This window comes from Chlorocebus sabaeus, chromosome 2, assembly GCF_047675955.1.
Source record: "Chlorocebus sabaeus isolate Y175 chromosome 2, mChlSab1.0.hap1, whole genome shotgun sequence".
Taxonomy (NCBI): domain Eukaryota; kingdom Metazoa; phylum Chordata; class Mammalia; order Primates; family Cercopithecidae; genus Chlorocebus; species Chlorocebus sabaeus.
Genome location: NC_132905.1, coordinates 42,717,075 through 42,835,598, shown reverse-complemented (window position 1 = coordinate 42,835,598; position 118,524 = coordinate 42,717,075). Strand labels below are relative to the sequence as shown.

The 118,524-nt window shown below is 47.9% G+C and overlaps 2 protein-coding genes, 1 long non-coding RNA gene and 1 pseudogene across 5 annotated transcripts; 1 reads left to right on the top strand and 3 right to left on the bottom strand.

Moving 5' to 3' along the window:
- Positions 1-629: 629 nt before the first annotated feature.
- On the bottom strand, positions 630-8,297 carry LOC140709457 (uncharacterized). Its single transcript, XR_012089923.1, has 2 exons — positions 7,946-8,297; positions 630-2,633 (listed from the first exon to the last, which is right to left on the bottom strand). It is a non-coding gene; the product is annotated as an uncharacterized lncRNA (long non-coding RNA).
- Positions 8,298-13,787: 5,490 nt separating this feature from the next.
- On the bottom strand, positions 13,788-69,418 carry LOC119618631 (acetyl-coenzyme A synthetase 2-like, mitochondrial). The gene is given in 14 exon segments (XM_073008288.1): positions 13,788-14,780; positions 16,053-16,171; positions 19,362-19,425; positions 19,573-19,700; positions 20,410-20,536; positions 20,833-20,945; positions 22,018-22,110; positions 26,946-27,083; positions 28,320-28,467; positions 29,840-29,992; positions 30,364-30,539; positions 37,731-37,930; positions 63,542-63,638; positions 68,261-69,418. Coding segments are annotated over 14 exon segments (2,067 nt in total). The 5' UTR covers positions 68,592-69,418; the 3' UTR covers positions 13,788-14,600.
- A 13,305-nt stretch (positions 69,419-82,723) lies between these two features.
- Positions 82,724-94,205, bottom strand: VSX1 (visual system homeobox 1). Of its 3 annotated transcripts, none has more exons than XM_073008285.1 (5): positions 93,782-94,205; positions 91,543-91,621; positions 90,930-91,053; positions 89,799-89,979; positions 82,724-84,082 (listed from the first exon to the last, which is right to left on the bottom strand). In XM_073008285.1, exons 1-5 carry the CDS (start codon positions 94,203-94,205, stop codon positions 83,976-83,978), a joined length of 915 nt encoding a protein of 304 aa, XP_072864386.1. In that variant the 3' UTR covers positions 82,724-83,975. The 3 variants fall into 3 exon arrangements, with proteins under 3 accessions (XP_072864386.1, XP_072864387.1, XP_072864384.1); XM_073008283.1 differs by lacking the exon at positions 82,724-84,082 and adding an exon at positions 86,284-88,656; XM_073008286.1 differs by lacking the exon at positions 89,799-89,979.
- Positions 94,206-111,618: 17,413 nt separating this feature from the next.
- On the top strand, positions 111,619-112,288 carry LOC140710330 (V-set domain-containing T-cell activation inhibitor 1 pseudogene; annotated as a pseudogene).
- The last annotated feature ends 6,236 nt before the right edge of the window (positions 112,289-118,524 follow it).

The window sequence follows — 118,524 nt, the reverse complement described above, 5'->3', positions numbered from 1 at the left end:
CGCCACCATGGCCAGCTAATTTTTTTTTTTTAATTTTAGTAGAGATGTTTAGTAGAGGTCTATGTTGCTCAGGCTGGTCTCGAACTCCTGAGCTCAACCAGTCCTCCTGCCTCAGCCTCCCAAAGTGCTGGAATTACAGGTATGAGCCACCACACCTGGCCTTGTAGCCATTTTTCCCCTGGGTGTGTATGCTGCTTCCACAGGAGAAAGTTGAGATGCCAAGTAGTATTTCTTTCTTTCTTTCTTTCTTTGCATTTTTTTAAATTTAAGTTCTAGGGTACGTGTGCACAACATGCAGGTTTGTTACATATGTATACATGTGCCATGTTGGTGTGCTGTACCCATTAACTTGTCATTTACATTAGGTATATCTCCTAATGCTATCCCTCCCCTGACCCCATGACACGCCCTGGTGTGTGATGTTCCCCTTCCTGTGTCCAAGTGTTCTCATTGTTCAATTCCCACCTATGAGTGAGAACATGCAGTGTTTGGTTTTCTGTCTTTGCGATAGTTTGCTGAGAATGCTGGTTTCCAGCTTCATCCAGGTCCCCACAAAAGACATGAACTCATCTGTTGGGGTCCGTGCCGGGGGTGGTGGAGAATGAAAGAACACACAAAAGACAAAGACACACAGAGAACATGGCGGCCGCGCCCAGAGCCTCCGCCTCACTTTATTTATACTCCATAAACCCCATGTCAGCAGAAAGAATGTAATGCAAAACAAACTTTCTTTTCCCAGATGTAACCTTCTACTCAGTTCTTTGTTTCTATGCTCTTCTTTATCTGCCCGCCTTCTTGGCGCCTACGGGAGTTCATTAAAAGTTCAATTGGAGATACTGTCCTTGAGCCCTATCTATTCTCAGCATACTGTTTTCAAAGGCCCCTGCATTTCCCCCCCTTTTTTTTTTGTTTTGCCTCAATCCTAAAAAGGTAGCTCATATTTGTTCTTGTGTTTTCTTTTGTTTTTGGAGGCGACGGAGGGAGCATCGAATCACCAAAAGAAGTAAACCCAATCCAAGTGCCCAAAGCAATATACTTCCAGAGATTGTAGAAATCCATGTCTTCATCTGGGTCCATGGGTTAAAGGCAGTAACGCACTGACCCAGCTCCTGAAGGGTTACAGTTCCAGACAACACATGTAATTGTTGTCAAAATGCTTCGGAGATGTTCTGAGTGAGCTCTTGGATGTCCAAACTAATATTTTTATGGCCTATTAATAATTTTTGGATTACGGTCCAATTTTGAGAGATGTTAAAAAGCATAGGCGTTACACAAAATTGAGTGGAGTTCCAATCACATTGTAATGTTATCCGAGTACTGAGGACAGTGAGCTGATCTCCAAGCCATGTCAAGGCTTGTTCCATGTTGTCCAATCTTTCAGCAAGTTGAGAATCAATGTTTCGTTGTTGAAGCCATAACCAGTGAGATTGTTCGTGCCATTGCTGCACAAATTCAGCATTTTGTATGCTTTGATGAAGAGCGAGCCCTGCTACGGCCGCAGTGGAGACGATGGCGACAAGGCTCATCACCGAGGCAATTATAAGTCCAAGGGCACGGAGGGTTCGCTGGAGAGAAGTCCAAATATAAGTCTCAAGAGGTGATGCCCCCCATGGTCGCGTAAGGTTAACAGGTAGCCAAATTTCCTTACGAGCCCTGAGGATATAAATATCCTCAGTAAAGTTGTGCCACCAGGGATGATTGAGACAAGACAAAAATATACACCTATCTATACAATTAACAATCCCCATATCATTATCCCATGTCAAATTCCCTGCTAATAATAGGTAGGGCTTACAGACACAAACAATAATATATCAGGAGGTATTTCGATATAACTGAATATGAAAGGAATTATTTGGGTTAGAAAGATTAAGGGGCATATTCCCCACAAAAATGCTAATGGCATCGCCTGCAGCTAACAACTTCCAAAGATGACTCTGTACTTAGGCCTCCTTCACGCCATACCAAGGTTTCATTATTGTTAGCAGCAATACTTTTATTTACCCGGTGCCATTTCAAAGGTATGTGACTAAATTTTGTTTGAAAATCACCGTGCACACTTCAATCAGTTATTTGCATCCCATTGTATTCTAATAAAATCCGGGGTTTATTTTTCCGACATTGTTGCCACTCCAGCACCTCAATATTAGGAGTAACCTCTGGAATAGGACAAAAAGGTAAAGAACTAGGAATAGTTTCATTACTATATACAGTATGATTATAATAACAGTATTAGCAGCCACATGACTATGATTATAGCAAACAACCCAGGCTTCATGCGATTTTCGGAGACAATGAGAACTATTTCCCATGCATATTGGAAGTTCTTCCACTCCAAATTGGTATGTGTTGTTTATAATTCCCGTTTTCCGTTCTATATTGTCCTTGTCTATATAGGGGGACGGCATCCAAGTAGTGTCATTGGTGAAAACCTTAATTTCCGCCTCTCCCCAGGCAACTCCCTGATAAAAGGGTGGAAAGGGAATATAAGTGCAATATTCATACAAAGCCTCACTAAGGGAAATAAGTCCTCCGCCGAGGCACATCCAACAAAGGAAGAAATGCATGCTGAATCCAGTTTTCTTTTCAACAGGGTTTCAATCATCTTGTAGGAAACCACTCAGGTCTGCTCCCTGTAAGGACAAGAGCATAGCCCCGTCCCTGTTTTAGAACTTGCCCTTGAACATACTTACCTTCTTCATTAGGATACCAAATCTTTAAATTGTCAGTGGGGACTATCACCGAGGGAGGTGAGGAAAGATGGGTTACGACAGCGGAGTCTTGCAATTGTCTCCATTGATTCAAAAAATAATTAAGGTAAAAAGAACCTTCAAAATCAAAAAAATTAAGGTAGAAAGGTTAACCTTCAAAAAAATCTGGTTTTTTGGGGGCTCATTTCCCCCTTTTTGTTTTAGCAGTTGAGTTTTTAAGGTTAAATTTGCACGCTTAATGATGGCTTGACCTTGACTATTGCCCGGGATACTGGTGATATGTTGAATATTGTATTGCTGTAAGAAAACTTGTAATTTATGAGAGACATAAGCAGGGGCATTATCAGTTTTAAGTATAAGAGGAATGCCCATGATGGCGAAACAAACTAAGAGATGAGTAATAACAGAAATGAGAAAAGGTATCAATGGTATGATGAATATTTTAATCGTCCAAAAGAAGGGACATCTCATGGATTAACCCCAGGATGGAAGGATGGAATGCTCAAAGGAGCACAGGAAGGACAAGCTCGAATAAGAGAACGAGCTTGTTTATAAGTTAAATGAAACCGTCATTGAAGGCCAGAACTATTAGTGTGATGTAGAGTATATTTTTGTTCTGCAGCATGTAGGTGGCTGATTAAAAGCAAATCAATCTGAGTATTACCATGAACTAATGGTCCAGAAAGTTGAGAATGAGAACGAAGATGAGTGATGAATAAAGGAGCTCGACGTTGGCTCAAAGTAAAGGATAACAAAGAAAAGAATTTCTGAAGAGAAGAAGTAGCACAAAGAGGTAAAGTGGCCTGAGAAATATAAGAAGTAACATAAACGGCGTATTGAGAATCACTAACAATGTTACAACCAGTAGTAGGGAAATCAAGTAAGACCATGAGAATAGCAAACAATTCTCCCTGTTGCACCGAGGGATAAGGATAAACTGTAACTCAAGATTGATGAAGCTTCTTGCCAAGAATCAGAAGTTGCAAGAAGATAAGTGATCTGACTATGAGTGAATTGAGAGATAATTAAGGAAGGATCTCCTCCCCAAAGTTGTCGACAGTGATGCCATCCTGAGTTCAGCTAAACAATCGATATAAGTAGCCAAGCGTTTAGATGTTTTATTGAACAAAAAGATCCATTCCAGTGGCCGATTGGTCTGATGAATCATTCCTGTAGGAGAATGTAAAGTCCAAGTGACTGTCTCCTTCTAGAATAGAAAAAAGATGTTATATTCCTAAAACAGGACGCATCGTTTGAAAGTCATTTAATATTTTGAAATGATCACGTCGACTTTGAATTTTTTGGGGTCGAATATTTTGTGCTCCTAAGGTATAACCTAAATATTGAATAGGGAAGTCCAGTTGAATTTTTTCTGGGGCAATTTTAAGTGAATAGAAAGAAAGCTGAGTTTGTAATGATGCAAAAGGACAAGTTCTTGACATAAGGTAGGGCTGTTTAACATATCTTGAGGTAAAACTTTCCATTGATATCGAGAAAGTGGCTGAGAATTATTAAAAACAGGGACAGAGAAGATCCATACAATGATAAATTAACATAGTTGGAAACTGATTTTTTACAGGATTTAAAGTCCTATGTATGAATTTTTGACATATAGTAGGGCTATTAAGTATACCCTGAGGAAGAAGCTTCTGCTGATATTTTTGAATGGGTTGTCCATTATTATATTTATGAATAATAAAGGCAAACTTTTTACAATCTTGAGGTTGTAACTGAATAGAGAAAAAACAATTTTTGAGATCTATGACCATTAATTTTTAACTTTGTGGGATAAGGGCAGGATTAGGAAGACCAGGCTGTAAACTTTCCCTAGGTTTAATGTAAACATTTATAGTTTTAAGACAAGACAAAGACAGGAATTCCATGCAGAAATACGTGGCTTTATATTCCTCTCGGCCATTTGTTTTTTGACTTACTCTTTTAGAGTCCTAAGTATTTCTTTAAATAATGGTCACTGTTTCACCTAAATAGGAGTGGTGGCTATGAGTTTAAAGGATTGTAGCCCATTTTGAATATCATATTTTTGGCAGCTGAGGAAATATGAGGAATGTTTATAAAAGCAGCAAATTGTTGTGAAAGATCTTGTTCCCAAAAATTAATATTGATAGGAACAATATAAAAATAAAAAAAAACACTTGACCTTGTTGACCTTTAGGACCGACATAGGTTAAAGGTTCTACGTCTTGATAAACCATAGAAGCAGCACCCAAGCCAGTGAGTATAACTGAAACTTGTCTTTTTTCCCATTGTATAGACCACTAATTTAAACAAATAATAGACATATTCACCCTTGTGTCAATTAACCCTTTAAAAACTATTTCATTAATGTGCAATGAATATAAGGGCTTTTGATTAGAAACTAAAGTTTCCCAAAAAACAGTTTTTTCTGTGCTACCAAACCCTCCCTATTGAGAATACGTTCCCCTGCCTCTAGGCATATAAATTGTGAGACTTGAACCATAATAAGAATTTTATTAGTAACATCATGTCCTTTTGGCAAAGGGCCACACACTCTAATAGCTAATTTATATACTCCTCTATTAGGAGACAAAGTATAAGGCTGAGTAATAGTTAAGTCAGCAGCGGCGCTCTGCTTAGTTGCCGCATAACGCTGAAAAACTGGGGTAAGGTGTGGGATCCTTAAGGAGGACTTGAATTTATTCCTTGATGTTGTAGGCCATTGCTCACTGGGTATTGTATGCAGATTCAGTCAATAACAAATATTTGTAAACAAATAAGGTGATTATAGGTACAGAAATTCAGTTCGTAACTTATTGTTCAATAGAGTATCTGCTTTGTAAAAGATGGTGGACCACAAAATACTCAACGGATTTTGGTTTTCAAAACACAGTGATGCTATGTTAGTGAGGCTAAATGGATACTTGAAATTGGGATTGGATCTGGTGCTGAGATACAACTTTTACTTAGTTATTGATTTTTCTTTCCTCCAATTATTCCAAGGAGGGTGACTACCATTTTTGTACTTTATAGAGCAGTCTAGAGGAAAGGGTTGAGCATGTATGCTCTGGGGACAGAAAGTCATATTTTCAAAATATAATAGCTATATGACCTTGGATACATTTATAAAAATGTCTTAACTCTGTTTTCCTGTCTACAAAATGGTAATAATTATAAAATTTGTCAGTCTTAAAGGGATGTTGGAAGAACTAAATGCAAGTGAAGATTTTTTCACAGTAGTGGACACATAGTAAGTACTCAGTATACTATGGCTATTATTACTGTTATTATTGTTAATATTACGTCTATTTATTTTAGCTCTTTAATGTAACAAGTGCAGAACCATAATTTCACATCCTTCAGAGTCACGCTGATCTTGTATTTTTTGGTCCTTTGACTAGTTCAGCGATTTATTACAAGAAACCTAGTTAGTTTGTGCATTCTTTTCCTTTCTTACATTTCTCATTTGTAAAGACTGATAAACCAACTACACTTTCAGACCTGGTGACATAAATTGTTGGGGCCCCAAGCCTCTGGGCCCCGGCTCCCATTTCCCAGGAGAGGAGACAGTAAATTTCCACTTTTATCAGATTTGGAATGACATTTATTTGTCCAATGTCGACCTTTACCACAACATTTGTACACCTCTGAAGGCAGCTTTCTGCCATGAGGGATAAAAGTGTTCAATTTTTATGACATTCTTTTTGAAATGTCTAGGTTTACCACACTGAAAGCAAACACCTCATTTGTTATTTCCTTTTAAGGCTTTAGACAAAGTTCCAGCAAATAATTGAGCATTATAAATAGCCCCTCCAACACTAACATAAGTTTTAATATATTTATCTAAATTGGCCCCATTGGCCTTTAACGATTTTAACAATTTTTGACAGTCAGCATAAGCATTTTTAAAAGACAACTTTTGTAACAAAATTTTTGAAGCAAGGTCAGCACCCACAATTTTCAAGACAGCATCCTGAAGACGGGCTGTGAAATCTGGATATTGTTCATTTGTGCCCTGTAAAATCTTCACAGAGGAAAGGGAAGATTTTCCTGTTATCTCTACCTTATTTTAGGCCCTTAAAAACAAAGTCTTGATTTGAGTAAGGGCAACATCATCTAGACCAGCCTGAGCATTAAGAGTAGCATATTGGCCTGTGCCTGTGAGTTGTCCCTCAGAGGCTCCTGGGGGATCACACATAACATTTTTTCTAGCCTGTACATGCGCCTTGTTCATTTACCAGCTGTGCAATTGTAACCACTGAGAATGATCAAGAAAAGCCTTCCCCAAAGTCTTCTAGTCTATAGGAATTATCAAATTTTCTGATGAAAAAATATCAAGAAGACCAAGGATAGGGGTTCATAGTTAGAAATAGCAGCTTTCATTTCTTATAAAAATTTAATTTGTAAGGCATTAAATTGGACATTATTGCCACCATTTGAAAACTGAGCATTAGGAGAAAAAGAAGCACAAATAATTGGAAACAGATCCAGCTCCTTAAATTTTTTTTTTTTTATCTTTTCCTTTTCTCCCTCCCCCAATGGTGGGCAAGGCACTGAGAAAACTTTGTCAAACAAAGGTAAAGATAAGGAAGCCGGGGGGTTGGAGGCACTGGAAAATCCTCTTTTAACAGGGCAGAAGGAAAAGAAACAGGGAAAGCTCACAAAGGTGAATTAGAAGAATGTATCTGTAATATTTGTTGAAGCATTTCCATAATACACTGCATGTCAGAATTTCCCTTAGAAGAAGGAAGAGCTGGCTTTTTCTCTTCTCCCCCTTTTGCTACCCTGGCACAAATGGGCTCCATTTCAGATTTATTTTATTTTATTTTATTTTTCCAAATCCTCAGATACCTTCCCTCCTGTGGCTACATTACCACACTCCGAATCAGTCTCAAGTAACTCTAAGATCTGAGTGACAGAGTTACACAAGGTCCACAATTTTAGAGGCATAATATCCCCTAACTACAGAGCTCTAAGCAGAGCTTTTACTACCTGTAACCATTTTTTCCAATTCAGCTGCACTTTAGTCTGATACTGAAACCAGTAACAATGTTGTTCAACATGGGCAAACAATCGCTTCAAAGTCTTTTTCTTTCACTTCTACTCCCATAGACAGCAACAGTCCTTGAAACAGCCATAAATATTCTGAGGCCAGAGAGATGGAATTCCCATAGTGAAAGCTTAAGAAGGTTCCCCTTAACAATATCCAAGCCTTACGCGCTCCTAGGGGGTTCCCCTTCTTGTTCTCCCCTACTCACCCGTGCTGACCCTGCTCGCTGCACCACTTGTTGGGGTCCGTGCCGGGGGTGGTGGAGAATGAAAGAACACACAAAAGACAAAGACACACAGAGAACATGGCGGCCGCGCCCAGAGCCTCCGCCTCACTTTATTTATACTCCATAAACCCCATGTCAGCAGAAAGAATGTAATGCAAAACAAACTTTCTTTTCCCAGATGTAACCTTCTACTCAGTTCTTTGTTTCTGTGCTCTTCTTTATCTGCCCGCCTTCTTGGCGCCTACGGGAGTTCATTAAAAGTTCAATTGGAGATACTGTCCTTGAGCCCTATCTATTCTCAGCATACTGTTTTCAAAGGCCCCTGCACTCATCCTTTTTTATGGCTGCATAGTATTCCATGGTGTATATGCGCCAAATTTTCTTAATCCAGTCTATCATTGATGGGCATTTGGATTGGTTTGAAGTCTTTGTGAATAGTCCTGCAATAAACATATGTGTGCATGTGTCTTTATAGCAGCATGATTTATAATCTGTTGGGTATATGCCCAGTAATAGGATGGCTGGGTCAAATGGTATTTCTAGTTCTAGATACTTGAGGAATCACCACACTGTCTTCCACAATGGTTGAACTAGTTTACAGTCCCGCCAACAGTGTAAAAGTGTTCCTATTTCTCCACATCCTCTCCAGCATCTGTTGTTTCCTGACTTTTTAATGGTTGCCATTCTAACTGATGTGAGATGGTATCTTATTGTGGTTTTGATTTGCATTTCTCTGATGGCGAGTGATGATGAGCATTTTTTCATGTGTCTGTTAGCTGTATGAATGTCTTCTTTTGAGAAGTGTCTGTTCATATCCTTCACCCACTTTTTGATGGGGTTGTTTGATTTTTTCTTGTAAATTTGTTTAAGTTATTTGTAGATTCTGGATATTAGCCCTTTGTCAGATGGGTAGTTCATAAAAATTTTCTCCCTTTCTGTAGGTTGCCTGTTCACTCTGATGGTAGTTTCTTTTGCTGTGCAGAAGCTCTTTAGTTTAATTAGATCCCATTTGTCACTTTTGGCTCTTGTTGCCATTGCTTTTGGTGTTTTAGTCATGAAGTACTTGCCCATGCCTATGGCCTGAATGGTATTGCCTAGGTTTTCTTCTAGGGTTTTTATGGTTTTAGGTCTAACATTTAAGTCTTTAATCCCTCTTGAATTAATTTTTGTATAAGGTGTAAGGAAGGGATCCAGTTTCAGCTTTCTACATATGGCTAGCCAGTTTTCCCAGCACCATTTATTAAATAGGGACTCCTTTCCCCATTGCTTGTTTTTGTCAGGTTTGTCAAAGATCAGATGGTTGTAGATGTGTGGTATTATTTCTGAGGGCTCTGTTCTGCTCCATTGGTCTGTATCTCTGTTTTGGTACCAGTACCATGCTGTTTTGGTTATTGTAGCCCTGTAGTGTACCTTGAAGTCAGGTAGTGTGATGCCTCCAGTTTTGTGCCAAGCTATATTTCTAACAGCTCATTGTGAGTGAGTGAGTTCAGGGACACATTTTGTAAGATTCCTCCTGAGTCCTGAGATGTAGTCCAAGTTGTCTGTCACACCAGCTGACTCAGTCAAATACTTGTATTGGTTCTTGCTCCTTCCCTGTTCTACACCACTCATTCCTCACTTTTGCTCCTAGAATCACATCCCTAAGTAACATACCTGCATGTAAGCCTTTATATCAGGCTCTGCTTTCCAGGCAACCCAGGCTAAGGCAAGAGATACAGAAAATAGAATGCAAGAAATTTCATTGTATGGGAAGTTGGGGTCCTCAACAAAAGAAGAGAGAATAACAAAAATGATATTTAAAGAGATAATGGTTGAGATATTTCCAAAATGATGCAGACATCAATACAGATCTAAGAAGTCCAAAACTGATACAAACATCAATACAGATCTAAGAAGTCCTGCAGAACCCAAGCAAGATTTAAAAAAAAGTCAAAAAATAAAACTGCAAAAACCAAAGACAAGGAGAAATATTAAGAGCAGCCAGAGGAAAAGTGGTAGATTACCTTTAAATGACCATTCATTAGTTTGACAGCCAACTTCTCAACAGAAGCATGGGAAAACAGATACCAATGGAAATGAGATCATTGAGGTGCTGAAAAAAATAATTACCAGGCTAGAGTTATATACCCAGTCAAAATATCCTTTAAGAGTGGTCATGAAATAAAATACTTCCAAGCAGACAAAAATTGAATGAATTTCTTATCAGCAGACCTTTATTAAAAGAAATGACAAAAGTCCTTTCAGGCAGAAGGTTAATTATTCCAAATGGAAGTTTGGAGGTATAGAAGAGATATCAAAAAACGATAAATATATGGGTAAATCTAAGTTAATATTGTCTATATAGAACAATAGTAAGATGCATACAACTATAATAATACTGCCTTGTAGAATTAAAAGAGAGAGAAAACTAAAATGCATGATTTATAAGTTGGAAGAGAGGTTTATATGTTGTTAAATTGAGTTCTTAAACTCTTTGTATTCACTGGAAATAGGGTAAGGTACCAATTAATATTGAAGGCTGCAACTTATAATCTAGGGTAACAATTAAAATAGTAAGAGTTTATAACTTCAAACTAATGGGGAGAAGGCAAAAATTAGAATAATAAAAAATAGTCACTCTAAAGGAAAGCAAAAAAACAGAACATAGAACAAACAGGGCAAATAAAAAGTACTGAGTTAGATGGTGGATTTAAACCCAAATATATAAATAGTTACATTAAATGTAAGTAGACTAAATGTATGATTTAAATGGCAAAGATTGCCAGAGTGGTTTAAAAAACCAAGGTGAAGCTATACGCTGTTTAAAAGAGACACATCAAAAACATAAGGCTACAATAAGATTAACATTAAAGGAATAATCCACTGGACACAGTGGTTTCCCCCTGTGTGCCAGCTACTTGGGAGGCTGGGGTGGGAGGATTGCTTGAGCCCAGGAGTTCGAGACCAGCTGGGCAACACAACAAGACCCTGTCTCAAAAAAAAAAAAAAAAAAAGAAAAGAAAAGAAAAAGAAAGAAAAGAAAAATAAAGGGATGGAAAAAATATTCCATGCAAATATCAACAAAAAGAAAGCTGATGTGACTATACTAATATCAGATGAAATATAATTTACAGCCAAAAGAAAACATATTTAGAGATAAAGGGGGACGCCTCTTTTAGAGTCAATTCATCAGGAAGTTACAACAATTTTCAACAGCACCTAATACACAACAAATAGATAAATACATAAATAATTGTGCTAGATAAATACATAAATAGATAAAGTTTCAAAATGTCCAAAGCAAAAACTGACAGAACTAGAGAAAAAGAGAAATTCACAGTGGAAGTGGAGACTTTTAACAAGTCTGTCTCAGTAAGGGATGAAACACGTGAGTAAAAGTGAGATGGGACATGGATTTGAACAACATGATCAGCAAACTTGACCCAGTGGATACGTAAATAGTCTTCTACCCAGTAATTACGGAATACTTCTTTTCCATCTCGAATGGGACCTTTCTGAAAATAGGCTGAGGCATGCAGCAGGCCTCAACAAACTTCAGAGCACTGAAGTCATAGGACAGCATACTCTCTGAGCACAGTGCAAATAAGCTAAACACCAATAACAAAAACCATAAAATAACAAAAACCATAAAATAACAAAAACTAAATGTTTAGAAATTTTAGAAATAGGCTGGGCATGGCGGCTCACACCTGTAATCCCAGCACTTTGGGAGGCCGAGGCGGGTGGATCACCTGAGATCAGGAGTTTGAGACCAGCCTGGCCAACATGGTAAAACCTCATCTCTACTAAAAATACTAAAATTAGCCAGGCATGATGGTGTGCACCTGTAGTCCCAGCTACTTGGGAGGCTGAGGCAGGACAATAGCTTGACCCAGGGAGGTGGAGTTTGCAGTGTGCCGAGATCGTGCCACTACACTCCAAACTGGGTAACAGAGCAAGACTCCATCTTAAAAAAAAAAAAAAAAAAAAAATTAGAAATATTTTTCCAAACAATCCATGATGCAAAGAAGTCATAATGTCAAGTAGAAAAGCCAGAACTATACCCCCAAAGGGCAGGTACCTCTGCAGACCTGGCCCTGGCACAGAATATCTGGGAGCAGGTTGGACAGCCAGTCTGTTTACTCTGCAGAAATTTGTGGAATAGCAAAGGGGTATTGCAATGATGCCAAATAAACACAGAACACGATCCTAGAAGCTGAAGGAGGAATCCTTGCCTAGAAGCCCTGGAGGAGCTCTGTTTGTTAATTATTTCTGTAGTAACCAAGGGAACATTGGTGAGCTCCCCACAGAGTAACCACAGGTCAGCATCAAAGTAGGCAAGTAGCTGGCCAGCAGTATTTCACAGCATCTTTGCTTTTCTTCCCGAATCTGCAGTTTGAGAGAGGCAGCTTGCCCTGGGAACTCTGCTGATAGGGCATCATACAGCACAGTCCAGCATCCATTTCGTTTTTGTCACACTCTCTGTACAATATGAAGTAGGAAAGTTGTATTCGTTTGTATTCATTTGCTGCTGTAACTAAGTATCATAGGCTGAGTGGCTTAAACCACAGAGATCTGTTTCTATGGAGGCCGGGAAGTATAAGATCAAGGGGCTGCCAGATGGGTGTCAGGAGCAGACCCAGACCACTGAGATTCCACTTCTGTGGCACTGATTCAGTGTGTCCTGATGAAGGACCAGCCCACCCTAGCAGAGGGACGACCCAGGGACCAGACCATGCTCCTCATGCACGCTACTCAGAGCCAGGTTTGCTCCCTCGCTCTTGCCTGTGCTCTAGTCTAGTGCCGCCCGCAGCCTCCAAGTGATGGTGGCAGTGCGCCTATCTGACTTGCTCTGCATGGCCTCTGGGCACTTGCAATGCAGCTACTGCAGACTGGGAACCAAATTTCTATTCTGTTTAAGTTACAGCTAAATGGCCACGTGTGGCTGATGCATCGGTGCAGTCAGCCATCCTTGGTAAGGCACGTGAGCTCACCAAGGAGCAGTCAGCGCTGTGAGTGTGAACCCTCCAGGAGAAAAGGCCCCTTCCAATTTTGTCTGTAGGATTATATTCAGGGGAAAAAAAAAAAAAGAGTTGCATTATTGGACCAAAAAAATCACCACAAACAGAAAATAAACAAAATAAAGCTTTATTTGAACTCCCTCCCCTACAGATCATTCAGATGCCCGGGACCATGTCCAGATTCCTCTCAGCAACATGGAAAGCTAAGCCATTTCACAAATGCACAGCCATAGCTACCCTACAGCCCCCCATGCTCAGGGCACAGACCTTTGTTGCTAAGTCTGTAACAAAAGAGCACCACTCAGTATTTGTGTGCGCTGCAGCCAACACCACCTCCTGGGCATCACAGGCTCACTCACCCAAGAGGCCAGCACCGCCATGGCCGAGTGGGTACTCAGTAGCCCAGACACCCCCCCAACACCGGCACTGCCACAAGGCCCTGAGGGGTAGACTGTGCGGCAAAGAGGACACACTCTCGCTGACCTAAGGGACCCGGCTCACTGGGCCTCCTTCCCCTGCCAACCACCAGCTCCTGCATGCCTAGCTGGGAGGTAAGCACCCACTGGTGGCATGATTTCCATTATCTTGCTAATGTTGACAGCACCTAAGTCACATTAAAACAGAAAGAGACCGGATTCAGATCTCCAAGTCTCATCAGTGGACCTCAGTGGTTCTCACCGCCCCAACCACAGAGCGAAAGTCAGGCAGCATTTACCAGGACTTGGCTCTGACCAAGTTAGTGCTCTAACAAGTCACCTGAGTTTCTAATAGCTTCCCTGAAGAGCCCACCTATTTGGAGAGTGTTGCCTCTCCTATCAAGAGGCATCTGGGGGCACAAAAATCTTTCTGGATCACAGCTTGAAGAAACAGAACATGATTGGAGTAGTTTCAGAACTAAGGTGGCCACATTCACCCCATCACTTAGGAGTTAGCTCCACTATACACAACCAAGCACAGGAGAAACAGTCACCAGGAAAGGATGTTGGAGGCTTGGAAGTTCTCAAGGGAGCTGTTTAGACAGAGGTACAAACATCTCCAATTCAGACTTCCAAATACACTAAAAATAATTAAAAATGTGGCCTCTGATCCTCATGTTTCCCACCAGTAGAGGCAAAAAAGGAGATTTTCATAACTATATATTAAAAAGAACATGTTCAAGTAAATCCACACACTACATGTGAATGTTGTATGCTGTTCTTCCACAATATAAAAGTATAAAAATACGATTTCTGCCCTTTGTATCTAGACACAGCTGGAGAAAACACGGTTGCTACTAGCTAACTAGCTCTGTGTTATCTGAGCAGGCGCACTATCCCAGGGCCTCACCTTCCTGTGCTGGCTCAAGAGGGCAGAGAAATGCAGATGGCAATGCCTCTTCATTCCAGGAGACCAAACTCAGGAGGACAGAGCCAGCCCTAGCATGTTGCATAGCCTCTCCACGGGTGATACTCCTGGGACCTCCAATGGATGGGAGAAAGGGCTCTCAGCCCAGCTTCACGTGAGGGCGGTGTGGGTCATGTGTGGGGTGGGGGCTGCTTCTGGGACTTGGGAAGATGCGAACCTCAGGGGTACCCTCTGGGAAGGACAAGCCAGGGCCTGGGTGCCTGCCCATCCTAAGAGCCCCTCAAAGCGCCAGCTCACTTAGCGGCAGGCTGCTTGTCCTTGCACTTCTGGTAGGCACTCAGGATCTCCGTGATGATGCTGGGGTCCTCCAGGGTGGTAGTGTCCCCCAGCTCCTGGGCCTCACTAGTGATGATCTTCCTCAGGAGCCGCCGCATGACCTTCCCAGACCTGGTTTTTGGAAGACGTTTCACCACCTGGCAAGGAAGAGGCACGGTATTAGAGCGTGGATGATGCCCAGTCTCCGTGCTAGTATGGACTGCATTGAGATGAGAAGGGCTCTGCTCAGGGGGGATGCCCTCCCGGGGATCCACAGTGGATGTCTAAGCCTCCACCCCCAAAGAATGCTGAGGCCTGAGGTCTTGGCTTTATCCTTCCACTATCTGGACCTAAGCTGAAACCCACCCCGATGCCCTCTGCCAGGCAGGGTCCACCCAGGCTGGGTTCACCCCATACTGCCGCCTGTCTGTCCTGCCACTGTGCCACGTGCAGACACCCAGGTGGCAGCAGGTCCAAGCACCCACTGGGTGCCTCATCTCCATTCCCCGGCCTGGGACTTAGCGGGTTTTGTCTTATGTAAGAGGTGAGAACTACTTAAGAGAAAAATTTTGTCTTAGTGTTTGAAAAGCTAACATGGAGCATGCTCAAACAACTACAGCCCATTCACTGCAAATGGCAATACATTAAGAGCTGTTGTTTGGGATCTTTGACAGTCACTCTGTCTTTTGAAATAGTTCAGTTCACCTAGGGCGAGTCCGGGTCTCCTGAAACTCTGGTCACTTGGCCAAATGTGTCAACTCTCGTAATACCAAGTGGAGCCTGGCCCTGCTGCCTCCGAGGGCCACCAAACCCAGAGTCACTGCGCACAATGTTCATAAAGGAGGGAATGAAAAACCGAGGGCTGAAGAGGCAGCCCAATCCTCCCCCAATTCTGACCCCCTGGGGTGGGGATCTGCGATCTCCCTCACTGCCACCAGGAAAAGTGCTCAGGAGCCACACAGGGGCTGGAGAACCCTGGTATTGTCCCCATGTTTCTAATGAAAATCCCTAAGATTCTTCACCAGCAGCCCCATTTCTGTGACTAGCCTGCACATGCCAACATACTAGAGCAGAAGCCTGCCTAGGTGACCTCCTGAACAGGTGAGCTGGCTGGGCGTGGAAGCCTAGGTGACCTCCTGGACAGATGAGCCCACTGAGCGTGGAAACCTGCCTAGGCGACCTCCTGGACAAGTAAGCTGGCTGAGCTTTTGGAGCTGCTAAGCTCTTGGAGCTACATCTCCTGCCCTCTCCTCTCCCTCTATGATAACACAGCGACCCACCAGCCTCACCACCAGCCAGGAAAACCAAACAGCTAGTGTCAGTTTTGATGGTAATTCAAAAAGAGTAATATGCTCCTAAAAGATCATTGTCACTTAACAATTGTGGGAAGCACAGCAGCACAGCCCCACCTTTGTGGGAGGCCCACTCACCAGGATCTCATCAGGCACAGCATATTTGGCAATCTTGGTGGCCACCATGGACTTGAGCTCCTACACCACCACATCTGAGTCACCTACACTATCTTTCACCACAATGAAGGCAAAGGCAGCTGAAAATAAAGTCAAGTTTGGGGATGTATTAAATACTAGACAATGAGCCAACTCCCGAAGCAGGGTGCTATGTACAGACTGCCAGAAATCCAAAGGGCTTTTGAATTCTATGTTAGGGACATTGTAGCAGCTGGTTTCTTTAGTTGCAAACCCAAAGATGCACTTCAGTTTCACGAAAAGTGGCAGCGATTCTAACAGCTCCACAGATGTTCCAGGTGAGTGCACATGTGTGGCTAAGAGCTTGGCATCTCAACTCTAATGCTGACTAACTGTGTGTGACCTGGGACGTGGGACCTCCCCACTCTGTGTCCTTATCTGTGAAATAACCCATAATGTGGTTTGATAGAATGAGACTTCCATGAGAAGGTGCACAGATGCACAGCAAGTGGGCACCAACAGCCTTTGGGGGCGTGTGTGCAACATGGTACCATGGGCCAGGGTGGCTATTTCAGTTCAATTAAATCAGCAGCTCCCCGGCTGCATGAGTCACACTTCAAATGCCATTTAGCACCATGCACAGCCAGAGGCTGCCACCCTGGACAACACAGACATGGGGCAGCTGAGAGTTCTGCTGGGCAGCACTGGCCAGCCCACATTTTAGCACAAATACTAGGTTTCGTTTTTCAGTACCTGGCATGTTCCAGGAAGGATGTTCCAGGATGTGAAGAGGGATCTAATTTGATTGCTTTCCATATAAAGAGTCGCTTGTCCCAGTGCCATCCCTGACAGCCTGCCCGTCCCCACTGGCCTGTAAGGTGCTCTGTCTCTCCCACGAAGTTTCTATATATGTGTGGCTCTCCTACTGCTCATCTGCCCCAGCACCATGCCACTTTCACCCATTCTTCCCCTGGCATGTAGCACCTAATTAACTGTGTCGTTTCCTCAGTGATCATCTTTCTTGCTCTTTGTCTGTCTCTCTCTTCTACTCTCGACCCCTCCAGCATGCTAGCTCTATGGGGGCAGAGACCTTCTCACTCACTGCTGTGTCCGCAGCATCTAGAACCATGCCTGGAACACAGGAGGTGCTCAACACATGGTTGTTTAGTGCATGAATGGATGATTGGTTTTCCGAACAAGCTATGATCTGTAAAGATCTACAGCCTTTGCCTGAAAGGCCTTCCCATATCCATGTGGCAAACTCCCATTCATCCCTCAAGACGCAATTCAGCCACCTCCTGCTCTGTGAAGCCTTTACCCATGAATCTAGTTTATGGCACATGCTGTGCGGGAACAGCTGTCAGTCCCCCTGCTGCCACCCCACTAGGTTGTTAGGTCTTTGAGGGAAAGAACACTGTTTTTCTCATCTTGGTCATTGATATGGGATCAGAAGTGGGCCTGGGCTATGGAGTTCTGAGGATGGTGCTGGAGGGAGGAAACCCTCCACATGGGTGGAGGAGCCAGTTAAGAGCCAGGAGGAGGCAGGCAAGGCTCAGGACACTGGAGACAAGAGAGACAAGAGCTTGGCCAGCAGCACCAGAGGCTTGCTGGGTCTACCAGGGGCTGCCCTTTTTCAGAGCTGGTGCAAAACAGAGAGAGTGGGGACAAATACACGATACTCACAGGTGGCTTTACAGCCAATCAAGAGCTGTTTGTCAGCTCTTCATAACTATAGAATCGATACACAAATTCATTAGAAATCAGGAAAATCATCATACCCATGATACACAAATTCTCCCCACACATCTGGCAGACATTAAGAAGCCTGGCAACACCAGACTTGCAATAGCTCCACACATGCAGAACGTGCCCTGGGCAGCAGCATCCACAGCAGACTATGCCCCAACACCACCCCAACAGACCTAAGGCTAAGCTGCCCTATGAAAAACAGTGATTGCGATGCCCAAATGTTTGTCTAAAGGCCACTTCCACTGTCCTTTCCTTGATCTTGCACTTACTTTATGGAGTTCAATACAGGGGTTTCTGAGCCCCCAGACACAGTGGACCATGCACGGACCCCTCTCAGTGTCCCCAGGGAGTACTGGCTCAGCCACTGGACTCAGACATAGATGCGGCTTTCCAATCCCAGGACACCCCAGTGCCCTGTGGATCCCCAGCCCAGAGATGTGAAATGCAGGAGTACCCAGAGGAGGGGCCCAGGCTCCTGTCAGAGCGAGGTTTGAGCACTAAGTTATCCTAGAAACACCTGAGAAACTGTCCTCATCTCCGTCCTCTCTGACCCCCCTGATCACATGTGGACGTCACCGGGCAGGGGTCCCTACCAGCTCTCTCCCACATCCCAGCCTTACCAGCACAGTCTTTTCATGGCAACTGAAAATGCTGTTTGTAAAGCACTGAAACAAATTCTCAATCTTGCAATGGGTCAATTTAAAGAAAGCATTTAAGTAAATAATGGAACAACGACACATAGAAGTACAGGGAGGCAGGTGACATCTGGGACACACTCTTACACAGGGTGGCCTCCCAGCGGGAGGACAAGCCGGACCCCAGGCCACTGGGCAGGGTGGGAGAAGCCAGTCTGCCCAGCAGTGCCCTGGCATTGGATCTGTGTGTGTCCAGGTCACGCCAGGCCAGACAGTGTGCCTGGATGGACCTGGCATTGCAACACCTGGGTGCTCCCGCCCCTTCCCAGACCCAGACACCGAGAAGCTGGCAGACTCGAAACAAAGCATGGCCTTGGTAAAGAAGACCATTCTAGTCCCTCATTCTGCATTCCCCCGGCATGGCGCTGTGCAGTGGGAACCACAGGTCAGATTTGTCCAAAGAGTCCCAGGGCAGCACACAGCCTGCATGCTCCAGAGCAGCACACTCCAGCACACACGCGTGGTGGCTGCAGAGCTGGCTTGAGTGCGATGACCAAGCCCGTGAGGACACATGAGGCTGGACATTTTCTCATAAACTCCCTGTAACAGGGCTGGGTGATGTCTCCACCAGATAAACCATAGACAGACGGGGAAACCTGCCAAGCTTAGCCAAGCCCAAGTGGGTCATGGCCACTGTGGATGCGTGTCCTGGAAGGACAGCAGAACCAGGGCATTTCAGAAACCTGACCGAACACAAGTGCTGTTCAGCCTCGTCCCTGCAGTTTCCACTTGAGAGAGAAGAACACCGAGAGCTTGGCCCATAGTATCCCCTATCACCCCACTCTCCAGAGTCTGCTCCTCGTACAGAGATGCCCATAATGGGCGTGGGGTCAGCAATCAGGGAGGAGCTCTTCTCTAGGACATTCACCTTCTCCTTTGATGTCGTGGGGATAGCCAATGACAGCACTTTCTGGCACTGCAGGGTGGTCGGCCTGTGTACAACAGAGAACAAAATGACAAAATGTGGCAGCCCCTGGTGCTAGAAGTGACTCGGACCAGGGACTCCCACCCCGACTTGCAGGCCCATAGGGGCATCATGGAGGTGCAGGAGTGAAGGGGGAGGCCCAGCCTGTGCTCACGATGGCGTCTTCAATCTCTGCGGTCCCCAGCCGGTGGCCACTGATGTTGATGACATCATCCATCCGCCCTGTGATCTGGTAATAGCCGCCCTCAGTTCCGTGAGCCCCGTCTCCAGTGAAGTAATAGCCTGCACCAGCAGAGAAATTCAGCACCAGGAACCCTGAGCCAGGACCCATGTCCCCACCTCACTAAGCATGAAGCTCTGCAGCCCAGCACACGGCTGCAGTCTCGCCCATCGGCCCTCCTTGCAACTCTGATGCTTCCCTATGTTCTAGAGCATGGGCAGGTGGCTCCAAGACATCGAGACTTCGGGGAGCAGAAGGTATACAAGCAGCACTTCCAAGACGCTTCTCCAAAACACTGAGTCTTGTTTACAAGCTTGAGACTGAAAATGACTGGTTCCAACAAGACAGAGGAGATAGCATTCATATAAATTTCCAACCCAAGGACAAAAAGGAAAACTAGGAAAAAATAAAAGTAAACTAGAAGAAAACTCCCAGCCTTGGTGACAGTCTTCTAAGGTACTTCTCCACCCTCCCTCCCCAGTAGCTAACAGGATCCTACCACGGGCCTGGCTGTAGGGCAGGACTTCACACCCACACCTAAGTAGCCCCAAGAAAGTCCCCGAGCAGGGAATCACGCCCACTGTCAAGATAAGGAAAGCCAGGGAGGTACAGCAAAGGGAGAGGGGGTCGGAGTCAAATTCTGGCCTCAGGAGCGCCTATTCCTGGCCACTGTGCTACGCTGCACTCAAATCCTATGAAAAATGGTTTCTGAGAATAAGATTCCAGCAGTCAGCTGAAAAGGAATGAGAGGGTCCCTGACAGCCTGCTCACCTGGGTAGGCCTTGAAGTAGGCGTCCACAAATCGCTGGTGGTCGCCATAGATGGTCCTGGCCATGCCCGGCCAGGCCTGAGAGATGCACAGGGCCCCGGAGATGTTGCTGCCCTCCACGACGCTGCCCTGTAGACCCCAGACATGCACGTGAGAGAGGGCAGGCTCTGGGTGACAAGTGTGCCAAAAAATGACAAGCCCTGCCCTCAAGGGAGCTGTCCATAGCTCTCCCCTTTGCCCCGAGGAGGGCCCCAAGCCACCTGTGTGGCCGCTAGCCAGTGCATGATACCAGTGCAGTGAACGCTGTGAGGTCAGCAGCCTCCTGCCAGGTACAGACCTGGGCACACAGGAGGGAGCTGGGCTGGGCAGGCAGGGATGAGGGAGGGCAAGCACATGGCCCCCATGTGGGGAAGGCCCATACACACCTTCTCATCCATGAGGACGGGGACGATGCCAAAGAAGGGCCTCATCGCCATGCCAGGGAGGATTTCCACCCCTTCTTCCGAGGGCCGTGGTGCGATGCAGATGCCACCCGTTTCTGCAGGTATGACAAGGAAGAAATGCAAGATCGGCCCGGACCCAGGGATATGCGTATCCAGAGTGGGGGGTGGGTGGGGCTGTCCCTATTGTGGGCAAGGAAATGCCTCAGGGGCACAACGATCTTTGAGGCAAACCAGATGTGAGTCTGGTGCCCTCCACTGCGGATATGAGAAGGAGCCCCAAGCTGGCCTCAGCCCCAGGAGCTCTGGCGTCCCACAGCCAGGTACAGGCCCCCTCGCCATGTCAGGGCCTTGCTTGAAGTAGGAAAGGGCAGAGCCCACCCACTTGCACATGAAGACGGGGGAAAAAGAATTGCTTCTGGGCCAGCGCCTGTTCGACAGGAACCCAGCAACGAAAAAAGATGCCCTCAAATCCTGCCATCACATTTTTTCTCTGGCACTCGCCTCTACCAGGGAAATGCCCCAGGGACTCAGCTAGAGAATCTCTGCCCCAGGTTTTCCCAAATGGATGGGACTGTCCCATGGGAACATCTCATTTTCTGGCCTGAGGATGAGCCCTCAGATAGTTACATTCATTACATCTGTGGTGGTCTCTCTCCCCAAGCATCCTAATAAGTCAGATACCCAAGAGAAGGGGGGACAAATCCAAACAAAATGTCACAGGAAAAATTCCTTTTCTCACTAAAATTTAAATTTAGACTCATGCTTCCTTAGAAGATAGGGCCTGTCTCATCAGATGTTCCCCTGTTCAGAAAGGGGCACTTGGAAGGGACACGGCCCTTGAGCTCCTGCTGCACACCAGGCCTTGGGCAGCAAGCTGGGCTGTGTCGCCTCAGTTCACCCTCACCCAGGCCTGTGGGGGGCACCCCCACCTCACAAAGGAGGAAACCGAGGCTCAGAGAAGTCGTGACATGAGGGCCCATAGCTGGGAAACAGCAGCCAGGCGACCTCTGAGTTCCCTCACTCTAGCCCCCAGGGTTTCCGCAGTCTCGGGCGTTGACGTGTCTTCTGTTGCACCTGCTGTTGAGAGCTCGGACCCCAGTCCCAGCCTCACACCCGACCCTACAGACCCAGCACTTAGGCTGGAACCTGTTCCCCAGGCCTCCTCACCTGTCTGCCACCAGGTGTCCACCAGCGTGCACCTGCTGTCCCCCACCACCCTGTGAAGCCACTCCCAGGCCTCACAGTTGATGGGCTCTCCCACTGAAACCACACAGGAAAGAAAAAGATGTTAACAGGCTGCAAATAAACCTGAAACCAAAAGTAAGTTTTGGTTTATTCTGTTTTTCTTTTTTTGTTTCGTTTTGTTTGGTTTGGTTTGGTTTTTGTTTTGTTTTGTTTTTTGAGACTGAGTCTCACTCTGTCACCCAGGATGGAGTAGAGTGGCGTGATCTTGGCTCACTGCAACCTCCACCTCCCAGGTTCAAGCAATTCTCCTGCCTCAGCTTCCTGAGTAGCTGGGATTACAGGTGCCTGCCACCACAGCCGGCTAATTTTTTGTATTTTTAGCAGAGATAGGGTTTCACCATGTTGGCCAGGCTGTTCTCGAACTCTTGACCTCAGGTGATCTGCCGGCCTTGGCCTCCCCAAAGTGCTGGGGTTACAGGTGTGAGCCACCGTGGCCAGCCAAATGAAAAGATTTTTAAGGAGAAAACAGCTCTGTAATTTTTTTTTTTTTTTTTTTTTTTGAAGAACATACAAGGAGACCTGAAACTCCAGTGAGACATATCATATTTATGGTCATCAAAGAAATGCACATGACTGTGACGTATTTTTATCATTAGATGGTTGAAAATCAAAAAGCCAGCAAGAATGTGGGGAAAACAGGATTTCACAGACACCAATAGGAGGGTAGTGTGGTTCAGCAATTTTGGGGAGCAATCTGGATGTTTCTCTTAACATTTAAAACTCCATACATCCAATACTACTACTTTGAGCAACTGCTTGGGGCAGAATCTACTACGGCGGAACACCTCAAAACATGACCCCTGACGTACACCCCACAGAAATGACTGCAGATGCCACCAGAAGTGGCCATGTAAAGGGTGTCCTCAGCAGCTCTGCTCATGCCAGAAACCACACACATCCCTCAGGAGTAGGTGGCTAAATACAACATGGCACGCTCCTGCAGAGGAACGCCACACTGCAAAGAAGATGGCGAACCTCCACGACCCACGGCGGCATGGATGAGTCTGAGGCACGATGCTGAGAAAGGGAGGGGTGTGCTGTGTGATCCCACCCAACTGAGGTTCAAGTGCAGCCACATCTGTCCGTGGTGATGCAGGCCACACTGTGGTCACGGCTCAGGTAACTCCCGTGACTGGCAGGAGCCATAAGGGGGCCTCTGGGGACTGGGAATTTCTGTAGCACTTATACATGTAAACATCTCTCAAGTTGAACACTTAACATCTGTATCCTTTAGTATACATTATATCTCAATAGAAAGGAAAAAGATACACATACACCCTAGCACTCTCAGTGTCTACCTTATGACATTTCCACACCAGGCCAGCACTCAGCCAGAACTCTCCAGGCTAGACGCGCTGTCACTAAAACACTGAAATATTCTCGTGCTGGTGTTTGCCCCTTGCTCAGGACCACTCACAGCCCACAGCCTGTCCCGGCAGCGGCCCCCGAGTCAGTGCTGCATGATCAGTGCTGGCCACATGGGCGGCTCAGTGTCTTATGTGTCACACCTGCACTCAGAACATCCACAAGGGGCAGGGAGATGCCCTGCAGCACTGGTGGACATGCTGGGAGACTGCGACAGCCTGCACCCAGCCACGGCGATGTGACCACACGAGCCAGGGCAATCCCCACAGCAGGGCAGATCCATGTAGAGAAATGCAGATTCTACGATCTTAAAACAAACATTACAGCATAATAGCACAGTGTGGTGACTTTGGTGTTAAAGAAAACATCATTTAACAGAGCCGCAATCCACTACAGGAACCGAATTGCGGAGACGGAACCGAAGGCACAGGAGAAACAACACCTGGAGCAGACGTCAGGGAAAATCTTAGCTTTTTTTTTTTTTTTTTTTTTTTTTAGAGAGACAAGGATCTCGCTCTGTTGCCTGGACTGGAGTGCAGTGGCACAATCATGGCTCACTGCAATCTTGACCTCCGGGGCTCAAGGCTCCTCCCATCTCAGTCTCCCAAGTAGCCAGGACTACAGGCTTGTACCCCCACGCCCAGCTCCTAAGGACATCAGCTTTAAGTTCAATGCTCCAATTTCTTCTTTTCACAAGAGCTTATCCATGTATTACTTATGAAATTGAAAGTTTAAAAAAGCTTTGAGAAATACACTTCTACGGGGAGGGTCTTGAGTAAGTGGGATTCTGATGACTCAGTGTTGTGAGGGCTGATCCTAGCTGCCTGGAATGGGTCTGGGCTCTGGAATTGCACTGACAAGTGTGCCAGCACAGTGCTGGCCCTGGCCAAGGTGTGGAACACACTGACCCCCAGCACTGCTCCAAGGTGCTGGGAGCCTCAGGTGCAAGACATCACAGGACGCCGTGCTGCCTGCCAGCATTGTATACCAAGAGCAGCACAACGAGGTGTGTGATTAGCACCTGGCCTCCCGCAGGGTTCTGCGGCTAGAACCAGTTATGCAACAGGAAAAGGAATGTGCCTATTGACCAGCTAAATACAAAAAACCCAGCTGAGCCTATGCTGGGGGCTGGCCCCCTGGCTCAGAGGTGTTCCAGGTCTGTGGGGACAGAGGCTGCTGGGATACACATCACACTCTAATGCAGCTGCCAGAGCACACCCCTTCCTGAAATGCACTTAGTGTGGTACCCCTTGTCACTGGACCCCGTGAATCTTCCTTCAGCAGACAAATCCCATGAGTGTATCTGGAAAACCAAATCTTGGCCTTCAGCCCTGTCCCCACCTAATGCCTAGGGCCCACTCATGTGGCCCTGCTGACAACACCTAGAGAATCTGGGAGAGTGTTTATGGCCCTGACCACCCCACTGTTTGTTCCCAGTTCCCAAGCACTGTATGGCCCGGGCAGTCAGAATCACACAGGCCTCTCAAGCCCAGCTCCAGCATGCCAAGAGAGACCACCCAAACTCACCACTTGCTGTGGTTTCAATGTTTGTCCCTTCCAAATCTCATGTTGAAATGTAATTGCCATTGTAACAGTATTAAGAGGTGGAACCTTTATGAGGTGATTATGCCAAGAGGCTTCTACCCTCATGAGTGGGATTGGTGCCATTATAAAAGGGTGAGTTCAACTTCCTCTTGCTCTCTCTCACTCTCTCTTTGCCCTTCCACCATAGGACAATGCAGCATGAAGGCCCTCACCAGATGCCAGCACCTTGATGTGGACTTCCCAGCCTCCAGAAACGTGAACCAATAAATCTCTGTTCATTATAAATCATCCAGTTTCAGGGTATTCTATTACAGCAGCACAAAGCAAACCAAGACACACCATCTGGAAAGGAGCTCCATGCTCTTTCTGAGAGGTGGAGGGACAGTATGGCAAGGGAAGCAGAGTGAGCCAGGACCCTAGGACCTGCTGAGGGTACAGGGTGGGTGCCTAGAGCCCATCAATCAGGTGGGGGGCAGAGTGAGTTTTACTGACTCTAGAACCAGGTACTGGGTTCAGCATAGGGTGCCCTACTTGCTGAGTGACCTTGGGCAGGTTCGCTGACCTCTCTGTGCCTCCTCTTCCTCCTCTGTAATGCGAAGCAACATCTGCTCTTTGCTCAAAGGATGTGAAGATAAAGGCATTTAATACATATTTGCTCTTATTAATAGTATTCAACCCCTCCTGCTTTTTAATCTAGAAAGCTCTTTGAGGAAAGAAGGTTTTTACTATTAAGGGGAAAATAAGGGAAAAGAGGAGGAGGAGTCATTGGATGCCTGCTATTCCTCAGGAGCTCTCCCCGTTAATCATCTCCATGCTAAACATTACACTAAGGCTCACATCTGACCCTCTGTGGCATCCTCACCACCCTGCAGGTAGGTCTCATCCCCATCTCACATTTGAGAACAAGTGGTGAACTCTGCAGGGCACAGCCCCAGCTGCAGTGCCTCTCAACCTGTGGCCCAGATGCCCGCATGGCCTCGTGGTCACCCAGCAGTAGCAGAATCACATGTTCACCGCACTCCCTTCCCAAGGATGCATGTGGCAGAATGGGACACTCTTCCGTGGTCACTGCCCTGCATGCTTCCCCAGTGAAAAGCCACCAAGCAGGTGGCTGACCACACGTGACCACACATGTAAAGGCAGACATGAAATGTGGCAGGGACAGGAGAGGGAACAGCAGTCACCAGCACCCAGTCCCTCCCAGCACCAGCCCGAAAGACAGACACCGCCGACACTGTCGAAACCATGCCACCGTCACCTTTCCAAAATGTTTCCACATGACCTGGCAATATCTATCAACATTACCAATAGGCCTAAGCTTTGAACTCTCTGCCTGGAAACATCTACAGTAGCAGCAGGGCAAAAGCACAGGATGGTATCCACTCCATGGACTTGGAGACAATCAAAAGGTCTAACAACGGGGCAGTGTTTAGCAAACTGTAGTTATACTATTATTATTATTATTACTATTTAGAAGACTGAGTCTCACTCTGTCACCAGGCTGGAGCGCAGTGGTGCAATCCTAGTTCACTGCAGCCTGAAACTCCTGGGCTCAAGCAATCCTCCCACCTCAGCCTTTGCCACCACACCCAGCTAAGTTACAAAATTAAATCCCATGCAGCCACTAAAGAAATGACTTGGCCCTTAACTTATTGAGTGGGTAAGTATTCCTAATGAAGATTAAGCTACAGAAATTGGGCACAGAAACGATGGCACAGAAAATGTCTAGAATGTTTTTCCCCAGACTGGTAACTGCTGCCAGCTCTGGGGAGGGGCTTATAGGTGGGAAGAGGTGCTTTCTACCAGATCCAGTCTGGCGTTGCATGAATTCACACATACAAAGCCGGGCAGCTTCATGACTGAAGTCCTGCTGAAGCGCGTATTGGCTCTGAGGGTCTAAGGCAAGTGCACCCTCTCCTGCTGCAGGGCAGGCCACTCACCTGACCCCAGGGTCCGCAGGGAGGAGCGATCGTACTTCTTCACCCAAGCATCACCGTATTTCAGCAACAGCCGGACAGCCGTTGGAGCGCCATAGAACTGATTGATCTTCAACCTCTCTACTGTCTCCCAGTACCGACCTACAGAAAGGCCGAAATTCACTGTCAGCAGGAGAGCTGACATGATCTACTTTAAACTTAGAGATCAGCCAAGACTTCCCGAGTGCTGGGCATGTGCAGACGTGCATATGTCCATATAAAAAGGATCCCTCCCAACCCCCCCACCAGTGAAAGACAGAAAGAAGCCCCATAGGACAAGTCTCCAATGGCTGGTCTCCTCCCAGCACTCCCCAGATCCATGGGTGGCATATTCAGGAACAGTCTTCACCTGGCTTAGGGTGATGGCCTAGTTCAAGGCGATACTATGTGGATTTAATAACCCGTGGAGCATTAACACAGAGCTTTCACTCGGTCACACTTACATGGGCTCTAAAGTGGTGACTGGGGCTTCCCCTCATGACAGCAGAGCTGCCACTGTGTGTGTCCCAGGGAGCAGGGCCATATGCCCAGCATGCACACCCCTGATTCCTGTAAACCCACCACCCACACCATCCCCTCCACATGGGACACTGAGCTTCCAGGGGCTGAAGTGGTGGCCTGAGACAGCACCTGGGCCATGGCCCTTAATCCCTGGTCTTGCCCCCACAACTTCTTCCTTGAGCACACCCAGACCCCAAAGGCAGGGATGGAGCACTGGGAGGTGATAACACAGTTCATGCACAGTTGTCAGCGCCATGGAACGCTGTGGCAGGAGCCTTTGGGCAGAGCCACCATGGTCTTCTTACATTAAAGCAGGTATTTGAAGACACTGCTGTGTGGGAGGACGATGCCCAAGGGAGCCAGACTTCACCTTGTTTTCAAAGTGATCTCAATGTAATGGAGATGGTTCTAGGCCATGCATAACATGGTCTGAGAGATGGCCCTGAAAGTTCAAGGGGCAGGGCTTGGGAAACAGAAGAGGCAGGCAGCTGGTCCTAGCCTCGAGAAAGGGCTGGATCTGGGCAGGCAGCCTAGAGGTGAGAAGGATACCAAAGTGATGGCCCGAGGCCGGCAGTTTAAGTCAGAGGGCAGGACTACAGGAGCAGGGGCCTTGAGATGTCCTCCAGCGCCAAGTCACACTCCCTGCTGCTGCCCGTCGGATCTTTCTGAAGACCCGGTGCCTGGCCCCACCGGGCATCTCGACAGCAGGACCTGGAGAGCCACACCCTCACCAGAGCCCAGGTGTCCCCCTTCCATGAACCTCTCCACAAGCCTCAAGCCTCAGGCTCTCTCTCCTGACACCAGCATGGGGTCCCAAACAGGGTTCACCATCCTTACCAGCATTGGGGTAAACTGGGGTGCTCTCAAAAAGGACACTGGTGGCTCCATTGCAGAGAGGCCCATACACCACGTAGCTGTGTCCTGTAATCCAGCCAATGTCAGCCACACAGCCGAAGATGTCACCTGGCCGGTGGTCAAACACAAGCTGCAGAGACAGGAAGGGAGCATCAGGAGCTTGTCCCCCCACTCCACCATGTTCACCAGGTCACTAGGAAATCAGCATGCATATGCTGCAGGCCACAGCTGTGAGAGGCAGCTGGCTCATCAAACGGCCTCCAGCAGCAGGACAGGTGGGAACACTGCAGAGTCCGTCTAGTTGTATGTTTAACACGTGGACACCTTTTTGCATTGCCTTATGCCACGATTTTTTAAACCCCTTAAGAACTACAAAAAATAAAAGTCAAAAAGGCCAAGAATGGCATCAAGCATCATCAGCTTCGAGAAGCATGAGAGGACAGACATCCGAATCCCCTTTATTCTTCCACAGCAGCTCACTGGAGCCTGATCCCATCTCAGGATCCAACTGCCCATATGCAGGAAACACAGAGGGCAGAGGGACAACAGGCACAACCCAGACTAAAGGACACCAGAGAAAAATGGCTGGACACGATAATGGCCAAGTGTAAGGAAACGGGGGAGCATAGGCTTAAAAGGACTTAAAAGACAAATCAACAATATTTTAGGCCGGACTCAGTGGCTCACACCTATAATTCCAACATTTGGAGTGGCCAAGGCGGGCGGATCACTTGAGGTCAGGAGTTCGAGACCAGCCTGGCCAACATGGCAAAACACTGTCTCTACTAAAACTACAAAAAAAATTTAGCAGGGTGTGGTGGCAGGTGCCTGTAATTTCAGCTACTCAGAAAGCTGAGACAGGAGAGTCACTTGAACCCAGGAAATGAAGATTGCAGTGAGCTGAGATCACACCACTGCACTCCAACCTGCACAACAGAGTGAGACTCCATAAAGAAAAAATACATATTTTAATGGGCAACGGTAAGCTACAGTGCCCATGGACACACATACGAGCCACAAAACTATCAAAAGAAAAACACAGGGCAGGGGCGCAAGACGCATCAGGACACATTGGATGGGGCTGCAGCCACATGGGCCTGGAAGGGGCTTCTGAGAAACAGGTGGCCTTTTCACCTCTTGATCAAAGTGGCATTTGCTTTATAATAATTCATTAAGCCACACATTTAATTTGGGTGGTTTTCTGTATCTGTCCTAAAAAGAGTTTTAAAAAATCTTTGGGTGAGTGGCCCTTAGTGTCCTGCTGCCACGTTACATGGTCAGATTCTCTGGGAGTTTCTAGACAGTGCAGGGGGGGCTCGAGGCAGCCAGGGCCCTGAGGAGCTGTGGGGTGGGGAGACTCGAGGGGCCCTGCCCCAAATAGGACAGGAAGAAACACTGACCTCTCACACCTACAGGCCTCGCTCTGCAGCAGGAGGACTTCTGGCCCTGCCCCTGCCTGGAGCCCTGCCGAGGGCCCAGCACCACCCCGCACAGGCCTGTACCTTGTGGGTCAGGGCGGCATAGAGCAGGTAGCCTGCCTGGGTATGGACAATGCCCTTGGGCATTCCAGTGCTCCCTGAGGTGTACAGCATGAAGAGCACGTCCTCGCTGCCCATGCTCTCTGGGACGCATACAGGGTCTTCCTTGGCCATTTCCTGGAAGGGACAAGAAACAAAGAGCCCACCGAGGGCACTCAGCCTCTGAGAGCACCACTCCCCCTCCACAGCAGGACTCCGCACACGGGATTCAGAATTCACCTGCTCTGACCTGTCCAAGTTCAATTCCAAATGTGGAAAGGACACAAAACAAAAGGGTGGGTGCAATCATTTGTGTTACAGTAAGTGTTCCAACCTCCCTGTCATATTGGAGTTTTATCTTCCCAGACAGTACTCAAGCTCACCAAATACCACAGAGGAAACCTGGGCACCTCTAGGGAACCCAAATTGAGAACTACAACCCAAGAAGTCTCAGAGCTAACTAACTTGATATGACCCCTCCTCAAACTATGCAAAGTGAGGTAACCTACCTGCTCCAGCGGGACGTCCAGATCCCCCATGTGGACCTTGTTGTCTGTCCTGTGAGCCACCAGGACACGCTGCACGGTGGGGCAGTGCTTCACAGCCTCATCCACTATTTTCTTCAGCTCCATCACGCACCCACCCCGGAGTCCTTGGTTGAAGGTGATAACCACCCTGCACTTGGCTAACAGAGACAACACAGACATTTCTGATCAGTCTCCTCCCGACTTTGGCCCTCATAGCTCTGACTCACATAGAACATCCAGGCCTAGGACTGTGAGAAACTCAGTCCCATCTTGAGTAAAAGACTCGATGGAAAAAGTGTGGAGCTGTCTGCTCTCCAGCCTTTGTGTGCCATGAAGAAGCACCAGGCCTTTGTCCAGTTCTGAGGCTAAGGGGAAGGAGCCAGAGATAAATCACTTTGAAGCTCAACTCTTCCTCCTTGAGTCAGCAGCATAAAGACAATTTGCCAACCAGACTTCCACCTTTCTCTCCTGTCTGCCCAGGAGCAAACCCCAGGAAAGGGGCCATCATGCCACCTGCAGCAATCAAGGTGACAGAGAAACACCGAGAAGCAGAGACCAAGAAAGTTGGACAAACAGAGGCCAAGCCCAAAGGTGTCCCATGTGGCCAGGCCCTGTCTAGAGTGACGTGTGTGGGTCAAGAGCCTTCACTGTCCAGAGATCAGAAACTACACCCCAGTGGATGATTGGGAGCTGCTTGCCCTCCTCACCTTCAGGAGAAGGCCCTCCTGATCCCACACCTGCTCTTCAATGACCAATGGTGCTCAGCCAGGCCCAGGGGGAAGCCAGGAGGACCCTAGCTTCCATGGTTAACCTAGGGGGAGGCCCAGAGCAGGGAAGAGGGGTGCACACACAATGGACCTCGAGACCCCAGGAAAAGGAGGTGTCCGCCATGCTGTTCCCCCGTGTGGGATCCCCAGAGGGATCACAGCTGCAGGGGGTTACTACACAGCCCCTCAGGAAGAGCCTGGGACAAATGTCCAGCTGTGATCCTGACTGGCAGGGCCTCACCCACACCCCTCAGGCCTTTCACTCATTTTGCACCAAAGGCCTCTTGCAGAGCTATGGACAGAAGTGCTTGGGAACCCTCGACCAATGACTCTCAATAGTTGGGGTACAAATCCTGCAACTCCCCACCCTTTGCATGGAGCCATTTGAGGCATGTGTGCCACATTCCTGTCCAGAGCCTCTCTGCAGATGAATCTCCGGTCACCCTCTGTGGCCTCACTCAACACTGCCCTACCACACTTCCAAGACAGACTCTGGTCTCAATGTTCCCTTTGGGAGAGTCCTACCTAAATAAATCTGAAAGCACTTTTGCGCAACATGCCCACCCTTTCTCCTCCTGAGAGCCCTGGAGATGTCACGGCCATGAAAGTTCCCTGAGAATTCTGCAGCACACACAGGACCATCCAGGGGTCAGAGAGATACTCTAGGCTGCCCTTGTGCAGCCACCCCTGCCTGGCACCAAGAGCCATGGCTACACACACTCTTTGCCCTGCAAGCTTCAGTGATAGCTCACCTGGGGAAACCAAGTCAGTTGGGTGGAGCCTATCAGAGACTTTCCAGACCTACATCCCCGAGTAGGGGTTGGTCCAGGCAAGCCCCCTGTAAGCGAGGAAGGGAGATGCTCCAGCAGGAAGGAATGAACCTTTCTCAAGGGGATGGGAGACAAAGAAAGCTCATGGGGATGAGGATCTTTCATGAAACAGTGACCACAGCCCGTGCAACATCCTGAAATCACACTACACAGCAGGCAGTTCCTTCCCTGCCTCCCAAGGCACACACCTCGCTCCTGACTCGCACCTGTCCAGGGCCTCCCTGCCCAACAGGCTCTCCATGAGAGGCCTCCAGGAGGTACCCAGGAGCTTCTGAGCACCATAAGCATGTCTGGCCCACTGGTGCCTTCCAAGGCTGGGTCACAGCATGGGTGCTGGCAGGAACCACGTGTCACTCTGGGAGGATTTGACTTTCCCTCCCTGGATTTGAGCAGGCACCAGCATCTGCGTTCATTTTCTGCTACTTCCATAACAAATAACACAAACTCAGTGGCTCGGAACACTCATTTTTAGCTCACAGTTCTGTTGTCTGGACAGGCTTGGCAGGGTTCTCTGCTTAGAGTCTCGCAAGGCCAAAGTCAAGGATAGAGCTGGCTCCTATGTGGTGGCTCTGGGGAAACATCCACCTCCAGGCTCATTCAGTGGTTGGCAGAACTCAGTTCCACGCGACTGTGGGATTAGGGTCGCCCTTTCCTTGCTTACTGTCAGCCAGGGGTCATTCTCAGCGACTACAGCCACCACCTGCCCTGGTTCATGGCCCTGTTTATCTTCAAAGCCAACAATGGCGGGTAAAGTTGCTTTGAATCTCTCTGACCTCTCCTTCTGCTTCACTTCCTCTGCCTCTACTGGGAGCAAGTTCTGTGCATTTAAGGGCTACGGGATTAGATGGAGCCCACCTGGATATCCCATTGCCTTACATCTGCAAAGTCCTTTCACCATGCAAGTGACATGGCACAGCTTCCGGGGGATTACAGTGTGGCCATCTGAGTGGGTCATTATTCTGCCCCCACAGCCTCTCTCAAAGCCATTCCCCTGACCTCTATCCTCCCCTCCAACACCCTCTACTCCTCAAGCAGCCTAAAGCAAGAGGGAAGACAAATGAAGAGGGATGGTCCAAGCCTGGAAGTCAGGCCAGGGGAAGGAACTCTGGAACTGCGCCTGCTGACTGAGGTGGCTGCCGAGACATGTGATACCCTGGCGGTCAGACTCACAATATGCACCCACCTCCCAGCGACCAACTGAAGATGGCTGCACATTCTTTCACCTGCTCTTACAGAGAAGCCGGATTCAGGTCTCCTCCCCTTGAATCTGGAATGGCCACAGACTGGTTTGGCCAATCTAGTAAGGCAAGAGTGATGCCAGGCCTGTGCCAGCCTGGCCTGTAGGACACTGGCAGTTGCTATTTCCTTCCTCTTGGAGCCATGTGCTGCCATGTGACAAGCCTGACTACTGAGGCTGCAAGGCTATGAGGAAGCCCAAGTCAGCCACGTGTAGAGGCCACATGGAGAGAAAGAGAGGCCCACCAGTCCCCAACCCTTCAAGTCAACCTGACTAATGTCCCAGATGTCATGGAGCAGAGAACAGCCATTCCCCGTCCCCATCTGATTCCTGTTCCACAGATCCATGAAATAGAATAATAAAATTTATAGTTTTCAGTTGTTTTAAGCACTAAGTTTTGGAGTAGTTTGTGACACAGCAATAGAAAATCAAAACAGCCCCTCATTGACTCAAGAGGACACAGATACCCATCTTAATAGAATCTTGTCCCCAGGAACCTGGCACCCGCAGAGCTGCACAAGGAGGCTGAAGGATATCAGAGTCCTCTTCAGAACAGACTCCTGGCCCCTGCCCTCTCATGCTTGGTTGTTTAGCAATTCTGAGGTTCTGGGAGCACCCCAGCATCCAGCTACTAAATCCCCATATGCTGAAGTCACCAAGAGTCAACTGCTATTGCTTGTTTCAAACAATCTTAACAGAAGCACTGGGTGACCATGGCCACACCAGCAAGAGAGGAAAGGGGCAGCTTAGCATAATGCTGAAAGCATGAACTATGGCGGCAGAATGTCTGTGTTCAACTCCTGACTCTGTCAATTACTAGGTATGTGACCTTAGATAAGTCACTTAAACTCTCTGCGTCTCAGTTTACTCATCTTTAGAAAGAGAATAGTAACCTCCCAACAAAGAAAAGACCAGAACCAAATGACTTCACTGGTGAAGTCTATCAAATATTTAAAGAATTAGCAACCAATCCTTCTCAAACTCTTCCAAAAAACTGAAGAGAAGGAGATACTTTCAAATTCATTTTATGAGGCCAGTATTGCCCTGATACTAAAGCCAGACAAAGATTACTACAAAAAAAGAAAACTATAGACAAATATCTCATATAAACAATGATGCAAACCTCTTCCACCAAATGCTAGCAAACTGTACCCAGCAGCATATTAATAGAATACACCATGACCAATCAGGACTTACCCTAGGAAAAGTGGTTCAACATGCAGCAATCAATCACTGTAACACATCACACTACTCCAATGAAGGAAAAAACACATCTCAATTGACACAGAACAAGCTTTTGACAAAATCCAATACCCTTAGATGATCAAAAACTTAAAACCAGGAATAGAAGGGAACTTAATTGATAAAGGGCATCTGAAAACCCACAGTTAACATCATATTAATGGTAAAAGGCTGAAGCCTTCCCCCTAAGATCAGGAACAAAACAAGGATGCCCACTTTTTACCACTGCAATTCAACATTATAAAAGAAGCTGTTGCCAGAGTGATTAGGCCAAAAAAAAAAAAAAAAAAAAAAAAGAAAGAAATAAAAGATATCCAAATTGGAAAGGAAAAAGTAAAACTATCTCTAGTCACAGATGACATGATCTAATATGTATAAATCCTAATGAATCCACAAAAAACTCTTTATTAGAGCTAATAAATCAGTAAATTTGCAAGATACAAGATCACTATGCAAAAATTAGCTGTATCTCTATATATTAGCAATGAACAATACATAAAGGAAATTAGGAAAACAATCCCATTTATAAAAATTCATAAAAGAATAAAATACTTAGGAATAAATTTAGCCTAGGATATGCAAGACTTGGACACTGAATACTACAAAATACTGCTGAAAGAAATTTTAAAATACCTAAGTAAATGGAAAGATACTCCATGTTTGTGGATTAATATTGTTGACATGGCAATACCCTCCAATTTTTTTACAGATTGAATGCAATCAAAATCCCAACATCTTTTTTTGTAGAAATGGAAGAGCTAATCCTAAAATTCTTATGAAAATACAAGAAACCCAGAAGAGCCAAAATGATCTTGAAAAAAAAAAGAACAAAGTTGGGAGACTCACACTTCCTGGTTTCAAAACTTACAAAGCTACAATACCAAAACAGTTTGGTACTGAGATAACAACAGGTAGATAATCATATGGATAAATGGAATAGAATAAAGAGCCCAGAAATAATCCCTTCCATATACGGTCAAATTATTTTCAACAAGAGTACCAAGTCCACTTAACAGGGAAAAGAATAGCCTCTTCAACAAACGGCACTGGGACCAATGGATAGCCATAGGACAAAGAATGAAACTGGACGCTTACCTCACATCCTGTACAAAAATCAGCTCAAAAGTAAAGACCTAAATGTAAAAAGGTAAAACTTAAACTCTTTGAAGAAAACATATGAACAGGGAGGCCGAGGCGGGTGGATCACGAGGTTAAGAGATCGAGACCATCCTGGCCAACATGATGAAACCCCGTCTCTACTAAAACTACAAAAGTTAGCTGGGTGCAGTGGCACGCACCTGTAATCCCAGCTGCTCGGGAGGCTGAGGCAGAAGAATCACTTGAACCCAGGAGGTGGAGGTTGCAGTGAGCTGAGATCATGCCACTGCACTCCAGCCTGGCGACAGAGCAAGACTCCATCTCAAAAAAAAAAAAAAAAAGAAAGAAAGAAAGAAAAAGAAAACATAGGAAAAAATCTTCACAGCATTGGATTTAGCTATGTTTTCTCAAATAATACAGCAAAGACACAGGCAGCAAAATAAAAAATCGATAAATTAGACTTCATTAAAATTTAGAACTTTTATGCACCAAAGTTTACTACTGAGAAAGTGAAAAGACAACCCACAGAATGGGAGAATATTTGCAAATCATATATCTGATAGAGGTCTAATATTCATAATATATAAGTAACTTACATACTCAACAACAAAAAGACAAACAAGCAATTAAAATATGGGCAAACAGCTTAAGTAGACTTTTTCCAATGAAAACATACAAATGGACAACAGGTGCGTAAAAGATGTTCAATATTATTAGTCATTAGGGAAATGCAAATCAAAACCACAATGAGATATCACTTCATTCTCACCACGACAGCTATAATTTTTTTAAGTGAAAAACAAGATGCAGAGAAACTGGAGCCCACATATACTATTGGTGGAAATGTAAAATGGTGCATCTCCTTAGCACAACAGTTTTGCAGTTCTTTGATAAGTTAAACATGGAATTACCACATGAGTCAGCAAGCCCACTCATAGGTACATAACCCCAAAATTAAAAGCAGTTGTTCCTATACATGAACATCCATAATAGCTCTATTCACAATAGCCAAAAAATAGAAACAACCCAAATGGCCATCAATTAATGAATGGATATTACTCACCTATTTAAAAAATGAAATACACGTGCCACAACATGGATGAATAAAGAATGTCTGCTTAATGGGTGTAAAGTGTACATTTTGAGTGATGAAAAACTTCAGGTATTAGTGATGATGACTGCATAACACTGTGAATGCACTTAATGTGACTGACTTGTACACTTTAAGATGGTTACAACAGTAATTTTAGGGGAGGGGAATAATAATAGTGTTATTGCATAAAATACCTACGAAGACTAAGGTAAATTAAAGGACATAACCTTTGTAGAGTGCTTAGAACAGTGCCTGGTACACAGTTGGTATTACAGAGTTCTAGAGAGAGGAAGAAAAAGAGAAACAGGTGGCAGCATCACCCTTGAACGTGGGGGAGGAAACCCTGAAAGGAAGTGGAAAGGCTTCCCAGACCTTGACACAGAGGGAGGTCAACAGGGGTCTGAGAACTCTACCCACTAGTTCTATTTTCTATGAGACGCAAGAGTTCTCAATGGCCCCTAGAACCTGGCACCTGCCTTGCAAAACCAGCTCAGGGGACTCCCTCCAGGAGACAGCAGGGAGCAGAGATCAGACTGCATGGACCACCATTCAGACACTCAGTCCTTTGACAACAGCAAAACAAGGAAGTTATTGTTCTGCACAGTGTCCAAAACACACTGACCCACATGCAGACAGAAAGACCCCCTTCACCTGACTCCAGATCCCCAAAGATGGTCCACCCCTTCACTCCTCAGGATAGAAGGCTTCCAGTTGTTGACCTGCGGGACCTTCTCTGTTTGTCTCCAGCCTCATCCCACCTCCACACTTCCTTCCTGCTGCACTACACCCGCCTCCACTAGGCCCTCATGCTGCACTCCTCCTCCACTCAGCCTGTGCCTCTGCTGTTCCCTCCACCTGGAACTCTCCCTTTTTCATCTGGCTAAATTCAATACACTCAGATCTCAGCCCACAGAACAAATTCTCATTCGGCCATGTGTCTGTCCCTAGTAAGATCTGTCATTTGTCTGTGTGACATTTTATTAATGTCTGCACTCTGATGGTCTCTACACTGATGGCCAGGCCCCCAGGAACAAGGATCAGGGAACTCCAGGATTCCTCTGTCCCCACGCCCACCTCCTCACCATCATTGATCCTCCCAGCCAAGGACGCCGCACTGAAGCCAGCAAAGATGACTGTGTGGACAGCTCCGATCCTGGCACAGGCCAGCATTGCTGCCACAGCCAGTGGGGACACGGGCATGTAGATGGCAACACAGTCCCCACGGCGGACTCCATGCCTCTTCAGCGTGTTGGCCAGACGGCACGTTGTCTCCAGCAGTTCCCTGCAGCACAAGGAAGAGAAAGCCATCAGAGATTGAGGAGGGCCAAAACGCAGAGCAGTTCGGGGTGGAGCAATACTGCAAATGTTATGTCATATACACCCAGCCCAGTGCCAGGATAACAGGCACTTGAATACTTAATGCATGGAAAGTACTTTTCCAGAAAAAGAAAAGTTTTTAACATTTGTAGATTGCTATTGGCAGAGATTCACTGCCGCATTGCTAGGGTGACAAGGCTATCCTTAAGTCCGCTTACGGCAGGGTTTTGTTAGGGGAACAGGAGCGTAGGGGAGCATTTTAGAATCAATTCCATCTTAAAACTAGCAAGGCACATTCTTTGCCAGTCACGACCTACAGTCCTAAGATGTTTACAGCTGAGGAAGCAGCTTAATACCTGCAAAGGCAAACTCTTGCAACAACAGAATGTCCAGATGCCCCAATATTGCATAACATACGCTTTTAAGATGATTATAGGCATGCTTTGATGTACTTATGCACTAAAATGCCAAGGATAGCTTTCTTTCAGTCAACAAAGTAATAAATGTCACTTTGTCAGCCTACCCGGAGGGAGACATAGCTTTGCTTTTACATAGATAAGACCCCTATATAAGAAATAAACAAAACAGAGGCATTCCTCCTCTTGCTGAGGAGGCCCTACTTTGTAACTGAGAAGCTTTCAATAAACTATTTCTTTTCACTGAGCTCAGCCACTCGCCTTGGATTTTCTTCCTGGCAAGATCCAAGAACCTTCTCCTGGGATCTGGATGGGGACCCCTTTTTCCAGCAGCAGCTTCTCAGGGACCACAAGTGTCTGAGGCATAGATCATCATGGTTCCAAAACTTCTGAAAATGTTTGCCTCCAAAAGAAAGACTGATCTCATAAGACATTTAGTCGAGAAACGACAGGTCCCAGATTTTTGAATTAACACAGTCGAGGGGCACCAAACAATGCCCTCAGCGGACAGGCCCCCAGGCCCAGAGGGTGGACCTCAGCTCTGCAAAGCCACAGTGAGTCAGGAGTGAGGGCCGCAGGCAGGGCAGCCACATCTCCCTGCTGCCCCAAGACAGCACAGGCAGGTAGAGCAAGCACCCTGCTTTCTCCTCAAGCTAGGGGACCATGGACGAGGGGAAGGGAAAGCACTGGGCACCTGCCCGGCCCCCATGTCGTCCCCCACGTCACCTACCTCTACGCGGTGTGCGTGCCCTTCCCCTCTGGCCACTCTGGGGCCTAGCACCAGGTTTACCCGCCAATCAGGGTGCAGCATCTCTCTGGGCAAGCTGATTGGTTCAGGGCTGACACGTGACCCAACCTGGTCCAGTCAGAGTCAACCATACTCAACTCCGGGAAAACCTGGAGCACGGGAGAGCTGCCCACTTGCCCACCATGCAGCGGGAAGTGGAGGAAGTGGAAGCGATCCCAAGGTTGTCTTTCCTTTCCGGGCCTCCTCATCCCTCTGAGTCTGGACCTGCCAATTGCATTAACCACTTTCCCACTCTTGCTGTACGGACTTTAATTAATTATTTGCAATAAAAAGAGCTAACACATAAGGAAGAATGAGGGGAAGCTAAGGCCCCTTCTCTCTGGGCGGGGCAGGCCACCAGCCCGCAACCCCTGCCCTCTGCAGAGGCCCAGAAAGCAGACCCTCCTCGGGCTTGCAAGGCCCCTCGCAACGTGTTTGCATAGCTCTCCTCTGTTCAAAGGGTAGTCAAGGAAAGGGCTCCCGAGAACAGTGAAGCTCGACGAGGCCACCCGGGAAACCACAGCAGAATGAAAATGAGCTCTCCGCATCACAGGCAGGGGCCTAAAGGAGGCCTTTGTTTCTTCCCGAGGCCATCTGCGAAGGGGACCACATGAGAACCAGTCCGCAGTTCTCCCCGCAGCCAGCACGCCTGCCCAGCCTGGCTCCAGCAGCCTCTTCTGTGGGATTTCATCGTTTTTCCTTCGGGCTTTCTGAAGGAGGACAAAGGCGCCATTCAGTGGCGCCCCACCCACCCTTGCCAAGGTTTGTGATAAAAGACAGAACACTCCCCAGGAAAACCCCCAGCACCAAGCTCTACAGGATTTAGGGCTCAGCAACACTCCTGCTACTCCGGGGAGGAGGCTGGGGTGGCCTGTGACCGGCTGAAGAGGGAGCCGTGGTCAACAGCAGGGAAGAGTCATTCAGCATCCTCGGCCAGATTCCGTTTTCATAGCTCTGAGAGCTTAAGCCTCACTGCTACGAGAGATGAAGGCTTGAATGTATGCTCAACAGTAAATGGCGATGAAATTCAGTCCCTGTTCTGCAGACGGAGGGCAGCAATCTGAAGCCAAGAAAGGACACCAGACTGTCCCAACAGAAAGGCCTGGGGTAGCTTTCTGTAGTAGCTGCCTAAGCATGGGAGCTTATCTTTCTGAGCTGCCATGTGACCATCTGAGAAACAGCAAGCACCCTCCACCTTGTACAGCTGTCACAAGTATTAATAAGAAGGAAGACCGACTTGGAAGTCTGCCAGACATTCAGTAGGAATCGTCTTTCCCGTCAGATGGAAACTCTCAGAAATCTTTGTGTGAAATCGTTTTCTAAAATGACAAAAATCAGCCAACTCACTTCAGTGAATTCCTAAGATGTTAAAAATCCCATTCTAGGCACCTTGAGAGTGAGTGGGGTGTTTGCATCAGAGAAAGAAATTGACAGGGAAAGTGTCCTCCAGGAGCACAGCTCCGATGGGGAAATGACAGCACGTGTGAAGGTGTACAGGGCACTGAGCAGCTCAGCTTGGTGGTATAGCCACTGGGGGTGGCAGGGAAGGGCAGCAGGGAGCGCTTTCTGGGTAGATTAGCTGTTGAGAGGAGGACTGGGGCAGAAAGAAGAGTGGATTTTCCCTATAGGGGCAGACATCAACCAGTCATTGGAGCTGGACAGCTAAACGACAGCCTCCAGGGAGGGTCTAGAGACAAGGTTTCCCTGGAAGACTGAGGCCTCAACATGGGCCCAAGAGCTGAAGCAGGGTCTGGTGAGTCCCACACTCTTGCTGCTGAGTCCAGAGGAGAGGCTTCTGATAAAGGATTTGATCCAGGTAAATCTCAGAGCTCTCTCCCTTCCTATTTTCTCTGCTAAGGGAAATACCTTGGCAGAGAAGTGAAAGGATCCTTGAAGTGGAAAGGATCCTTGGACGTCAGGCGGTGCAGCCTCCTTGGGGTTCTGAAATCTGGTAGCCACATTTTGGCCCACAACAGTCCAGCCTCTGCTTAAACATCACACTGCCAGAGCTCACCTCATGGGGCCACTTCTCTGTCACTTTGGTAGGGAAAGAGTCAACCAAAAATTGGACCAAGATTTGCAACTCTTCAAACTCTACCCCTTAGTCCTACCTCAGACCTTTAAAGCTTCCCAGAATAAATCTAATTTCTCAATGACAGCCTTTCAAATTCCTGAATATTCCCCACCCCTCATCCTCTTGGAAGCTTTTCCTCCCCCAGGTTCTCTGGTCCAGCCCTCCATGACGGCACTCAGTCTCGGTAGACACCCCCAGACTTCCAAGTGAACCCCCACATTCTCATGCTGCCTGCCCAGAGCTGAATGTGGGTACCCAGACCCTTGACTTCAATTCTATATTTAACCATGTTTTTATTTTTTATTTTTTTTAATTTTTCTGAGGTGGAGTTTCGCTCTTTTTGCCCAGGCTGGAGTGCAATGGCTCGATATCAGCTCACCGCAACCTCCACCTCCCAGGTTCAAATGATTCTCCCACCTCAGCCTCCCGAGTAGTTGAGATTACAGGCACGCACCACCACACACGGCTAATTTTGTATTTTTAATACAGATGTGGTTTCTCCATGTTGATCAGGCTGGTCTCCAACTCCCCACCTCAGGTGATCCACCCACCTCGGCCTCCCAAAGTGCTGGGATTACAGGCATAAGCCACTGTGCCAGGCCGACCATATGGATTTTTAAAATACCTGACAGGTGGCTCAAATTCAACATGAGATCACTAACCTGCACCCTCCCAACTCCTAATACATGTAACAGATGCCCTTTAACTAGGGCTTTCTCATATTATGGCCATGGAAATGTTTTGTGTTTTTTTAAAGTAGGCTTTCCATTTATCCCAATCTAATTCTATCTCAATTTCTCCCCATCTCTCCAGATGACTTTTTTGGTTTTTTTTTTTTTGAGATGGAGTCTCGCTCTATCACCCAGGCTGGAGTGCAGTGGTGCCATCTCCGCTCACTGCAACCTCCACCTCCCAGGTTCAAGGGATTCTCCTGCCTCAGCCTCCTGAGTAGCTGGGACTACAGGTGTGCACCACCACACCCAGCTAATTTTTGTATTTTTAGTAGAGACGGGTTTCACCATGTTGGCCAGGCTGGTCCGGAACTCCTGACCTCATGTGATCCACCAGTCTTGGCCTCCCAAAATGCTGGAATTACAGGCATGAGCCACCACACCTGGCCAATTTTTGAAGCCTGGATTTTTAAGTTTAAACTCTCATTTTTCATTAGCAATATCCTCCAGACACATATTACTGGAAAATATGGTCAGCAAACCTAGGTCTTCAAATCATCGAAAAATAAATGTTGTTCAAGTAAGTGATCCTGCCATTCCAAGTACTCAGCAACTATTTGAAAGCACGTTTTTGGATATTCATAATTTCTCAGACTTCCACAAACCGAAATGTTACTGTTTCTGTATCAGAAAGATAAGGCAGCCACTCAGTGACTGATGCCTTGTGCTACAGTTGCAGGAAATAGTGGCTTCCTCACTTCCTGCAGGATCCTCTTTTGTAGCACCCTAGCAGGTCTCCAAAGCACGGGGATGTGCAGCTTTCTAAGTCACTAAAATGAGTTAGAGTTTTACTTTTAAGTCCAAGAAGAAATATAACACTTGTTGTTCAGGTACTGAGCAGAATATTTAAGTTTGTCTGCAATGTAGACTCTGCCGGGTCAAGCTTTTGGTGTGGATGTATGCAAATGATGTGCAGAAAAACACAAATTTGGTCTTGTGTTCCTGGTACTTAACACTAGGAAAATGCTGACTGGCCTTGGGGAAGGTAGAAGACTTATTATCAACTCTTAACATCAACTGGGAATAACTTTTATCAATGCTAAAGATATAATTTGACTGCAAGTAATTGTGACCAACATGATAACTGCCTGAACTCAGACGATACAAATGCACCACTACCCCCCACCCCCCGCCTCAGAATTTAAAATTAGTCCAAAACAGGAAACAGCTGGAAACAGAGTTCAGAGAAAAGAGAAGAAGAAATGCACTGGTATTTATTTTTTCATCTATCTTTCAATCAGAGCTAGCTTCGTCACGGTTAATATTGAAAGTATCTTTTTCTCCTAGACATTTTCTGATGAGGGTCCAGGGTAAGTAAGTCCTGTGTGTGCTGTTGTTTTTAAGAAATAAACAAATTGAGGCTGGGCATAGTGGCTCATACCTGTAATCCCAGCACTTTGGGAGGCTGAGGCAGGCAGATCACTTGAGGTCAGGAGTTCAAGACCAGTCTGGCCAACCATAGCAAAACCCTGTATCTACTAAAAATACAGAAATTAGCTGGGTGTGGTACTGCACGTCTGAATCCCAGCTACTTGGGAAGCTGAGGCAGGAAAATCGCTTGAACCCGGGAGGTGGAGGTTGCAGTGAGCTGAGATCCCACCACTGCACTGCAGCCTGGGTGACAGAGCTAGACTCTGTCAAAAAAAAAAAAAAAAAAAAAAAAAAAAAAGAAAGAAAAGAGAGAGAGAGAGAGAGAGGGAGGGAGAGAGAGAGAGAGAGGGAAAGAGAAAGAGAAAGAAAAATTGAGAATGCATGATTGCTTACTGGTTACAATTATTCTGGCACTCAGTATTCATGAAATAAACACTAGCTAACAGACTTCTTTGTTGTCCATCAAGTACAAGGTCTGCTTGGGTAGAGATTTGGGTTTTGCTTATTGCCTTCTTTCCAGTATCCACCTAGCTTGTATAAGGTACTCAATAAACATTTGTTGAGCGAATGGGCACAGCAGGTGAACCTGAAGTGGGAAGGACCTCAGCCAAGAGCGATACCCACCCTGTAGACACCCTGTGTCCTCCTTCCCCTGAGGGGTTAGGCTGTTGTCACCTTGCACCACGCTGGCATGAAAATGTGCTGCTGCTCTGAGAAGCAAATGAGAAGGACTCCCCTCTGAGAAACCAGCCTAGGGATACTTTTCATTTTCTACTGCCAATAAGGGAAGTAAACCCAGGTAATTGTCTTGATATGTGAAGGCCTCTGAAAGACACGAAGCATTTCCCCGGGCTCAGTCACTTCTCTCCAAGCACTGGTGCTGACGGGGGCTGGGGGAGGTCAACTCCATGGTCTAGATCCAAAACTTGAAAGGACATTCCTATGCTGTCTCTAGAATTTGATATTTTCTCCTGCATGCTGTGTTAGGAAGATAGAGGTAGTAAGAGAAGAAAGGATCAGCCTTAGGGAAGGGAAGCCTGGCGAGGCAGACCCCTTCCCACACAGGAGGAGCGTGGAGGGCCACGCAAATCATGGATGGCCAGCTCATGTCTCATGGACCCAGGCTTAGGGAACAGACTCCTTCCCACCTGGCAGATTCCTCTGGCCCTGACATTACTGTAGCCACTGACTGTCATTCAATGGTGGTAAGATTTGCTCACTCTGCTCTTTACTACCACTGAGAGAACAGAAGACCAGGAAGTCAGCTAGCAGGGCTCATAAACCAAGTATGAAATTTCTCATGTCATTATTTGATGTCATGGCCATAACATTTAACAAAGAGAAGCTGCCGTGAAAACATAAAGTGGCAGCCGCACTTGAATGTGAATGGTCCCCTGGGCCAAGGTGAGCCCAGGCACAGCGAGGGCCCCCAGGGGACATGAGCTGAGTTGCCAGTAGTGATGCCAGCTCAGCCAGTAACAAGATCACTAAAGCTATGTGTGTTCTAAATTCTTTATGGAAAATGAAAGTCTCTTCTCTGAGGATTTGCTATAGACTCTGCAGAAAGTACTGAATCTGCAAGTCGATCACTCAGGAGTCTCATAGGAGGCCAAACAATGACTGATCAGAGAACAGGGTTCCCAACGCAGCACCCCACACCACTGGGGCCTCAATTGTCTAATCTGTGAAATGGCCTAATAATAGGACCCACTACCAAGGTGGTCGTGGAGACCAAATATGAAGTTGCAGACACCTTTGAAGGTGACCTGTAAACAGTGGCCATAATGACTGCAGAAAATACAACAAGACATGGGAAAAAGAGAATTGTTGAACACTGATGGACCTTTAAGAAAGGTGGGCACCTCAGGTGCTGCCTTCTCAGGAGGGCAGTTGCAAAATGCTGGCTTGCCTTACGGAAGCTGCAGTCTCTGTGTCACCAACTCAGGGCACATGCACCTCAGCTGCGTGAATGCCTTGCAGGAAGCCCTCACCTGCACAGCCCGCCTGCTCCATGCCCCCAAGGCAGGTGCTCAGGGCAGGAGTAGATCTGAGAAGGATGCAGAGCCTCCCACAGTTGGGGTTGCTGCCAGTCTGGGGGTTCCAGGCACTCAGCCCGAGGCCTGTGCTTCCAAAAGGCCAGAGGGAAGGCAGGTCCACCCCACATGCTCTGCACAGCCTACCACCATCTGCCATGTCATCCTGTCACTGCTCCCCTGCTGGCTACCCAAGCTTCTCCAGCCATGTTTGCCTGCCGCTGTGAGCACAGGAAACCTCCTCTCCAGGCCCATGGTCTCCTACCTCTTCACCATTCGGGGGGTGTTCCCTCCCCTGCCTCTCCTCCCACCTGCCCTCACCCCACCCCCAGTTCACAGCCCCATCCTATGGAATGAGGACAGAACAGCTCTCAAGCAAGTATCCTGTACCCGGGGCTGCTCCCATGGAGCAGGTTCCCATGGAGAACTCACTTAACTCTCACAAAAGCCCATGGGCTCCAAGCTCCCATTCCCTTCTTCACTTTCCTGATGAGGAAATTGAGGCACAGAGAAGTTGAGCCGCTTTCTCAAGGCTATTCAGCTGAAGGAGTCAGGGCTGGATTCAAACCCAGGCCCAGCTCCAGGGGCCTTGCTGTCAGCCAGCTCCTCAGTATTAGAACCACTCCTATTGCAAAGGCTCCCAAACTTCAAAAGATTTGCCATCTGTGAATGCTATAATTATTCATCTAACATTTTTTTTTTAATTTATTTATTATTATTAAACTTCAAGTTGTAGGGTACATGTGCACAACGTGCAGGTTTGCTACATATGTATACTTGTGCCATGTTGGTGTGCTGCACCCATCAACTCGTCATTTACATCAGGTATAACTCCCAATGCAATCCCTCCCCCCTCCCCCCTCCCCATGATAGGCCCCGGTGTGTGATGTTCCCCTTCCTGAGTCCAAGTGATCTCATTGTTCAGTTCCCACCTACGAGTGAGAACATGCGGTGTTTGGTTTTCTGTTCTTGTGATAGTTTGCTAAGAATGATGGTTTCCAGCTGCATCCATGTCCCTACAAAGGACACAAACTCATCCTTTTTTATGGCTGCATAGTATTCCATGGTGTATATGTGCCACATTTTCTTAATCCAATCTGTCACTGATGGACATTTGGGTTGATTCCAAGTCTTTGCTATTGTGAATAGTGCTGCAATAAACATACGTGTGCATGTGTCTTTATAGCACCATAATTTATAATCCTTTGGGTATATACCCAGTAATGGGATGGCTGGGTCATATGGTACATCTAGTTCTAGATCCTTGAGGAATCGCCATACTGTTTTCCATAATGGTTGAACTAGTTTACAATCCCACCAACAGTGTAAAAGTGTTCCTATTTCTCCACATCCTCTCCAGCATCTGTTGTTTCCTGACTTTTTAATGATCGCCATTCTAACTGGTGTGAGATGGTATCTCATTGTGGTTTTGATTTGCATTTCTCTGATGGCCAGTGATGATGAGCATTTTTTCATGTGTCTGTTGGCTGTATGAATGTCTTCTTTTGAGAAATGTCTGTTCATATCCTTTGCCCACTTTTGGATGGGGTTGTTTGTTTTTTTCTTGTAAATTTGTTTGAGTTCTTTGTAGGTTCTGGATATTAGCCCTTTGTCAGATGAGTAGATTGCAAAAATTTTCTGCCATTCTGTAGGTTGCCTGCTCACTCTGATGGTAGTTTCTTTTGCTGTGCAGAAGCTCTTTAGTTTGATGAGATCCCATTTGTCAATTTTGGCTTTTGTTGCCGTTGCTTTTGGTGTTTTAGACATGAAGTCTTTGCCCATGCCTATGTCCTGAATGGTACTACCTAGGTTTTCCTCTAGGGTTTTTATGGTATTAGGTCTAACATTTAAGTCTCTAATCCATCTTGAATTAATTTTCGTATAAGGAGTAAGGAAAGGATCCAATTTCAGCTTTCTACTTATGGCTAGCCAGTTTTCCCAGCACCATTTATTAAATAGGGAATCCTTTCCCCATTTCTTGTTTCTCTCAGGTTTGTCAAAGATCAGATGGCTGTAGATGTGTGGTATTATTTCTGAGGACTCTGTTCTGTTCCATTGGTCTATATCTCTGTTTTGGTACCAGTACCATGCTGTTTTGGTTACTGTAGCCTTGTAGTATAGTTTGAAGTCAGGTAGCGTGATGCCTCCAGCTTTGTTCTTTTGACTTAGGATTGTCTTGGAGATGCGGGCTCTTTTTTGGTTCCATATGAACTTTAAAGCAGTTTTTTCCAATTCTGTGAAGAAGCTCATTGGTAGCTTGATGGGGATGGCATTGAATCTATAAATTACCTTGGGCAGTATGGCCATTTTCACGATATTGATTCTTCCTATCCATGAGCATGGTATGTTCTTCCATTTGTTTGTGTCCTCTTTGATTTCACTGAGCAGTGGTTTGTAGTTCTCCTTGAAGAGGTCCTTTACATCCCTTGTAAGTTGGATTCCTAGGTATTTTATTCTCTTTGAAGCAATTGTGAATGGAAGTTCATTCCTGATTTGGCTCTCTGTTTGACTGTCACTGGTGTATAAGAATGCTTGTGATTTTTGCACATTAATTTTGTATCCTGAGACTTTGCTGAAGTTGCTGATCAGCTTAAGGAGATTTTGGGCTGAGACAATGGGGTTTTCTAAATATACAATCATGTCGTCTGGAAACAGGGACAATTTGACTTCTCCTTTTCCTAACTGAATCCCCTTTATTTCTTTCTCTTGCCTGATTGCCCTAGCCAGAACTTCCAACACTATGTTGAATAGGAGTGGTGAGAGAGGGCATCCCTGTCTTGTGCCAGTTTTCAAAGGGAATTTTTCCAGTTTTTGCCCATTCAGTATGATATTGGCTGTGGGTTTGTCATAAATAGCTCTTATGATTTTGAGGTACGTTCCATCAATACCGAATTTATTGAGCGTTTTTAGCATGAAGGGCTGTTGAATTTTGTCAAAAGCCTTTTCTGCATCTATTGAGATAATGATGTGGTTCTTGTCTTTGGTTCTGTTTATATGCTGGATTATGTTTATTGATTTGCGAATGTTGAACCAGCCTTGCATCCCAGGGATGAAGCCCACTTGATCATGGTGGATAAGCTTTTTGATGTGCTGCTGAATCCGGTTTGCCAGTATTTTATTGAGGATTTTTGCATCGATGTTCATCAGGGATATTGGTCTAAAATTCTCTTTTTTTGTTGTGTCTCTGCCAGGCTTTGGTATCAGGATGATGTTGGCCTCATAAAATGAGTTAGGGAGGATTCCCTCTTTTTCTATTGATTGGAATAGTTTCAGAAGGAATGGTACCAGCTCCTCCTTGTACCTCTGGTAGAATTCAGCTGTGAATCCATCTGGTCCTGGACTTTTTTTGGTTGGTAGGCTATTAATTATTGCCTCAATTTCAGAGCCTACTATTGGTCTATTCAGGGATTCAACTTCTTCCTGGTTTAGTCTTGGAAGAGTGTAAGTGTCCAGGAAATTATCCATTTCTTCTAGATTTTCCAGTTTATTTGCGTAGAGGTGTTTATAGTATTCTCTGATGGTAGTTTGTATTTCTCTGGGGTCGGTGGTGATATCCCCTTTATCATTTTTAATTGCGTCGATTTGATTCTTCTCTCTTTTCTTCTTTATTAGTCTTGCTAGTGGTTTGTCAATTTTGTTGATCTTTTCAAAAAACCAACTCCTGGATTCATTGATTTTTTGGAGGGTTTTTTGTGTCTCTATCTCCTTCAGTTCTGCTCTGATCTTAGTTATTTCTTGCCTTCTGCTAGCTTTCGAATGTGTTTGCTCTTGCTTCTCTAGTTCTTTTAATTGCGATGTTAGAGTGTCAATTTTAGATCTTTCCTGCTTTCTCTTGTGGGCATTTAGTGCTATAAATTTCCCTCTACACACTGCTTTAAATGTGTCCCAGAGATTCTGGTATGTTGTATCTTTGTTCTCATTGGTTTCAAAGAACATCTTTATTTCTGCCTTCATTTCGTTATGTACCCAGTAGTCATTCAGGAGCAGGTTGTTCAGTTTCCATGTAGTTGAGCGGTTTTGATTGAGTTTCTTAGTCCTGAGTTCTAATTTGATTGCACTGTGGTCTGAGAGACAGTTTGTTATAATTTCTGTTCTTGTACATTTGCTGAGGAGTGCTTTACTTCCAATTACGTGGTCAATTTTGGAGTAAGTACGATGTGGTGCTGAGAAGAATGTATATTCTGTTGATTTGGGGTGGAGAGTTCTATAGATGTCTATTAGGTCTGCTTGCTGCAGAGATGAGTTCAATTCCTGGATATCCTTGTTAACTTTCTGTCTCGTTGATCTGTCTAATGTTGACAGTGGAGTGTTGAAGTCTCCCATTATTATTGTATGGGAGTCTAAGTCTCTTTGTAAGTCTCTAAGGACTTGCTTTATGAATCTGGGTGCTCCTGTATTGGGTGCATATATATTTAGGATAGTTAGCTCTTCCTGTTGAATTGATCCCTTTACCATTATGTAATGGCCTTCTTTGTCTCTTTTGATCTTTGATGGTTTAAAGTCTGTTTTATCAGAGACTAGTATTGCAACCCCCGCTTTTTTTTGTTCTCCATTTGCTTGGTAAATCTTCCTCCATCCCTTTATTTTGAGCCTATGTATGTCTCTGCGTGTGAGATGGGTCTCCTGAATACAGCAGACTGATGGGTCTTGACTCTTTATCCAGTTTGCCAGTCTGTGTCCTTTAATTGGAGCATTTAGTCCATTTACATTTAAGGTTAAGATTGTTATGTGTGAACTTGATCCTGCCATTATGATATTAACTGGTTATTTTGCTCATTAGTTGATGCAGTTTCTTCCTAGCCTTGATGGTCTTTACATTTTGGCATGTTTTTGCAATGGCTGGTACCGGTTGTTCCTTTCCATGTTTAGTGCTTCCTTCAGGGTCTCTTGTAAGGCAGGCCTAGTGGTGACAAAATCTCTAAGCTTTTGCTTATCTGTAAAGGATTTTATTTCTCCTTCACTTATGAAACTTAGTTTGGCTGGATATAAAATTCTGGGTTTAAAATTCTTTTCTTTAAGAATGTTGAATATTGGCCCCCACTCTCTTCTGGCTTGTAGAGTTTCTGCCGAGAGATCAACTGTTAGTCTGATGGGCTTCCCTTTGTGGGTAACCCGACCTTTCTCTCTGGCTGCCCTTAAGATTTTTTCCTTCATTTCAACTTTGGTGAATCTGGCAATTATGTGTCTTGGAGTTGCTCTTCTCGAGGAGTATCTTTGTGGCGTTCTCTGTATTTCCTGGATTTGAATGTTGGCCTGCCCTACTAGGTTGGGGAAGTTCTCCTGGATGATATCCTGAAGAGTGTTTTCCAACTTGGTTCCATTTTCCCCCTCACTTTCAGGCACCCCAATCAGACGTAGATTTGGTCTTTTTACATAATCCCATACTTCTTGCAGGCTTTGTTCATTTCTTTTTCTTCTTTTTTCTTTTGGTTTCTCTTCTCGCTTCATTTCATTCATTTGATCCTCCATCGCTGACATTCTTTCTTCCAGTTGATCGAGACGGTTACTGAAGCTTGTGCATTTGTCACGTATTTCTCGTGCCATGGTTTTCGTCTCTTTCATTTCGTTTGTGAGCTTCTCTGCATTAATTACTCTAGCCATCAATTCTTCCACTTTTTTTTCAAGATTTTTAGTTTCTTTGCACTGGGTACGTAATTCCTCCTTTAGCTCTGAGAAATTTGATGGACTGAAGCCTTCTTCTCTCATCTCGTCGAAGTCATTCTCCGTCCAGCTTTGATCCGTTGCTGGTGATGAGCTGCGCTCCTTTGCCGGGGGAGATGCACTCTTATTTTTTGAATTTCCAGCTTTTCTGCCCTGCTTTTTCCCCATCTTTGTGGTTTTATCTGCCTCTGGTCTTTGATGATGGTGATGTACTGATGGGGTTTTGGTGTAGGTGTCCTTCCTGTTTGATAGCTTTCCTTCTAACAGTCAGGATCCTCAGCTGTAGGTTGTAGCTGTAGGAGATTGCTTGAGGTCCACTCCAGACCCTGTTTGCCTGGGTATCAGCAGCAGAGGCTGCAGAAGATAGAATATTTCTGAACAGCGAGTGTACCTGTCTGATTCTTGCTTTGGAATCTTCCTCTCAGGGGTGTACTCCACCCTGTGAGGTGTGGTGTGTCAGACTGCCCCTAGTGGGGGATGTCTCCCAGTTAGGCTACTCAGGGGTCAGGGACCCACTTGAGCAGGGAGTCTGTCCCTTCTCAGATCTCAACCTCCATGTTGGGAGATCCACTGCTCTCTTCAAAGCTGTCAGACAGAGTCGTTTGCGTCTGCAGAGCTGCTGCGTTTGTTATTATTTACTGTGCCCTGTCCCCAGAGGTGGAGTCTACAGAGACAGGCAGGTTTCCTTCAGCTGCTGTGAGCTCCACCCAGTTCGAGCTTCCCAGCAGCTTTGTTTACCTACTTAAGCCTCAGCAATGGCGGGCGCCCCTCCCCCAGCCTCGCTGCTGCCTTGCCGGTAGATCACAGACTGCTGTGCTAGCAATGAGGGAGGCTCCGTGGGTGTGGGACACTCCCGGCCAGGTGTGGGATATGATCTCCTGGTGTGCCTGTCTGCTTAAAGCGCAGTATTGGGGTGGGAGTTACCCGATTTTCCAGGTGTTGTGTGTCTCAGTTCCCCTGGCTAGGAAAAGGGATTCCCTTCCCCCTTGCGCTTTCCAGGTGAGGCAATGCCTCGCCCTGCTTCAGCTCTCGCTGGTAGGGCTGCAGCAGCTGACCAGCACCGATCGTCTGGCACTCCCCAGTGAGATGAAGCCAGTACCTCAGTTGAAAATGCAGAAATCGCCGGTCTTCTGTGTCGCTCGCGCCGGGAGTTGGAGACTGGAGCTGTTCCTATTCGGCCATCTTGCTCCGCCCACTGTGTTTTTTCATCTAACATTTTTCTTAAGTTAATTTACTTTTTTAATACAAATTTATTCTAAGAATGAACCAAAGGCTCTGAACCTGAGGCTGATTCTCTGTTCAAAAGGGAAAGTTAGCAAGAAAAGTGCCCAAAGCCCTCACACTCATGGGGGTTCAACCGAGCCTTTCTTCTCATCACCAGAATGGAGGACAGGGCTGAGGGTGGGTGTGGAACGGTGTTTTCCTTCATCATTCAGTGTCTGGCTCCTCGCTCAGGGCCATCTGCCCAGGGCACACCTCCCCAGGCACAGTCAGGTCAAATCCCACATCCTTAGTTTTTCTTTTCTCCTCTGACCAGAGCCCAGCATGCAGTCAGATTCTAAGAAACCCTGTAGGATGGAAGTACCAGGCCAGACTCCAGAGAAGCTCTGTCCTCATTCCTGTTAATGCCTGGTTTTCCCTTCGACCTCAGCACTTGGCTTTTGGCCCAAGTCTTTCTGGAAAGGAAGTTCATTTTCCAGATACAAAGCCCAGCTCACATGACTGCAGGAATCAGGTGTCAATGCCTGAAGAACTTGGGAGGCTCCTGCAGGCTGGCAGCCCAGGACAAGAGCACACTAGGGGACTCGGGTCCTGGAAGCCAGCCCTGAGAATAGCCGGTTCCCTGGCAGAACATTCACCCCTGGCTGGACAGACTTGTTTACCTCCTGGGAGAAAGCCACAGAAGTGAGTCCTTTCCCTAGTGGAATTTGGAAAGGGATGTAGGTTTTAACATTCTGTAAACATTCACTTTCCCCTATGGTTGAAAAAAAAACCACAGGAGATTTTGCAGGTCCCACTCCAGGTTTCCACGCCCCACATGCCCTCTGTTCCGTCTCTCTGAATGGCTCTACCAGAGCCCATTTGGCTGCCACAGACACAGCACAACACAGGGCAGCCAACTTCACACAGAACGCTGCAGAGCCTGGACGCAGGTTGGGGGCCCTTCTATTTATCAGGCCTTCCTGGGAGTCCACAGAACATTCCAGATTAACACCTAGAGGAGAATAAGCCCTGGAGGGGAAGTTCGCAGACACAGCCACACAGGTGGAAATCCAGAGAGCACAGCCGCTTGGCATACCTGCCTCGGGCCCAGCGACTTTCCCTGCTTCTTGGCAGCAGCCTAGAGAAGCATCAAACTCCTACAAAGAACAGGAGGCTCCTGCTCCCCAGTGCTGTGCTTGATAACAACCAGTTTCTCAGCAAAAGAAGCCCTGACTTACAACATTTGCCAGTGATCACTGTGCCAAATATTTCCACCACTGATTTTCAGCTCCTGATAGGACTGACTGGACAAGGCGTTGGGAAGATATGCACACACAACTACTCTGCGGAGCCCGTTCGACGCAAGTCCCAGCCTGGGAGCCTGCAGCACAAGTGCCCAAACCACCCAGCCCCAGGGGCAGCCTCCTCCTCTTTCTTTGCAGCAATACCTCAGAAGCTGCCCAGATGCCCCACCCCAGGCCACCCTTAAAGTTCACTGGAACTAATTTTCCCCTTTACAAAACAATAATTGTTAATAATTTATGATTTCATTCCTTGTATTTAATGATTATTCATTTAATGATAAGTAATTTGGCCAGGCACGGTGGCTCACGCCTGTAATCCCAGCACTTTGGGAGGCCGAGGCGGGTGGATCACGAGGTCAGGAGATCAAGACCATCCTGGCTAACACAGTGAAAGCCCGTCTCTGTTAAAAGTACAAAAAATTAGCCGGGCGTGGTGGCGGGCACCTGTAGTCCCAGCTACTTGGGAGGCTGAGGCAGGAGAATGGCATGAACCCAGGAGGTGGAGCTTTCAGTCAGCCGAGATTGCGCCACTGTACTCCAGCCTGGGCAACAGAGCAAGACTCTGTCTCAAAAAAAGTAAAAATAAAAATAAAAATAAACTTAATTTGGAAGGAAGGGGAGGAGCAAAAGCATGCAGCTTTTTTTAGTCCACCCCTTGTGACCTTAAGACCACAGTCCCTCTGATCCTGGGTTTAAGATGACATGGAGGGTCTGCATAAGCTCAGGGCTGGGCTTCCACAGAGGGCACTGTACTCCCGGGCATAAGGCCAAGGGCTGAGAGCACACCCACACTCTCTCCATGGCAGCCCTTGTCCCCAGGCCACCTCACATGGCCTTGCAGCTCATCCCGGTTCAAAGGCACTGCCCCGGGGATGCTGGAATCTGCACCAGGCTGAATACCCTATTGGGAGGGGAGCCCTTCCACAAAAGTGGCCCCATTTGCACCGGGAAAACATGCCAGAAACCATACTAAATGTTAGCCTGGAAAACTGTCCCACAATTTAGTTGTGAAGTCCAAAAAACTAATGGGTTTCTAATGTGAAGATAGAAGACTGTTCTTGTTGAAAACGGGCTGGCCTGCAGGGAATCCACACGAGATGGGCCACCATGGGTAGAATAAATACATCAGGGTGAAGACCAGAGCCTGTTAGTTACAGCAGATTTTGAACAGCTGTGTGGCCAAAGGCCTTTGCACACTGGAGTGACTTTGAGGGTTTGGTCACCTGCATGAGGAGGAAGGACTGCCAGGCTCCATTTGAGTGGCCTGGGATCTGAGAAGGTACAGGTGGGATCCTTCTGTCCTAACAGTGGGCTGTGGAGTCCAGGTATCAGCCCAGTCAGGTTCCACACCCACCCGCTGGCCTAGAATCGCCTGTGGTCACCACAGCGTCTTCTCCCTCCACATCCACGCCAGCCTGGCATCGTCCACCAGAGTCCCCCTTGCTCCCGAGGTTCTGCCTGTGAATCAGCATCAGACAGCTGCGCATGGGAGTGCCTGCAAGGTGTGCTGCTGCTCTGCTGCTGCGCAGAGCAGCTAGAGGATGCTGGGTTTCCTGGAGCAGTCCCGCTCGCTGTGAGGGTGCCGAGACACAGGTGAACCAGCAGCAATGGTGGTTTCCTGAGTCCTGGACCCAAGCTGCAGGAGTATGTTTGGAAACTCAGCAGTACCAGTGAGGTCTCTGGAGGCCCTTCTGATTGTGCCAGAGGTCGAGGCTGAAGGTCCCCCCAGAGGCTGCTCTTCCTACCTCCCCGGGATTTGGAAGCACCCTGCCTAAACTCCCTTTCCACTTAAAAGAACAGCCGTGACTTCCCTTTTCTACAACTGAATCCTGACAGATTTCTGACAAGCCATTGCTGCGGCATTCCCAGCGATGCATTTTCAAATACAGATTCCCATGATCTTCCCAAAAACTCAGAATGGCCCAAGCAAAGCCTGGGTACTGTCTCACTAGAAACCCTCCCCAGGGGACTCTGAGGCATGGCCTGCAGCTGGAAATCACTGCTATAAATTCCAGCCAGAGTCACACAGTTGTTAAAGCTGCCTGGCAATTTCCCTGGCATGTTTGGAGACCATGAGGAATTCCTGAAGACATTCATGTCTGAGAAGATCCCATGTGACCACTTCTGAAGTCCCTGTCCACATGGCCTGTCTCCCTTGGTCGAGTCCGTTCCCCTAAAGGCTTCATCCATGCAGAAGCAGCAGGGAGAGTGGGACTGTGCTGGCCCGAACAGGGGGCAGACACATTCACCATATCTGCAAGCGGCCCTGAAACCTCTCTCCAGGCTTCTCAGGGGAACTAGACTGGATTTGTTGATGGGAAATTGTCAAGTCTCCACCCATCCTGACCCTCTACTGTCACAATGTTCAGATGAGGTCAAGACAGCCACAGGGAGGGTCAGGAGAAAGAATGACAGGGGAGGCCCCTGTTGCAAGAGGCCAGCAGCACCGTGCCACCACCTCCTGTCCTGGCACCAGTAACTCCACAGCCTTTGATCCTACCTCCTCTAGCAGCCGACCCTCAGTCTCTGAACCCTACACAAGGGGTCCTGGAGTCCTCTGGCATGAGCCCCCTAAACCCCAGCTGGTGTCAGTGCCTGATGAGTGTCTACTGGTCCTCTGAGGCCCCAGAAACCTGGAAGACGTGGCCCTGGCCAGCAACAGGGCATCCTGTCTGTATGCAGCAGAGTTCAGCCTGCGCACACCAGGACGATGTTTATTTAGAGGTGTGTGGAGGGCCAGAAGCCTCAGCTGCAGAGCCCAGGGGTCCCACTCAGACCTGAATTCCACTTCCGATGGGACTATAGACTCCTCAGTACATCCACCACAGTCAGAGCTGGGGGACCTTTTCAGCTGCATGAACTCCCAAGTTCCTAAAGCTCTGTGGATAGCAGAGTCCCCAGCTTTAAAAATCAGGGTCCCAGGCAAACATCAATATGAACTGAGATCCTTGGTGTCAGCTCCTGCCCAAGGTCAGACCCACAGAGGCAGTGTAAGGGTGGCAAGGCCAGACTGGACACCGAGGAGATACCAGGTGACTTGAGGAGGATGGAGGGCTGGTGCCCCATCCATCCAAGGCCTTGTGTGCAGGCCTGTTGCCAGGAGTTAGGGGTTCCTGGGCCAGCTGGGAGGTCTAGTCCATCCTCACCCCACTGTCGTACCCCACCCGGGGCTGCACTGGGCACCCTGCCACAGGGGCACACACACTACTGAATGGGCTTTGGTTTCCATTCCGTGCACTGGACCCCACATCTAACCCACGGTGACACCTTCACTCTGTGTCTGCCTAGCAGGGGAGGAGGCAGTGTCAAAGGCAGGAACTTGGGAATGAAGGTGTAGCCCCTCCATGGGGAAGGGATAGGGGTGAGCTGAGCTGAGCTGAGCTGCAGTTCTGGACAGGTGAGAAAGTTTCATCCACTGGCCCCTGTGCTGCCCACACTGTGCTGGTGGGGACTGGGCATGGGCAGGACTGAGGGACCCCACAGTGCAGCCCATAGCAAAGCTGCGAGTCACTTACCCCCTGCCTAGTGCCTGCAGAAACAGGAGGGAAAATGCAAAACAGGAGCCGCAAAGCTGTGTCCTGGTCCTCACAGACTCATCTCCAGGTGTGACCCTCCCCCTAGGGAGGCTGTGCTCCCACCAGCCCACGCCCCTCCCCACCTCCTCACCATTACCCACTAGCTCCCACCCCTCCCCTCTGCCAGCTGTTCCGCCCCTTCCCAGAACTGGGCCAATCCCAACAGCCCCTGCGTGGTAGCAGGGGGGTCACAGAAGCCGGGATCCAGCCTGCGTGGTAGCAGGGGGTCACAAAAGCCAGGATCCAGCCTGTGTGGTAGCAGGGGGGTCACAGAAGCCGGGATCCAGCCTGCGTGGTAGCGAGGGGTCACAAAAGCCAGGATCCAGCCTGCGTGGTAGCAGGGGGGGTCACAGAAGCTGGGATCCAGCCTGCGTGGTAGCGGGGGGTCACAAAAGCCAGGATCCAGTTCCACCACAGGCATTTGCTCGCGTGTGGACATAAAGATAAACTCCCTCAGTGTGGGTTACTGCACTGCAGTCTGAAGATGGGGCCTTTCTAAACTATGAAGTGCCAAGACCTCAGCACCCAGGAGAACGTAAGGGAGCACAGACAGCGTGCATAGGAAGACCCCAAATATTCCAGCGGCAGCAGTTGCAGCCCGGGGCTGGAGGAAAGGTGGATGCTGCTTTAAAAACAGCCCGTCCCAAGTAACATGGGTTCCTGTCTGGATTCTGGCTCTAACATGCAGATTCCAGACCAAGCGTCCCAGCCTGAGTCTCAGAGGCTGCCTGGGCACCCTCCTCTCAGGTGGGGCAGCCAGGCCGGGACTCCACACCTCACCTGCCCTGGGAGCCCCACAGACCACACCGAGTTTGCCTTCCACGACAACAGCTGTGTCACACACGGGTCAGGGAGGCTGTTCCCCCACAACTTCCCGTGAGTTAGGATCCTCCCCCAGCTGCCCTGATGTTTTCAGAAAGGAGTGTGCTCATTAGGGTAATTAACTTGGGGGGTGAGCAGAAGAGCAAAGGGCAAGGGTCACCCACTAGGGACATAGGGAAGGGGCACATTTTAGCTGATGCATGTGTCCTCCCAGGCAAAGTCCCACTGAGTACCGTCACCCCTGAAATCACCACCCACCCACTCTCAGCCCCAGCAGCCACGGGGCCACCCATGTCTTGCCCTTCTTCAAATCTGAAACCCTCTGCTGGCCTTCCTTCACCTGGCCCCAACCTGCGGCTGCAACGGGCCCTCATCTTCCAGACACCCCTCTGGTTTTCATCCCACGTGTCCCTCTCCACCCCCAGCAGCCCGGTGGAGGAGAAGTGTGACTGTATTTTGCAAATGCGCAAACCAAGGGTGGGAGAGGTGGAGCGACAGGCTCTGGGTCCACAGCCAGGGTCAAGGTGGATAGAGCACAGCCTCCTGCCTCCACCAGGTCCAGGGCTCCGGCCCCTCCCCCTGCCAGGGTCAAGGCAGGCAGGGCACAGCCTCCCGCCTCCACCAGTTCCCAGACCTTGGCCCCTCCCCCTGCCGTGTCCTCACCAGTCCCCCACTCCTGCCCTCATCACACTTCCCCTTCCTCTGCCTCTCAGAACTCAACCCTCCACAAAGCCTTCTCCAATTAAGTGTCTGTGACAGGACTTCCTGCTTCCTGCTCCCCTCGAGGGACCAGCCACTTCTGTGACCCCCCTAAATAGCTGTGTTTGAAGATATCCAGGGCGGACAACAGAAACAAGCCTCTCAGAGAGGTGGCCCCAGGCTCAGTCCCCACCCCACCTCAGCTGTAGTGTGTGGCAGCTCCCTCTCCCTAGGGTGAACGGACAGGCCCTGTCTTGCACAGCCCTGCGGGCCTCCGTGTCAGGTGCCAGGCTGCACAGATTCGCAGTAAAGCCCCATGCCCAGCCCAGCACACCCACGGAGAAAGCCTTCCCTCAATCCCCTGGGACTCTGAGGCAGCCGGGGTTGGGGGAGGCCTGACATTCCCTCTGCTCCTCTGGTGAGGGGTTTCTCACTGTGCAGGACCCTGCCCAATGAAAAGGCCGGGAAATAACAGTCACAGAAATTACCCCTACCAGTGGGAGTTTCCACGGGGCAACAGCTCCCGGAGTGGCACACAGTGACTGTGCTTCCTCGCAGACTCGGGGCCCAGTTCTGCCCCTCCGTGTTTCATGCACGCATGCCAGGGCTGGAACACTGGGGCCATCAAATCCCTCCTTTTACAGATGAGGACACTAAAGCCCAGAGGGATGGGTCTGAGGCCATAGGACAAGCCAGAGCTAAAACCTGGTCCTCTGGCTTAAGATGCTCTCATTTAAGTTCAAGTTCAAGTTCACCCCCCCCTACAGAGACCCTCAGAGAAGAGGTTCACTGATTTGGAGCCTCTGCAGGCACCCCCAGCCTGGCACCCACAGTCTGGTCTCTCCTCTGTGTGGGGGCACACCCTGCTGGCTGAGAAGATCTGGACCTGCACAGGGCCTTAGGCTGCTTACTGCACCTGGAATCCAGCCCTAGCCTGGAAATTCCTGGCCCAGACCCCAGACCCCAGACTCCAGGCTCCAGTCAGGGAGAAACACACCAGCTAGGCAGCAGCCATCTCAAAGCCTCATTCATCTACCTGGGCCACCGCTTTCCCGAAAGAGAGGAATTTGCATTTTTCCACATGGCCACCCCTCAGGGTCTCTAGAACCTGCCCATGCGAACTACAGTGTGAAGGACAGTCTTCTAAAACAGGCACCGGCCGGGTGCATTGGCTCACGCCTGGAATCCCAGTACTTGGGAGGCCATGGTGGGCAGATCACTCCAACCCAGGAGTTCCAGACCCACCTGGGCAGCATAGCAAGATCCCATCTCTACAAAACATAAAAAGCTTAGCCAGGCTTGGTGGCACACACCTGTAGTCCCAGCTACTGGGAGGCTGAGGCAGGAGAATCACTTGAGCCCAGGAGCTCGAGGCTACAGTGAGTTGTGACAGCACCACTACACTCTAGCCTGGGTGACATTTTTGAGCCCCTGTCTCAAAAAGAAATAAATAAAAATAAAATAAAATGGGCACCTGCTGGAGAAGTGCAGGTAAACAGCCAAAAAGAGCCGCTGCCCTCCCAGAGTGCTGCCTGGCCCCACAGCCTCAGGGCCACCAGGCCCATAGCCTCTGGCAGGCACTGTTCTGCTCTGGGCTTTCAGCCTGCTGCTTCACCAGGGGAGAAGGGCTGCCTCAGCTAGCTCTGGGCAGAGGAAGGCTGGAAGTGGAGCTGGGACCTGGAATTGGGTGGTAGACTGCCCTGGGAGATGGGTGCAGATGTCCCAGGCTGAGCCCTTCACCTCCCAGTGGGAAGTGAGTGCTGCAATTATGAAGGAGGAAGCAGGGTAAAACCGCAGCAGGGAACGGGCTCCTCCTTCCCGAGCCCTGCAGCCAGCCAGCATGAGGCCCAACGTCGCTGCCCAGTTACAATGCTGAAAACAGCTCTGGAATCCAGTGAGTACTCAATAAATAGCAGCTACATCATCATCACGGCTATTCTTACTTGCTAGTGCGTTCAAGCTGTCATCTCCCTGTGCCTACTTTACAATCATCTCCATTGTGACAATTACCCTGGGTGTACAGATGGGAAAGTCACACCCGGGGAGATTAGGGAGCCACACAAGGGCACAGGCCAGCAGCAAGATGGTACTGAACTAGAGCTAGAACATGCCTCTTTCTGCAGACCCTGTACCCCCGAGGACCTGGGGAAGCAGGGACTGCAAATCCTGCACTTGCAGGGTAAAGGCCATGGGCACCCGTCCCAGGGCTGCATCTGCCTGTGTTGACCCAGCATCACCTGTGCCTAAGGTCACGGTGGGGGTCAGAGTCGGGAGGTTTCCTTTGCCAGGTCACCTGGGATTGTAACACACAGACTTCCTCACTGCCTGCAAGCTTCCGGCATCGCCACCAGCATCCCAATCTCTACCAGCCCCAAGGGGTTTCTTTAACAGGCCCAGGCTGCTAGTCTGTACATTGATCTTCCAGCCGAGGAGGCCTGCAACCCTCCTAGGCACCTTAAGTGCTGTGGCACGAGGCCCGTGGGCAGGAAAGCACTGTGTTCAGTGGCAGTGATATGTCTGCTGGGAGGACAACCAGCACCAATGTCTGGGGGCTTCCCTCAGAGAAAGGAAGAAGAACACCTCACATCAGAAACTTAGCATGACCAGGACAGTAAGGAACTCACATCCCTCAAATACTAGCTGCAATTACAGGTAACACTTTTCACTCAAACAGTAAACAGAAATGGTCACCTCGTATTAAGCCTGGCTAAAGTCTGCAAAACCATTTTGGAAGAAGTCTGATTATTTTTATTTTTTTATTTTTATTTATTTATTTATTTTTTGAGATGGAGTCTTGCTCTGTCACCCAGGATGGAGTGCAGTGGCACAATCTTGGCTCACTGCAACATCCACCTCCCGGGTTCAAACGTTTCTCCTGCTTCAGCCTCCCAAGTAGCTGGGACTACAGGCGCACATCACCACACCCAACTAATTTTGGTATTTTTAGTACAGACAGGGTTTCACCATGTTGGCCAAGTTGGTCTCAAACTCCTGACCTCAAGTGATCCGCCCACCTCACCGTCCCAAAGTGCTGGGTTTACAGGCGTGAGCCACTGTGACCGGCCCCTGTTTATTTTTGGAGACAGAGTAATAAGTACTTTGCCAGGGCCATTTCAGTGCCATGGGCCTGAAGCTGTCCTTAGTTTTCATAGGCTGGCTGCAGTCCTGAGAATTCTCATGTGGTTTATGTTTAACCACACATCTCCACAGGGCTCCAGCCCCACTCACAGACCGAACCGCTGCTTAGCATGCACTCAGTGCACCCACGGGTAGCGTCCAGCTGAGGGGGCATCGCACACGGCCCGCCGGCCCCAGGGTTCAGGCACACCTGAGAGACTGATGGAGGGAAACTGGCCTTTCGGGGAGTGCCATGGCTGGGCCCGCCCTGCCGGACCTCCAGGTGCAGCTCCTTAGCCCCTGATCCCCAACAGAAGGATTTCATCTTTTACTGAAGAACAACTGCTGGGGCAGCAGCCTCAAGTTCCTTCTCAGAAGGGGGTTTATTCGCAGGCAAATGGAGCTGGGCCCACCATGGTGAGGGGCGTCTGCAGCAGCTTGGGTCTTCAGAGCCCCTGCACTCCAGTGTGCAGGGGCCACCTAGGGGGCCGCTCAGTTGTCCACTGGGGCCCAAGGCTCCCGGGCAGCAGAATGCTGCTGGCCTGTGGGCCACATGGCATCTGCAACCAGGGACTAGAGATAAGAAATGCATGCTATATAGGCTATAAGTCTGACCGCTGGGGAGACGGGTCAGCAAAGGAGCCCTGGCCGAGGCTGGTGGAGGCTGTGCCTGAGGGCTCCCGGGGGCTGAGGGGAGGAACAAGCAGGACAGGGCCCACTGGGAGCCGCAGCAGATCCACTAGCATCACTTGTCTGCATCCAATAGTCGGCGTGAGTGCAGTTTTAGCAGGTTTGGTGAATTTGGTCTGTGATAAAATTGGAGTTCAAGAAACAAACAGGAAACTACAAGTGCCCCTTCGCCCCCAGGTCACCCGAGTGGCAGGGCAGTGACTACTGCTCTCAGGCTGCCCAGTGTGGACCTGCCTGTCGGAATTCTCCTCCTCCACGTTCCCTCACTCCCGTGTCCCAGCCACGTGCACCTTCCCTCTACTTCTGGGACCCCTGGACCAGGTCTGCCCCTGTCTCCTCAGGCCTGCTCCTCTTGGCCCATAAGACCTCAGCTGAAACATTGCCTCCTCCAAGAGGCCTTCCAGACTATTCAGCTCACAGTGGCCACCCAGCCATGCTCTGCCATGTGCTTGGGGATTGTTTGTTACTGCAACATACCCCAGCCCATATCAATACGAAGGCACCCAGTGAAGACCTGCTAAGTAATTGGACAAGAAGACCCTGGAGCTGCCCCCAGGAGAGTAATCACGCTGGATGATTGTGTGTGATGGGGACTTAGGAACTCACAGTTTAGGGGCACAGTGGGCCTGAGGCATCTCTGTAAGGGTAAAGTAAGCCTCAGGCAAAGGGGGTTTGCATGGAGAACAAAGGTGCTGCACCGACACAGCAGCTCCTACAGGAAGCAGCTTGGGGAAGACCAGTGCAAACCCCCCAACGCACACAGCATCTGAAACATGCTGGGCACATAGAATCTGCTTAAGGAATCAGAGACTAAAAAGATCAGCTTAAAAACAAAATAACTCTTCTAAAGATGATTTTATTTATTGTCCCACCCTCACAAGGCACTGAGAGTGTGGCCAGGCAGGCTAGATCGGCTTTTACTGTGTTTCATTCTGCTTGCGTTCATGTTTACTTTTCCTGGATAAGAGAGCATTTGCAAAGCCAAAGTACACTCCTTGAGACTCACACAGCCCCTCCCTGACAGCCAGACTCAGTACACAGGACCGGGCTGGGTGCCTCCCTTGCACCTTGAACATTCAAGGGCACACAGTACCTGTAGGTGATCCTCACTTCCGTTCCAGGCTCATTGCGCTCCCAGATCAACGCAACGCTCTCGGGGGACTTCCGAACATGCTGGTCCAAGCAGTTGACTGTACAAAAAGAGAGTTTACAGATGTTACACTTGGTGCTTTTGGAGTGAGAATTCGGCCAGGGTGAGGGATTGGAGCGGGGGTCTAGTTTGCTGTGGCTCTCTCTTCTCCCACTGACAGGAACCCTGTCCTCATCAGTGATGATGTTTCTACCCCCTTGCAAGGAGAACGGTGAACAAACATGATCTCAGAGGTATAAGGTGATGTCCTGCAAATATTCTGAAGTGGTTGCTTCACAATGGACCCAACCCTGGCTGCATATTGGCATCTCCTGGGCCACCCCTAGAGACCCTACCCAATGGGCCCTGGGCCTTCAAAGCCTCAAAGACACCATGGTTGGTTCTGATGTGCAGCCAGGGCTGGGCAGTGCAGCCTGAGCTGTTGGAAAGAACACTCAGCGCAAACAGGTTGTTCCTGTTTCAGGGCTTGGCTCCTGCAGTTCCCATCTGCCCAGTGCTGTCTTGCCCCCAAGGTTAAAGGTGCAAGAAGGGATGAGGACCCAACTCTCCCACATGTTCCACCAGTACCCAGTAAACCAGCCTTGTTCCAAGAAGTGGCTCATAATGGGGAAATGTCCTCCTAGTTTTGCAGAAGGCTCAGCTCCCTCCCTCTCCATTACCCAAGCTTCCACACATGACCCTCCGGCAGAAACAGTCAGCTCTGCGGCATACCGGCACACTGTGAGACTGAGGATTAGCAGCACGGGCTCCTCTGCCAGCAGGCTGGTCACTACTCATTAGATTCCAAAGCTGAGCCCCTTCTGACAACCCTCAAGCCAGCTCTCTTCACTCACTGGCCCATCGGTGGGTCCCCGCGTATGCAGGGACATGAGCCCCGCGATTGACTTTGGGGGCAGCAGCACCTGCCCACCTAGTCTCTCAGGGTCACCCCTGTATCCTGTTTGTAAATTACACCTCAAAAAATGTAATAAATGAAGACAGATGCCAGGAAAAAATTATTAATACTAGCAACAGACACAGGAAAGTTCTTTGAACTACTATTAACAGAAAAATAAAAGAGAAGAAATGGCCCCAAAATGGAAGAAAATAAAAACAAGAAGACAAACTAAGAAGCAGCTCAGTGGCAGACCTGAATTTACACAAGGAACCCGACATCTCTGTGTGTGTTGGGGGAGTGGGCACGTTAACCTTTGTTCACTGTGGCCATGCCAAGTGCAGCATTAACCCCACAATGTTTTGCTGGGTGTTGGGTAGTCTCTTAGGAGCAAAGAGAAGGAGCATACAACCCTGAGATGGTTTAACCCAACCAGTCCTGGGTGCCAATCCTGATCAAGCACCATGCTGAGCACTGAGGGAAATGCCAGGGCAGATTCGAAACCCCTGTCGTGCGTGCAGGAGACAGATGCAAACGTAAGAAACATGCAAAGTGACCAAACACACAAGGTCGGTGGTGGCAGGCTCATAACACTTGTCCAAACGGGGAAATGGAGCTGAATTTACCCTGGGGAGGCAAACCCTAGGAAGTTAAGAGCAGCCTGGGGCTGAAACAATAATTACTGCAAGAGCCTCCACAGAGACAGCACCCACACCACCAGCATCTCCCATTACGGATGGGAAAACAGAGGTCCTGAGAAGTTAACCTGCCTGCCCAAGGTCACACAGAGGCGGAGCTGGATTCAACACAGGCAGATTGGCTCCACAGTCTCTCCCACCATCCTACCCTCCAAAGTCACCTGATAACAGTCCAATTCTTCACCAGGCAGTGGAGAACTGCTCTATGCAACAAGTGGGAGGGAAGCAAGCTTTGCCAGTAGTGGGGGAAGAGGGGAGGAGGGAAGAATCGGGCTTGGTCTTACAGACAGGGGAGACAGAACAGTTGATAAGAATAGTGAGGCCAATTCAGGCAGGCGAGAGGAACATGTAAACCCTGAAGGAGATGGAAAAACAACACAACTGCCAGGGAGAAAATTAAAACACAGGTACAACCGATATTTGCCAACGTGGTCCCTAGGCTGAGTCCAGTATACAGATGTGCTAAGCACCCTAACCAGGGTGTGTGGGCGTGTGTGTGCGAATCCAGTCCAATATTTACAAATCAAGAGATTTCACATGAAAGTGATGGACTTCTGGCTTCTGAATAATCAGCAGGAGATCATCCCTCCATAGAGAGTCCCATACACCGCTGCCTGCCTGTCACCTCCAGTGACTCTGGGCAGCTATGACAAGCCTGGGAATGCCCAGCTGAGGATCGACATTGTCTGCACCCGCCATCCCCCCCAGGAGCTGGTCACAAATGCAAACCGTCAGTCCCACCCAGACCTGCTGAGTCCCAGCCAGCCTCATAAGAAGCCCCAGGAGATGTGAACCCACTCTCACATCTGAAAAGCTCTGCCTGACACACTTGCTCCACTCCAAATTTGACCCCGGAGCCCCCCAGAAGAGCGGCCTGCCCAGGCGTAGATGAGAAAATGCCTCTGAATGGCACAGTGACCTGCCCAAGGCCCCAGCCAGGACGAAGCAGGAAGGGCTGGAACCACGCTGGACACTTCGCCTTGGCATTCATCTCATTGCTTCACCTGCTCCCACAGCAGCCAGGGCACCAGGACACTTCTCTCAGAGAGAGTGACTGCCCGACTTCAAACAGGCCCTCACAACCTCCCAGCCCAGCATGACATCCTGTACCATTTTATACCAAGCAGGAAGGCAGAGCTGAGGAAGGTGGAGAGGGGCAGGCCAGCCCCAGGATGGACAGCACCCAGGTGCGGCTGGGTGGCCCGTGAGATAAGCCACGTGTCCCTGTCTTTCCAGGACTGACAGGTGGCCTGAGTCCAACAGATCAGAACGGAGCCCCAAACACAGTGTCCCCAGGTGCCTCACCACATGCAGAAGGTGCTCAAAAAGTGGCCACCAAGGCCCCAGTGACCTGCCTCTCCCTGCTGGCCAGGCCACGTCTGGTGAGCTCCCCTGCCCTGGGGACTTTGCTGTGGCTTCTCCCTGCCTGGGGCGCTGTGCCCTCCTCACACCCACACTGCAGGTCTCAGCCCGACGCGCTCACTCTCCGGAGCACCTCACTGTCCAGGACCCTGTGCATCCCCCAACTCTTCCAGATGCTCGCTGCCTGCTGCACTCCCGAGGGCACCGGTCGAGTGTCCTGCTGGGGTCTGGGTTCAGGTAGCCTAGTCCAGAGCACAGAGCCGAGAAACAGACCACTCGCGTCCTCGAGCCAAAGGGTCCTACTGGGGAGTAACTGGCGACAGGTGGTCTCCTCACACCCAAGGGAGGGAGCAGACCTCTTCTTGTCTTTGTAGCTTCATCCCTCAAGTAGAAGACGCTCTCTTTTTTGGCCCAAATCAGAGCTTCTCAACCTTGAGTGGCATCAGAAATCCCCAGAGGGTGTGTTAGCTGGAGCTGGTGTGCCCCGCCCCCGCTCTGGGCATCTGCATTTCTAACAAGATCCTAGTGATGCAACCGCTGCTGGTCCTGGGACCCGACTGACGATGCATGCACATGAACCTGCATGCACGTCCACTTTCTACGCAGATGCCAGATTTCCAGTGGTTTTCCTTTTCCTCTGGGACAGGGGTGATTACACATACTTGCCGGCCTCGTGAGCCACTGGCTGGCAGCCTGGAGTCATCACTAAAAACTCAGGGTCCAAAGTCCAGCCCCTGTCCAGCCACTCACTAACCACAGACAATGCACATATCATTTAATCCAAGCCCATTTCCTAATCCTTGGAGTGGGTATAATGATCCTTGGTCTGGGTGGGACTGGAAGGATTAGGTGCCAGGCCCACCCTGCACTTGGCACCCACCCTGCGTGGCCAGCCCTGCCTGCAGTTCAGGGCTTCCCCCTGGCTGCCCAGTCAGCGCCTTAGGTGGGGGCGAGGGTGCGGTGTACGACCCCCAGCCCCAAATCTTAGCAGAGCAGCAGAGGCCTCTGCTCAGCAAGTTTCAGACCACTGACCACCGGGAACCTCAGACCCCGCGCGTCCAAAGCAGGCCTTGGGTCGCTGGGGTGCAGTTCTCTGAGGCCGAGAACAAGAACGGGGAGGCCGCTGTTACTTCCTTCCCGCCCACAGGCCCCAGGCCCGCAGCGAGGAAATAACTGGTTCCAGCTGCCACGCCGGGTTTCCTCCTCCCCAGGTCGCCCGCCACAGCTCTGTTTGTTTATGTGGGCAGGGCTTGTCCTCAGGCTGATCCCCGGGCACCGCAGCCCCCAGTGACAACCGCCACTGCTTTGTTTTTCCGTCCACCCCGGTATAGCAACGGGAAAGTCCCAACACCAGGGCGCTCGGGTGTAGCCCGCGGCTCCCCGCCGGCTCTGGCTCCGCGGCGCTATGCACCCGGTAACGCAACTCTGGAGTCAGCAGAGCGAGGAGCCGCGCCGAGCAAGGCCAGCAGAGGGGCGTCCCAAGCGGCCACCGGGTCCCCGCGGGCACCGGCCCGAGCTGGGCACGTGGATCTGGGGCCGGATGGGATGAGGGACAGGGTGACGTGGAGCCACTGCTTAGAGCTGGCGGGGCGGACGGAATACTGGAGGAGGGGCCCCTGCAGGGGTGCGATCCGCGCAGCCCGGGGACGGCTGCCGCAGGCGAGAGGCTCCGAGTTCCCTCTGGACGCAAGAGTTGGGGGCGTCCTGGGTCTCCCGAAGCCCACTCACCAGAGACGTTTAACTGGCCTCCCAGGAACCAGCCGATCTTGCCAGTGCTGAAGTCGCAGTCCCAGACGGTGTGGTAGGGGGTGTCCCACACTAGAGTGTCCCGCGCCAGAGGCCCCCAGAAGGCGGCCGGCTCCCGGGCTGCCTGTGCACTCAGCGCGGGGTACGAGCCGAGCTGTCAGGCTGCGGCAACTGCGGGGGCGCTGCCCCAGGGTCCCGAGGCCGCCCTGAGCGGCGCGCTCACCCGACACAGCGGCCGCGCGGGCTGCCCGGAGAGCCCTCGCAGGCTGCCCAGCAGCCTCCCGACGCCGCGGCCCAGGCTGCGCGCCGCCATCTAGCCCGACTACCTGAGTTCTCTGTGCTCCCAGAGTGGGTGCCTCACGCCCGGGGCGCCCCTTGGAGTCTCCGCGGGCCCCGCCCCTGCTCCGCCCTTCGGCCACCATCCATTCCTCCAGGGTCCCTTCCCGGAGCCCGCCCGAGTCCCACCCCTTCTTCTGCTGCCCGGGAGAGCGGGGGACACTTAGGAAGAGGGGAGCAGCGTGGGGAAGGGGTGCAGAGGGGCGCGGGGCGGAGCCCAGGCTCCCAGGCCCTGGCCCAGGCGCTGTGCTTCCGCGGGTCTGCATTTCCCCTCGACGTTCCTCGCGTCGGCCTGTTTTGGTTTCAGTTTGCGCGCTCTCCTGCAAGCCCCGACCTCTTCTTCGAGCTGCCAGAGGCACGTGCGGCCCAGGGCGAGGGGGCCCTCTGGGATGGGAAGGAGGCGGGAGGGAGCCGGCACCAACGTTAAGAGGGCTGGTGCACCCAAGCGCACTGTTGGGTCCCAAGACGATAGGTCGGTCAGTTCCGCATCTCAGAGGCTGAAGTAAGGTTTTCATGCTTTTGTGCGCCCCTGAGAGTGAACCCCTCCCCTGGCTTCTCAGCGGAATGCGAAGGAGGTTGGCGGGGAGCCCAGAAGCCGGGAGGCTGCGCAGGCCTGAGTCTGTGGTCTGGGGTCCCATGCTCCAGCCCCCCAGCTGCCGGCCTCCGTCCTGGCGGGGGTCACGTTCTGCTGGGGGTCGGTGGTGGGTGATATGGGGCGATGAGGACTTTATCCAGTTGCTCCAGCGTCTGTGGCCTGAGTTCAAATTCTGTGACCTTGAGCAAGTTCCTTAACTTGTCTGTGCCTCGTTTTCCTTTTGGGGAAAACGGAAGTAATGCCTCCCTGGGGGGCGGGGACGGCGGGGGTGGGGAGCTGCAGTAAGGAATACATCAGACAATGTCTGTCAAACGTCTACCCTTGCGTGGCCCCATAGTAAGCTCAGTAGTGGGGGTGATGTTTTTGCAGCTGTGGAGCCAGGAAGGACAGAAGGAAACGTATAAAACTGGTCTCCACCAAGTTCTTAAATATTTCGACATCCAAGAAGTAAATTCATAACAAAGGAGTAAACACAGGGGAAGAGAGGTTTTGGAAAACTGGTTTCTTGAGTTCTTTCTGATGTTAAAGTTTCTTTCCCTTGAGCTGTAGGGCTTGCAGAGGGGAGGAGCCTGCCATTAGAGGAGCCTCTGCGTGGGCCAGCCACCAGCCCCTGCTGGGGAATGCTGCTGTCTGCCAGAGAAGACAGGAGTGTACCTAAGGGCTGGAGAATCAGGGACATCTACTAGCATAACACATGCCCTGCACAGTGCTCGCACTTGACCTGCATTTTCTCCTTTGTTTATTTATTTATGATACTTTTTTAGAGATAGGGTCTGTAGCCCAGGCTGGAGTGCAGTGGTTCCCATCATAGCTCACTACAGCCTGGAACTCCTGAGCTCAAGCGATCCTCCTGACTCAGCCTCCTGAGTTTCTGGAACTACAAACGTGTGCCACGACACCCGGCTAGTCTACTTAATTTAAAACTTATCTAGTGCTGTCCACCCCCACCGACTGTCAAACTCCAGGTGGAACAAATGAGGAAACTGAACCCAAACAAATAAAATGGCTTACTAAAGAGCATTCGACTGGCTAAGGGAAGAGCAAGACTAATACCCAGTGCCCCCAGTGGGGAGCTCTTTGGCCTAAGTTCCCATTTGAATAGAATATTAAAGACACCCAGTATAGGGCACTGAGAGGCAGAGGTCGGTGAGTAGTAAAATTGTAAATTGAGAAAGCTCTTAACTGTAGCAAGTGGTCACATAGATGGCTACCAACTCTTCCTTCCCATACCCGCACGTGATGGCACGCTGCTCTGTCCAGAGGAGGACCCTGGCTGGTTGTATTGCTTTGGCCAGTACAACCTGGTGGGAGGGATGCTCTGACAGTTCCACGTGGAGGCCCTGAGAGACCCTGCAGCCCCAGCTTGTCCTCCCATGGAACCCAGCTGCGAACTGTGAGGAAGCAGGGCTGGCCTTCCAGAGGAAGGGACCGAGGGAGAGGATGAAGCTGCCGCATTCACAGCCAGGACCAAATCCCAGACAGGAACAAGGCCAATGTGGAGGCTCCCGCCCCAGCCAAGGCAGCCTCACGAGTCACCCCAGATAACGACCGGGATACAAAGGAACCTCCCAGTCCACTTACAGAATTGTAGAAGGAATACATTGTTGTTTTAAGCCACTAAACTTTGGGGTGGTTTGTAACTCAGTAGTAGGTAACTGATACAATAATTGAAGCTGAAAAATGCATGGTTCTTTCACTCACTTACTTCTGCCTCTCAGTGCCCTGTACTGGGTACCTTTCCTCTCTCTGCCCTCCAAGTGTTGAAGTGCCCAGGCGCTCAGCCCTCAAATCCCCCTTTCTCCCCTGCCCCCTAGGAAACAGCAACCAGCTCTCTAATCTCTGACTTTCATATTGACACCTCCCGCCTGGACCTTTCCTCCACATCTCAGTCCTGTATTCAAATGTCTCATTCACATCTGAAACATACCAAGTCCTGGGATTCTTCCCCGCAACACAGATCTTCTGTGTCAGTGAATGGAAATGGCATTTTCCTGCTCATTGGGCTGATACCCTTTTCATCCTAGATTCCTCCCCCTCACACTCCACGTGCAGACTGTCAGCAAAACCTGTGGCTCACCTTCAGAACACCTGCACCACTAACCTCTTCCCCCTTCACCATCCTCTCCTGCCACCATCCCAACCACACCCATCTCTTTTTAGGATTATTCGGTAGGCTTCAAATTGCTTTCACCCTTGCCCCTGACAGCCTAACCAGCAGCAGTGCAATTCCTTTTAAACAAAAGTCAGAGGAACTTGCTCTGGAGCTTAGAGCAATCCAAGGGCTCCCCAGTCTCCTTAAAACAAAGGCCACCATTAGAGAAATGCAAATCAAAACCACAATGAGATACCATCTCACACCAGTTAGAATGGCAATCATTAAAAAGTCAGGAAACAACAGGTGCTGGAGAGGATGTGGAGAAATAGGAAAACTTTTACACTGTTGGTGGGATTGTAAACTAGTTCAACCATTATGGAAAACAGTATGGCGATTCCTCAAGGATGTAGAGCTAGATGTACCATATGACCCAGCCATCCCATTACTGGGTATATACCCAAAGGATTATAAATCATGCTGCTATAAAGACGCATGCACACGTATGTTTATTGCAGCACTATTCACAATAGCAAAGACTTGGAATCAACCCAAATGTCCATCAGTGACAGATTGGATTAAGAAAATGTGGCACATATACACCATGGAATACTATGCAGCCATAAAAAAGGATGAGTTTGTGTCCTTTGTAGGGACATGGATGCAGCTGGAAACCATCATTCTTAGCAAACTATCACAAGAACAGAAAACCAAACACCGCATGTTCTCACTCATAGGTGGGAACTGAACAATGAGATCACTTGGACTCGGGAAGGGGAACATCACACACTGGGGCCTATCATGGGGAGGGGGGAGGGGGGAGGGATTGCACTAGGAGTTATACCTGATGTAAATGACGAGTTGATGGGTGCTGACGAGTTGATGGGTGCAGCACACCAACATGGCACAAGTATACATATGTAACAAACCTGCACGTTATGCACATGTACCCTAGAACTTAAAGTATTATAATAATAAATAAATAAATAAATAAATAAAACAAAGGCCACATCATTCCCTGGCCCACCGGCCATAGCCTTACTACTCAATGTGTGGTCCATGGGCCAGCAGCATCACTTGGACACTTTGCAGAAATGCAGAACGCCAGGCTCCATCTCAGACCTGCTGCCTCAGAATCTGCATCTTAAGCCCCCAGGGGAGCTGCATGTGCATTCAAGTTAGAGAAGCGCTGCCCTCCCTGAGCCAGCGTCCCCTCTTCCTCTGCTCTCCCTCACTCACTGGGGCTCCAGCACATTGGCCTCCTCCTGTCCTTCCCATCACCAGGCAGGCTTCCGCCTCATGACCGCCACACGCTGTCCCTTCTGCCTGGAATGCTCCACCCAGATGTCCACAGAGACTCACCCTCACCTCCTTCAGGTGCCTTCAAACATCCATTCCATCGAAGAGCCCTTCCTTCCCTGTCACCTACATAAAGTTATACCTCTGCCCTCATTCCCTAGTCTCAACCCCTGACTTGGTTTTTCTCCATGGCTCTTACTTATTAGCTCTGTGTTTATCTTCCCAGTCCTCCTACCAGGAGGGAGCTCTGTGAGAGAACAGACACCAGCTACGCTGCTTGTGACTGGGCCCAACACCGACAGCCACCCCGTGGAGAGTGCATGGCGATGGCTCCTTCTTCCCACTACCTTCATTTCTAAGGTCTTCTACAAGTGCAATGAAAAAAAGTACATAGAACTAACTCTGTTTTAAAATAAATACTACCTCATTCTTTCTGGTTGGATAAGAAGAAGTGATCATTTCAGAACCAAACATGTCAGAACCAACCAGGTGGTGCAGAACTGCACTTCTTGCTGCCCGAGTTACCTAGAGGTGACCTTGAGACCTTCCTTCTGAGTGTCACAGCCCAGGCCAAGGTCGTCCCCATTGCTTCCCTCCTGGCAGCCAGTCATCAACTCTCGCAGAACAAGCACAAGGTTGAACTCCACCCCACTGCACCCGCTCCTGGCCCTGCATCCCGGAGGGCCCTCAGAGGTGTTGAGAGGGCAGCAGGCTATAAGGGCAGTGCCGGTCACATATTCTCCCCAAGAAGCCCGTGGCCTCAACTTCAGGAGAGCTCACCTTGGAACACCGGATGCTGTCAGGCAGGGGCTGCAGACACACGAAGGGCTTGGGAGGTAGGGTCTTGGGAATCCGGGCTTCGCTTCTGTCTCGGAACTGATGTTTAGGCCAGAAATGCCAGCACAGCTGTGACTACTGACCCTACGACCCGCAGCAGTGAATGCTCTTGCCCTCACTGTACATGTGTGAAAATGAGCAGGAGGACAGAAGCTCACCCGAAACCACCAGCTAGCAGGTAGCAGAGCCATAGCCTCCAGAGCATCTTAACTTAACAGCTTTAGGGGTAGAGCCCACCAACACCACCTTCGCCATTTACCTTCATAGCTCCTGCCATGCCTATTACTCCAGAGTTGCAGTGCTCGGGTGCTCGAGAAACAGTCTTGGCTGATAACAGATCCCCACACACTCCCTGTGCACTCTGTGGTCTCCAAAGAGCTGGTAAAGCCCTCCCTTCCTCTTCTTTCCTCCATCTCTCCCTCTTCCTGTTCTCTTCATTTGTCTCTGTGACCCCACACACACACCTCTTTCCAATGACACTCAGAAGAAACTGTGAACTTCTCCCACGTGCACCACCAAGAGCTGAGGGCTGTCAGCTGGACAAGGATGGTCCGGTTATGGTCCCTGCAAGCAAGCAGGTCACAATTCAAATTGGGGAGGGACAGACACTGTTCAAATAGCTGAAATGCAGAGTAAAACCAAAACACAGAATTTAGAAGAGCGTGACAGAGCTCAGAGCAAGTACAGGACCCACATGCTGGGAGTCTGGCATTGGCTTTGTCACCAGTACACTGAGTTCTTTCTCAACTCTGCATCAGCTACAAAGAAAGATCACCAGATTGGGGAAAAGGGCGAGCAGGTTTTATTCCCAGCCAGGCATGGAGAAGGAGAGAGCACTTGCTCTAGAGACAGCTTCTTCCAGAGCAGTGGGAAGCTGGGGAATGTTACAGGGTTAGATGTGGGGCAGGGGCTATGTAAGCTTGTGTGGGGAGGAACTTCAGACACACAGGTGCGGATCATGAATATGCTCTTCATACGACACGTGTGCAGAAAGTGGCAGCGATTCTCTTCTGTGAGTGGGGACTTTAGCATTATAATGACATGCCAATGATCTAAAGGTGGCAGGGGCCACCGGTTCTGGTTTGCTCTGGTTTTGTGCAGGCCTTATCTTCCTCTGGTAATTGGTGAAGCGTCCTGAAGTTCCCAGGCCACCCAAAGTTCTTTTAAGCAAGCTTACCTATACATAAGGGGATTAGAAAAAAAATTGCATAAGAAAAAATAAGGAGCTTTCTCAGCTATATCTCCAGGGCTGCCCTGGTAGCAGCTTCACAAGGTGACAGGGCTCCCTTCCCTTTGGGCTCATGTTTCTCAATGTGCCCACGAATTCCGGGTGATGATGAGGTATGTGGAGTCTGCGCATACATTTGCTTCAGCAGGGGCTAGAGGATCCCATATGGCTGCAACACACCATAACCTCATGCACTGTGGCACTGTGCACCAAGCCCTGCAGATGTGCAGTGCGCCCCGACCCTGCGGGGTCAACCCAACAACACACAGTGAAGTACGGGACAAGAGAGTGTGGCCACAAGCACAAAAAGAGCTGGGAAGTGAGAGCACAATCCAGCAACTGTCTAGCATCCTTCCTGGGGCTGCAGGATGCCCGACCAGGCAGCTATGCTCTGTGACACTCTGAGGGTGGTGCAGGAGGCAGAACAGTTGGGCTCTGTGGTGGGGCCAGCTCCTGGTCAGCACGAGCAACATGGTAACTCAGTTCCAGCAGCAACAAATCCTGGTAACTCTTAATCACTCACCCCAGCCATCCATGAGCATGCAAGGCTGGGGACATCATCCATCCACCCATAGAAAGGACTTCCCCACAAGACCCCTTGCAGCCCTCAGTGGTCAAGGAAGATACCATGAGAATCTTACACCTGGGAGAACCAGTCCCCTAACTGCCAGGCCTGCAGGGCCAAGAGGGGCACCGCAAGACTCCCTACATGCCAACGTCCCCTTCCCCGTTCCCAAGCTGCCTCTCCTGGGGGTCCCCCACTGCCATAGCTTTACTGCCTGCTCTCGCTCAAGACCAGGTGTCACTTTTAGTGCTACTTGAGAGCCGTAAGTCTCTGAGATCACAGGGACATCTTGGGGTCACTCCAAGGGCAAAGCTCTGAGAACTTTGAGCTGTGGCCACCATCCTGCCTCCTGTGTGGATCAAAAATGGCTTCCTCCTTCATGGACCCCCTGAGTGTACAGATAGCACTAGACAGGGAGCCAAGAGAAAGGCCTAGATCCCCTCCTGGCTTCTACCCTCTGTTCTGCCTCCAACCTGCCACGTGGCAAGGCCCCTGACATCTCTAGGCCTCAGTTTTCTCATCTGCAAAATGAACCAATGATATCCAAATTCTGAATCCTTGAGCTCTAAAATTCCAAGAGGTGTATGAGTCCCATTAAGGACATGCCAGACTTCATAGCCAGAGTTTCTTCTCCTTTCCTAAAATCACAGCCTCTGTCAGTGTGGGACCCTCCACAGATTTACCTAAGGACCACCAGACTCTGGCTCTGGAGAACTTCTGCCCTCCTTCCTTCTGTTCAATGTCTTCTTTGGCTCACAACTGTCCCACCCTCATCGAGGGGGAGCTGTCACTCTGGGCCAGGGACAACTGCTGTTTCTTACACTACTTTAGGGCTGGAGCAGAGACATAGCCACCCAAGCCCATGTCTGAGGGATATAGACAGGAACACCCTTTGTGGTTTTCTTTTCATGTTGGTTCAACTAGAATTAACTTTATCTTGGACGTAAGTGTAAGCAGGCATTGACATTTTGGTAGATTTCCAATAAGCTAGCTTCTGACAATGGCAGCCAGCTCTGCCTGGGAAGGTTTAGATTCTGACTTGCATAAAACTAAAAATTGAGAGGTGAAGCTAGGAAATGTATCCTCAGCTAGAACTCGGCATTTGCTTTAGTTTGAATTTGAGTGACAACTAGAGTGTGGAGCTTAGAGGAGGAGGCTTATGGTCCAGAGGACAAAGGGATAGTCCCAAGTTCAACACTGTACTTGGAGAAACAGACTCCCACACCCAGGCAGAGGCACAGCAGCAGCAGGGTTTCCACTGCACCCGGGTTTCCACTGCACCCGAAAGACCAGGGGCTCCCTGCCCTCATGGCTTTGTCCTGTGGTTTCATTGTCCAGCAGAAGCCTGAACCCGTCCCCACACACACACGCAGGGCCAGGGGTCCTGCTGTCTGCTGGTGGCCCATCCTGTCCCCTGAGTGATCTTGGAGCCAGATGCACTACTTGAGCAGTCGCGCAGATATTGCCCGGGTGCTTGTTTTGCAGCAATCACCTGGTTTCTTGACCCCTCCATGATAAGAGGCTACAAGGGGGAGAGGGAAACCAGGGAATAGCCTTTGGCTAGATCTGAGCTGTCGGCCCCTTTGCTCTGTCTTGAGAAGGCAAAGGCCACTAAAACTGCCATCGCATCTCTGTCTACGCCCTCAGGAACTTCTTGGACTTCCCAGCCTCTCAGCTCAAACTCAAGGGTGAAGGTTTATGATGCGGTCACAGCTTTGAGCAGAGGTCACAGGCAGGGGAGGAATTTGTCTGCAAAGGTGCTGATCGCTAGGGCTGGAAATGACTTTCTCAGGGACCAGTTTCTGTGGGTCCCAAAGAGAGATTAAACACGGCCCCAGCCCTGAAAACACCAGCGGGGACCCAAGAGGATGTGTATCTATTGATGAGGAACTAATAGCATTAGTTAAATTTCTCACCGGGCTGAATGTTGAGAAATTGTAAAGCTGGCCAACACTGCCCCCTGGTGCTGTAACTGATGCTGCTTTCCAGCCTGTCGAAGCAATCTGTCAAGTCTTCCACAGGACAAGCCAACCAGAAGAACTCACGCACTCCTTAATATCACATCGCCATCAAAGGAAGCCCAGGAGCATTTCCCTAATAATGAGCTCCCTCAGAATAGCCTTTGTCTCCTTAGTAAATTAAATCAACACAGATTGACTATGGCCAGGGCAGTGTGATAGTCCTGAACTAGGGGAATTCCGGATGAGGACATGAGAAATCTCTTCGCCCTGGCAAAGATACATACTCCATCAAGACGGAGGACGGGGTACGGGAAGTGTATTGATAGATAGATAGATAGATAGATAGATAGATAGATAGATAGATAGATTCCTTTAAAGGTCTAATAAATTGGGAAAACGCAAATCCCTTGGTGGAAGAGAAATTCTGAGGAGGAACCCCTGGCAGGTAGCAGGCAAACAGGTTGGAATTCAAGGCAGAAACTGTAACTGACGGATATAGTCAGGAACACCCTTTGAGGTTTTCTTTTCACATTAGTTTAACTAGAATTAACTTTATCCTGGACTTACTGTGCAAGTAGGCATTGACGTTTTGGTAGATTTCCCGTCCAGTAGCTTCTGACAACGGCAGCCAGACCTGGGAAGTGGCTTGAGAGGGCAGCTGGGAGCACTGGGAAGGTGCTCTGGGGAAACCGTCAGGATTTTGGGCTGGGGAACAGGGGGAAGTAGAAGTAAAGTAAAGCCATGCAAAAGTTTTTGTCTGGGTGGAGGAATGATATAAATGCAGGCTAACTCTACATAGTGCTAGAGACATATGTTTATTTGGTATGTTTAAATTTTACGTATAATTCTTAGACAACTAAAAGGAGTATGTGATTTGCAAACCATTGGTGAAAGAAATGGAACAAAAATTGGTCAATTTTAAAGAAACAAAATAGGAAAGGGTGGAGTGGGGAAGGAACAAGCAAGGATGGCAAGTTGGGAAATATAAAATAAGATCAAGAGATATGTCCATACATCATATCAGTAATAACTGAATTAATTAAATTTTCCCATTAAATAGAAATTGTAGCATAGAGTAAAAAAGAAAGAAAATTTAGAAAAGAGGATGCAAGACATGGGGCATGGGATAGACACACATACACACACCACACACACATGGACACACCACACACACACCACGCACACACCAAACACACACACCACACACACAGACACACCATACATACACCAGACACACGCACACACCACACACACACCACACACATGCACACCACACACAAACGCACACACCACACACAGACACCCACCACACACCACACACACGCACACACCAAATACACCACACACACGCACACACCACACACCACACACACACATGCGCACATACAAAGACACCATGCACACCACACACGCACACACCACACATGCACACACCACACAAACACACATACATGCACGCACACACACCACACAACCACACACATGCACACACCACACACACTACATGCATAGACAACACACGTACACACCACACACCACACCATACACACCAGAAACACCCTCACACTCTCCCACACCACACATACACACTACACACGTCATACACACACACACCACACACACACTACACACGTCATACACACGCACACACCACACACATGCACACATCACGCACACACCACACACACACACACCACACACAATCACACAGCATGCACACACACCACACACAAACCTACACAACCACACTGCATACACTCGCACACACACACAACACACACTACACACATGCACACACCACACACGCACACATCACTGAGACACACACACCACACACATGCGCACACAGACACACAACACACACACACCCCACATACTACATACACGCAGCACACACACACACAACACAACACACACACGTGGTCACAAATACCACACACACGCACCTGCACACACCACTAACACACACATGCACAAACACCACACACAGATTACACATACCACACACACACTTCACACACACCACACATGCACTCACACATACCACACATGCACCCGCACACACATACAACACACACACATGCACACACCACACACTCCCACACTACACCATATGCACACAAACCACACACAGGCACACACCCACACATGCGCACACACCACCACACATACGCACGTGCACACACAACACGCACGCACACTCCAAACACACACCACACATGGGCATGCTCACACACACACGTGCTCACATACACCACACATACACTTGTGAGCAAACGTGCACACACACGCACGCAGTCACACACATTACACATTACGTGCACACCACACACACGTGTGCACACACACCACACCACACACACACCAAACACATGCACACACCACACATATACCACACGCGCACGCACACAGCACACGCACACACACCACACACACATGCACATGCGCGCACACACAAAGATAAAAACATTTGGAGTTTTAGAAGGAGAGAATGGGGAGAGGAAATATTCAATGAATTAAAAGCTGCAACACTTCTAGAATTAATGAAAGACAATACTCAGACTCAGGAAGTACACAAATTCCAATTGACCTAAATAAAAATGAAAGCAGCACCTCAACACATGATTGCGAAACTGTCACAAACCAAAATACACAAATTCCAATTGACCTAAATAAAAATGAAAGCAGCACCTCAACACATGATTGTGAAACTGTCACAAACCAAAATACACAAATTCCAATTGACCTAAATAAAAATGAAAGCAGCACCTCAACACATGATTGCGAAACTGTCACAAACCAAAGATAAGCAGCAAGTCTTTAAAAAGTCAGAGAGTGAAGGCAGATTACCTACACAGGAATGGTGTTTAGACTGACAGCTGACAGCTGAGTAAAATCTTTAAGGTATTTTAGGAAAATAATTGTCAACTTTGAATAGCGAAATCATCTTTCAAGAACAAGCACAAAATACGTTTTCAGACAAACAAAAACTAATAGGTTTTTCACCCTATTACTTCAGGATTACTTCCAGAAGAAGAAAAATTATCCCCCAAATGAGGATAATAAGGGTGGTGTGCCTGCAATGGAAAGACAGTGAGCAAGGAAATTGTTACACTTGTGGGTAAATCTAAAGAAACATTAGTGATATGAAATTATAGCAATAACGCCTGCATCATGGGGTTAAGAAAAAAACAAGGTAAAAGAAAAGTCCTTAACAAGAGTGTAGAAAGTAATTAAGAAATCAAAAGTGGCATCCTATAATTCCTCGAATGTTCAGGACAGTTTTACATTTACATCAATATGCATGTCAAATTTTCTAGATTAACCACAAATAGAAGCAGATATATACCTTGTAATCTAGTAGAGGGAGACAAGGGGTAAGAAAACTGAGCAGTTTAAAAAATAAAAAAAAAAAGAGAAATAGACTTAAAAGAAAGGGTAAAAAACATTTGCAAATACAAAAAATAAATTTGTTAAAATAAAATTTAAATGTCAACAATTATAATTGATATAAATGGAGTAAATTCTCTAGTTAAAGAAAAGATTTTTGGAACGGATTTTCAAAATCTCAACTACATACTCCTCAAGAGACAAACCTAAACCTAAAACATATTTAGAAATGTTGATAGTAAAAGTATAGAAAATATTTACCAAATAAATATGAATTAAATATCAGACAAAATGCAAAGTAAGACAAAATGCAAGAAAGTTAAAAGGGGAAACTTTGTATGATAAATGTTCACCAGGAAGATCTAGAAGTTTTTAACTTACAGACACCTAATAATACAACTCCAAAAATGTGAGTAAAAATTGATGGAAATACAAGGGGACACTGAAAAATTGACCCTCATAGTAATTTCAGGCCATGTCTAAGAAATCCCAAAATCATTTTTTTAATTGAGGCAGTGACTGTATATCATCTAAATCCACAAAAGTGGCTACTTCACTGGATTCAAACTTTGTTTACAAAACTGAACTCGGTAAAACCAGTTTGTGTGTACAGATGGAACTTTAGGTCATAATAGTTCTTTCAGATTCTGTGATGCATTCAGTCATGGCTGGGGTTGTTGGCCCTGGCATCCTGTCCCGCTCCTGCTCCCAGTCTTGTGTGCCTGTGGGCAGGTGCCTTGACTTGGGAGAGGATGAAGGACTGAGGAGTGGGAGAGGGGATGGGCAGAACGCCCAGCAAGTGTTCCTTCTCCAGTCTGTCCCGCCAAGGACAACCAGGGCTGGGTACCACCAGGATCTTCATGTTGCTGCGTAGAATGACTTCAGAGGTCTCCATCACAGAGGCAAAGGAGGAGAATTTATCACAAGAACTCCCCTGACTGGTCACCGGCTGCCTTGTGTGTGCTATGGACTTCTTCTAGGAAGGCCTTCAGGGTCCATAGTTGGAAGTACCAAGCAGGGGTACCTAAGACGTCCACATCTCAAAGTCAGAGAAGCCCCAGGGCAGTGTTAAAAGAAAAATCTTAGGCAAACTAAACGTAACAGAGTTTAATTGAGTAAAGGATGATTTGTGAATTGGGCAGCCCTGAACCGGAATAGGTTCAGAGAGACACCAGTGCTGCCACATGGCCAAAGAAGATTCACGAACAGAAAAAGGAAAGTCACACACAGAAAATGGAAGTGAGGTACAGAAACAGTTGGACTGGTTACAGCTTGATGACTTATTTGAACATAGTTTGAACAGTTGGCCCACTGTGATTGGCCAAAATCTCAGTGATTGGCACGAGAGTAGGTTACAGCCTGTTTACACATCCAGTTAGGTTATAGTTTACTATGTACAAAGACACCTGTTGGCCAGACTTAAATATGTAAGGAGGCAGCTTTAGACTAAACTGAATTTAACAGCAGGAAGCAAGACCAGTTGCTGTGGCAATGGCCGGAGTAAGAGATATTTGAGGAGATGTGATCCGGGGCAGAGAAGTGTACCATGCAGAAATTTCTTGCAAGATTCATTGCATTACTTGGGAAAAGGAATGTCGCCCCCAAACCCCTGCACACACACACTCCTGTGCAATATTTGGCTTCGCCTTGGTCATTGTTACAGAATCCCTGGCCCTCCAAGGGCTCCCTAATGGGACAGTAAAGGAGATCCCAGAATCTCCTCCACTTCCCAGTTTAGTTACTGCACAAAATTGACTGTGTTAAAGAGGGAAATAGAAAAGAGGCAACCTGGCTGGTCGAAGGACAAAAAATTTCAGTTCTGCAGGAGGAATGAGTTTAAGTTCTGTATACACGATGACTATAGTTACTAACAATGTATTACATACTCGAAATCACTAAAGGGGTAGATTTTAAGTGTTCACACCACACACAAAAAAAAATTTTGTGAGGTAATGCTATGTTAATTACCTGGATTTAGTCCTTCCACAATGTATACACATTCCAAAACATTATGTCTTACACCATAAATATATACAATTTTAATTTATCTATTAAAATTTAATTCTTTTTTTTTTTTTTTTTTTTTTTTTTTGAGACGGAGTCTCGCTCTGTCGCCTAGGCTGGAGTGCAGTGGCGGGATCTCAGCTCACTGCAAGCTCCGCCTCCCGGGTTTACGCCATTCTCCTGCCTCAGCCTCCCGAGTAGGTGGGATTACAGGCCCCTGCCACCGCGCCCGGCTAGTTTTTTTGTATTTTTTAGTAGAAACAGGGTTTCACCATGTTAGCCAGGATGGTCTCGATCTCCTGACCTCGTGATCCGCCTGTCTCGGCCTCCCAAAGTGCTGGGATTACAGGCTTGAGCTACGGCGCCCGGCCTAAAATTTAATTCTTATAAAGAAAGAATGAAAAGGAGGAAGTACTCCTTTTTAGTAGGTGATCTTCAACAGAAGAAAGTGAAAAAAAGTCCTAAAATGTCAGTATGAGACAACAGATTCTGCAATGACAGGAAGGGTGGGTAACAGACAATTACGTGAACAAACACATTTCAAAACCCGGGTTGAGATCAGGGGTCAAAGAGGAGACGACCACAGCTGGTGACTTAGAGGGTCAGTAAGAGGGACCAGGGCAGAAAAGCACAGAAACTCCTCCGCTTAAAATTTCAGGCTGTGAACTCACATGGGTGCCGAGCTGAGCGCCCAGGCAGGCGCGGGTCAGCCACGCTGGCCGAAGGGGATGCCCGTGTGTCACTCATGATGGAAAGAGGGGAAAAGGGCAGCCAGCCTGGGGTGAACTCTTAAGAGCTGGAAGTAGCTCGGGCAGTGGTTCACGCTGTAACCCTAGCAACACGGGAGGCTGAGGTGGGAGGATCACTTGAGCCCAGGAGGTAGAGGTTGCAGTGAGCTATGATCGTGCCACTGCACTCCAGCCTGGAGACAGAGTAAGACCCTCCCCTAACCCTCAGTGTCTTTTTTTTTTTTCTTCAAGGCATTTTGGGTTGAGGAAGTCCAGAAAAGTCAGAACAATGCCCTGGTATGACATTTCCCTTTCAACAGATAATCTTGCGTAGAAGCAGTTCCGAGTGATAGACAAAGCCTCTTAAATAAGGAGGGGCATTTCTGTAGGAGCAGTTTTCTGCACCTGTCACTTGGACCTAACTGTCATGACTGCAGGTTTATTCTCATCAGCTGGTAACAGATACGGGAAAGCACACACTGAACTTGGAAGAACAACACTTTCAACTCCCAGGTTGTTGAATTCCTTGCACATCAGGGTGCCCTGCAGGGGGCAAGTCTGGTAGCAGTGATCATCGAGGATGACACAGGAAAATTGGCATGCTTCCTGAGGCAGAACAATGCTACCTGAGCACTTCTCCAGAGGGGCAGACTTTAGCAGCATTACAGGGTTCGGCTGAAGGTCATCAGGCACCACAGCAGGGTTTGGGGAGCCTGTGTGTCTCCTGCAAAGTCCAGTGAACAGGAGCCTCCAGGAGCAGAAGTTTGCACTGGAAAACGGAGAGTATTTCTCAACAACTCTTGTATATATGTAGGTAGAAAGAGAGGGGAAGGTGGGGCTGAGAGAGAACAAGAGACTGTGGCTTGGCAAACCTAGCTGAAATAGATGCACACAATTGTGAGCTTAAAATGATTGTTTTAAGCCACAGTTTGGGGATAATTGAAGGATCTTCTAAATCAAAACATCTGAAAGTTTTATAGTTTTGCCTTTCACACACCAAACATATACACCATGTCTTTAATCTACTTGGAAGTGTTTTCCTGTAAGGTGTGAAGTACAGGTCCAATTGTATGTTTTCCCATATGGACAAACAGTTGTCCCAGTAACTTACCAAAAAGCCAGCCCTCCCCGGGTGTCAGCCACACCAGCTTTGTGTCCACACTGTGTGTGCTGCCTGCTCCTTTTCCTGCTGCATGGGTCCATTCTTCCCCGCCCCCCCGCCCCTCCCCCCAGCCAATGCTATCCCGCTGTGATGATCAATCACAGCCTTATCAAAGCACTGGCCTGGGACAGACTCAGCCATCACCTCGTTCTTTAAGAGTGTTTTCCTGATCCTTGGCTCTGAGTTTCTCATCCATTTGACAATCGGCTTAGCAGGTTCATTTCATGTCTCTGCAGCCCAATGTCTCATCCTCTGAGAATGCAAAGAGATAATGAATTTAAACATGATTCATTGGCCACAGAAAACAATTTGTGTTTTCATATATTGTTTTTATATGATTAAACCTAAGGAAAAAGCATTATTTGTTATATCTTGTTCTTCTGTCATTTCTGAAAATATCACCTTAATTCATGAATGTCCTCAAGTCCTGAGCTGCTGCCTCCTGCTGCTACAGAGACAGGAGTGTTAACACTGGTTCCTATTAGGAATGTTTCCAAATTCGCCTTACTACAATTGTAATTTTTTGAAATCTCCTTTTAGATTTTAACAGCTGCATTTCAGCTGGCAAAGTTTTGAAAACTGGAAACAATTCAGTCCTACTGTCAGTCTGTGGCCAGATTCCAATCTGACGTGCTGCGGGATTTGAGTGAGGGCTGGCAGGACCATGTGTAAAATGCTACTGGCCTCTTCATCCTCAGACTGTCACTGTGAGAACCACGCAGGAGTCACTGGCAAGATGTGAACTCTTTATCCTGAAAAACTTTCACATGATATTTTTTAAAAGCATTTTTGTCTCATGTGAATTTAACCCTATATTGAGAAAGCGGTGTTAATATTTTAATAATGTTAATAATAAAAATTATTTTATTTTTACATACGAATTTTACAAAACTTAGAACATATTTAAAAATTCAAAGTATACATTTGTCCATGATCTGAAAAATTTTATGAATATTTTAAAGAATTTTCATCTATTTTTTCATCTTTCTGCACACGTTTCTTGTTTTCTCTCTTAATATCACACACGCACTACTTTATCTCCTGTATAGGGATGACCTATTGGTTAGTTGGTCAGCAATCATACCCCTTTCTTTCTTCTCTGTTGAAAGGGGCCAAATTACATTAGTTAATGGGCAAAATAACAGGGGCCGGCCACAACCCAGCCCCAGAGGTGAATTTTGATTGGACTAAACCAAACAAGGAATTCTGCCCACCTGGCTGGTGATGACTGGCTTAGGCCCCAGCGTGACATGCAGTGCTGACCACTGAGGAGTGAGAGGGGGGTCTGCTTGCCGGTGGGAGTTCACTCTTTGAAGTGTGGCCGTAAGTGGTCTCCACTGTGATGTCTGGACTTCAGGAGCCTACAGTGACCTCACGGGGACAAGCTTGAGTCCTGGATTCCTGATGATGTTCCTGAGCGGCTCAAAGTCCTTATCTCCAGACTCTAGTCACACAGGGCAGTGGTGGTCCTCTGTGGGGCATGGCCAGTTGAGCTCCTGGTCCTTGCACAGTCAGAGAGAGAGAGCAGCCCAATGACACACCGGGCCCTGCCCTTAGGGTGACGTTTTGCTGTGTTCCTAGAGTTCTTCTTGAGTTGTTGTTGCAGACCATTCCAACAAGCTAATATTCCATGATGTCTTTTGTTGGTCCCATATTGTCAAATAATGATAATGATAACAAACTTTCTCACTTGAACTTTGACATTAATAGAAATGCCAATAATTACAGTAATAATAGTTAAATATTTAATTTGCTCCTTCCTCAGTTACACCAGAAACTGAGCCAAGTACATTACTCATGTCATCTCATTTAATCTTCAGAAAAACGAGTGTTCTGCTGTTATCCCCATTTTACAGTTGAAAAACCGACAGATCAGAAAGGTAGTGTAACCCATCCAAGGTCACATGGCTAGAGGTGGCAAAGTCTCCTCAAAGACTATGCTCTTACATTATATGTGTATATATACACACGTGTAAGTATGTATACATTATAAAATATTAATCTGCCATATTGAAGAGTTCCTTATGTTAAGAAAGCATCTTTCCATTTTTACTTTAGTGCTTCTAGCCCCTTTGTCTTGTGCCACTTCCTATTTTCTCCTTTTCCTTTGTAACATTACATAGAGATTTGTCCACTACTTGTATATTTTGTATGCAGAACTAGTTGTCAAGGTTATTTATTTCATTTTCATTCTGCCTTACATATTTGTTTATTTCTATCTTTGTTCTTTTATTTAGGGATTTTTTTACTCAGCAATATTTTGTCAGCATCACTTCACATTAATAAATACGGCTTACTGTTACAATTTTAGTGGCTGCCCGTGTTGTCTAAGTGTGATGTATATAAGTTGCACAGCTTACTGGTTCCCTCTCCCAAACTCAATCCTGGATAAGCTAAGGAAGAGGGATGGAAGCAACAACCAAGGAGTAAACATGAGGAAACGTGTTGAGAACCTTCTGGGAGGCAGAACCTGTGTGGCCCCAGAGCCCGGAGCCAGGGCTGCTGTCTTTAAACAGGAAAGACAGAAGAACTTCCAGAGTTCATGCCAACTGCTCATTATGGATGCAGTCTCAGGCCTCAGTTATGATCTCTAGTAGCCAGAATTAATACAAGAACACAGGGCTCATCATTTTCTGTTGCTACAGAAAGGAATTGGTGATGTTTAATTTTCCCAACAGTATGGAACTAGCATAGAATGAGAAAAATTGGCCAAAGGGAGAGAGCTTCTGTTTTCTTACCTGCAGAGATGGGACCACCAAGCCTGGCCTGACAGATCACTGTGCCAGTTCCCAGAGAAAGCCCTCACAATGAGCAGCTCCACACTTTCCTTGCACTGCCCTTCCTTCTTCACGAAGCACCACATTTTCCCATCAACTAGAAGGTATCTCTCTGGACTCTGAACTCCAAAGAGTGAGTCAGACACAGCTGCTGCCCCAGAGGAGTTGACAAAGCAACACATGATAAGAGCTGCAGCCTGAAGAATAAATAAAATGTGTCACGTGTCCCCAGATTGAGAAGGGGTGAAGGGAGAGCCTGACTGGGATCAGAGATAGTGGAGATGTGTATGTGTGTAATAGAGGGAGTGCCTTGAGAAGCAAACACACCACAAAATGTTTATTTTTAAATAATAAAGAAATGGCAAAGGAAATGCAGGAAAGGAAACATTTACAAAATCCAAGTCACTAAAGTGCTTTCAATCAAAAATTGTAAAAGACCAAAAGCCTGGTCTGACCTAAAAACACTGTTTCCAGCTATCCAACAATTGTTTAAATGTGATCCCATGCTATTTTTGAAGGAAATGCAGAAGCGCCCAGAGTATGGCTTTCTTTGAGTTCCAATATAAATAGCCTATCAAGTGACACTCAGGAAAACGTAAATTACCCCGTAACAAGAAAATTGAAATATCCAAGGCCAAGTTCAAGGTAAAGACAATATAATTCATTCATGTGTCTGTATGGAGTCTTCACTATAATGATATCAGATTCTTCTGGAGATTAAAGAATTTTATATTTCCTAATTGAGAATGAGGACATCAGACCTAACCTGTTCATCTGTATAGCATATTGAACCACACATCTCAAATGATGCCCAGCAGTGAAATCATTTTTGAACTTCGGGCCCCCCTGCTCAAGCTACAAAAGAGAATCAAAAGTTTTGCACCAAATTAATTGGTTAAAGTGCCATTAAGGAACCATTTCCATTCTAGAATGAAATAGAATTTTCCCTAGGTCACTCATCTGTCCTCTTAAAGCAAGTGGCATTGCATTTTATCTTGACAGTGTCAGAAGAAAATCAAACTGAGAGTATATGTCTTGGACCATTTTTATCTTTTGGAAAATGCCAGTGAGGAATATGCACATTTTCAGCCTTTGACGGTGGGACCTGTGGGTCTCATACGGCTCCCACTTTCCCTGGCTGGGGCCCCTCCAGTGCCATGGAGTTGGAGCCTCCTTGAGCACCAGCCCCAGGGTGCACTTTCTTGGTCTCCTGCCGGGCAGAGCTGGAGAGGTCGATAGCCACATCTTCCAAGCCATGCTCAGGGCTCACTTTATCCGAGCCTCTCTGTGGTCCTGACTCACTCTGGCTAGAACCTTCTTTGAAGTGGTCAGAGCCCCAGAGTCCTGCCAACTTATCTTCACTTCCTGGCTTCCTTATCATCCCCATGGATTTTTTATGCATCCCTTGCAAAAAAAAAAAGGAAAAAATAAAAATATAAATTTAAATTCAGCAATGAAGTAAGTGTCCTTCTTATTGTTCTCTAAATCCCACTAGAATTGTCCTTGTCAGTCTATCTCTGGGGCCTACAGGAAAGCCAGGTAGGTAACTCCCACCTTAGGGGTTTAAAGCAGGTGTCTCACCCCGGGTCACATCCAGCAAAGCTGTTTTGGATGACAGTGATTGGCATTGGGCCCACTTTCCCCAAGGCTGCGGTCTGGTGGATGCCAGTAAGCCACCTCCTCACCTGCTTGTGTAATTTCAGATGAGCCGGCTTGGGTCACTGCCCACAATGCTCCCTCTATTGTTTCAGCCCTTGAGAGCAAAGTCGAGACATATCTGTGATTGGAACCTCCAGTGCCCAGCATAGGGCAGCTTGGTAGCTGTTCAAAAACTGTTCGGTGAGCAAAAAACTTCCTCCATCTAAACCTAAAATGCCACCATGATCCTCCTAACTAGTCCCCCCATGCCCGGAGGTACTCATCTGTGACTCATTCCCACAATCTGCGATCCCTGCCTGCTGGTTTCTGGCAACAGTAAACAGGGCAACAAGGGTGGAGCATCCTGAGAGTGCCCAACAGCGAAGTTTGGACCTCAGCAGCGGAGACTGTTGAAGCACGAAAAATCCAAGGGACAGAAAAGCCACTCGGCAGGTTGTTCATGACAGAACTAAGCCCGGGGCCAGCTCTCCTGACTCAGATGGAGGGGCTCACTGTCTCTAGGGGTCGCTGCTCAGCACCGCCCTGTTTCCTATTACCAAGTGCCCTAAATTGTACGGTTTCTAAAAATTCTAACAGCATTCAACACTTGGGAAACATATTTCACATAATGCAATGATGTCATTTCACCCTTAAATCCCAAATTATTTAGCATGCATAGCCCGGTGAGACTTCCACATAGCCTAGACAATCTCTGTGAAAAATGAGGCAACCGTCCAGATGCTGCAAGCTTTGTTATTAATTAAAAATAATAAGAACGGTTCTGGACCTGAATCTCAGTAAACTGACGTTGCTTTGCTTTGGAAATGGCTGCCTCGGTGGGGACCCCCGGGGATTCCCCCACCTCCTACAACACCTCGAGCAGTGCGCTCCCGGGGACCCTTCCTTACCCAGGAGCCAGGGCGCGCAGGAGCCCAGCAGGCCACCCTCGGTGGAGTTGAGCACGGAGTCGGGCAGCGGAATGCAGTGGCGCACCATGGCCCCGTACAGCCCGTACTCGGCCATCACGCTGCTGCCGCCCCAGCGCTTCTCCCGCTTGCGCCACTTGGCCCTGCGGTTTTGAAACCAGACCTGATTGGAGGCAGGAGAAGCAGAGAGCACACAGAAGAGACAGTGAAGAGAGGTGCCTGGAGGAGCAGAGGCGGCGTCCCTGGGCTCGGAGCTTCTCTCCCGAGCATGATCCCATACTATTTCTGAAGGAAATAGCTCCCGAGGGCCAACCAGCCGCCCCCAGGGAGCGCGCCCAGGAGCCCCCAGCGGCGCCCATGTGCGGTCCGGACTCACGGGCATTCAGCGCGGTAGGGACACGCGTGACCAAGTCCACTGAAGTTTCCATAGAATCAGGAATGAAAAAAACTAAATAATCAAACTCCCTTTTCCCACATTGTGTGAAGAGGTCAACTACAGTGTTTCCTGCTTTTTCTCATTGATTGGAAAGAGTTCACTGGGGCAATGGCTCCTTCCAAGCTTAGACTCTTGGGATGCTGGTGATATTTCTCATTAAAAACATTATGTTAATAAGAAACTGTTATGAAATCCGGTGTAGCTGTTAAAAAATAGTTAGTGACTATCTTCTGACAAAACCAAGAGCAAAATTCTGTGTATGCATGTCAGCGTGTGTACATATGCAGGTAGATGTGTATATGCACATACATATTCAGGGGCAGACAATATACTCCACAAAGTGGAGAAAGGTCTTCTCAGGCATTTATGTTGATTTCTTTCAGGGTTTGAGATGGAGAGGCAGTATTTTTTTTTTATTGACATATCTTTATATAGTTTCTAGTTGCAGCACACACTATCGTGTGATTTTAAAGAATGATTTGATACTAAATAATAATAAAATGAAAAAAGGCATGAGGGTCACAGGGACATGCTCTTGTGGTGCCTTCAGCTAAGGGAGTTTCTGTGCAAAGGGAGAGTGTTGGCTGTAGAGAAGGGACTGCTGATTGGCTCACTGAATGTGGGAATGACACGTTCTCTGTGGTGTCTTTGGAAAGGAGAAAAGGGACCCCAGACACCTGTATCCGGTCTTCAGGGAGCTCAGTTTTCACAGCCAGCATTTCTCGGGCATACACATCAGGGTAGTGGGCCTCGCTGAACGCCTTCTCCAGCTCTTCCAGCTGGTGAGCAGTGAAAACTGTCCTGCAAGGACCCCAAAACACACACGTGGGCACGTGTCCCCTGGGGACAGCAGCCTCCCTGGCCTTAAGGACCACCGTGCCTACTTCCCCTGCTGTTCACACCCTAGAAGCCACCTCATGATAATGGAACACCCCACCTCTGAATGATTAGCTGATGTAAAGTCCAGAAATTTCATTCAAACAAAAACAGTTCTTTAGCTCTTTCTTAATGAATTCCATCAGCTCATTCTGACAAAATCTATTTGACAGACCCACAAAATTGTCTTTAAAATACTGCCAAAAAAAATGCTAGCAAGATTGTAGCATTTTCCCAGCCTCCTAGGAACAGCAGAATTATCTTCCCCAATGGCTTCTGTGCCCTTCCTACTGCCAACCAGGAGACCACTGGGCCTGCCATCACGCAGGGTCATAAACTCTCAGATGCAGGTGCTATACACCTCGGGCTGTGTCCCGAGGAAAGGCAGGCAGAGTGGACTGCCTGGCCCTGTACCTGTGCCGCCGCTTCTTCCTCTTGCCCAGGGTGGGGGACACCTTTAGGTCATTCCTGTCTTCAGACGGGCTGTCCTCATCTGCTGGCACAAAAAGAAGAAGAGGACTTTAAAGGTGATCATATTCTGCCCTCTATTTCCTAGATTTTAATGTGAGGATTGAAGTTATGGGTATTTGGGCATTTGAGTAGTTAACAATATGAACTAGCATTTTTAGTGCCTACTAGATCCCAGGTTCTGTGCTTAACACTGTCCATACATTATCTCAAGTATTCTTAATATAATAATAAAACACCAAAATGACTGCTATCATTATCATCCTATTTTTACAGATGAGGAAACTGAGGCACAGAATGGTTAAGTAATTTGCCCAAGATCACACAGTTAGTAAATGGTGAAGTTGAGAATTCAAATCCCAGATTATCTGAAGCCAAAACTACTCGGTCACTGATTGCACCTTCTATCCCCACACTGCTTCCAAACACACCCACCCCTCTGCCCCCAGCCTCATCATCTTAACCTCTACACCAACATTTCCCAAAGGAAGTCTGGGGCTTGTAACATCAGAATGCTTGTCAGAACTGCACCCCTTCCCTGATGCACCAAATCAGAATCTCTGGAGGTGGGGTCTAGGAGGCTCATTCTTGACAAGTGTGCTTTGTAGTTGCCCTTGAAAATTCAAGAACCATTCCACTGTGCTTTATCTTTTTATACCCATTATATCAAAAAGTCCAGATGGAAAAGAAGGTTAGAACTATTGTGAGATTCATTGCTAGAAAGCATAATTGCCTCAAAATATTTTTAAAATGAATAAAGGCAAAAATAACTAAATAATACTAGTTTTACTCATCCATCAATTAGTTCACCAGAAACCTGACTCGGATGAAAACATTCTGTATTGGACTGTCCAACCTATGAGACATGAGACACATAAGGTTATGGAGCACAAGAAATGTGGCCAGTCAGATCAAGACATGCTGTAAACATAAATCACTCAGTGGAGTTAGAAGACTTAGTGCTCCTAAAAAGTAAAATATTTTTGTATCGATTATGTGTAAAATGATAATATTTGTGATCATTGTTGGGTTAAAATATAGTATTTAGATTCATTTCACTTTTAATGTGACTGTGAGAAATTTCCATCAAACATGTAATCACATTGCATTTCTCTTGGACAGCTCTGCTCCAGACTTTCAGAAACGCCGCCAGAGTAGGATTTAGCTGCCTTTGGTTTTGTAAGAAGGAACCCATCCCACGAAGACAGTTTTTGCATTTTTAGTGACACTAATAGGGAGTTTCATTTTATCTTATATAGAGGCTCATGAAATAAAGTCCTTTTAGAGTGGAGCGAAAATGTGCCTGCCTGTTGATCTGACATGCTTCCTTTTAGTATCAGAGACCCAATGTATTCTTTTTGCCTTGGCTGCCTGGATGCTCAGCTCTAGGTTCTACCACGTACCTTCGCTAGTCCACCCTTTCTTGTATAATTCTTTCTTTTCTCTCCCACACCCAAAACCACTCGCTTTCTTAGCCCTTGACCTTTATAGAATTTCATTGCTTCCTTCTCTTTCCCCACTACCCGCCAGGATTTCTTTGGGGAAATGGTAGGCCAGGAACACATCTCTAGGCGTAACTACAATGAATCCTCGAGGTTGCTTGTTTCTCCTGCACGGGGGACTGCGTGGACGCCGCGCCGGCAGAGGAGCAAGGTACCCGGGACTCTCTTTTCAGCACCCCGATGGGCGGACAGTTCCAGGGCTCGAGGCCCCGTGCTCTTCAAGGACCTTCAATCATTTGATCATTTCCGCCCGCGTTTCCACCTGGTACCTTGTTCGGTGCTGCTGGTGAACAACAAAGGTCCGGGCCTTCCCGACTCACACCGCTGCCAGAGGCCGAGACTGGCGCCTGGCGCTGGGGAAAAAAAGGCCCTCTGCAGATGGTTGTTGGGGTGCCAAGACCCCAGGGTCTCATCAAAAGGTTCCAGGTGGTGGAACCAGGTGGTGGCGGTCCCACATCGCTAACAGAGCAGCACCCCGGATGAGAGGCAGGGATTTGGGATGCAGCAAGGGGCAAGCGGCGCAGTTCCGCGAATGCCCCTTCAGCGACGGGGCCTCGCTCTGGGCTCCCCGCTTAAATCTGGGACGCTGGGGCCAGGGGCGCGGTGGGGCGATGGTCTGTGACCCCTGCGCGGTTCAGAGCCTAGGGGACCGGGGTAGGAGCGTAAAGCGCGGGCCTGATTACCGGACGTCGAGACGCTCTCGCTGCGCTTCTGACGGCCGAGCGCAGGCGGCTGACGGCTGGGGGCCTGCGGGGCAGCGGGCTCGGGGCCCCTGGGCGGCAGGAACGGCACGTCCGCTAGGAGCAGGCAGGGCGCTCGAGTGGCCGTTGGCGGCTGCGTGCCGAAGCCGCAGAGGAGGCCGAGTCCCAGCGGAAGGGCCCCACGCGCGAGGCTGGAGCGGTCAAGCCCCGGGCCTAGGCACGGCGCTGCCGCCGGACCCTCGCAGCCGGATCCCTGTCCCGGGCCGGCGGGCACAGGCAGCTCGGCCTCCAAGCCCAGCAGGTCCGTGATGGCGAAGCCCCGGGGACGCGAGCCCCTGGGGGAACCGCCAGGCACCAGCGCCCTGCTGCTAGTGCGCCCGTCGGACAGCTCGTCCCGGCCGGTCATGGTTCCTTAGCAAGCAAGGCACGAGCCTCTCTGGATCCGGTTTGCGGAGGGCCCAGCTTAGAGGAAGCTTTATAGGATTGGGCTGTCAGTCGGGCGCGGGAGGCCTGAAGGGCTCCAATCAGCTGGGCGCCGGCGCGTCGCCGTTCCGGAACCCGCGAGATGGGGACGCCACCAGTTCCCCTCCCCTTGGTTACCGCCCTCCCAGCTGCAGTCCCCTCGGTCACCTCCTTCTCCTCTCTTCTCTCCAGCCCACCCCACCCCACCCCATTCTAGGATGGAGGGGAGGAAAGAAGGGAAGGGACAATGACTCCGCTCTCTGCCTGTCCCTCGAAAAGTCGCAAGTTCTACATCCTGGCGTGGTCTTCTCCTTCCTTCCAGACTCTGGGTGGAGGCCCACTCCCGGTTGCCCTGAAGCTTCTTTGATGTGACCCAACTGCGTATTAAGACCTAGGGACCCCACTGCCAACCACACCCCGGTGGCTACCACCTATATGTGCCCAGCCAGCCCTCCACCTCCGCCGCCGGTGCCAGGAAGGCCTTCCTGCAAGAAGGCCTTCTCTGAAAATCCCCAAGGGGAAAGGAATGAAAACCGTGTATTTAATCCATGGTCATTCTACCTCCAACCAAATCCACCACCAAGTCCATCCCCAACTCTCCACCGGCTGAACTGTAGGGGGTTGCAGACTCTCACCAGCTGGGGAAAGGGAGAGAAGCACAGACAGGAGTGGACTGCCCGGGGCTGAGACGGGCGGGGTACTAGGTTTAACCAACAAAACACGGTAGACTCAATGAAATGTGAATTTCAGATAAACAAGGAGGGTTTTTTTGTTTGTTTGTTTGTTTGTTTGTTTGTTTGTAGGAGTATGTATCAGTATTTTATCCAGCAACCCTAAACTGGGGAGGAGTGGAGGGAGGTAAATTGGAACAAAATAGGGTCTGACTACTGGAAAGCACACCTTTTCATCGGGGCTTACAATTTATTGTCCGATTTCACGATTATTCAAAGAAAGCCTGATTCTTTGAATAATCAGTGAAACTTTCATATTCGCTAAAGTTGGCCCCAAATCACGTGGGTAAGTCACTGCTGGTTAGCGCTTTGAACCCACCAGCCCTCATCGCTGGGAGCCCTGAGTCCCCCCTTCCCAATGCCAGAACCCCGGAAACAGATCTCCTCAGTCCCACTCCCTGAGGGGCCTACAGTTGGAGGTCCCGCAGCCAGGGAGGAGCAAACGCCTGAGCTCTGCGGAAACCCGGCGCAGCTGCCTGCGCGCACGCAGGGACCGAAGCCCGAGCCCGGGCCCTGCAAAGTGGGTCTCCCACTCTCTGCGCATTCGAGTGGAGCCTCAGCTAAACATGCAGATTAAACAAGGGGCTTCCGATAAGGATAATTACAGGAGTCTGCGCATTAACTTTCCATTACTAAAGGAAGACCCAAATCTCCCCTTGCAAGCTGTTCCCGGGATTACCAAAACAATAACTTTCCTTTGAGATAATTGTCTTTTGAATCGCTCCAGCTCGGGGGAGAACGCTTTAGACGCCGGCGTTGTTTTCGGCTCCGCGAGGATTTTTCCCCCAGATTTATCTCTGGGTTTAGGGAAGGCGTTGGGCACACGGGACTGCGTAGTCGTTTGTAAATCCGAATTTGGGGTCGCAGTTAAGGGAGATGCCTACGCTTCCACACAGTTTGTAGCCCGAGACCAGTCAGGCAGGCAGAGTAGTCGGTTGTAAGGTGGCCTGACCGGGGTCGTCCGCGAGTGGAAAGACTAAGAGGAGCGGGCTGACGAAGGCGCCGCGCCTGCAGCCCCGGGTGCCGACCAAGTGGCCTCACCTGGGACAGGTCTTGGGGTCTACCTCCCCTAGGTCTCCCTGGAAGGTAGGCGATCACCGGAGTGACAGACCTAGAGTAGATAGCCAGTGATTCAAAGACACCAACAGGCCAGGCGGTGGGAGCCCAGCCTTGGACACTCTCTATGGTGACCGCGGCACAGTGCCAAGAACACCCCAGTTTCCAAATCCTCGGGAAGAATCGTCGTAAACTCATTTTACAGGTGAGAGCAACTGGGACTTATTAACCCAGTCACATCGGACACAGAGACGTGGGGAGGGCGACACAGAGCAAGAGACTCGATTAAGGAGCCCGTGTTGAGGCTCTAAGGGGACTCAGAGATGGAGAAGGAACGAACTTCTAAGGGGTCTTGCAATTCCTGGACTGAGGCGTTCCTAACACATCCCGGGACCCCAACGTCAGGGAAAGGCCTGCAGGACCCCAGCGGTGGGGAGTTGGGTCCTGGGTCACCTTGTGTTTCGCAGCGTGGGGATGGCAGGAGCGCAGCGCGGGAGGGCACTTTCATTGCCTCCTACGGTGAGAAATGACCCCCACCCGAGGCTGCTCTAATCTGTGTACCCGCTGCTGCCAGGGCTCTGGGATCCACTTGCGCGCCCTAAGTTGTGGGGATCCGCTCAGAGCCCAGCCTCAAGTTATACTTCGCTCAGCGTCAGCCAAGACCAGAGAAGCACTTCTTGCCGTTTAGGAGACGTCTGCAAGAGACAAAGAGCTAGCCCACGATCCACCCACAATCCTCGTGTCCCCGGGGTGCCTTCGCAGTTGCCAAATCTACGTGCCAAATCTACATGCCGTGTTTAGGGGACGCCTCCGCGCCCTGGCGGCCAGAAAAATGGCTCCCTCCAGCTTCCCCCTCCTGGATACCACCTGCAAATCTACGGCCATAGGCGCAGCCCCAGCTAGCGTTCCCGCCCCAGGCCGCCCCCAGGAGTCGTTTTGGGTCCCTAAATCCGTTGAGGGTTCCGAATCTGTCTTCATCAGACAGGATTACCCGGGATTTAACTAATCAATAAAGGTTTCTCCGCTCATTATTTTCTAGGGAAGATCTCCAGCCCCTCTGTCGCCGACCGCGAAGGTGCCTTGGCAGCGCCAGGCTGAGGTTGGACCGGCTGTGGGTGGCTCAGCAGACACCCCTTTTGGGCTTCTCAGAGCCGCGGCTGGCCAGGCTGGCGGGATAAAGTGCTCAGACACAATGGGGTGGGATGCCGGAGAAGGTGACACGGATCGCCCTGTGCGTCTGTGAAAATGACGCCCCACAGCTCCGTTCTGATTTTCCTCCCACCTCTGGCTACTCCGTCTCGGATGCTTTTGTGTTTTCAGTTAAAAGTTGTAGCAGACGCTGTTTGGCACTGCCCACCTCAGGCCTGACCCCTCCACCTACACGCCTGCCCAGCCTCCAGTGCCCGCCACGTCTTTACCTGGAGACTTTCAGAGCTCAGGCTGCCCAGTAGCCAAAGGTGCCAATAATTAACACGTGGAGATATACGGGACCAAACACTGACGGGATTTGCGGTGTAAGCACCACTCCCCACCCCCGACACACACACCCCTGCACAAAGTGACTCTTAGAGGCGCCTTCTACTCCGCCTCCCAGAGATCCGAGCAGGAGGAGCTTTAGTTACTCGCAGATGATTGCATTCCTTATTGCCTCCTATGTAAATGCTGTTGTGCCTACCGAGACGCCCTTTCCAGAACTGTCGCACCTTCTTCCAGCTGCTGTGAGTGTGGGACCCTCAAATAGGAAGAATTGCCCTGGCTGACAAAGGCCCCTTAATCCAGAGCCCCCCCCACCCCCTGGCAAACACACACACTGTGTCATCAACAGACAGAGGGATGATAGGGGGCCTCTCCTCTTGTTTCAAAGGACAGCTCTGCAGAGGCATTTCTGCTCCAAGCCCCTCTCCCTTCATGGATCAGACCAAGTTGGCTCCTTGCTCAGTTTGTTCCCACCCCATCTTGGCCCCTCATTCCTGAGACCTTGTCTCAATATCTCTCAGGCACCCAGACCCTGCCCCTGGCTCTGCTTCTAGGAACTTGAGCTCAGACACTTCCTGTCTCCATCTTACTTTTACCTGGGTGTTCCTGGAATGCTCAGCTCAAAGTCTACAAAGCCCTTCTTTCTCCTCAGGTGGAACTCCACAGGGCAATCACCATCTCCCTGCCCAGACCTCCGGAATCTTCTCCAACCTGGACCCCACTCCCAAAGCCCAGGCTGCTGTCTCAACTTACTCCTGCATGTCTGACCCAGTCTCCCGGGGTGCTGAAGTGCAGCACACTCAGAGCTGAACACAGCAGCCTCCCCTGCAGCCTGTACCTCCCCAGGTCTCCTCTTCCCCCACCCCGGGACCCACACAGAATCGAGCATCATCCTCAGCCCCTCACTCTCCCCACAGGCTCTCCTCCCATGACTGAAAGTGATGGCGATGGCTGACCTCTCTTGGCTTCTTACTGGGGGCAGCTATTATTATAAACACCTTGTCACAATGGCCACATTTCATCCTGACCACAGCTCTATGGGTAGATAATATTATTGTCCACACCCTTCAGATAAGGAAGTGAAAATTTCAAGTGATCGAATAATTGCATAAATTGCCCTAGGTCACTCACTATCCAGTGGCAAAGATAGGATGTGAATATAAGCAGTGAGAGATCACAGCCGAACTCTGACTCTGGGTGACTTGCCGCCCTGCATCCCTCTTCAGATCCTCTCAAAGTGGTGTCTTCTCTCCTTTGCCTGTTCTGATTTGACTGTGTGCCCTGAAGTTCATTTGTTGCACCTTAATCTCCAATGCAGCAGTGTTGAGAGGCGGAGGCTTTAGTGGATGATTAGGTCAGGAGGGCTCTGCCCTGAGGAGTGGATCGATACCATTGTTGCGGGAGTGGGTTAGTTATTGTGGGAATGGGTTAGTTATCGTGAGCGTGGGTTAGTGACCACGGGAGTGGGCACATGAGTTTGGCCCCTTCCTGCCCCCCTCTTCTGCTCTCTCTTCCTCTCTCACCATGTGACACTTTCCACCATGTGATGTGGCAGCAAGAAGGCCCTCACCTGATGTGGTCCTTTGACCTTGAACTTCTTTCCAGTCTCCAAACCATGAGCCAAACAAAAGTCTATTGTTTATGAATTATGCAGTCTGTGGTATTCTGTTACCGCAGCACAGAACAGACCATGACACTACCCATTGCCACAGGATGGTTCAGACCAATTGCTCACTTGCTGGAGTGGAATATATTTTTTAATCTAGGGCTATTCAGTATACAAATGAGTTTCAGAGTACCCTAAAGAGGTGGCTTCTAAAAAACAAAAACAAAAACAAAAAAACAGCAGGTAAAGTCCTCCTTGTCCCACTCCTTGGCAGTTCTGTGACCTTGACCCAGGGACAAAGGGAGAGGGAGGGTTTTCTGCAGCAGCGATGGTGGGTGTCCCGTGGCTACCCTGCATGCTATGGCATGCTCACTGCTGTGCCCTGTGGTAATTTGGTCTTGTTCCCAGGTTCCTGGGCTGCACATCCCTGTCCTTCCTCTGCAGCTGCCCATCAGTCTGGGTAGGGAAGTGTACAGGGGAGAAATAATGACATTCAGTAAGGCTATTTTCTGTGTAAATTGGCTGGATGACATTTCTGTGATTTGCATCCAATAACCCTGTCTAGGATGTATGGCCAGGGCTCTGCCCTCTGGAATCTCCACCTACCTCCTTCATGCCCCTCCCTGTACCCCACCACTGCCATCTTTATTCCACAGCCACAGTGATCCTTACCTAAGCACAGCCTATTGCTCCCTACTGCAAATTCCTCAGGGGCTTCCCCTTGCCACGTGGGCAATGCTGACTCCTAACTCCTTCCTGTTAGTGACTGAAGAAGCGATGGTATCACATGCCCAGCACGTCAGTGAACAAGTGGGCTCTTGAGAGTCAGCAATCCGGTATATCCTATAAAACTTACCAGGGTGCTGGGATCAGGGTTGTCCATCCTCTCATCAGCCCCATGAGAGCATCAACCCCCGAGTTCCCTTTCTTGGCTGGATGTTCTGGTTACTATTTTAAGGTAACACATGATCCCAAAACTTAGCTACTTAAAATAAACGATTTCATTTTGGTCACAGTTTTGTGGCTGAAAGATCTGGGGAGAGCTCAGCAGGCCGTTATCACTTAGAGCCCTCCCGTGGTTGCTGACTGAGACTGCAGTCATCTGAGGGCTCACCGGGGCTGGGCTGGGTGCTCAAGGCAGTTCGCTCACATGGCCCAGGCTGATAGGCCTCGTGGGCTCTCGGGGGAGTTGGGAGCATCCCACAAGAACCAGGCAGACGCTGCACGGCCTTTCCTGGCCCTTTCACAGAAGTCAGAGCGTTACTTCCATCACGTTCAATCAGCGAGGCCATAGCGTGACTTTTGGGGAAATGGCACTTTTGCTTTCATGGGCTCCTTCTTCCATAAAAATATTTAAAGGTGTATTTTGTGCCTATGTTGGTATAAAGGTGAATATAATCCAGTCTAGATTCATTATTGTATATTCTTTTTTATTGTATTCATTTTTCCTTCTGATTTTAAAATATATTCAAGGGCATTAGAAGCATAGGTCCTGGGCATTGTACCCAGGGCATTAGTGTGCACTGGCCTTGATGACTGGTCTAAGCAGCCACAAGCCACCAGATTCAAGGACGAAACACAGATTCAAGGTGGGACACAGGACCCACCACATCGCACTTGCAGGGCAGCACCAAGCAGTGCTCAGCCATCCATCAACGCCCAGTCCAAATGGTTCCTCACCGCAGGGCCTCCCCAGGTTTTCCTGCCCCAGCTGGAACAAAATCACTGCTGCACTCTTGAAGCACTTCATGTTCCTTTGGCCTTGTTGTCTGATTCTTAAACTCTTTTCATTAACACATCCCCTGGACAAATGTTCTTTACCTTTCAGGACAGTGGCTTCGCTGGTGGCCTCTGGAAGAGGCCTCCTTACTATGTGCCAGTGGTTCTCAAAGTGTGGTTCTCAAAAGTGGTTCTGGCCATCTGGGCACTGGCCAGAAAAACAAACTCTAGGACCCCACCCAGACCTCCGACATCAGAGAGCTTGGGGAGATCCAAGATCTGTGTGTTCACAAGTCCCCCAGGGGACCCTGAGCCCCACTCAAGTTTGAGAACCACATCTTCTATTAATGCTTCATGAACCATGTGTCCTGACTGGTTTCACAAATATGTTCTGGGTGCAGAAACACACAGTTATTCTCAAATGCTCTGAGGAGCTATGAGGAGAGCTTGAGTTCAGCACTAGGATAATAGTCAGCACCAGACATGAGCTTAGCGAATCAGGAAATTGAGGTTCCAAAAGGAGAAGGAAAAAAAGAAAAGAGAAAATTTCGTTTTAAAATGTTACATATCAAAAAATACATTCGTGGGAAAACTCACAGCCACTATCGGTGGGGCCCTTGGTCTGTGCCAGGCACTGCAGGGCTTCACACGAACCCGTTCAATTAACACTTGTGACAGCTCTGATGAGGGAGGTCCTGTATTGTCCCCATTCTGTGGGTGAGAAAACCAACGCCCAGAGCTGGGACCAGCCCAACAGCCAGGGGAGCGGTCAGGACCCAAATCCTGATGGTCAGGCTGGAAGCAGCGAAATCTCCACAGGGCCTGGTCTGTGGCTTAACCTTGGTTTTGTTATTCATGTTGCAGCGCTTGGGATCTAGAGAGGTCTGACTCTTAAGCTGTTTCAACTGCTGTAGATGCATGGCATTACGGGCTTGAGGCAGATTTCCCAGAGGCTCACATACACCATGGCTGGTCTTTTCCCTTTAGGTCCTGAGACAATAGGAAAATCCTGGGTAAGAATCCAGGTAACAAGGCCGGGCGCGGTGGCTCACGCCTGTAATCCCAGCACTTTGGGAGGCCGAGGCGGGTGGATCACGAGGTCGGGAGATCGAGACCATCCTGGCTAACACGGTGAAACCCCGTCTCTACTAAAAATACAAAAAATTAGCCGGGCGAGGTGGCGGGCGCCTGTAGTCCCAGCTACTTGGGAGGCTGAGGCAGGAGAATGGCGTGAACCCGGGAGGCGGAGCTTGCAGTGAGCCGAGATCGCGCCACTGCACTCCAGCCTGGGTGACAGAGCGAGACTCCGTCTCAAAAAAAAAAAAAAAAAAAAAGAATCCAGGTAACACTTTGATTCCAAAAAACATATTTCTCTTCTTCCTTTTCCAGCCTCTTTGCTGTCTCTCTCCTCTCCTCTCTCTCCTCTTCTCTTCCTTAGCTTCTTCTTGTTAAGTTCTATCTGTAAGACAAAGGAACCCAGGGGCAAGTTAAGCTCAGGAGAGGACACAGCAACCAGCCCCTGAGCTAAGACCACCCTCCAACCCTACAGCAAAAAAGATCAAGAGCAGAGGGCACAGAAGGATCTGCCTCTCCTCCTCTCCCCCGTGGCAGACAAAAGCAGGTGCACTGTGTGGACCTCAAGAGGATACGAGGGAGGTGACACAAGCCACGCCAACCAGAAGGCCACACCTGGGCATGCGAGGGGCCGCTGAAGGACAGCCCGAGAGCTGCCGCTGAGCTTCATTTCCGGCGTTAAACAAGCACTAGGTCATCTCTTGGCAATGGAGAAACCTACCCGGCCACTGATGATGCACTTTTAACCAGCTCATATCAGAAGCGAACGCAATCACCAGCCTAGCTCACAGCTAGCACCGAGGCTCTAGGCAAAGGTCAGAACAACTCTCCCAGGGCCACGTGACTGAGAGTTCTGGCCTCTGCTTGCTGGGTGCCCACCTACTACAAGGAGGCAAGCACGAGCCATGACCCTATTTGGAGGTCTTTGTACCACCTTCTGTGCTCAACTCCCAGTCAGCTCCCTCCAAGGCACCTGCCACAATTGCAACCATTCACTCACCTGCTGGTTTACTGCTTTACCTGTCCGCCTTGCCAGATGCTGCAGCTGACAGTGCTGGGTCACCTGCCGCCTCTGTAGACAGTTCACACACACACCACGGCTCCTGCCTGCAGCGCCTGCCACTCAACCAGAGGATGCCCCAAACCGAGGAGTGCACCAGTTAGCGCTGAAGTCCTGGAATCAGAGGGTAATGCCTCCAGCAGCCACTCTTGACAGATGACAGGGGTTGATGGGTGATACCTGGCCAAGGGGTTCAATTATCCTGTTGTAGGAAAATCCCAAGGAGAAATCACCTTGCATAGTCACCCAAGGTCCTGGTGTGATTGAGCCTTGGGAAATGCCACTTGTTGTCACAGCTTCTCTGTGTCCCTGCCCCCTCCCCTACTAGAACTCCCTGGGTTCCTCCCACGTTACTTACTTCACTCAAATCCCTGTCTCAGGGTCTGCCATGGAAAACCCAAACCTAGACTGCCCATAAGCTCCAGAACAGGGCTGGGTCTGGCCTGAGGCTGCTGCATGCCAGGGCCCCACACACTTATGGTGCAGAGCCAGTGCTTGGTGAAGGTCTGTAGCAGGAGAACAGACCATAAGATGGAGGAGTCTGAACCATATGCCTGTTGACTGATAGGGTCCCCTGGGAGAAACTCAGCTCTTCCCCATTCACTCCACATTAGATCTGGAGTCCTCTCCCCAGTCCGGTGCCACACTCAAGGCCTGATCCAAGGAAGACTGGCTGGGAGCATGTCATCCACTGTAACCTCAGTGCTCAAGAGGAAATAACGGCGCCCCAACAACAGACTCCCACAGCCCAGCCCTGGGGCTGTCCTCCTGCAGGAAGAGGCTGAATATTTTTAAAAATACTAGAGGAAGAGGCTGAGGAATTTATAAACCTGTTTCGTCCACTGGTTTCAATGAAAGTGTGGAAATGAATGTCACTGAGCTGCCATCCTGGAACTGCTTTGTTTGTGTTGGGCTTTCACTGATGAAGGCCAGCAGAAGTGGCTGTGTGGCTAGGGCACGTTGGAGACTCTGGCATGTAGGCTGCAGCAGCCACCTGCGTGGACCCAGTACCTCCAGTCCATCACCCTGAGTCGAGGGTTGCAGCATGCTTGTCCAATTACTGACTCTTCTTCTAGCTCACTCCCCCAAACAAACTAATAACCAGACATCCCCGGATCAGTCAGAGACATGCTCATGAAAGAGTGGAGGAAGAAGAAAAGGAAGAATCAGAAGGGAGAGGGTTCAACAATGAAGAAGACCCATCCATCTCAGACACTGGCCACCACATGCATTAAATCAGCCCTTCCTGGACACAACAAAGGCCACTATCCTAAGTTCAGCTCCCTGGAGACACAGGAAATGGCAAATGCTGAGACTTTTTTTTCCTAAACTACAATTATAGTCAAGTCTTTTGTCTGCCAAAGGGGAAAGTATTCTGCAGTGGTTTATGCTCTTCATCCTCTCACACACTTACAGGAACTTTGAGTACATACTTCCCATACTGCTAAGAGTACATCATAGGTTCTGGTCCTGAGGGTTCCTGTCTTTCATTTCAAGTAGGAGGTAAACTTTAGAGTGCCCTGGCCAAGGAGGGGGCCCATTCAGATGGTTGCAGGAAGGTGGACGGCCTTCGAATTTTATTTTTGGTTTACATAATACTTAAGATGCATGTACCTAACAACAGAATATCAAAACACAGGAAGCAAAAACTGATAGAACAGCAAGGAAAATATAAGCTATACAAAATTCTTTACTACATTAATAGTTGGAGACTTAACACTCCTCTATCAGTAATTGATAGATCTAGTGGGCATAAAATCAGTCAGGATATAGTAAGGAACAGCAACATTTATCACTGGATCTAACTGACATCTATAGAGTACTTCATCCAACAAAAGCAGAATACATATTTTTCTCAAGATCACATGGAACATTCATTACATAGGCCATATTCGAGGCCATAATGCATATCTTAACAAATTTAAAAGAATAGAAATTATACAAAATATGTTCTCAGAGCACAGTGGAATTAAACTAGAAGTCAAAAACCAAAATCTACCAGAAGCTGAAAAAAATCCCCAAATATTTGGAGATGAAGCAATGTACTTCAATTTTACAAAAGAATTTAAAAAGTCTCAAGAAAAATTAAAAAGTATTTTTAACTTAATGAAAATGAAAATACAACTTACCAAATGTGTGGAATGCAGTGAAAACAGTGCTTAGAGGAAAATATGTAACATTAAATTTATTTGCTAGAAAAAAAGGAAGGGCCAGGCGCAGTGGCTCAAGCTTGTAATTGCAGCACTTTAGGAGGCTGAGATGGGTAGATCACCTGAGGTCAGGAGTTCGAGACCAGTCTGGCCAACATGGTGAAACCCTGTCTCTACTAAAAATATAAAAATCAGCAGAGCATAGTGGTGCACGCCCATAATCCCAGCTACTTGGGAGGCTGAGGCAGGAGAATCGCTTGAACCTAGGAGGTAGAGGTTGCAGTGAGCCGAAATGGTACCGCTGCTCTCTAGCCTGGGCCCAAAAACAAAAAAAAAAGAAAAGAAGGAATATCTTAAATCAATCATCCAATCTTCCAACTTAGGAAATTAGAAAAAAAGAAGGGCAAATTAAATCAAAAGTAGATATAAGAAAATAAATTTTAAAATTAGAGAATAATTCAATAAAATGGAAAGTAAGAAATCATTAGAAAAAATAAATGAAACCAAAAGCTGATTCTCTGAAAAGATCAATAAAATCAGTAAACCTCTATTCTGGCTAAGTGAAAAAGAAAGAGATACAAATTGCTCATACTATAAACAAAAGAAAGGTAATCACTGCTGATCCCATGAACATTAAAAAGATAATAAAGAAATATTATAAACAACTATATGCATATATCTGGTAAGTTGGATGAAATGGATAATTTTTCTGAAAGACATAAATTACCAAAACTCACAAAAAGAGAAGTAGATATTCTAAGTAGGTCTATATCTACTGAGGAAATTAAATCAATAACTAATAGCCCTCAAAAAAAAAAAAAAAATAGAGCACTAAGCCCAGGTTATTTCACTGGTTGCTTCCACCAAACCATTTAAGGACAAAATAATACAAATTCTCTAAAGTCTCTTCCAAAATATAAAAACAAAGGGAATTCTTCCTAATTCATTCTATGAGGCCAACATTACTGTACTACCAAAACTAGATAAAGACATTACAAGAAAGGAAAACTACAAACCAGTATCTCTAATGAACATAGATGCAAAAATCATCATCAAAATATTAGCAAATTAATCCAAAAGTGTATAAAAAGAATTATGCCAGGAATAATGGCTCATGCTTGTAATTCCAACAACTCAGGAGGTTAAAGTGGGAGGATTGCTTAAGGCCAGGAATTAGAGACCAGCTGGGCAACATAGAAAGACCCCCGTCTCTAAAAATAAAAATAAAAATAAATTAAATAGCCAGCCATGGTGCTGCATGCCTTTAGTCCCACTGCTAGGGAGGCTAAGGCAGGAAGATCCTTTGAGCCTAGGAGTTCATGACTCCTAGCTATGACTAGAGCTATGACTGTGCCACTGTACTCCAGCCTGGGTAACAGATTTAATCCCAGATATGCAAGCCTGGTTCTACATTTAAAAATCAATTAATGTGGCCAGGCACAGTGGCTCATGCCTGTAATCCCAACACTTTGGGAGGCCAAGGCAGGTGGATCACTTGAGGTCAGGAGTTCAAGACCAGCCTGGCCAACAGGGTAAAACCCTATCTCTACTAAAAAGATACAAAAATTAGCTGAGCATGGTGGCAGGTACCTGTAATCCCAGCTACTCAGGAAGGCTGAAGCAGGAAAATTGCTTGAACCCAGAAGGCAGAGGTTGCAGTGAGCCAGGATCATGCCACTGTACTCTAGTCTGGGCAACACAGCGAGACTCTGTCTCAAAAAAAAAAAAAAAAAAAAAAGGCCGGGCGCGGTGGCTCAAGCCTGTAATCCCAGCACTTTGGGAGGCTGAGACGGGCGGATCACGAGGTCAGGATATCGAGACCATCCTGGCTAACACGGTGAAACCCCGTCTCTACTAAAATAATACAAAAAACTAGCTGGGCGAGGTAGCGGGCCCCTGTAGTCCCAGCTACTCCGGAGGCTGAGGCAGGAGAATGGCGTGAACCCGGGAGGTGGAGCTTGCAGTGAGCTGAGATCCAGCCACTGCACTCCAGCATGGGCGACAGAGCGAGACTCCCTCTCAAAAAAAAAGAAAAAAAAAATCAATTAATGTAATCTATCACATAGAAAAGCAGAAATCATATTGTCATATCTTCAAATGCAGAAAAAATGATAAAATCTGACACCCATTCAAGATAAAGAAAAAAGTCCTCTCAGAAAACTAGGAATAGAGGAACACTTTCTCAACTTGATAAAGAACATCTGCAAAAAACCCACAACTCCACAAAACAACCAGAAAACAACAAAATGGCAGAACTAAGTTCTTACTTATCAATAATAACATGCAATGCAAATGGACAAAACTGTCTAATAAAAAGATATAGAGTGACTCAATGGATTAAAAAACCTACAATAAACACATTTAATCTATAAAGACACACATAGACTGAAAATTTAAAAATGGACAAAGATATTCCATGCCAGTGGAAACCAAAAAAGAGCAAGAGTGGCTATGCTTATATCAGACAAAATAGATTTCAAGATACAAACTATCAGAAAAGACAAAGAAGCTCACTATATAATAATAAAGGGGTCAGCTCAGCAAGAAGATATAAAAATTATAAATACATATACACTTAACATTAGAATACATAAAGAAAATATTATTAGAGCTAAAGAAAGAGATAGGCCCCAACACAATAACAGTTCCCTTACTTTCAACATTGAATAGATCTTCCAGACAGAAAATCAGCAAAGAAACATCAAAGACTTAACCTGCACTACAGAAAAAAGTGACATAGGAAGTAGAGGTCATTTTGTTAAGTGAAAATTGCTCCCATGTTTTCAGGTATCTTTATAGCAATGCCCCACATCTCTGGGGCAATTTTCTGTATTACCAATTTTCTGTATTAGTCTGTTATCACACTGCTATAAAGAACTACCTGAAACTGGGTAATTTATTTTAAAAAGAGGTTTAATTAACTCACAGTTCCATAGGCTATGTAGAAGTCATGACTGAAGAGGCCTCAGAAAACTTACAATCATGATGGAAGAGTGAATGGGAAGCAAGCATGTCTTCACAGGGTGGCAGGAGAAAGAGAGAGAGTGAAGGGAAGTGCTATACACTTCAAACAATCGGATATCATGAGAAGTCACTCACTATCATAAGAAGAGCAAGGGGAAAATCTTCCCCCATGATCCAATCACCTCCCACCAGGTCCCTTTCTCAACACTGGAGATTACAATTCAACATGAGATTTGGATGCGGACACAGAGTCAAACCATGTCACCCATAAATGTATACACCTACTATGTACCCACAAATATTAAAAATAATTTTTTTAAAGCCTACAGCTAACTTCATACTTAGTGATGAGAAACTAGATGCTGTCCCGTTAATTTTGGGTAAAAGGTAAGAATGTCCCCTGTCACCACTCCTATTCAATATCATACTGGAAGTCCTAGTCAATGCAATGAGAAAAGAAAAGGCGTACAAATTGGGAGGGAAGAAATAAAACTGTCTTTGGTTGCAGACGAAATGATTGTCTATGTAGAACATTTCAAAGTATCAAGAAAAACTCCTGGAGCTAATACACCATCATAGCAAGGTGGCAGGATACAGGAGTAATAAGCAAAGTTAACTGCTGCCTTATATGGCACCAATGAGTAAACGGGATTTCAAATTAAAAATATAACACCATTTACATTAGCACAAGTAAATGAAATGTTTATATCTAAATGAAATGTTTAGGTATAAATCTAAGAAAATGTGTACAGAATCTATATGAGGAAAACTATAAAACTTTGATGAAAGAAATCAGATATCTAAATAAATGGAGAGATATCCAAGTTCATGAATATGAAGACTAAATATTGTTAAGATGTCAATTCTTCCTAACTTAATCTATAGATTCAAAACTATCCCAATCAAAATCCCAGCAAGTTGCTTTGTGGATATCAACAAAGTAATTCTAAAGTTTGTGTAGAAAGGTAAAAGACTCATAAAAGCCAACACAGTTGCATTGGCTGAAATAGAACAAGGCTAGAGGACTGACATTACCTAATTTCCAGACTTGCTATAAAGCTACAGTAATAAAGACAAAATGGTATTCATGAAAGAAGAGACACATAGGTTAATGGAACAGAACAGAAAGCCTACGAGTGGACCTACATAAATATATTCAACCAATCTTAACAAAGACATGAACACAATTTACTGGAGACAGGATAGGTTTTTCAACAAATGATGAGGGAATAATTAACACCCACAGTCAAAAAAACAACATTACACCTTACCCAAAAAATAACTCAAGATGAATCATAGACTTAAATGTAAAATACAAAACTATAAAACTTCTAGATGATAATTTAGAAGGAAATCTAAATGATCTTGGATTTGGTGATGATAGATACAACCCCAAAAGCACAATCCATGACAAAAATAACTGATGTTAGACTTTGTTAAAATTAAAAACATCTGCTCAGTGATACACATTGTTAAGATAATGAAAAGATAAGCCACAGACTGGGAAAAAATATTTGCAAAGCACAGATCTGTTAAAGGTCTTGTATTCAATACATACAAAGAACTCTTAAAATTCAGTAAGAAAACAAACAACCCAGTTTTTAAGTGAGCAAAAGATCTGAACAGACACTTATGAAAGAAGATATCCAGATGGCAACAATATTATGAAATGATGCTCAACATCATATGTCATTAAGGAACTTCAAATTAAAACAATGAGATTGCACGCCGATCACAGTGATGAAAACCCAAAACACTCACAACACCAAATGCTGATGGAAATGTGGAACAACAGGAACTCTCATTCATTGCAGGGAATGCAAAGTGGTGCAGCTAGCTTGGAGGACGGTGTGGTCACTTGTTACAAAGCTAAACAGAGTCTTACCATGTGGTCCAGCAATCACACACCTTGCTGTTTACTCAATTGAGTTGATAATTTATGCCCTCACAAGAACCTGTATAGGAATGTTGATAGCAGCTTTTTCCTAGTAGCCAAAAACTGAAAGCAGTCAAGATGCTCCTTCAATTGATGAATATATAAATAAATCCAGGCAATGGAATATCTTTCAGTGATAAAAAGAAGTGAGTTATCTAGCCACAAAAAGACGTGGAACAACCTCACATGCAATGCATGTTGGTAAACAAAAGACACTAAAGTGACATAAGTGTCATACTTATTGTAAGATTCCAACTATGGGACATTTTTGAAAAGGCAAAACAATGAAGACAGTAAAAAGATCTGTGGCTGCCAGGAATTTGGAGGGAGGAAGGGATGGATGAATAGGCAGAATGCAGAGGACTTTTAGGACAATGAAACTGTTGTATATGATGCTATAATGGTGGATACATAACATTATACATTTGTCCAAAACCACAGAACATAAAACACAGCCAGGCATGGTGGCTCATGCTTGTAATCCCAATGCTTTGGGAGGCCAAGGTGGGAGGATTACTTGACCCAGGAGTTCGAGACCAGCCTGGGCAACATAGGGAGACTTCATCTCTACAAAAAAAAATTTTTTAAATAATGCACAACACAAAGAATGAACCCTAATGTGAACTGCAGACTTTACTTAATAAGGTACCAATATTGGTTCATTGGTTATAACAAATGTACCACACCACTGCAAGATGTTAATAATAGGGGAAACTGTGGAGGAGGAGGGGTGTATTGGGAACTCTCTGTACTTTCTGCTCAATTTTTTAAAATAAATAAAAAGTCTGGTTGCTAAAGCTGGCAAGGTCCACAAAGCAGTTCTTCTCACCACTCTGGTTTTTACCGTTTATTTGTGGCCCCTGAAAATTCCCCTTAAATGATGAGAGATAAGCTGTGACTTTAAAAGGACACGTATGACATCCAAGTTCAAGAAGCACTGTATTGCAGCCTCCCTCTGCTCCCTGATTCCTCCAGAAAAGCACAAGGATTTAATCCAGATAGATATAAATTTCACCTGGGATCATTTATCATTCCACATTCTTCTTTAAGAAATATACTAGGCTGGGCACGGTGGCGCACGCCAGTAATCCCAACACTTTGGGAGGCCGAAGCGGGTGGATCGAGAAGTCAGGATATCAAAACCATCCTGGCTAACACGGTGAAACACAATCTCCACTGAAAAATACAAAAAAATTAGCCAGGCATGGTGGCGGGTGCCTGTAGTCCCAGCTACTCAGGAGGAGAGAATGGGGAGCTCTGGGAGGTGGAGCTTGCTGTGAGCAGAGATTGCGCCACTGCACTTCAGCCTGGGTGACAGAGCGAGACTCCGCCTCAAAAAAAAAAAAAAAAGAAAGAAAAAGAAAAGAAAAAGAAATATGCTAAAGAGCCGCAGATTGGGTCTTCACGAAAACAAAGGAAAAGCCATGAAGTTTCCACAGTGTAATTAGCATCATCATTATTCTGGCTGGAGCAACTACACTCATCATTGGCTCTGGTATTTCAGGGAGACACTCCATCACAGTCACTACTCTCACCTCAGCTGGGAACACGGGGGACGATGGAATCCTGAGCTGCACTTTTGAACTTGACATCAAACTTTCTGATATTGTGATACAATAGCTGATGGAAGGAGTTATAGGCTTTGTCCATGAGTTCAAAGAAGGCAAAGATGAGCTGTCAGAGCAGGATGAAATGTTCAGAGGCCTGATAGCAACGCTTGCTGATCAAGTGATAGTTGGCAATGCCTCTCTGCGGCTGAAAAACATACAACTCACAGATGCTGGCACCTACAAATGTTATACCATCACTTCTAAAGGCAAGGGAATGCTAACCTTGCATATAAAACTGGAGCCTTCAGCATGCCAGAGGTGAAAGTAGACTATAATGCCAGCTCAGAGAGCTTGCAATATGAGGCTCCCTGATGGCACCTCCAGACCACAGTGGTCTGAAGATCCCTAGTTGACTAGGGAGCCAAATTCTCAGACGTCTCCAATACCATCTTTGAGCTGAACTCTGAGAATGTGACCATGAAGGTTGTGTCTGTGCTCTACAATGTTACGATCAACAACACGTACTCCTGTATGATTGAAAATGACATTGCCAAAGCAACGGGAGATATCAAAGTGACAGAATCTGAGATCAAAAGGTAGAGTCACCTACAGCTGCTGAACCCAAAGGCTTCTCTGTGTGTCTCTTCTTTTTTTGCCATCAGCTGGGCACTTCTGCTTCTCACTCCTTACCTCATGCTAAAATGATGTGACTCGGCCACAAAAAAGCATGCAAAGTCATTGTTACAACAGGGATCTACAGAACTATTTTGCCACCAGATATGACCTAGTTTTATATTTCTGGGAGGAAATGAATTCATATCTAGAAGTCTGGAGTGAGCAAACAAGAACAAGAAACAAAAAGAAGCCAAAAGCAGAAGGCTCCAATATGAACAAGATAAATCTATCTTCAAAGACATATTCGAAGTTGGGAAAATAATTCATCTGAACTGGACAAGTGTGTTAAGAGTAATAAGTAAAATGCACGTAGAGAGAAGTACATCCCCAGATATCAGGGACCTCCTCCTACCTATCAACTGGGGAATGAGAGGATAGGATACTGCGTGTCCTTTGTCTCTGAAATTTTAGTTATCTGTGCTGTAATGTTTCTCTGAGGAAGCTCCTGGAAAGTCTCTATCCCAACATATCCACATCTTATATTCCACAAATTAAGCTGTAGTGTATATTCTAAGATGCTGCTAATTGACTGCCACTTGGCAACTCAGGGACGGCTGCATTTTAGTAATGGGTCAAATGATTCACTTTTTATGATGCTTCCAAAGGTGCCTCAGCTTCTCTTCCCAACTGAAAAATGCCAAAGATCATAACTTTAGCATAAACAAACCAGTCTGTGGCACCGATTTTGTAAGTAAACCGAGCACCTTCTTTTCGAACAAATGCAGGTTTATTTCTCAGATGATGTTCATCCATGACTGGTCCAGGGAAGGACCTTTCACCGTGACTATGTGGCATTATGTCATCACAAGCTCTGAGGCTTCTCCTCTCCACCCTGCGTGGATAGCTATGACCTCAGTTTTCAACAGCATCTGGAGCAGCGGGACTCAACTGGGGTGATTTCGCCCCCCATCCCCGGGGGAATGTCTGAAGACAGTTTTGGTTGCCACAGTGAGGGAGTGAAGGAGGACACAGTGCTATTAGCATCTAGTGGATAGAGGCCAGGGGTGCTGCTTAACCTCCTACTGTGTACAGGACGTCTCCCCATTACCACACCCAGTCCCAAGTGTCAACTGTGTCAGGGCTAAGAAATCCTGATTTAGAGTAGAAAAGGGCCTAGAAAGAGGGGAACAAACAAATCTCTCTGCTTCCTCACATTAGTCATTGGCAAATAAGCATTCTGTCTCTTTGGCTGCTGCCTCAGCACAGACAGCCAAAACTCTATCGGTCACCAAGATAACATCTTTCAGAGACAGAGTTGACAAGGCCTGTGGGAAATGCCTAATGGGATTATCTTCAGCTTGTTGAGCCTCTAAGTTCCTTTCCCTTCATTCTACCCTATAAGCCAAGTTCTGTAAGAGAACTGCCTGAGTTCTACCTCAGATTTTCTCACTCTGAATTTAGATCTCCAGACCCTGCGTGGCCACAATTCAAATTAAGGCAACAAACATATACCTTCCACGAAGCACGCAGAGACTTTTGAAAGCAGGGACAAGGACTGTTTGAATGGAGGACTTGAGGAATGAAGCTTTGATGGAAAAGAATGCTTTGTTTCCAGCACCCTTCCTACACTTTTCGTGTCTTAACCATTGTCTTCCTGGCCCTTGGAGCCACCGTGTCTGTATTACATTTTGTTATAGAAAACTGATTTTAGAGTTCTGATTGTTCAAGAGAATGATTAAATATATATTTCCTAAAAAAAAAAAAAAAAAAAAAGACACATATATTTTATTTAGCATTTCTAGAGAAAGTTTTCAGTTTAACCAGTTCACAAATACTATTAAAAATGGAAATCAAATACTCTCCTTCAGATAAAATTTTCAAGGTGCTTCTGGTTGCAAGCATCAAAACCAACTGTGACTGATTTAGGCAAAAGGGAATTTATTGGCTTGTGGCATGGCCTGTTAGTCAATTTGCATTGCTGTAAAGGAATATCTGAGACTGGGTACTTTATAAAGAAACAAGGTTTCTTGTTTTGCTTTGTTGTTGTTTTTTGGTTTTGTTTGTTTGTTTTGTTTTTTGAGACAGAGTCTCGCTCCATCACCCAGGCTGAAGTGCAGTGGCATGATTTCAGCTCACTGCAACCTCCACCTCCCAGGTTCAAGCAATTCTTCTGCCTCAGCCTCCCAAGTAACTGGGATTACAGGCACCCACCACTAAACCCAGTTAATTTTTTTTTTTTTTTTTTTTTTTTTTTTTTTTTGTATATTTAGTAGAGACGGGTTTTGCTATTTTGACCAGCCTGGTCTCGAACTCCTGACCTCAGGTGATCCTCCCGCTTCAGCCTCCCAAAGTGCTGGGATTACAGGCATCAGCCACCGTGCCTGGCCAAGAAATGAGTTTTATTTGGCTCGTGATTCTTCAGGCTGTACAAGCATGGCACAGGCATCTGCTTGGCTTCTGGTGGGGCCTCAGGAAGCTTTTAGTCACGGCAGAAAGTGAAGCAGTAGCCAGTGTATCACAAGGTGAAATGGGGAGCAAGAGAGAGACGGAGGGGTAGCCAGCCTCTTTTAAACAACCGGATCCCACGTGAACTCATAGAGTGAGAACTCACTCATCATCACTTGGAGGAGAGCACCAAGCTGTTCATGAGGCATCCCCATCATAACCCAAACACCACCCACTAGGCTCCACCTCCAACACCAGAGATCCCATTTCAACAGGAGATTTGGAGGGGACAAAACATCCAATCTATGTCAAATTGGGCCGCTTATGTGACAACTGAGAAGAGATCATAGTGCCGATGGACCTGCAGAAACAATTGTGGGCAGCCCCACTCCTTTGCCTCCTTGTCTATGGGCCGCAGGCTCTGCCTCACTGAAGCATGTTCTCTGCCACCCTGCAGAGCAATGCCCCACATAGGCTCCGTGCCCAGGAAGGATGCTGCTGGAGTCACACACCCACCCCTATGGGCCGTCTGGAGGGAGGGAGCATTTAGAGGAAGAGACAGCCACTGCAGGCACAGAGTGTATTGTGTCTACACGTTCACCTTTTTCTACCTTCTGTGTATTGTGATGAAACTGTCCTGGGGAGAGAAGGAAAGGAGATGGAGTTGGCCAAGGCTCTGTGGTCACAGCACATTGAAGGAGTGCAGGAGGCTGTAGAGTCAAAGCCAGAGAGGCTGGTCTGCCTACAAAACGAGAGGCCCTGGCACTGGAGCTCAGGAGCTAAAGGGGCTGACCACTTCCTGACAGAGCAGGAGTTTCACCATCTTGGACAAGCACTGTCATTTTAAAGTTCACCTTAACCAAAAACCACCTAAATCCAAAGGGCGTAAGCCTAATGGCTAAGGTCAACATGACCACAAACCACAAATAACATGTCTCATCAGAAACATTCCAAACTCCTCCCTGACCAGAGACATGCTAGCCCCAAGATAAGCCCCCTCTGGCCAGGAAGATGCTCAGCCCCAAGGTAACAGACATTCCGACCCCACCATAAACTTCTCCCCACACAGAAACATTCCAAGCTTGTGATAAGCCCCCTCACCCTAAAACCAATATATACTCTTAGTCTGTAAGAGAAAGCACTTCTGAATGAAATCAGCCAGAAGCCCCTCTTGGATTTGTTCTTAAATAAACCTGTCTTTAACTGTTAAGCTGTGTTTCGTGTTTCTCTCCTCTTTAACTCTTACACTTCTCTTCTAGCTTTGCTCCCCAGAGAGGTGGGCTGGGATGCCCAGGGTGGTGCGGGGGTAGGACGCCTCTATCAGTAGTTCTACTGAGACACCATGAAAGCAGGGTGTGTCCCCAAAGAGAAATGCAGGTGACCCCAAAAGAAGGAGGAAGGATTGCTGGGTAGGCAGAGATGGCAGATGGGGTGTCAGAAGGATAGGGCCACTGCCAGGGCCAGGAATTAGGCAAGAGAAGGAATCTTTCTCCTGGTATAAAACTAGACAATGCTGTGTCCACATCACATATGAGACCTGTTCAAAAGAACTAGTGGGGAGATAGCCTGGAGCTCTCCTAGAGGGACAATGAACCTGAATCAGAGTTAGGAAAGGGCCAGAGCACAGCTTTCCCCAACCCCCAGGCATAGGACAGAGCCCAGCCTCCTCCTTCCCCAGTGATGAGACCAGAGCCCAGCCTTGTCCCTCCCCAGCCACGGGGCCAGAGGCCAGCCTCGTCATTCCCCAGCCACAGGATCAGAGCCCAGCCTCATCCTTCCGCGGCCATGGGGCCAGAGCCCAGCCTCCTCCCTCTTCAGTACTGGGGCCAGAGTCCAGCCTCCTCCTTCCCCAGTGATGAGCCTAGAGCCCAGCCCCCTCCTTCCCCAGTGATGGGGCCAGAGTCCAGCCTCCTCCTTCCCCAACCTAGGGCTGGGGAATTGCCCCAGGCCATCCACCTCAGAGTCAGCAAAGTCTGAGCAAATATCTCCTTTACATCAAGCGTGTACTGGAGGTTGGCAAGACCCAGAGAGGAGTATCTCTGTCACCTGGGGGACTGGGGAGGGTGGAGGGAATGGGAAAGCGGGGGCTGTTGAGAGAGGCGGGCTGTTGACAGAGGAGGGACCCCCTCCTCTGTCCTTTCCACCGCACATGGCTTTCCTGAGGCCCTTTGACTCCTAGGTGAAGAATTTCATGCCCTCATGGGACATGGGCCAAGGGAGCATTTGGGGAGCAAATGCCCTTCCCTGGCCATTGTGTGGGGGTGGGGCTTAGGCACAAATGGGGTTAGAAGGGCATGGGCCTGTGGACTGTCCAGGGCCTTGTGGGTCCGGAAGAGACCCACCGGCATGAAGACCCTCCAGGCTCAAGACTAAAAGCCATTCCCTGCAGGGCTCAGCTGGAAACTAAGGAGCCCCATCACCGCCCTCCACGGCCCCCCATCGTAACAGCTGCTGCTCACTCTGTAATCAGGAGAGCACAGGCAAGGGGGGACTCAGCAAGAGGAGCTGGGGGCTGGGGAGGACCCATCTCTGACATTCCGAGCTCCCGCTACCACACAGCTGGCGGCTGTGCTGCCCCTCTAGGCTCCACCACTCCCTCGAACCCTTGCTGCTGCCCTCTTTCCCTTCCACAGCCAGGCCGCCCACTGCATCTGCAGCCTCATAGCAGGTGGCCTCATCCTGGTGGGTGAGACTAGGGCTCAGAGAGGCTCGGTGCTTCCTGCAGTCACAAGGTGAGTGGGGCCTGGCTGTCTCCATCCTGAAGCTGTGTTCTCTCTGTGACACTCAGCTGCTCCCACTCCCCATCTGAGAATTAGTCATCAGTAGGGCCACCTTCAGCTTCTCCTGAGTCCCAACAGCGGGGAGCCCAGAAGTAATGTGGTGTTGTTGTTTAAGCCACTGTTGTCTGGAATGGCTTTTGATGTAGCAATACATCACTGAAAGAGTTCACGTTTTAAGTAGCCACAAAGAATATTCCCAGCACACTGTCCGTATGAAGAGCTTTAAGTGAAATTATTAGAATGCTCTTTTTAAATAAAAGGCAATTTGATGCCCAGCATCATCCACTTTAGAAAATGCATTAACAAACATTTCCTTTTCAGTGAGAAATTTAACACTGTTCCTTTTACGCCTTGAATTTGTATTTATTCCAGTTCCTCCAAAGAATTTGACCCTAATATATATGTTTTGTGCTTGAAGATCTTTCATTGAACAATGTCATATGTTTCTATAACAAAAAATATATCATTTTAATCTAATTTTTAAAAATTTCTGGCTGGGCATCGTGGCTCACGCCTGTAATCCCAGCACTTTGGGAGGCCAAGGCGGGCAGATCACGAGGTCAAGAGTTCGAGACCAGTCTGGCCAACATGGTAAAATCCCATCTCTACTAAAATACAAAAATTAGCCAGGCGTGGCAGTGGGTGCCTGTAATCCCAGCTACTTGAGAGGCTGAGGCAGGAGAATTGCTTGAACCTGCTCGCTTGAGCCAAGATCGTGCCACTGCACTCCAGCCTGGGCGACAGAGTGAGATTCAGTCTAAAAAACAAAAAAAAATCCTGCAACCATATGTTTCTATGTATTTAAAATGTCATCTGGGTTGAATTATAACAATTATTATTAATGCACAGTTGAGCAGTAGTAAATATACTTAAAATTTAAAGAATGATTGAACATAAAAACTCCTATTTTATTGGAGGAATGTATCTTTTTTGAAATAGAACATTTTTGATTGGTTCATCATGCATAGGTGGATGCTGTTTATTGCTAGCCTGACAGTTTCATCACCCATTTCATCTCTTTTCTTAGTTTTACAAATGGAGCATCAAGATACCTGCTCACATGAAGTCCATGGGACTGGAAGCAGTTTCTCTATAGCAACA

Coding starts and splice junctions, on each gene's coding strand:
- VSX1 (XM_073008283.1), bottom strand. CDS start 94,205: ATGACCGGCCGGGACGAGCTGTCCGACGGGCGCACTAGCAGCAGGGCG. Junction 91,054..91,542: donor AGGAAGAAGCGGCGGCACAG/GTACAGGGCCAG, acceptor GGGTCCTTGCAG/GACAGTTTTCACTGCTCACC. Junction 89,980..90,929: donor TCCCTGAAGACCGGATACAG/GTGTCTGGGGTC, acceptor GCCTCCAATCAG/GTCTGGTTTCAAAACCGCAG.